Raw genomic sequence first — 144179 nt, 5'->3', positions numbered from 1 at the left:
ACAATTTGTCCTGAGTACCCTGATACCCCATATGTGGGGGTAAACCACTGTTTGGGCACATGGCAGAGCTCGGAAGGGAAGGAGCGCCATTTGACTTTTCAATGCAATATTGGCTGGAATTGAGATGGGACGCCATGTTGCTTTTGGAGAGCCACTAATGTGCCTAAACATTGAAACCCCCCACAGGTGACACCATTTTAGACCCCCTAAGGAACTTATCTAGATGTGTGCTGAGCACTTTGACCCAAAAAATGCTTCACAGAAGTTTATAATGAAAAGCCGTAGAAATAAAAAATAATATTTTTTCACAAAAATGCACTTTTCACCCCCAATTTTTTATTTTCCCAAGGGTACTAGAAGAAATTGTACCCCAATAGTTGTTGTGCAATTTGTCCTGAGTACGCTGATCACCCATATGTGGGGATAAACCACTGTTTGGGTGCATGGCAGAGCTCGGAAGGGAAGGAGCACCATTTGACTTTTCAATGCAAAATTGGCTTCAATTAAGATAGGACGCTGTTGTGAATTCTGCTCTTGGGCTCCCTCTGGTTGTTATCAGTGGTAGTGCTGCTGTCTTTGGATCGCAGCATTTATCAGGTGTGTCCACTTATTGCAATTTGGACTGGGCTATATAGTCTTGCTTGATCTTTTAGTCTGTGCCAGTTGTCCATTGTTTTTGGAGGATTCACATCCATACCTGGTCTCTCCTGTTTTGCTGTTATTTTCAACAAAGATAAGTTCTGGCTTTGTTTTTGCTGTCCACATGCTGTGGACCTTATAGTTCAGTGCATTTTCATGTTTTGTCTTGTCCAGCTTTGTCTGTGAAGGATTTTTTGCAGCCAAGCTTTGTCTCTGGAGATGCAGATATACCCTCCATGTCTTTAGTCAGATGTGGAGATTTGTATTTTCTGTGGTGGATATTTTCTAGTGTTTTAATACTGACCGCATAGTACTCTGTCCTATTCTTTCTTTTTAGCTAGAAAGGCCTCCTTTGCTAAATCCTGATTTCAGTCTGCGTATGTCATTTCCCTCTCCTCTCACAGTCAATATTTGTGCGGGGCTGTCTATCCTTTGGGGATTTTCTCTGAGGCAAGATAGTTTTCCAGTTTCTATCTTTAGGGGAAGTTAGTTCTTAGGCTGTGTCGAGGTGTCTAGGGAGCGTTAGGTACATCCCACGGCTACTTCTAGTTGCGGTGCTAAGTTCAGGTTTGCGGTCAGTACAGGTACCACCTTCTCCAGAGTACATCTCATGCTGCTCCTCGGCCACCAGATCATAACAGTACAACTGTCCAACAATGAGTTAAACGCATCTCAGAAGAAGGGAAGGAAAGTGCTGAGCCATTTTTTTTTTCTGTAGTCTGTTTTGTCTTTCCTTTCCTCTTTACCTCTGGGTGGCTCAGGAGTTGGGTGCTGGCATGGAGGTTCAGGAATTGGTTTCTCGTGTGGACCAACTTGCTGCTAGAGTACAGGGTATTTCCGATTATATCGTTCAGACTCCGGCTTTAGAGCCTAGAATTCCAACTCCTGATTTGTTTTTTGGGGACAGATCCAAATTTTTGAGCTTTAAAAATAACTGTAAACTGTTTTTTGCTCTGAAACCCCGTTCTTCTGGTGATCCCATTCAGCAGGTTAAAATTGTTATTTCCCTGTTGCGTGGTGATCCTCAGGATTGGGCATTTTCCCTGGAATCTGGGAATCCTGCTTTGCTTAATGTAGACACCTTTTTTGAGGCGCTAGGGTTATTGTATGATAAACCTAATTCTGTGGATCATGCAGAGAAGACCTTGTTGGCCCTGTATCAGGGTCAAGAAGCGGCAGAATCGTATTGCCAGAAATTTAGAAAATGGTCTGTGTTGACTAAATAGAATGAGGATGCCTTGGCGGCAATTTTCAGAAAGGGTCTTTCTGAATCCGTTAAAGATGTTATGGTGGGGTTCCCCACGCCTGCTGGTCTGAGTGATTCTATGTCTCTGGCCATTCAGATTGATCGGCGCTTGCGCGAGCGCAGAGTTGTGCACACTGTGGCGTTGTCCTCCGAGCGGAACCCTGAGCCTATGCAGTGTGATAGGATTTTGTCTAGAGCTGAACGACAAAGATTCAGGCATCAGAATAGGTTGTGTTTTTACTGCGGCGATTCTGCTCATGTTATTTCTGATTGCCCTAAGCGTACAAAGAAAATCGCTAGTTCTGTTACCATCAGTACTGTACAACCTAAATTTCTGTTATCTGTGACCTTGATCTGCTCATTATCGTCATTTTCTGTCATGGCATTTGTGGATTCAGGCGCCGCTCTGAACTTAATGGACTTGGAATTTGCCAGACTTTGTGGTTTCCCCTTGCAGCCTTTGCAGAACCCTATTCCTTTAAGGGGGATTGATGCTACACCGTTGGCTAAAAATAAACCTCAGTTTTGGACACAGCTGACCATGCGCATGGCGCCAGCCCATCAGGAAGATTGTCGTTTTCTGGTGTTGCATAATTTGCATGATGATATTGTGCTGGGTTTTCCATGGTTACAGCTACATAATCCGGTGTTAGATTGGAAATCCATGTCTGTGACTAGTTGGGGTTGTCAGGGAGTTCATGGTCACGTTCCTTTGATGTCAATCTCCTCTTCCCCCTCTTCTGAAATTCCTGAGTTTTTGTCAGATTTCCAGGATGTATTCGATGAGCCCAAATCCAGTTCCCTTCCACCGCATAGGGACTGTGATTGTGCTATTGACTTGATTCCAGGTTGTAAGTTCCCTAAGGGCCGACTTTTCCACCTGTCTGTGCCAGAACATGCCGCCATGCGGAGCTATATTAAGGAGTCTTTGGAGAAGGGGCATATTCGGCCATCTTCTTCACCATTGGGAGCAGGTTTTTTTTTTGTTGCCAAGAAGGATGGCTCCTTGAGACCCTGTATTGATTATCGCCTCTTGAATAAGATCACGGTCAAATTTCAATATCCTTTGCCTTTGCTTACTGATTTGTTTGCTAGGATTAAGGGGGCTAGTTGGTTTGCTAAGATTGACCTTCGAGGGGCATATAATCTTATTCGTATTAAGCAGGGTGACGAATGGAAAACTGCATTTAATACGCCCGAAGGCCATTTTGAATACCTTGTGATGCCATTCGGACTCTCTAATGCCCCATCTGTGTTTCAGTCTTTCATGCATGATATCTTTCGGAGTTATCTTGATAAATTCATGGTTGTATATTTGGATGATATTTTGATTTTTTCCGATGATTGGGAGTCTCATGTGAAACAGGTCAGGATGGTATTTCAGATCCTCCGTAATAATGCTTTATTTGTAAAGGAGTCGAAGTGCCTCTTTGGAGTGCAGAAGGTTTCTTTTTTGGGCTTCATTTTTTCTCCCTCATCTATAGAAATGGATCCGGTTAAGGTTCAGGCCATTGATGATTGGATTCAGCCCACATCTGTGAAGAGCCTTCAGAAATTCTTGGGCTTTGCTAATTTTTATCATCGTTTCATTGCCAACTTCTCCAGTGTGGTTAAACCTCTGACCGATTTGACGAAGAAAGGCGCTGATGTGACGAATTGGTCCTCCGCGGCTGTTTCTGCCTTTCAGGAGCTTAAACGCCGATTTACTTCGGCCCCTGTGTTGCGTCAGCCGAATGTTTCTCTTCCATTTCAGGTTGAGGTTGACGCGTCTGAGATTGGGGCAGGGGCCGTTTTGTCTCAGAGGAATTCTGATGGTTCCTTGATGAAACCGTGTGCCTTCTTTTCTCGGAAGTTTTCGCCTGCGGAACGCAATTATGATGTCGGCAATCGGGAGTTATTGGCTATGAAGTGGGCATTTGAGGAGTAGCGTCATTGGCTTGAGGGGGCCAAGCACCGTATTGTGGTCCTGACTGATTATAAGAATCTGATTTACCTCGAGTCTGCCAAACGACTGAATCCTAGACAGGCTCGATGGTCCCTGTTTTTCTCCCGTTTTGATTTTGTGGTCTCGTATCTTCCGGGTTCTAAGAATGTTAAGGCTGATGCCCTCTCTAGGAGTTTTTTTCCTGATTCCCCTGGGGTTCTTGAGGCGGTCGGCATTCTGAAGGAAGGGGTGATTCTTTCTGCCATCTCCCCTGATTTACGATGGGTTCTTCAGGAATTTCAGGCTAATAAACCTGACCGCTGTCCAGTGGGGAAACTGTTTGTTCCTGATAGATGGACTAGTAAAGTGATTTCTGAGGTTCATTGTTCTGTGTTGGCTGGCCATCCTGGGATTTTTGGTACCAGAGATTTGGTTGGTAGGTCCTTTTGGTGGCCTTCTTTGTCGCGGGATGTGCGTTCTTTTGTGCAGTCCTGTGGGATTTGTGCGCGGGCTAAGCCTTGCTGTTCCCGCGCTAGTGGGTTGCTTCTGCCTTTGCCGGTCCCTGAGAGACCTTGGACGCATATTTCTATGGATTTTATTTCAGATCTTCCGGTTTCCCAGAGGATGTCGGTTATCTGGGTGGTTTGTGACCGGTTTTCTAAGATGGTTCATTTAGTACCTTTGCCTAAATTGCCTTCCTCTTCTGATTTGGTTCCGTTTTTTCAGCATGTGGTTCGTTTGCATGGCATTCCGGAGAATATTGTGTCCGATAGAGGTTCCCAGTTTGTTTCTAGGTTTTGGTGGGCCTTTTGTGCTAGGCTGGGCATTGATTTATCTTTTTCTTCCGCATTTTATCCTCAGACAAATGGCCAAACCGAGCGAACTAATCAGACTTTGGAAACTTATTTGAGATACTTTGTGTCTGCTGATCAGGATGATTGGGTGGCTTTCTTGCCATTGGCCGAGTTTGCCCTTAATAATCGGGCTAGTTCTGCTACCTTGGTTTCGCCTTTTTTTTGTAATTTTGGTTTTCATCCTCGTTTTTCTTCAGGGCAGGTTGAGCCTTCTGATTGTCCTGGTGTGGATTCTGTGGTTGACAGGCTGCAGCAAATTTGGCTCATGTGGTGGACAATTAGGTTTTGTCTCAGGAGGAGGCTAGGCGTTTTGCTAACCGTCGTCGGTGTGTTGGTTCCCGGCATCGGGTTGGGGATTTGGTCTGGTTGTCTTCCCGTCATGTTCCTATGAGGGTTTCTTCCCCTAAGTTCAAGCCTCGGTTTATTGGCCCTTATAGGATTTCTGAGATTATCAATCCAGTGTCTTTTCGTTTGGCCCTTCCTGCCCCTTTTTCCATCCATAATGTTTTCCATAGATCTTTGTTGCGGAAGTATGTGGTGCCCGTTGTTCCCTCTGTTGATCCTCCGGCCCCGGTGATGATTGATGGAGAGTGGAGTATGTGGTTGAGAAGATTTTGGATTCCCATTTTTCGAGGCGGAAGCTTCAGTATCTGGTCAAATGGAAGGGTTATGGCCAGGAAGATAATTCTTGGGTTGTTGCCTCCGATGTTCATGCTGACGATTTGGTTCGTGCCTTTCATTTGGCTCGTCCTGATCGGCCTGGAGGCTCTGGTGAGGGTTCGGTGACCCCTCCTCAAGGGGGGGATACTGTTGTGAATTCTGCTCTTGGGCTCCCTCCGGTGGTTATGAGTGGTAGTGCTGCTGTCTTTGGATCGCAGCATTTATCAGGTGTGTCCACTTATTGCAATTTGGGCTGGGTTATATAGTCTTGCTTGATTCTTTAGTCTGTGCCAGTTGTCCATTGTTTTTGGAGGATTCACATCCATACCTGGTCTCTCCTGTTTTGCTGTTCTTTTCAACAAAGATAAGTTCTGGCTTTGTTTTTGCTGTCCACATGCTGTGGACCTTATAGTTCAGTGCATTTTCATGTTTTGTCTTGTCCAGCTTTGTCTGTGAAGGATTTTTTGCAGCCAAGCTTTGTCTCTGGAGATGCAGATATACCCTCCATGTCTTTAGTCAGATGTGGAGATTTGTATTTTCTGTGGTGGATATTTTCTACTGTTTTAATACTGACTGCATAGTACTCTGTCCTATTCTTTCTTTTTAGCTAGAAAGGCCTCCTTTGCTAAATCCTGATTTCAGTCTGCGTATGTCATTTCCCTCTCCTCTCACAGTCAATATTTGTGGGGGCTGTCTATCCTTTGGGGATTTTCTCTGAGGCAAGATAGTTTTCCCGTTTCTATCTTTAGGGGAAGTTAGTTCTTAGGCTGTGTCGAGGTGTCTAGGGAGCGTTAGGTACATCCCACGGCTACTTCTAGTTGCGGTGCTAAGTTCAGGTTTGCAGTCAGTACAGGTACCACCTTCCCCAGAGTATGTCTCATGCTGCTCCTCGGCCACCAGATCATAACAGGACACCATGTTGCATTTGGAGAGCCCCTGATGTGCCCAAACATTGAAACACCCCACAAGTGACACCATTTTGGAAAGTAGACCCCCTAAGGATCCTATCTAGATGTGTTGTGAGAGCTTTGAATGCCCAAGTGTTTCGCTACAGTTTAAGACGCAGAGCCGTGAAAATAAAAATTATTTTTTTTTTCACAAAAATTATTTTTTTAGCCCCCAGTTTTATATTTTCCCAAGGGCAAAAGGAGAAATTGGACCCCAAAAGTTGTTGTCCAATTTGTCCTGAGTACACTGATACCCCATAAGTGGGGAGAACCACCGTTTGGGCGCATGGCCGAGCTCAGAAGGGAAGGAGCGCCATTTGGAATGCAGACTTAGATGGATTGGTCTGCAGGCGTCACGTTGCATTTGCAGAGCCCCTAATGTACCTAAACAGTAGAAACCCCCCACAAGTGACCCCATATTGGAACCTAGACCCCAAGGAACTTATCTAGATGTGTTATGAGAACTTTGAACCCCCAAGTATTTCACTACAGTTTATAACTCAGAGCCGTGAAAATAAAAAATCATTTTTTCCTACAAAAATGGTTTTTAGCCCCCCAAATTTTTATTTTCTCAAGGATAACAAGAGAAATTGGACCCCAGAAGTTGTTGTCCAATTTGTCCTGAGTACGCTGATACCCCATATGTAGGGATAAACCCCTGTTTGGGCGCATGGGAGAGCTCGGAAGGGAAGGAGCACTGTTTTACTTTTTCAACGCAGAATTGGCTGGAATTGAGATCGGACGCCATGTCGTGTTTGGAGAGCCCTGATGTGCCTAAACAGTGGAAACCCCCAATTCTAACTGAAACCCTAACCCAAACACACCCCTAACTCTAATCCCAACCACACCCCTAACCCCAACTCCAACACACCCCTAACCCTAATCCCAACCATAACCCTAACCACACCCCTAACCCTGACACACCCCTAACCCTAATCCCAACCGTAAATGTAATCCAAACCCTAGCTTTAACTGTAACCCTAACCCTAGCTTTAACCCTAACCCTAGCCCTAACCCAGCCCTAACACTAACCCTAGCCCTAACTCTAACCCTAACCCTTGCCCTAGCCCTAACTCTAACACTAACTCTAACCCTAGCCCTAACCCTAACCCTAGCCCTAACAACACTAACCCTAGCCCTAACTCTAACCCTAACCCTAGCCCCAACCCTAACCCTAGCCCTAACCCTAATGGGAAAATGGAAATAAATATTTTTTTTATTTTTATTTTTTTCCCTAACTAAGGGGGTGGTAAAGGGGGGTTTGATTTACTATTTATAGTGGGTTTTTTATGGATTTTCATGATTGGCAGCCGTCACACACTAAAAGACGCTTTTTATTGCAAAAAATATTTTTTGCGTTACCACATTTTGAGAGCTATAATTTTTCCTTATTTTGGTCCACAGAGTCATGTGAGGTCTTCTTTTTTGCGGGACGAGTTGACGTTTTTATTGGTAACATTTTCGGGCACGTGACTTTTTTGATCGCTTTTTATTCCGCTTTTTGTGAGGCAGAATGACCAAAAACCAGCTATTCATGAATTTCTTTTGGGGGGGCGTTTATACCATTCTGCGTTTGGTAAAATGGATAAAGCAGTTTTATTCTTCGGGTCAGTATGATTACAGCGATACCTCATTTATATTTTTTTTATGTTTTGGCGCTTTTATACGATAAAAACTATTTTATAGAAAAAATAATTATTTTTGCATCGCTTCATTCTGAGGACTATAACTTTTTTATTTTTTCGCTGATGATGCTGTATGGTGGCTCGTTTTTTTGCGGGACAAGATGATGTTTTCAGCAGGTCCATGGTTATTTATATCCGTCTTTTTGATTGCGTGCTATTCCACTTTTTGTTCGGCGGTATAGTAATAAAGCGTTGTTTTTGCCTCGTTTTTTTTTTTACGGTGTTCACTGAAGGGGTTAACTAGTGGGACAGTTTTATAGGTCGGGTCGTTACGGACGCGGCAATACTAAATATGTGTACTTTTATTTTATTTTTTTTATTTAGATAAAGGAATGTATTTATTGGAGCAATTTTATTTTATTATAATTTTTTTAGGATTCTTTTTTTTTTTTTTACTTTGCCCCGGGGGCATTATAAAACCAGCAGATAAGGGCGGGGCCATTGTTATTATGGACAAATCAGAATATATGTCTGAAATACAGAGACAACTAAGCGACACTAAGGTTTATGAGGCTATCCCACATAACCCTACCAGCAGTATAGCTAGCAAAATTCTGCCAATTGTAGATCACCATTTCCAAGAAGGCACTATAGACAAGAAGCTGAGGAACTATCTTATCAAAACTGACTCAATAACACCGTTTTTTTATGTACTACCAAAAATACATAAGAGTTTGCACAAACCACCAGGTCGCCCTATAATATCATCTACCGACTCCATCCTTTCACCTCTAGCCATCACGTTGGAAAAAGTCTTGACACACTAACCAAAAATACTAAATCATTCTTGCTCGACACAAATGATTTTTTTAAATTGATTAAAGCCTTGGGTCCGCTACCCACATCTGCCATACTTGCTACTTGGGATGTGAGTAGCCTGTATACATCCATCACACACACCAAGGGGATGGAGGCCACTGACCGACTATTGGCAGAAGCAAATATTGATCCCAAGATCAGACGTTTTTTTTCCGATATATTGGGCCTTGTCCTCAGGGAGAACCATTTTATGTTCCAGGACACATTCTACGTCTGACGCCAGGGGACCGCGATGGGCTCCAACGTAGCGCCACCTTATGCAGTGGCCTACATGGTGGCTTCTGAGGAAGATTTTGTATTTAATCATTCGTTGTTCAAGCAGCATTCCAAAACATGGCGAAGATTCATAGATGATATCTTCTGTGTCTGGGACGGGCCAGTTGAAATGCTTCTTCTTTTTGATTCCCATATTAGCAACATTTGGCCTGAATTAAAATTCACTTTACAACATAGCATGGATAACATTAGCTTCCTGGACACGAGGGTACATTAAAATATTGATGGCACACTTTCCATTGATCTCCATACCAAGAACACTGACAGAAATAGTCTTTTACAATACACTAGTTTTCACCCTACGGCCATAAAGAAATCTATCCCAATATCACAATTTCAGAGGGTTAAAAGGATAGTAACTGATGATGACATGAAAAATCAGAGATTAAACCAGATGGAAGAAAAATTCTCCAACAGGGGTTACCCTAAAAAACTTTTAACCCAAGCCAGACAATCTATACCCAAGCCCAAAAATCCTGGGTCACGTATACCCTTTGTGAACACTTATCATCCCTATTCCAGGCGGGTTCAGGCCTCACTCCATAAACACTGGAGTATTTTGAGTAAAAGTTATACTAATGTTCCTGAATTTCAGCAGCCTTTCCTCTCCTGTTACCTTCGCCCCACCAAAATTAAGGATAGATTGGTAAGAGCGGACGTAGGATCAAGCACCAGGGTACCTAGGCAGGTATTTTTACGCATGCAAAAACAGGGAACCTTCCCGTGTCTCAATTGTCTTCAATGTAATACCATCCAAAAAGAAGACCATATTTTCCACCCTCACACTGGAAATGGTATCCCCATCAAAGGCTTCTTCACCTGCGAGTCCTCCTATGTGATCTATATGATCAAGTGTCCCTGCGGCTTGCCCTACATAGGGGAAACAACTCAGGTCATACGCGATAGGATATCGCAACATAAATCAAACATACGGTGTAACAAGGACCACCTTCCCCTCCCACATCACTTTTGGAATACGGGACACAGTATTTCCCAGCTGAGATTCCAGGTTTTGGAACATATTGATCAAGGTGGAAGGGGACAAAACAGGGTAAAACTACTGAAAAAGCGTGAAGCATACTGGATCTTCACTTTACAAACCTTGGAACCGAAAGGACTTAATAGGGACTATGATATATCTAGTTTCCTTTAAAATCGTTGTCTTGGACTATATATCGACATTCATTATTGAGCTGTTGATACTACCTATAAGTGGGCAGCACGGTGGCGCAGTGGTTAGCACAGCAGCCTTGCAGCGCTAGAGTCCTGGGTTCAATCCCCACCAAGGACAACATCTGCAAAGAGTTTGTATGTTCTCTCCGTGTTTGCATGGGTTTCCTCCGGGTACTCCGGTTTCCTCCCACATTCCAAAGACATACTGATAGGGAATTTAGATTGTGAGCCTCAACGGGGACAGCGATGATAATGTGTGCAACCTGTAAAGCGCTGCGGAATATGTTAGCACTATATAAAAATAAAAGATTATGTGACAGAGGGCCGTTTTTAATCCATGTTTCTTTTGTATTTCCCTATAGAATCGTTAATCCTCTTCTCTATCTCTCACTGGGCACCCCGTGCTATCCACGGTACAGTATATATGGTATTGCGTAGTCTGTAGTGCACTCTATGGCTCATAAGATTCATTGTCCCTGTTCTTATCACCAGCCGGTACCCCTGTTTTATAATCATGTCTATCTTTTCAAATACACCAGGGAGATTATATACATTCCACCACATATAGAGACTGAATGTAAAATACAGCTGAGAGAAACATTTACGTTGACATTTGCAACCCATATCCCCCATATATACTTTTCCTTAAGGGCAGGCTGCCACTACTTCCCATGTCCGCACATAGCGCCATCTCAGCAGCACACAATTCCTCATACACGTGACCGCTATGATGTGCGGTACCACGTGAAACACACTCCCAGATGCATAAACCCGGAAGTACACTCCGGGAACACAGCATGTCTTCACTAGCGACATAGAACGCCACCAGCGCTGGAGTTACCTGCACTGGTAAGTGGACCGCTTATGTCCATGTCTGCCCTCCCTGCTTGGGGACATTTCACTCATACATCGTCTGCTTTTTTTTACAATATACAGTGTGAGTTACCATTTTCCTAAGCGGCATAGTACACCACAGCCCCAAACCCGTGTATCGGTATCGGTAAGCGGAATAGATACATTCATGTGGTTGCTTCTCCACTATTTTGATTAAATCTCACTGTCATTCTGCATGTTTAAATATTTCAGCAATAGTTACTGTGATAACTCAAAATATCAGAGGGACCTCCGATCTGATTATACAGGCTAACCCAGCACTCCAGGTGAACATAATAATAGTACCCCAAATTAATTGTTTAGACTTAAAATGACATGGTAACATTCATTAGCCTGCACACATGGTCTCTTCACTATGTATGCTGTATCACCCTTTCCTTTACAGTCATCACTGCATTGTAGCCATACTTTCTCTCCCAACTGCAGGGACTTAATTTGGCACATTTATACACCATAATTGTATTTGTCTCCTTAGGCACGTTAAACTATGCACTACTATATCTAGATTACAAGGAAGAAATCGTCCACAACTTCGAATTTATGTCTACAAGGAAGCCTCACTACTTTCCTTAAGGAGCACGTATATCCTTTTTCTATTATGGCTTCCCTTTCATTATGTTCTGTTCATGGTGACTTCTTGAATCGTATTTTCAGGTTGTATAATGATCAAAGTATTGCTTGCACCTTGGTCATGTGTAGGGTTGAGCGAAATGGATCGGTCAATTTCATAAGTCGCCGACTTTCGGCAAAGTCGGGTTTCATGAAACCCGATCCCAGCGTGGGATCGGCCATGCGGTACGCGATCTTCGCGCCAAAGTCGCGTTTCATATGACGCGTTCAGCGCCATTTCTCAGCCAATGAAGGTGGACGCAGAGTGTGGGCAGCGTGATGACATAGGTCTCAGTCCCCACCATCTTAGAGAAGGGCATTACAGTTATTGGCTTGCTTTCTGCGGCGTCACAGGGGTTTTAAAGGGGCGTGCACGCCAACCGCCATCTTACTTCTGTCGATGTGAGCATAGGGAGAGGTTGCTGTAGCTTCGACAGGGATTTTGTTAGGGAGGAAAGCTTAACCCCCAAACCACTTGTGCTGTAGCGATTTCCACTGTCCAACACCACCTTTTCTTTGCAGGGACAGTGGAGGCTAGATTTCTGTGCATCAGCTCTGTAGCTTATAAGGCTCCCTGATAGCTGCATTGCTGTTTGTACGCCACTGTGCAAACCAACTGCTTTCCTATGGCAGTCCTTTTTATTGCTGCCATACTTGTCCTTTGATCAATGTAGGGAGATTGAAATTCTACTACAGCCCTTGTATTTTTTTATATATCTGCCAACCACTTTCTGCCACTCAAACTGTGTAGTGTAATACAGTGGGCCTGATTTTTTCCTGCATTCTCCCACACATAAAAAGGGAGATTTAAATTGCCACTGAGTGCATCTGCATCAGTCCTGATTGTGGCATATCTGTCATCCACTTTCTGCCACTCAAACTGTGTAGTGTAATACAGTGGGCCTGATTTTTTCCTGCATTCTCCCACACATAAAAAATGGAGATTTATATTGCCGCTGAGTGCATCGACTCATGGTGCGGAGGTGCCACTCTGCATCCCAGAGCTTCCAGCTAGCAAGACAAAATCATGATAACCAGCTGGACAAGGAAACAATTAACAAATAATAACTATCAGGAACTTAGCTTCTGCTGGAGAAGACAGGTCACCAGAAAGATCCAAGAGCGAACTGAACCAATGCAGGAACATTGACAGCTGGCATGGAGTAACGATCTGAGTGGAGTTAAATAGAGCAGCCAACCAAAGGATAAACCACGTCACCTGTGTAAGGAACCTCAGAAGCAGCAGCTTCACTCACAGCCACCAGAGGGAGCCCATAGACAGAACTCGCCGAAGTACCATTCACGACCACAGGAGGGAGTTCGACAACAGAATTCACAACAAGCGACCAAGGTTATTAGAGGACTAGGGGGTCTGCAATACCAAGATAGGTTATTACACTTGGGGCTATTTAGTTTGGAAAAACGAAGGCTAAGGGGTGATCTTATTTTAATGTATAAATATATGAGGGGATAGTACAAAGACCTTTCTGATGATCTTTTTAATCATAGACCTGAGACGGGACAAGGGGGCATCCTCTATGTCTGGAGGAAAGAAGGTTTAATGATAATAATAGATGCGGATTATTTACTGTAAGAGCAGTGAGACTATGGAACTCTCTGCCGTATGATGTTGTAATGAGTGATTCATTACTAAAATTTAAGAGGGGACTGGATGCCTTTCTTGAAAAGTATAATGTTACAGGATATATACACTAGATTCCTTGATAGGGCGTTGATCCAGGGAACTAGTCTGATTGCCGTATGTGGAGTCAGGAAGGAATTTTTTTCCCCAATGTGGAGCTTACTCTTTGCCACATGGGTTTTTTTTTGCCTTCCTCTGGATCAACATGTTAGGGCATGTTAGGTTAGGCTATGGGTTGAACTAGACTTAAAGTCTTCCTTCAACCTTAATAACTATGTTACTATAAAGCATCCTATAGCTGAAGTGCGTAGGATGGTTGCTCCTCTAGTTTAGTCCTGTGGCTGCAACATGCTGCATTGTATTTTAATATGTATAAAATAAGTTGAAAGTATTACTTATCTTCTGCTGCCCATAGTCGCTGGATTTATACCACTTTTTTTTCTGGATCGTATATGATGATAAGGCGCATAAACAATGATGGGGGACATATACAATGATGGGGGACATATACAATGATGGAGGACATATACCAGGATGGGGGGACATATACAATGATGGGGGACTTATACCCCCGCTCAATGTCGGTGTCCCTCTTCACCCACCTGCACTCTTGCCCAAAATGTAGACACCAATACAAAATATAAAGAAATGGGGAAAAATTACAGTCTATGTAGTTCAAAATCCTCAGTTAGTCTAATAGGCATACCTGGGTGTGCAGCCTGGTTTAAATTGGTATTTCCCGGATGTGAATGTTAGGTGTCGAGTTCCCGCCACTGCACAGGGGGAATCTTGAACCATGTCCACTGCGGTCTCCCATTCTCCTCCAGCCGCAGTGGAACCTACTCTGCAGAGACGTCGGTCCCAGCATCTGGCTCAAACTGATAATGTGCGCTTGGTTACTGCTGCCTTTCCAGACTCAGCCTTTGTACCCAGCACTGTTCAGCAGCGAACAGACGTTCCAGGGACTAAGTCCTGCTTTTTCTCCTACTGAGCAAGCCCACGGGTCGACCTCTCATTGAAGGTCGGGGGTCACATGCTCAGGTCCTGTAGCAGCTCCTATGGGACCACTAGGAAGGTCCTGGAGAGCTACAGCTATAAAATGTTCGCATGGCCGCTCAGCAGTGTGCTAGTATAAAACCTAAATTGTGTGTGTTTGCTTGTATGATTGTATTTGGTGAACGCTCCTTCATGATCCTCTTCCCTCCGGTTGTTGCTTGGGCATTAGGGTGAGTGGAGCTAAGATACAGCGCCAGTCAGTGGCTAAGCCTCCGCCACACACTAGGCCAGCGTCAGTAGCGGCGTATGCAAGCGTGACGCTGCACGCACTCCGTGCGCTATTGCTTTCCATTAGCGGTTCGCAGTCGCGTTCGCATTAATAATCTTAGCACAATACCTGTGTCAGAGTAGGGTGGGAATTCCTGCTTGAACCCAGCATCTGTCTCTGGGCGTCCTCAGGCGCGGGCTCAAAAGCCACTGAGTGACAGAGTGGGTTCAACCACCAGTGTAGTGGGGGTGAGCGCTAGGGATCCCACTACATCCTACTCTGCTGCACTCTGTGTCAGCTAACAGGGTACAGCATTCTATTGTGCTCTGCAGTTCTGTGAAGTAATTGAGCTTGCGTCTGTTCACACCGGGTGACGTTAACCCGTGTGTACTTTGGTGTAATACCACCATATAGTGCCGCCATTACCGAGCAGCAGGTGACATCTCTGCACAGTGGACCCCGGGCTGCGAACGCACCTTATTCCTTACTTATTATTATTTGGTGTGTTCCGCTAGCCCTAACAGTTAATGTGCGCCATATACAAAATGGAAATGGTCAAGGGCACAGAAATCTCACATGCAGGAATAGTCCCTACAAGCAGTGAGGGAAAGGAGCCCTGTTTCTGGAGAACCCACAGAGTATTCATGCTGGTTCTCATACTTCAAAACACCATTGAGTGTATTAGTATTAAACATGGGGACAAATTACACATATACAAGGATGGGGGCATATACACCAGGATGAAGTACATATACACCAAGGTGAAGGGCATATACAAGGATTGGGGGCATATACAAGGAAGGGGAATATACAAGGATGGGGGGGCATATACCAGGATGAAGAGCATATGCCAGGATGGGGGCATTACAAGGATGGAGCCATTACAAAGATGGGGGCACATACACCAGGATGAAGGGCATATACACCAGGATGAAGGTCGTATACACCAAGATGATGGGCATATACAAGGATGGAGGAGCATATATTAGGCTTGGGGGCATATACAAGGATGGGGGAACATATACTAGGATGAATGGCACATACCATGATAGGGGCATAAAGCAGGATGGGGGTAAATACAAGGATGGAAGCATATGCAAGGATGGGGACATATATACCAGGATGAAGGGCATATACAAGGATGGGGAGCATATATCAGGATTGGGGGTATATACAAGAATGTGGGGAGCAAATGGTAATCCAAATGGAGGTCCCACGATGATCCATATCTTCTTCATCCAGTGTATGGAACTCAGTTCAGAGAACGAAGCTCCATAGATTGGAGTAGCATCCACTGCTGTGTCTCATGCTGTATGCCTAGAGACCCGGCTGCTGTGAACTGAGATGATGTCAGTATGGTTACCTCAGTTCACAGGCACCGGTTCTCATGAGGGCAGTGTAAGAGCTTAAATGATAGATGCTTCTCTATTACTAACCCATGGGCTTGATGTCAGCGGAGATTACACAGCTAACATCAACCCCACAATCCCATTATCTCAATCACCGATGTACAGGGGGAAATCAGGAAGAGCTGAGGCTAAGTACCAGAATTGGTGCTTGTAATGGATGCGCCATTACTGGGACAGTTGAGGGCTGGTCATATTAGGCTGGGAAGGGCCAAACTCCATGGCCCTTCCCAGCCTATTAATATTAGCCCCCAACTGTCTGCTTTGTCTTAGATAGTTATTAAAAATGGGGACCCCACATCAATTATTTACGGTCTCCCCATTTTTAGTAACCAGCAAAGGCAAGGGAGACAGCTGTGGACTGATTTACAGCTCTGGCAAAAATTAAGAGACCACTGCAAAATTTTCAGTTTCTCTGATTTTTCTCTTTATAGGTATATTTTTGAGTAAAATGTAAATTGTTCTTTCAATCTATAAACTTCTGACAAGTCTCCAAATTTCCAAGCAATACATTTTTTTATTTTTTTTCTGAAAAGGAGAAATGGTCAAAATAAAAAAAACAGTGCTTTCAGACCTCAAATAGTGCAAAGAAAACAAGTTCATAATCATTTAGAAACAGCAATACTAATGTTTTATCTCAGGAATAGTTCAGAAATCAATATTTTGTGGAATAACCATGATTTTTAATCACAGCTTTCATGTGTCTTGGCATGCTTTCCACCAGTCTTTCACACTGCTCCTGGTGCAGTTCTTCTTTGTTTGATGGCTTGTGACTATCCATCTTCCTCTTGATTACATTCCAGAGGTTTTCAGTGGGGTTCAGGTCTGGAGATTGGGCTGCCCATGACAGGGTTTTGATGTGGTGGTCTATTAATTTTTGCCAGAGCTGTATATAGGCTCAAATGGTTCAGCATAATAAGACCAGCTCACAGCTGTTTGCAATCCCTCGGGTGGTAATACAAATAGGGGGGCCAGAAGTGCTCACAGCATTAAAGTTTGTTAATTGGCTGCGCTGCAGCCTTTCAACAAGCTTTATTAGACTGCTGAACCCGAAAAGTACTACAAATATACATTAAAAAATCAGTACAAACTCTGAACTTTACAGCTTGGGTTCACTCATCCCTAGATATCAACACTAGTAGAAAGCTGGTCAGAAGAATGTTGTGCAATCTGTGTTTAGATGCATTCATGCTGCTGTCTCCCTGTGGTATTGGACACTGCATTCAAAGTAATAGTGTATGATCTAAAACTGTCGTCAAGTGGAGCATCTGTGTGAGGACCTAGTAAGCCTGTGAAGATCTCAGGCAAGCATACATCAGTTGAGTTGGCTTGATCAAAATAAGTCAAGGCCTACTTTGAGCAGTAGATCCACTATTTTACTACAGATTTAGACAAAGTAAGATGAAGTCTTTGTCTTGAAGACACACATTTGAGAAGCTGAGACATCAGGCAGCATTCATAGTCATAGTAGTGGGTCAGGGCTGGTGGAGTTCTTGCAATACAGAAAACAGACATAAAGGTCAGGGCAGGTTGCAGAAAAGGAAATGCAGTCAAGAAATAACCATGTTGCAACCCATAGAAATAGTAACTAGGCAAACCTTTACACGTAAGAGGAAGTTTAATAACCTTATTGCTGAGATAATGAGTCTAGGGCAGTGTTTCCCAAACTCCAGTCCTCCCGGACCCCAACAGATCATGTTTCAGGATTTCCTTAGTATTGCACAAGTGATGGAAGTATCAGAAGTTCTCTCACTTGTGCAGCACTATGGAAATCCTGAAAACATGGGGTCCGTGAGGACAGAAGTTTTGGGAAATACTGGTCTAGGGGTTCAGCATGGAGGAGGCAACCACCAGCAGTCAGTAGTGATGGCTGCAGCAGCAAGTGGTTGTGACAATACTTTAGCCATTGACGTATGTTTGCACTTGTGTTTGACTCCCTTAGTCATACTGTAATTGCAAAAGGATCTTTAAATGGATATTCCTAAGTTGTCTCTTGAAAAGTTCAGAACAATGCATTCTCCATAGTTTCCATACTTCCTTGTTTCTAGCAGGGCGGACTCTCCTCTTTGAGAGACGGTTTTGGTGAATAGTTCAACTGTAGTATTAGTAGAACTGTACAACTTAGCACAAGTTCTACTGTAACCACTCAGCCATCAGTGGTTTGTTCTGAAATGTACACTTTTGTCACTACATTTACAGATAGAGATAACAGGGCATTTGGACAAGCAAAGGGCTCCGACAGACGGGAGCCATGATTAGCAGACTTGCTGTGAAAGTTGAAGGCTTGTGATTTATAACGGCATTTTTTCAAGAGAAGGAAGGGAGCAGGAAGAAGGTGAACAGAAACACCTATATAGAAATCAATGGACTTGAAAGAGTTGATGTTAAGCTTTAACTCGTCACCTCGAATGTAACTAGTGCACGCTCAACGCCAGAGCCTAGAGACCAAGCTCCATGGAAACGAGCTATACAGTATAAAAGATAAAAGCTGTCATTGCAGGAGAATGACAGCAGATAGGAAAAGCAAGTTAATGGCAAACTTACTTATTTTCATGCTGTTTAACTAATTAAAACAACATAAAAACTCAAGAATCCCACATTAAACTCTGCTTGAAGCCTGCTATAAAACAGGTTATGCAATATTCAGGCCTATAAAACACTGTATGAAGTGTGTGAATTCTTTTCTATAAAAATTACAGAAGTGCACTCAAATATCAACTTTTTATATTTAAAGGGTGTTCTTCAGTCTAAAACTACAAGGCTACACTCACTCTATGTACATACAGACTTGCAAATCCTCATATCACACGCACCTTGTGCTGTCAGGATTCTCTAGTGTTAGTTATGCATACTCCTGGCCACAATCCGACTAGACTGTTTCAGCCCTCGCTCAATAAACTTGCATTGTGGCCGGGAGCGTGCATATCGCATACTTGCGGTCACATGGCAGTCACTCCTCTCCGACGTAAGGATTCACAAGTTGGCAGTGACATAGAGTGAAAACCCCTTTAAAGTTTAATATTGGCTCATGTGGAACATATTTTCCTTCTAAGCACAAGTGAGTAAATGGATTCTCCCTGGTGAAATCCCACTGCCACAGTGATTTCAATCCTTGGACCATGGATCAAATTATCTGACTGAGTGTTCTATCACATTTAACATGATCAACTCCGGGAAAGGCTGTAAAAAAAATGGAAACATTTTCATTTTGAATTGGTCAAGATAGGAATTTGAAAAAGATCAAACAATTTCTGGTATTAGATAAACAAAAATGATCATTTTCCAATGCTCCTGACAAACATGAACATGAATATGAACTGGAAACATGATAGTGTGAACAAGTCCATTTTATTATGCTCATAGAAGGATTGTAATTAGGAAGACACAGTTAAAGCACCATTAGTATAATTACATTTTTCTGCTTCCCTCTACATTACCTTACTCAAGGGGCTTGTTTGCCTTTACTACATTGCGAAAAAAAATTAATTAGTGGCAGAAGTGACTTATCCAAAAAGTTAGATTTTGAGCAGAAATGTTACAATATTGGATTCTATTCAGATAGAATTAAGTTAGGGTATGATGTTATTGTTAGCAGCTTCAACATTAGTAGGTTGTACAGATTGACATGTCACTCTAGTTAGCGCACCGCCTGTCCTCTCTCACTCACTTTTGATACAGGACTTCTTTCTTTAGCTGTAACCCACTACATGACAACAAGAACAGGTGCACTGCTTAGGATGGTGCCGTTGCCCCAACCTCCATAACCGTCCACCAACCCCACCTTTCTTGCCTTTCGAAGCGACCACATGCTCAGTCTAAATGGAGCAACCATTCAAAAAATGACTTGCTGAGGTGTCAGTGGATCAAGTGGAGTTGCTCGCTACCAACAGGTGCTCCTTGCCTGCAGTGCATAAAAGTGATGGGAGCCCGGGGGATGGTGCTGCTGATGAGGACAGAGTCAAAGCCTAAAGGCGTATACTGCAGGACCATGAAGTGTGTGAGTGGTGGCATTGGGCAACCTGTGGACTGTAGCAGTGGGTTACTGTCTGATGCTGAAGATCTTGATAGTGTAAGCGACAGCTCAGAAAAGTCTCTTGGTGGAGGAGATGACGGCGGCTACAGTAGCCCATCCGGGGACAATAGGGGCAAAAGGAAAAGGAAGAGTAAATTGTCTGGAGTCAGCAAACAAAGACAAGCTGCCAATGCACGAGAAAGAGACAGAACACACAGTGTGAATACAGCCTTCACTGCTCTAAGGACTCTTATCCCCACAGAGCCTGCAGACCGCAAGCTGTCCAAAATAGAAACCCTGAGGCTGGCTTCTAGTTACATTTCTCATCTAGCCAACATCTTGCTACTGGGAGAGGACTGCATGGATGGACAGCCATGTCTTCAGTACAGGGCTTCAGTGACCACTACTGCCCCCAAACCCATCTGCACTTTTTGCCTTAGCAATCAGAGAAAAATAGTAAGTACCGTAATAGTCTGATAACCTTTACACATGAAGCATAGTCATAATCATTATAGTCAGTATATATCTTTAACTATATAATTTCCATGTACCTTATTAGACATAGATGTCCTGGGACATAGCCTTTTGCAATGAAACAACATTTTGTCAGGGGCCCTATTAATTTTGAAGTGTGTAAAGTGTCTAACTGTGCATGTCTACATGTGCTCTATAAATAGTCACTACAATCATTACAGCATAGTAATACACAAATGTATTTTGTATTACTGTTGGTAAAAAAAAATAGTTGGTTCAGAGAAAAATGATTTTCTAAAGCTGCCTTTATATTATAGGGCTCTCCCTTTTTTTTTTTTGTAAAAAAAATATACTGTTTGCCAATAATGTTGCCGTGGAATCCAATGGCGCTTTATAAAATGAGTAAAATAAATAAAAATAAATGAAATAAATATATGAAAATTAATTTTCATTTTATAAAGAAAAAAAATGAGTTGTTTTCTTTTCCCCTGCCAAATAAGCTAACTTAAGACATTAACATACCTAGAAATTATAACATTTCAGTCCAGTTTAACTATTAGGTCCCATTATTTATAGATCATTATCAGCAGCGTGTATTTGCGGTTATGTCCACAGTCTGCAAACTGTGACCTTATGAAACGTCTTCTAATCTAGTCTCTGTGTTTTCTTCACAGCACAGGGACGGGGAGAAGCACTTGTCTATTTAAGGTGTATGTGGACATTTACTCTGAGCAGCTTGCACAATACTTGCACTGAATATAGACCTGTTCTAAATATACCCACTTGATACTCTATGTTTACATGGAATTTTTGTAAAGCAGCTTACGTCATTTTTATGTGTAAACAAAAGGAGAAACCATCATGAAATGCACTTTATTTTACACCGAATCAACTTGATCTAAGACCATTTTCAGCGGAAATCTAACTCAGGATGGAAAGTTGCACCTGGTGTTGTTACTATTTTAGACCAAGAAATGTTAAACCTAAGTACGATACCGGTGGTGGTTAAACCAACGACACATGATGTAACATGATCCTGGACACGCAATGCTTTCATCAGAGTGTGTTGTCATAACACATCTTCACCTGTGCTTCTAATAATCAAGCCCCCTTAATAGGTGCAGCCCCTTTAAGAATACATTTGGAATTAAATAAAAACTGGGACATAAAGTACGTTATAAAATGTTCTTTAGGGGATAATATTATGAGTGTATGAAATGATATATTCCTGAAAAAAATGTAAAATATTTATCTGCATACAATTTGCACTAAATATGATTTAATATCATTACTTTTTACTTGGCACCCTATTTAAATAGAACAGGTAATAGAAATAAAATTATTAACATGATGTAATTATATATATATATATATATATAAAAAAAAAATCTTAATTATTCGAATCTTGAAAATAATTTAGAAATTGCTTCATTTCCTGTCACATAATGAAATCAACTCTAGTACCATGTAGTTGAGAGACTACTGTGGGCTGCAAATGACTAGAAATGTAATATATGTTAGCTCCAGTGACATTTAATGTACTGGAGGATGTGATATATCGGCCAAATGTATGCTTTAAGGGTATGCTCACACTGATTTACTTCATGCATATTTAAAGGGAATCCGTCAGCAGGTTTTGGATATATACTCTGAAGACAACATGAGGTAGGTAGTGATGAGCGAGTGTACTCGTTGCTCGGGTGACCTCCGAGTATTTGTTATTGTACGGAGATTTAGTTTTCATCACGGCAGCTGAATGATTTACAGCTACTAGCCAGGCTGAGTACATGTGGGGGTTGCCTGGTTGCTAGGTAATCCCCACATGTAATCAATCTGGCTAATAGCTGTAAATCATTCTGCTGAGGCGATGAAAACTTAATCTCCGAGCAGTCATAAATACTCGGAGACCACCCGAGCGTGCTCTGGAAAACCCGAGCAACGAGTACACTCGCTCATCACTAGAGGTAGGGGATAAAACACAGATTTCAGCAATGTCTTTCTTATCAAGTGCTATGGTTTTATTTGCTTGCGTTGATTGTTTTAGCACCAGGAGATTATCATTGCTGGATTAGGGCGTGGTGAGCATGCTAGTCCGACACACACTCTCCTGTGATAAGCAGCTCACTGTTTATGGACTTTGTACATACAGAGCCTGATGTGGATGAGGGCAGCTTTCTCAGATCTGCTTTATTCTAAATCTAAAAACTCTGTGTCAGAATGGATGCACCCAGTAAAGTAAGTGATACATCGTTAGATTCAGATTCTATTTGCCTATATCATCCTGCTCTCAGATGATGTAGCAAAAACATGCTGACAGATTCCCTTTAAGCTTTGCACCAAAAACTGGGTGAAACAAAAAAGGGAACATGACATGCAAGTCTCAATGCAAGGAGCTCAAGAAGCCTTTTTCAAATTGCAAAGTATTCAAAATCTGCCATTTTGGTCATATAAAATGACTCTTCGCAAACATTATATTGGCAATACAAAAAGTGCCATTTTGGTGAAATAACATGTCCTTTCTCAAACATCAGATTGCAGAAGCTAATTAGAATTGAAAACAATAGCACAGTGGGTGGCAGTATGACCGTTCTAGTAAAGGTATCATTACACTAAACGATTTACCAACGATCATGACCAGCGATATGACCTGGCCGTGATCGTTGGTAAGTCGGTGTGGTCGCTGGAGAGTTGTCACACAGACAGCTCTCCAGCGACCAACGATGCCGAAGTCCCCGGGTAACCAGGGTAAACATCGGGTTACTAAGCGCAGGGCCGCGCTTAGTAACCCTATGTTTACCCTGGTTACCATTGTAAATGTAAAAAAAAAAAACACTACATACTCACATTCACGTCCCCCGTCGTCAGCTTCCCTGCACTGTGTAAGCGCTGGCCGTAAAGCAGAGCGGTGACGTCACCGCTGTGCTTTGCTTTACGGCCGGCCGGCGCTGACACAGTGCACAGACACCGGAATGTAAGTATTTAGTGTTTTTTTTTTTTTACATTTACAATGGTAACCAGGGTAAACATTGGGTTACTAAGCGCGGCCCTGCGCTTAGTAACCCGATATTTACCCTGGTTACCAGTGAACACATCGCTGGATCGGCGTCACACACGCCGATCCAGCGATGACAGCGGGTGATCAGCGACCAAATAAAGGTCCTGATCATTCGCAGCAACCAACGATCACCCAGCAGGGGCCTGATCGTTGGTCGCTGTCACGCATAATGATTTCGTTAACGATATCGTTGCTACGTCACAAAAAGCAACGATATCGTTAACAAAATCGTTATGTGTGACGGTATCTTAAGAGCCACCTTTCAACAGAACAGTCACACCTCCACTCACTGCGCCGCTTATCTTTTACATTCTGATTAGCTCCTCCAAACCAATGTTTGAAAAAGGTCATGTTATATGTCCAAATTGGCACAATTGGATTGCCTAACAATAAACTGTATATCTACACTTTGCAGTTAAAAAAAAAAGATTACAAGGTGTCAGTAGTCAGCTCCCTGTAATCTTCTAAAAGGACAACCCCTTTAATAGAGGTAATAGAAAGTTTCTGATACTAAACATTCTAAAATCTACTTTATTCATACAAACATTGCAAACTATGTGCTCACAATGTATTATCAATCATTTGTTGTTAAATGTAAGGTAATAATTAGGCTTGTCAATTGCATTTCTAATAAGCAGAAGGTAATACAATGGACAGTCATATAGTTAGTCAGCACTTAGATTCAATTATTACATATTTGATAAATGGAATTGTGGGGCATATCATTGCAGTAATAAGAACATCACAGGTAGAGTTAATAATTATGACACTTTAAAGCGGAGCTGTCACTAAGAATTACTACAGAAGCGTTTCCCTTTTAGTTTTAGTTATATTTTTTCTTTTATTTTTTCTTTTCTGTCTAAATGTAGTACATTTACTTAAAATCTGTACCTATAATAGTTCACTTATATGAAAAAGTACAATTGTTTACTACATAGTGACAAAAGATATTAAGACAAGCCTTGATCAATCACTTTAGTGAAACATGTTGCATTACTGAAGACATAATGACAGGCCCACTTTAATGGACTTTACAAGAAATGTCTAAATACCTCAAAATGTGCATGATTGTATAAATTACTGAATGTACTGTATTTATGGAAATTTTGTATATTTGGTTGTTTATTAGCTGTACACAAGATGACACTGATCTATATCATGCATGAATACTATCTTCTGTACTGTAAATACTTGATGTGAAGAAGGTTCCGACAATTGCCTCATAAAGCTCCTCTGCTATTTCTGAGATTATGTTTAATGAATAGTGTGGCTATAATAGGTTATGTGTCACTTTAGTTTACATTCAGTCAGACAGATGAACACGGTGCCAGTACTCCTACTGTTTACATGCTAGATAGCTTCCATGGCTCATGAAAAACGACACTACTTAGAGGGCTTGTCCAATAACTATAATGCTCTTCATGAATATCTATCTAATTTGTTTTATTATAAAATTCCCTAAAATTCTCCCTATACAGATTTTCCCTATGTATGGTTTTTTTTTTTAATTCCTGCGACGCTTTAAGAGGAATCTCAAATAGGACATTGTAGAAGGATGCAGTCACTTCTCTGAAGGTTCTATCATCCTTTCTGACATAGGACATCATCAAAGGGCAGCACTGCGGTCAATTACCACCGCTTCTGTCACCGTTGCCCCTTCATAAGGTCCTGTTTCAGTAGCTGTGATAGAGAAGTGACTTCCGTGGCCTCTGTCACGCCTTTTCGGTCTCTGCTGATCACATCCTCAGTCGCCACCACAGTGCCTGCTTCTGACACTACCGCCTCCTTCCCTGAAATGAAACTTTCTCAAAGAGCGGTGATAGAAGCAGGGTGAATGATAGCCTCACCACAGCTGGCCCTGAAACAAATCATCATCAAGGGGCCGATTGGTGTCACTCACCCTTCATCGATCACTGCCCCCTGATAACAATTTGTTTGAAGGTGCTGATAGAAGCTGTGGAGTGGTGCTGCCGACACTCATCCTACTTCTATCTCTGCACCCTGATGATGCCTCGTTTCAGTGAAGGACATGGCGGTGTCAGAAGCAGAGACTGTGGTGGTGGCCACTGAAGAAGCGGGCATCGTGGACAGAAGTGCGGTCATTTCTTCATCACTGCTACCAGGATGTTATCAGAGGACAGTGATGAAAGAAGTGTCAAAAGCTGTTGTAAGTGACTACCGTGTGGCACTCTGATGACATTTTGTTCCAAAGGGGGATAGAAGTGACTGGAGAGCCACCCTCTTGTGGCATCCTGTTGGAGACTCACCTCAAACGAAAGGGAAAAAAAGCACATATAGGGATTAGCAAGATAGGAAGAACATTAATGCTAATTACAAAAATGGCTGGGGTTTAAAGATAGGTATTTATAAAATATCAGATACCCCATTAATGAAATGTAAAGGGGGTTGTCTAATCAGCATGTTGTCACTACAGTGATTAGGTGATAATTAAAGGTCCCACTGTTAGCACCCCAGGCAAATGGCTGACTTGCTGGGGGAAGCCACTGCCAGACAGGCAATTTTCCTATAAAGATTGCAGCACAAATGTAGTATTACATGGCCATCCATATAATACAAGGACAGCTCAGTGCAGAAACACCTTTCTGTTTTAGCTCCTCATAGAGAGGATTATTTAAAGGGCTAATTTCCAGTTGTCTCTTGAGCAACACACAGCTTTCCAGTCTCATTCACTTCCTGATTTCTAGCAGGGCAGGAACTTCTTCTTGTGTGACAGTTCTGGTGAGTAGCATATCTGTATTATTGGTACACATATAAAACTCATCAAACGTTCTGCTCTAACACATTCAGTTACCAGTGATATGTTCTAGTGTCTACATGGTTATCACTGTATTTGCATGTAAAGATAACTGTGACTTTGAACAAGCACACAGCTTTGGTCAGTGAGAGTTGTGAGGCTGGGTGACAGGGATTGTGATTCTACAGGGTTGATAAGAACAGCTCATATATAAATCAATGGGCTGGAATAGGATGGGATATTAGGAGTTAACTTCTATCCCAGAATGTAACAACAGAACACTCTTGGGCAGGGTCTCAGCAGGCACTAGTGGTCAAGCTACATGGAAACAAGCTGTACACTATGAAAGATAAAAGTTTCAATTGCAGGAGAATTACAGCTGAGAGAAAAAGCAAGTTAATTACAAAGTTGCAAATCAATTTATTACTTGAGAATACCCCTTTAAGCTTGGTCTCCCACCTCTATGATGTCAATATGCCTTAACGTTAAAGAAGATATATATATATATATATATGCCGTATATATATATATATATAGATAGATAGAAAGATAGATAGATAGATAAAATCTATACTGCAAGTACATATATGTATATAAACATATATACACATATTATACACATGTGCAGGCATGTCCGGATTGGCCATCTGGCAATTCTGGAAAATGCCAGTAGGGCCTGTCTGGTCGTGGGCAGAATCAGTGTTCTCAAGGCACCCATACTGTTAAGAATTGCGACAGAGCACAAAGTCACTGACTTGGTCACTTAGCCCAGCAGGCCACGGGTATCATTAGAAATTTTGGTCTTGTAGTAAATTTTCCTTTCCTCCATCCAGGGTAATATTAGTAATATATCCCATCTGGTACTTGGGGACGGGGACAGCATGGGCCTGTGTGATTTCAAATGCCACGGCTAAATTTCAGTTCCAGTCCGTACCTGCGTGCAGGTATGTATGGTGTGGTAACACAATTTCATGTCCAATTGATAAAGCCACTGAGCCTAATACTCTGCCTCACTTAGAAATTCCTAACAATCCTTGAAGGGAATCTGGCAGAAAGATTTTACCATGTAATCAGAGAGCAGCATGATGAAGGAGCTGAGACCCGGATTCCGTTGAAGTGTCACTTAATAGACTGTGTGCTCTAGTTTCAATAAAATCAGTGTTTTATCATCAGGGGATTATCAATACAGGACTTTTGTGCCTCCTAGTCCTCCTTCTGTGTGTAATCACACCCCCAACAGTGATTAAGAGTTCACTTTCTTTTCTGTCAATATACCGTGTACAGACAGCTGTCAATGGGCAGGGTTATACATGGCTCAGAATTCAGAGCACTGCTAGATCTGCAGCAGAGAAAGCTGTATTATCACAATTGCTGCACCCAGCAAACTAAGTGATACATAGCTGGAATCAGGGTCTCTGTGATTAGATCATGCTGTTTTCAGATGAGGAAGTAATAACCTGGTGACAAATACTCTTTAAGATATAGAATATTGTTTAAAAAAACTAACATCATTATAATGTAGAATAAAAGAACTGAGAGCCTCTTTAAAGGGACTCTGTCACCTGAATTTGAAGGGAACAATCTTCAGCCATGGAGGCGGGGTTTTGGGGTTTTTGATTCACCCTTTCCTTACCCGCTGGCTGCATGCTGGCTGCAATATTGGATTGAAGTTCATTCTCTGTCCTCCATAGTACACGCCTGCGCAAGGCAAGATTGTACTATGGAGGACAGAGAATGAACTTCAATCCAATATTGCAGCCAGCGGGTAAGGAAAGGGTGAATCAAAAATCCCAAAACCCCGCCTCCATGGCTGAAGATTGTTCCCTCCAAATTCAGGTGACAGTGTCCCTTTAACATAAAATACAAATGTCCTATTTACTATAAGGTGCTAGAGTGAATTAGGAACGTTTGTTACAGATCAATCCTTAATGGTACAATGCACATTAATCTTTATCACTCTGCATTCAGTGTATTTTATGTGTTACTTAACTGTAAATGAACGTTGCTGATATTTTTTAAAATAATGTTATACAAGTGTGGCTCACATAGAATTTATTTTGTGATATTTTAAATTTCTATGAGTATTTTAATAAATAAAGATTGAAGCAAGATATGCCTTTGTACACTTCATTTAGTCTTATTTTAACTGTACTAGGTTTTAACTACTTTGTTTTTCTCTAATATATGACACAGCGACAAGATTTCTAAAATGTTTCACACATATATACAGTATTTCGACACATATAAAACATTTATATACATTTTATAGGCACTTGTTCCACAGATGGCTAGATCTCCGACCCCAAGCACACTGAAGAAGTAGAGGCCATTACCTCCTGACACCCTCATAGGACATCCGTGGAGATAAGTATATCAGCAGATATTAAGTAGGGGGAGTGACCGCAGGGCAGCAAGCATATTTGGGGGACAAGGGGCAGGAAAGAGTAACTGTGTGTGTGGGGAGAGGGAAGGGTACTCCTGCTGCCATCTTATATGAGTGAAAGCCCTGGTATCACAGAAACCATAGGAGGGTGAAGATAGATTGAAAACAAGTGGGTGTAAGCTGCTCAACCTTGTCTAGTGTACATCAAGCAACTAATTAGCATTTTATAAAAAATTACTTCTTGCAAATGCAAAAACTGATTAGGTCATCTAAGATATTATTTTCATTAGAGCATTCATTTTATGCTGAAAGCCTTCCTTTAAGTTTGATCTGGATTTTCACTAATTTGTTATCTTTCAGCTGCCATGAACCAGAGTCAGAAATCTACTTCAGTCGTGAACTGAAGTACCGTATATACTCGAGTATAAGCCAACCCGAGTATAAGCCGAGACCCCTAATTTTCACACAATAAACTGGGAAAACTTAATGACCCGAGTATAGGCCCAGGGTGGAAAATGCAGCAGCTACCGGTAAATTTCAAAAATAAAAATAGATACCAATAAAAGTAAAATTAATTGAGACATCAGTAGGTTAAGTGTTTTTTAATATCCATATTGAATCAGGAGCCCCATATAATGCTCCATAAAGTTTACGATGGGCCCCATAAGATGCTCCATACAAAAATATGCCCCATATAATGCTGCAATAAAGATTGATTATGGCCCCATAAGATGCTCCATAGAAACATTTGCCCCATACAATGCTGCATAAAGGTTGATTATGGCCCCATAAGATGCTCCATAGAAACATTTGCCCCATATAATGCTGCACAAAGGTTGATTATGGCCCCATAAGATGCTCCATAAAAACATTTGCCCCATATGCTGCTGCGATTTAAAAAAAGTGACATACTCACCTCTTGTCCTGAGCAGGCGGGGACACCGACACTTGCGATATTCACCAGCTCTCTGCAGTGACTGTTCAGGCAGTGGGCGGCGCACACTAAACACGTCATCGCGCCCTCCGACCTGAACGTCACAGCCAGAGGACACAGAAGATAGAGTGGCGCGCAGCGGTGGAAAGGGGACAGGTGAATATCGCAATGCTCACCCTCCTCCGATATACTCACCCTCCTGGCGCGGTCTGCACGTCCCTGCTTCTCTGATGCGATGGTCTCTCCAGGGCTGGTAGCTTGTTCCTGTGTTCAGCGGTCACTGGTACCGCTCATTAAAGTAATGAATATGCGCTCCACCCCTAAGGGAGAGGAGTTGCGTCTATATTCATTACTTTAATGAGCGGTACCACGTGACCGCTGAATACAGGAAGAGCTGCCAGCGTCAGAGACAATCGGAGAAGCAGGGACCATGCCGGGAGCAGGTGAGTATGATGTGACAGAGAGACGGACCGGGGAGAGGGGAGACAGACCCGTGGGGGTGACTCAAGTATAAGCCGAGAGGGGCACTTTCAGCCTAAAAATATATACTCGAGTATATATGGTACATTCCTGCTTAATTTACACCACTTTTGGTTCCCCACCAATCGCCGAGCAGAAAATCTAAGCAGCCTTGTATTTCCCTAGAACTAGGCCTTGGATAGGGAAGGGGGGATGAGCACTGATCTGGGCACTGAAGGGAGACAAACAAGGGGAGAGAAACTTAACATGAGCAGACTCCAGAGAGGTAACACCAAATGTCCTCCAAGATCACTAGAAAGTAAGACGACTCCTATAGCTCCAAGCCTATAAACACCCAGGACCAGGTGGGTGTCCACCGGAGGGAGGTTGCCACTGGGTCCAAAAATCAGAAGGATTAAGGAGTCTGCAATGCCAAACGCAGAGACCTTCTGCAGCCAGATGCAGAGCGACTGTCTGTTGCATCTGACACAGCCGTAACAGTGAAATTCCAGCGAAGGATTTTTGGCTTTGCTGTTTATTTGCTATACTTTGTACCTACCTTCTGTTTATCATTAGAAAGTAGGCTGTATATTTGTACAGTATTTGCTTTATTCGTTATTTACTTTATTCTCTCTCTAGGTTCTTTCCTTTGTTCAGAACACTTCTCTTCTTGTAGGTAATTCACACTCTGCTCTGCCCTCTGGTTCTTTAGGAGAAATGTGAAGCAACTGGCTTTAGGCAGCTAAGGCCAGAGATGCCATCTCCTAGTCTGTGGCTAGGTCTATCTCTGCACCCGCAGGTACCACTTAGGGACTCCGGAGTCAGGCTATCTAGTCCATCTAGTACAGGAACGGGCAGGGTCAGTTGCAGTTTTTAGTGTATAACCTATTTTTCCGAGTAAATTGCTACACAGGCATAGCGATACAAGGAGCTGTTAGGAGTGAGTCACCGTTGAGTGGGGGTGCCATTGCGTTATTTTAGGATGCCAACCTCCACGTTCAGGTAAGGACAGAACAGGGTCAGAGAAGGGCTTATACCAGTCTGAACCGGGATCTGTCAGGTTAAGGTATTTGCCCCCTGGTTTGTATGCTATTCGTGTGCATGTGCTTGTGCAGTCATGACAGATGTCTATACCACAGCTCCATATTTCCTGTGATGTATATAACACAGTCACATGTCTCCTGTAATGTTTATACTGTAGCCCCACTGTCTCATGTGATGACTATACCATAGCCCCATATCACCTGTGATGTCTATACCGCAGCCCCATATCTTCTATGTGATGTATATACAGCAGTCTCAGAGTCTCATATGTGATGTATATAGCAGATCTTCCACAGCCTGAGTTCTATACTATTATATAGGTATGACAGGTTCTTCTGCTCGTTAGTGCACCTTTCCTCACACACTTACAGCTCTCCAGTTCATGTACATCAGTCTTGTCCAATTGAAAATATCACATGAGAAAACTGTGCTACATTCAATTACAAAAAATATTTTTAGCCCCAATTGCATTCATTTAGGTAAGAAAAAATGTTCTCAAATATGGACAACTCCTTTTAACTATGCATGTTAAAGACCTGTATTGTAATAGGTTATAGTTGTTTTGTCAGCTCGTCAACTGTATTCCATCCATCAGAAGTGCATGTAAAAATATCACACTCATTAGTAAAAATGGAACCGTATTTCATTAGCCTACAGTCGGTTTCAGTTTCACTTGATGCGAATGTGACATAGGTTGCTTTCCACGGGGGCCGGAAATGACATGGTTAAACTGGATGTGACGTGGGATGCTGACGTCCGCAACCGAAAGTATAGTGTGGCAGCGCAAGCACAGATTGAGATCGCAGGTATTGCGAGCTGCGCCTGGTTTCCTTTCTCTTCCCATTCAAATAACGCCTGGCTTGCCACATGGAGAGGTAGGACAGTAGTGTTTAGGGACCATCCATATTTACTTTAACACACCTTGACATGGTTAGATGAATTTTGCACTCTTTCATCAAAAAACATTGGTCACCTTACGTTTTTAACATTTACAGCAATACTGGAGTTCATGTGTTCATTAATCGCAGTGTGCTAACGCATCGTGTATTTATAGATTACTGTGGCGACGCATGCGCAGATTGCGATCACGGCTCAATTATGTCTTTTAGAGATTTAATTTAGCCGGGATGTAAACCTGCAGAGGCGCCCGGGCTTTATAAAAAAAAAAAACCTTGCTCAGGTGCCTCCCCCCACGCATTGTGCTGCCCTAGGCACCTGCCCTCAAGTGCCTAGTTGCAAATACGGCCCTGCCTGGACTGAGGACTACTACCATCAGTAAACCAGATAAAAGACTTTGCAAACTTGTGTCCTCGTTCTTTGTGCATTCATCGGCTTACACCATCTTGCCATACACTTGGGAAGCCCTGGGGACCCGGCTTCACCTGTGGGAAGCATCACCATCTGGCTGCACACCATCACCCTAGAGGACCCCTTTAAACAGCGTCGGTCCCAACTGACCGAACACCACAGGTGGCGTCACGAACATAGACATTACAAATCCCTTTAAAGACCTTTCCCTTTACTTGGATGCCCAGGGCCACGGACCGGGCCACAGCCACCGTGACATCCCCTTTAAGACTGGACCCGGTAACAAGTACCATGCTGCCCTGGTGTGGGCGCTCCAAAACCTGGCGTTACCAACAGGATGGACTGACCCATTGAAGTGGGTCATGTGTGCCTTAGAGACTGTGATTTGTTGTGTGACTATTGAACTGTAAATTGCGCCAAAACTGCCGCCATTATAGCACCATGTGGCGTGCAGGAGGAAATGGGTGCGTTGTCGTGAGCGGCACCTGGAGGAATGGCGCGAAAACCATGGCCGCCCCTCATCAGTATTACTATGTCCGACAAATATGCCCATCAACTGGAGAGGTCCGCCTCCTGATGTGGGATGGTGGAGAGAAGAAAAGGAACAGCCCATGAAGACGAGCGTGGTACTGTGAAACCGCGGGAAGCAACGCCGAGGAGGCAGAACCGGAAATCAATATGGCGGAGGGAGGGGAGCGGACCCTGGAGCATGGGATGGAGCAAGAGGACTCTCCCAGCCGGGACCTGCAAGAACTGCACCCGTCACCAACAATGAACCCAGACCTCCTGAGGAGAGAAGTGGAGGAACCAACCCGACAACTTACGCAGTTGCAGCAGGAAACCATGACCGGGTGGAGAGAGGCCTTGATCGAAAGTCTTGCCGGATGACCGCTGACTACCCTGACCGGTCCGGAGCCGAAGAGGAGTTCCGGTGCTCCGGAGGCAGAGGTAAGGGGCATGACCCTGACAACCCCGACGGCGAAAGGCCCCAGTGACTTTCCCAACTCACCTCCCCCGCTGTACACGCCCGACCAGGGTGATGAGGCCACATTAGGAGGGCTGATCCTAATGACAGAGTCCCTTTAAACAAATGTATCCATGTAGAGTTCCTGTTAAAATGTTCCTGCTCTATCTGATCATTATAAGTATAAAAAGAGAATAAAAATACAATGTAAGGCTGCCGTCACACTAGTAGTATTTGGTCAGTATTTTACATCAGTATTTCTCAGCCAAAACCAGGAGTGGGACAATTAGGCCGGCGTCACACTTGGCATAAGACAATACGGAACGTATTATACGTCCGTACTACGCGTGTAATACGCCAAAATGTCCCAGAAATCTACTTCCGTAGTTAATGCGTTGCTTAGGTGTGGTCGCGTATTTTGCGCATGTGCTTGTGCGTGTGTAATCCGTATGTGATCCGTATGGCGTATTTTGCACGCACCATCACAAAATGGACATTTAACGGTTTTCAGGCCTGCAAATCATTTAAACCATCATTAACAACACTATTTAAGCCCTCTACAACAGGTGGACCCCTCCCATCTGCCCTATATGTTCTCTAGCATTTTTTGGCTGTGTTGCTTTGACCTTACAAACATGTCTGACTGTGTATTTAAGCACAACTCAGCGGGTGTTGCTTCACTGGGTGTTGTCTCGTCGCTTTGGCCAGCCATATCCGGTCAATGTTGATCCGCGAAGGAGGAGACGAAGATTGTGGGTACATCCTCTATTGACCCAACGCCAGAGTAAAGGACATTTCCAGAGACTATATTCAGCTTTGAGGGCACATCCTGACAAGTTTTACCTGTATAGTCGCATGTTCATCAGGACTTTTGACATGTTGTTGGAGATCTTACGTCCTGGGATCACCTATCAGGACACCTGGATGAGAAAAGCCATCTCTGCTGAGGAGCGTCTGCTCCTAACCTTACGGTATGTATTCAACATTCGCACATACTGTATGTTGATGATCTTTTTTTTAAATGTGTTGTGTCCTACTATGTTTCAGTAACTTTACTTGGTCATGAAGGCACAAGCACATCAACAAAACTGGTGTTAATATTCTAGTATAGTAAGAATGTTAAATGAACATTTTTATATAGTAAATAATGTCATAGTAAATAAAATATATACTTGTGCTTATTCATGTTTTCTTAGTCCTCATGTTAATGTTTTATTTTTTTTTTCTTGTATTTCAGCTTCCTGTCCACAGGCTTGTCCTATGCGGGTCTACACCTGGAGTTTCTAATTGGGCATTCGACAATTTCACGCATTGTTCGGACAACCTGTTCCCAAATATGGCTGAAACTACAGGAAGTTGTGATGCCTGAGCCCAAACAGGAGGATTGGCTCAAAATCGCCACTGGTTTCAAAAACACTTGTGACTTCCCTAACTGCATTGGAGCTGTGGATGGGAAACATATCAGGGTGCATAAGCCGCCGAACTCTGGTTCCCAATTCTACAATTACAAACAGTTTTTCTCTGTAGTTCTGTTAGCAATTGCTGACAGTAACTACAGGTTTATAATTGTAGACATTGGGGCCTATGGGCGAACTGGAGACTCTAGGGTCTTCAATTCGTCCATAATGGGTCGGCGGCTATGTGACAACCAGTTGAACCTCCCACCACCACAACAACTCCCAGGCTCCAATGCGGAAGCAGTGCCTTTTGTTTTGGTTAGATATGAGGCATTCCAACTGACGAGGCACGTCATGAGTCCTTACCCCAGGCGCAACCTTGACCGCCGGCGGAGGGTGTTTAATTTGAGACTTTCCAGGGCACGGAGACTGGTTGAGTGCGCCTTTGGGATTCTTGTAGCCAAATGGCGGGTTCTTCAGTCTGCCATTCAGCTGAGTGAGGCTACAATCAATGAAGTGATCAAAGCCTGTGTTATTCTACATAATTTCACCAGAATACATGATTGTTCCTCACCAAATTTTGAAGATCACCTCATGAGCAATGTTAGTAGGCCTACCCCATATGTCCCTCCTCCACGTCGTCCACTTTCTGGCCTCAAAGTTCAGGATGTCTTGACAAATTATTTTTTGACTCCTCAAGGTGCTACTCCCTGGCAAGACTATGCAATTTTGCATGTGTAATTATTGAGATATATAAATATTTTTTGTCACAATTTTGAAACTAGGTCTGTTGTATTTAATTATTTCACATATGGTTATGAGCATATCATGTGTGTGTGATGTAAGAATGAATAGAGCGCATACAGAGTTTGATTGTTAGTAACGTAAATTTTACTTATCTAACTTTTTTTTTGTTGGTTATTGTTTTGTCATAACCTTTTTTTTTTTGTAAATTCCACAGTTTTTTGTGGCCATAAAAATTTGGATCAACATCCACATTACAAATTGCTATGTAAGCACAAACAAACACAATATTGTGTATACAAATCAAATATAAAAAATAAGCAAAATGGTTAAATTAAAAATAAAAACAAAAACAAAACAAAAAAAAATTCACAAGTCCTGGTAGGTAGGTGCTGAAGATGTTGATTGCTCAGGGTCAGCATCAGGTGGCCTTTATAGGCCCAATTGTCCAGCACCCTGTGCGGATGTGGTAGTGGCCTGAGGGACATTATGCCTGCTTTGATGCTGGGCACTTTGAATATTTGGGACAGGATTTTGGAGATACCCCTGATGTTGATAACCATATGGGCGGGAATCATACCCCAAACCAAAATGACCATATTGTCCAAACCCAGGTTGGGACCAGCCTCCAGCACTGGGTGTGGACAAGTGGCCATATTGGGATGGTTGCTGATATCCCGCCATATGGTACTGAGGTTGCCTTTGTGGGTTCGTTGTGGGTTGTGGTTGAGGTGTTGGCTGACGTGGAGGGGGTGCTTCAGATCCTTGTTGAGCATGCATGCCTTGTAATCTCTGAGGCCGCAAAATATTTTCTGGTGACATCTGCCACTGTTCAATCATCTGCAAAAGATTGTATGGGTTATTTGGGGGGGTGCATGCATCAATAAGGATCTGAAAACACCATCTCACACGAAGCCTCAACTCCCACTCTATGGACCTTAAGTACTTGGCAAGGCTCCTGGTAAAGCCCTCCTCCCCATCATCCTCTTGAACCCTTGACAAAGAGTTCATGACCCCAACATCCACGTTTCTCCTGCTTTGGAGAAGCTTTCTCCTGCGGCGTGAACGCTGTGGTCTGACTGCCGCCTGTGGTGATCGCTCCAGGGCAACAGTAGGGCTGCTGCTATTTCCAGGGTCATCTGATGATGCTGCAGATGAGAACTGTGGGGCCTCTTGATGTTCTGCTGCAGCTGGAGCTGGCTGGATCCTGGAGGGATGGAGCCTGAGGGAGCAGCAGATGGACCAGCCACCTCTTCACCTTCACCAACTGGGTCAATGACCAGTTCAGAGTCAGACCCTGTCTCCCTGTCAGTGAGGTTAGACTGTGTTCTGTAAATGAAAAATTTATTTAGTTGAATTTTTATTTCTAATCATTTCTCTAACTTAAAAAAAAAAAAAAAAAAGGTTGTGATGATTGTACTTACAGCCTGAGGTCCATGCTGGGGTTCAAAAAGGTTAGCCGGTCAAAATAAACATATTTCCTTTTTTTAGGAGGTGCCCCGGCTCCACTTCTCTCCCGCTGCTGCCTCTCCCTCCTGTATTGGTCACGGATACTCCGCCACCTTGTTGTAACATCACCCACTGAAACAACAAAAATTAAACACATTGATTAGCCCATTATGCAGAGTGCTCACACAAGGTGTAATTGACTACACAGATTTAAGTGTAGCATAGAAATAGGCAGTTGTGGATCACATTTATTATTAAATTTGAAAAACTCACACAATTATGAAGCAAGGCCACAAGGACAGAGTCCGCTACCCTCTATCCCAGAAAGCAAAATTACAGGAAAACACTGTTAGTAAGGGACACCTGTTCAAAACATTACTGAAATCTGTTTATCATGGCCAACACCATGTATCTACTGGTGTGCTTTCTATTACTTTCTGGATTAATTAATAAATTCATGTTTAGAAATTCAAAGTAGTAAGGGCCTGCTGTTTAACAAGAACATTACATTTCAAACATGGGTGTACTTACTTATTTGTCGCTGTGCCTCACGTGGCTGCTGGTCATAATGTGGGAAGAGGGACCCACACACGCTCCTCCATGCTGCCTCTTTTTGTGCCCTGTTGGCATAGTGTGGGTCTCTTTGGTCCCAGATCACAGGCCTCTCTTGGACCAAAATGATCAGCATGTCTACATTAATTATGCTGGCCATGCTGAATCTCACTCCGTGGAGGCGTGCAGCAGACTTCCGGGTTCACTGTCTGGCTTTTTCAGCTAATTAGCATGTCTCACCTGCCTGATTGAGGCCTTTGGACATTTCCGGACATCTGCCAGTGAGTTGCGTATTTCTCGCAAGTCACACGCATGGTCCGTATGCATTCCGTATTATACGCTCTCCCATAGACTTGCATTGGCGTATTTTTTGCGCAATACGCTGACAAACACAGCATGCTGCGATTTTGTGCGGCCGTAGAACGCTGATAGGACTAGACCCATTGAGAATCATTGTGCCGTATGTTATGCGAGTTTTACGGACGTAGTTTCTGCGCTCTTACGTCCGTAAAACTCGCAAGTGTGACGGCGGCCTTAGAGGAAAAGTATAATAGAAACATATGCACCACTTCTGCATTTATCACCCACTCCTGGTTTTTCCTGAGAAATACTGATGTAAAATACTGACCAAATACTGCTAGTGTGACGGCAGCCTAATAGTCCAAATTGAAGGAATTGAATTCCCGACTTTGTTAAATTATTTCTGGCTTCTAATAGATGGAGCTTGTGATCTGGAGTATTTTAAAACCTGTGATTGACAAGAGCAGGGGTGCAACTATTTTCTACCGCTTTCTAGGACCAAATGTTCTCACTTCATTGAACAGTATTCATCTGCAATGCTTTCATGAGAGCTGATCCCTGGCAATATATCTTTGCAATTACACACTTCTAATATATATATATATATATATATCTTGTAGATTGTGAGCCCTCGCGGGCAGGGTCCTCTCTCCTCCTGTACAAGTTGTGACTTGTATTGTTCAAGATTATTGTACCTGTTTTTATTATGTACACCCCTCCTCACATGTAAAGCACCATGGAATAAATGGCGCTATAATAATAAATAATAATAATATATATTATGGATGTGGTTATTTGCTGTAGTTTTATTATTTCCATTTGGTTAGAGGCAGAATGCTGGGCAATTAAACCACCTGGTCTGAGATTATTCTTTTATATTGTGTTAGAGTGTGTGAACAAGACATCTTTTTCAGGCTGGCATGCTCCATAACCTGCCTGAAAAAGCGCTCAATAAATGTAAAAAAGAATGAAGATATGCACTGCAAAGACAAAATGACTGGCTGTTCATTCATATGTTCAGTCTATTCAATTTCTTGTAACCACTTCAGGTTAGCAAAGATGTGAAGCACCTAAAAGAAATGACCGTTCTATTCTTCACGTGGCTTCCGCTTGGAATCCATTCACTAGTTTATAGTTTAGCAAAAAGACACTGGCATTAAAAAACTGTTGCAAAAATGACTGAAAGGACACCAAAGAAGATGTTTCAGGAAAAGCACCACTGACATTTTCCTGAAGCGCCTTCCATTAGGAAAAATCAATGGGTCAAAAAGAACGCTTGAGCACACACCTTAAGGTTATGTTCCTAGGATGAGTTTTTGGTGATGTTTTTAAGCTACGTATTTCCAAAAAAATGCAAGTAACCTATTTTACTTAATGGGTGAAAAAATGGTGCACAAAATCTGAAACATTAAAAACTCACCAAAAGCTCATCATGGGAACGTTGCCTTAGTTTTTTGACGTTGCAGAATTTCTGCACCTATTATTTTAATTTGGTTATTTGCATTTTTTCATTGCATTTTTAGTGCGTTTTTTAACACGCATTTTTATTGGATTTTGACGGTGCGCTTTCTGTCTCTTGTTGGTATGTCATGTTTTAAATGAAGCTGCTTTGTTTTTCAAACTTCCTGGTGTTTGGCTTTGACAAAACTTTATTCACATACTTAGGTGTGGAATACATGCATTTTTGATGCGTTTCCGCCACAATTTTGGTGCATTTCCACTAGGGTCAGGACGAGGGTTAGGAAGGGTAGGCCAGTTGCCTAGGGCGCTACCTCTTGCCTACCCAAGGGGGACACACTTTGCAAAAAACTTTGTTGAATGTCTGCGGTCACCCGACATCTTCTTGCAGCCGCAGACATTCAGCACAGTGATGGTCAGGGCACAGGCACAGAGGTGAGCAATGTCAGTCACTGACACCGCTTTTTTAAAATTGTTATATTACTGTGCAGGGGGGGAATAAAATGAGGGGATATGCAGATGGGGAAATAAACTGAGGGGCTGTGCTGATGGAGGAATAAAATAAGGTGAGGGACTGTGGTGATGGGGGAATAAAATGAGGGACTGTGCAGGTGGGAGGGAATAGTCTGAATAATTGTGCTGATGGGAGGGTAATAAACTGAGGGGCTGTGAAGATGAGGGAAATAAACTGAAGGGCTGTGCAGATGGGGGATATAAAATGAGGGGCTGTGCTGATGGGGATAAAATAAGGTGAGGGGCTGTTTTAATGGGGGGAATAAAATGAGGGACTGTGCAGATGGGACGAAATAGCCTGAAGAACTGTGCTGATGGGAGGGTAATAAACTGAGGGGCTGTGCAGATGAGGGCAATAAACTGAGGGGCTGTGCAGATGGGGAGATAAAATGAGGGGCTGTGCTGATGGGGGGATAAACTGAGGGGCGGGAATAAACTGAGGGGCTGAGCAAATAATGGGAATAATATGAGGGGTTGTGCGGAGAGGGGAGGATAAAATGAGGTGCTGCATAGATAGGGATGAATAAACATAGAGGCTGTGCAGATGGGGGAATAAACTCATGTCTTGTGCAGATGGGGGGAATAAGCTGATGGGCTGTGCAGAGGTGGTAAAATGAGGGGCTGTGTAAAAGGGAGGAATAAACCGAGAGGCTGTGCTGATGGGGTGAATAAACAGAAGGGCTGTGCAGATGATTCAGCAATTGTAAAACTTATGGTCCTTGGGATATGGTAAGAAAAACAATTAAAAAATTGAATTTATTGTACAAACGTAGCAAAACGTAACTAAAACTATTTAAATGTGTTCTTCAAGAACTCTGGTGTGACAGGGGAGAAAACTAGCCCTTCAGTTTGTGCAGTAAAGCGTCTTAAAACAATAGAATCAGTGTTATTTTTGTTTCTCCCCATAGAGTTAATAGAGTTATTTAGGAGACACAATCAGCTGTTGGATTGGGAAGATAAAGGTGGCTACACATACATCCTACTGTTACATAACCTACACATTATCCCATTACACTCATTCAAATAAATGGGCTTCTAAAATATAGCTGACCAAACCTACTTGTCATCTACTCTGCTTTGAAATATGTAACATTGTAAACCCCCTCCATGAGGTTCACATCCACATTTATGACATGCTGTCAAATCCGCAAACGTGTGCACATAGCCATAAATGAATTACTGAGACAAGAGCACAATATTTAGAGATGGTACAACTGGCCATTTGTGTATGGGGTGATAGGGTGATGCCTCCTAAAGACAAGACAGAATAATACACCTGATGTTTTTGAAGCAAAATGAGAGGAAGGAAGGATAAAGATTTGGGAATTTAGTGATCTGGGGTCAGTCTGTTGGAGGTATAAGGTGAGGTCTAATGAGTAATCCTGGTGTTAGATTGAGCCCTTATCGGCGTGAATTCCCTGATTTCTTCTTGATCAGAAAAGTACTTGGCAGGATAATCCCCTCTATGAGCTTCATGTCTCTGCCTAGGTCATGCAGTCACCAGCAGGTGTCGCTAGCTGCACAGATTTATGCAGCCACTACTGCTCTCACTGAGCACTACATAGATAGGTATGAGTTGGCTCCTCCTAGTGGCAGCAGTAGATTCTGCAAGGGTTTGTTTTCTTTCCGACCAGAAACAAAGAAGTGTAACGTAGCGCAGCCTGGGTCACAAACTTGATATTTCATTTTTCCTGGACAGCTTCTCAAAAAATCTCGGACAGCCATCTTTTTTTTTTTTACAGACTTTAGAGGACCATAATAAATCATTAAGACTGTACGTGATACATATCTACAGACTACAGACCATAAATCCTACATGAAGCCTCTCACTGTGGACTGTCAGGCTATGTGCACACGTTGCAGATTCTCTGTGGATCCGCAGCATTTTTTGCAGTGCAGAAACGCTGCAGTTCTGCAATTGATTTACAGTACAATGTAAATCAATGAGAAAAAAAATGCTGTGCACACTTTGCGGAAAATCCAGTGCGGAAACAATATTTTCTCTCTGAACCCTGCTTATACAGGTACTATACAGATGATCAGGTTTTTAAATACATCAGATAGGGATTATATACATTAGATAGGACTGCTCTATTATGGGTATACCTTGGCGATTGGTGGAGCAGCTTAATATACTTTTTTTGCAAAAAAAAAAAACCTATTAACTAAATACCCTGTATTTTTTTCATTTTTTGACTAGCACTTGCTCATTTACTGTGACTTCTTTACAAAAGAGTATTTTTGACCTCGCTGTGCTCTTTTTGTGTCTTCATGTTTCTTGGTGGTGTGAACAGGCTTCTACAGACTTGTTCACTGTGCAAGTAGCCCATGTGTTTTTGGTTTAAAAGAAGTATCATGTCACTTCTTTTTTGTGAATCTGCAGCGTTTTTGTACCCATTCCATTATAGAAAACCGCAGGGGTAAAAAACGCAGCAAATCCGCAAGAAAACCGCAGCAAAAACGCACAAAAAACGCTGCGGAACCGCACAAAAAAAGCGTCAAATCCGCAGGTGTGTTTTCTGCCAGGAGAGGCAGAATCCGCACCAGAAATTCCTAAGCCTAATCCGCAACGTGTGCACATAGCCTTAGTGGGTGATAAATACAAATCACAGACGCATCACTAGTGCTTCCGGACGGGGAAAAGGCGCCCTATTATTCCGCTGTGCTGGATGCTGTGGACAGTTGGCATCCCTGGGCGCAGCAACTATACTCGAGCACTATGTATGGTTGGGTTTTCTAGGACTTTGCCCCAAGTTCAGGTCACTCCCAGCTCGGGTACAATGGTGAAGCCCCGCACTACATGGCGTCACCAGTACGAGCGCTCTGCCATGGAGGGAGGGTCACCAGTACGAGCGCTCTGCCATGGAGGGAGAGTCACCAGTACGAGCGCTCTGCCATGGAGGGAGGGTCACCAGTACGAGCGCTCTGCCATGGAGGGAGGGTCACCAGTACGAGCGCTCTGCCATGGAGGGAGGGACACCAGTACGAGCGCTCTGCCATGGAGGGAGGGTCACCAGTACGAGCGCTCTGCCATGGAGGGAGGGTGACCAGTACGAGCGCTCTGCCATGGAGGGAGGGTGACCAGTACGAGCGCTCTGCCATGGAGGGAGGGTGACCAGTACGAGCGCTCTGCCATGGAGGGAGGGTCACCAGTACAAGCGCTCTGCCATGGAGGGAGGGTCACCAGTACGAGCGCTCTGCCATGGAGGGAGGGTTACCAGTACAAGCGCTCTGCCATGGAGGGAGGGTCACCAGTACAAGCGCTCTGCCATGGAGGGAGGGTCACCAGTACGAGCGCTCTGCCATGGAGGGAGGGTCACCAGTACAAGCGCTCTGCCATGGAGGGAGGGTCACCAGTACGAGCGCTCTGCCATGGAGGGAGGGACACCAGTACGAGCGCTCTGCCATGGAGGGAGGGTCACCAGTACGAGCGCTCTGCCATGGAGGGAGGGTCACAAGTACCAGCGCTCTGCCATGGAGGGAGGGTCACCAGTACGAGCGCTCTGCCATGGAGGGAGGGTCACCAGTACGAGCGCTCTGCCATGGAGGGAGGGTCACCAGTACGAGCGCTCTGCCATGGAGGGAGGGTCACCAGTACGAGCGCTCTGCCATGGAGGGAGGGACACCAGTACGAGCGCTCTGCCATGGAGGGAGGGTCACCAGTACAAGCGCTCTGCCATGGAGGGAGGGACACCAGTACGAGCGCTCTGCCATGGAGGGAGGGACACCAGTACGAGCGCTCTGCCATGGAGGGAGGGTCACCAGTACAAGCGCTCTGCCATGGAGGGAGGGTCACAAGTACCAGCGCTCTGCCATGGAGGTAGGGTCACCAGTACGAGCGCCTGCCATGGAGGGAGGGACACCAGTACGAGCGCTCTGCCATGGAGGGAGGGTCACCAGTACAAGCGCTCTGCCATGGAGGGAGGGACACCAGTACGAGCGCTCTGCCATGGAGGGAGGGTCACCAGTACAAGCGCTCTGCCATGGAGGGAGGGACACCAGTACGAGCGCCTGCCATGGAGGGAGGGTCACCAGTACGAGCGCCTGCCATGGAGGGAGGGACACCAGTACGAGCGCCTGCCATGGAGGGAGGGACACCAGTACGAGCGCCTGCCATGGAGGGAGGGACACCAGTACGAGCGCTCTGCCATGGAGGGAGGGACACCAGTACGAGCGCTCTGCCATGGAGGGAGGGTCACCAGTACAAGCGCTCTGCCATGGAGGGAGGGACACCAGTACGAGCGCCTGCCATGGAGGGAGGGTCACCAGTACGAGCGCCTGCCATGGAGGGAGGGACACCAGTACGAGCGCTCTGCCATGGAGGGAGGGTCACCAGTACAAGCGCTCTGCCATGGAGGGAGGGACACCAGTACGAGCGCTCTGCCATGGAGGGAGGGACACCAGTACGAGCGCTCTGCCATGGAGGGAGGGTCACCAGTACAAGCGCTCTGCCATGGAGGGAGGGTCACAAGTACCAGCGCTCTGCCATGGAGGTAGGGTCACCAGTACGAGCGCCTGCCATGGAGGGAGGGACACCAGTACGAGCGCTCTGCCATGGAGGGAGGGTCACCAGTACAAGCGCTCTGCCATGGAGGGAGGGACACCAGTACGAGCGCTCTGCCATGGAGGGAGGGTCACCAGTACAAGCGCTCTGCCATGGAGGGAGGGTCACCAGTACAAGCGCTCTGCCATGGAGGGAGGGACACCAGTACGAGCGCTCTGCCATGGAGGGAGGGTCACCAGTACAAGCGCTCTGCCATGGAGGGAGGGTCACCAGTACAAGCGCTCTGCCATGGAGGGAGGGACACCAGTACGAGCGCTCTGCCATGGAGGGAGGGTCACCAGTACAAGCGCTCTGCCATGGAGGGAGGGACACCAGTACGAGCGCCTGCCATGGAGGGAGGGTCACCAGTACGAGCGCCTGCCATGGAGGGAGGGACACCAGTACGAGCGCTCTGCCATGGAGGGAGGGTCACCAGTACAAGCGCTCTGCTATGGAGGGAGGGACACCAGTACGAGCGCTCTTCCATGGAGGGAGGGACACCAGTACGAGCGCTCTGCCATGGAGGGAGGGTCACCAGTACAAGCGCTCTGCCATGGAGGGAGGGTCACAAGTACCAGCGCTCTGCCATGGAGGTAGGGTCACCAGTACAAGCGCCTGCCATGGAGGGAGGGACACCAGTACGAGCGCTCTGCCATGGAGGGAGGGTCACCAGTACAAGCGCTCTGCCATGGAGGGAGGGACACCAGTACGAGCGCTCTGCCATGGAGGGAGGGTCACCAGTACAAGCGCTCTGCCATGGAGGGAGGGACACCAGTACGAGCGCTCTGCCATGGAGGGAGGGTCACCAGTACAAGCGCTCTGCCATGGAGGGAGGGTCACCAGTACAAGCGCTCTGCCATGGAGGGAGGGACACCAGTACGAGCGCTCTGCCATGGAGGGAGGGTCACCAGTACAAGCGCTCTGCCATGGAGGGAGGGACACCAGTACGAGCGCCTGCCATGGAGGGAGGGTCACCAGTACGAGCGCCTGCCATGGAGGGAGGGACACCAGTACGAGCGCTCTGCCATGGAGGGAGGGTCACCAGTACAAGCGCTCTGCCATGGAGGGAGGGACACCAGTACGAGCGCTCTGCCATGGAGGGAGGGACACCAGTACGAGCGCTCTGCCATGGAGGGAGGGTCACCAGTACAAGCGCTCTGCCATGGAGGGAGGGTCACAAGTACCAGCGCTCTGCCATGGAGGTAGGGTCACCAGTACGAGCGCCTGCCATGGAGGGAGGGACACCAGTACGAGCGCTCTGCCATGGAGGGAGGGTCACCAGTACAAGCGCTCTGCCATGGAGGGAGGGACACCAGTACGAGCGCTCTGCCATGGAGGGAGGGTCACCAGTACAAGCGCTCTGCCATGGAGGGAGGGTCACCAGTACGAGCGCTCTGCCATGGAGGGAGGGTCACCAGTACGAGCGCTCTGCCATGGAGGGAGGGACACCAGTACGAGCGCTCTGCCATGGAGGGAGGGTCACCAGTACGAGCGCCTGCCATGGAGGGAGGGTCACCAGTAGGAGCGCTCTGCCATGGAGGGAGGGACACCAGTACGAGCGCTCTGCCATGGAGGGAGGGTCACCAGTACGAGCGCTCTGCCATGGAGGGAGGGACACCAGTACGAGCGCTCTGCCATGGAGGGAGGGACACCAGTACGAGCGCTCTGCCATGGAGGGAGGGTCACCAGTACGAGCGCCTGCCATGGAGGGAGGGTCACCAGTACGAGCGCTCTGCCATGGAGGGAGGGTCACCAGTACAAGCGCTCTGCCATGGAGGGAGGGACACCAGTACGAGCGCTCTGCCATGGAGGGAGGGACACCAGTACGAGCGCTCTGCCATGGAGGGAGGGTCACCAGTACAAGCGCTCTGCCATGGAGGGAGGGTCACAAGTACCAGCGCTCTGCCATGGAGGTAGGGTCACCAGTACGAGCGCCTGCCATGGAGGGAGGGACACCAGTACGAGCGCTCTGCCATGGAGGGAGGGTCACCAGTACAAGCGCTCTGCCATGGAGGGAGGGACACCAGTACGAGCGCTCTGCCATGGAGGGAGGGTCACCAGTACAAGCGCTCTGCCATGGAGGGAGGGTCACCAGTACGAGCGCTCTGCCATGGAGGGAGGGTCACCAGTACGAGCGCTCTGCCATGGAGGGAGGGACACCAGTACGAGCGCTCTGCCATGGAGGGAGGGTCACCAGTACGAGCGCCTGCCATGGAGGGAGGGTCACCAGTAGGAGCGCTCTGCCATGGAGGGAGGGACACCAGTACGAGCGCTCTGCCATGGAGGGAGGGTCACCAGTACGAGCGCTCTGCCATGGAGGGAGGGTCACCAGTACGAGCGCTCTGCCATGGAGGGAGGGACACCAGTACGAGCGCCTGCCATGGAGGGAGGGACACCAGTACGAGCGCTCTGCCATGGAGGGAGGGTCACCAGTACGAGCGCCTGCCATGGAGGGAGGGTCACCAGTACGAGCGCCTGCCATGGAGGGAGGGACACCAGTACGAGCGCCTGCCATGGAGGGAGGGTCACCAGTACGAGCGCTCTGCCATGGAGGGAGGGTCACCAGTACGAGCGCTCTGCCATGGAGGGAGGGACACCAGTACGAGCGCCTGCCATGGAGGGAGGGACACCAGTACGAGCGCTCTGCCATGGAGGGAGGGTCACCAGTACGAGCGCCTGCCATGGAGGGAGGGTCACCAGTACGAGCGCCTGCCATGGAGGGAGGGACACCAGTACGAGCGCCTGCCATGGAGGGAGGGTCACCAGTACGAGCGCCTGCCATGGAGGGAGGGACACCAGTACGAGCGCCTGCCATGGAGGGAGCGGTGACCCGCCGGTGGCGAGCGGCCGGCATTGTGTAACACCCCACAGCTGCTTACATAAACTTCTCAGGGTGGGGGCGGGGAGCAGTCGCCTCACGTGTTCTCCTGAAGGTGACAATGCCGCTAGTGGCCACTAGGGGGCAGCACGTGTCTGCTTCCACTAGTCAGTAATTAGAGGAGCCCTGGCTGTAATCCGCGGTGTGGGCGCCTTAACCCGTCCACTGCTGGCTCATTCCTCAGACGGGCATTTAGTGCTATCCCATCCTGGAACCGCAGCACTGCTGCCAGTCTGTACGATGCAGTCGTGTCTTTCAGAGAGCAGGCGGTGACGTCACGGCGGCGGACTCCGCCTCCTCTGATGAGGTCACAGCTTTGGGGATAGACCCGGGAGGAGAACTTGCTGGCGGCTGGCACGGCAGACAGTGCGCTGCTGCACGGGGCACACACACGGCGGTGCCCACACACTGCCCGGCCGAGGCCTGCCTGTGGATTAGGGCACCGGGATATCTCCGTGCGCAGGGACAGAGGCGGCACCATTGGACGCAATGACAGAGCGGTGCCAACTTGGCTCCTGTGCTGGCAGCTGCGGTGGGCATGGCCCGTGTGCTGCAGTGGAAGCAGGGCACCCCACAAAGTCCTGTGCGCTATAATCCGATCTGCTGCACCCACAGGACACGGAGCATGACCCCAGAATGTGAGCCCCCTGCCCTGCTGATGGCTGGACCCTGCCCCTGCTGATCTCCAACCATGGAGGTAAGGTCTCTGCCCCTGTGTGACCCCCCTGGACTATGCTCTGAGATGCTGGGGGTGGCAGAGGAAGCCTTCAAGGCTGGCAACTTTGACCTGGCAGCAGAGATCTATGGCTCCCAGCTGGATGAGCTGCCCCAGCCTGACAGGTCTCTGTATCTGAAGAAAGGAGATGCTTTAGCCCTGGCTGGGCGAGTTGCCGATGCTTTGGCCTCGTACACGAGGGCAGCAATGCTGCGCCAGCTCTGTCCGGAGGAGCTTGGCATACTGGTGGAGAGTATAGCTCAGAACATCAGGGAGAAAGAGCTGAAATTACCTTGTGCCAAGCTGAAGAGTGATAGTCTACATCCTAATGAGGCGTACCGAGCCTCCAAAACCTGCACTAAAGCCCCCCCTGCGGGGCAGTCCCTGGTGGCAGACCTCTTCTCCTGTCCCCCCCCTGCGGGGCAATCCCTGGTGGCAGACCTCTTCTCCTGTCCCCCACCTGCGGGGCAATCCCTGGTGGCAGACCTCTTCTCCTGTCCCCCACCTGCGGGGCAATCCCTGGTGGCAGACCTCTTCTCCTGTCCCCCCCCTGCGGGGCAATCCCTGGTGGCGGACCTCTTCTCCTGTCCCCCCCCTGCGGGGCAATCCCTGGTGGCGGACCTCTTCTCCTGTCCCCTGTGCGGACTCCTGCTACTGGACCCCGTTACGCTGAATTGTGGACATTCTTTTTGTAAGAGATGCAGAAAATCAACTGAATGTAGTTGCTGCAACCATAGAATAAAAGGCAAAGCGGAGGGGTGTGAAGCACCTTGCCTGGACCTGAAGGTTAACGTGGTGCTTGGGAACCTGTTCGAGAAGTGGTTCTGTGTGGAGACGACGGTGCGGAGACTGTCTGTAGAAGGAGACACCCTATGGGAGAACAATGACTTAATAGGTGCACTAGAAAAAATCAACACGGCATTGGAGCTGGGTAAGTGGCATCTCTGCACCCTCAGGTCATTATTACAGCCGACTATTAGTATAAAGCGCTGTTCGGATCATACCGAGGTCAATAACGATGACCTTACCGTCCTATGTGACCGAGGAGGTGAGACGCATCTGCACACAAAGTTCTCCAGACAGCTGACTGACGCCGGTATTGTACACCGGTCCCATTTAGGCTACGTTCACATTTGCGTTGTTGGGCGCAACGTCGGCGACGCAACCAACAACGCATGTGCACAACACTGCGTTTTGCGATGCATGCGTTGTCATAAGAAAGCACAGAGCAGGAATTTCGGCGCAGGAAAAACGCTACAAGTAGCGTCCTCTGCGCCCTGTCTGTGCGTCTATATGACGCATGCGTCGTAAAACGCAGTACAACGCATACCGGCGCATGTCCATGCGCCCCCATGTTAAAGATAGGGGCGCATGATGCATGCGTCGGTATGCGTCAACAACGCTGCGCCCAAAGGCGCAAATGTGAACGTTGCCTAATAGGACTTGCATCCATCCCGCCTATCATGCCCTCCCCACTGACCTGACATTAATAATGGCTGCATGCACATTAGATGAGAATGGGCCTCCGATCGATCGTTCATTCTGCGCTGACCATAAACACACTACAGATTCCCCCCCCCCCCCCCCCCCCCCCGCCAGTTCAGATTAGTGGCCGAAAATATCCAACACACCCAACTGTTTTTTTAACTACATTCTTCATTAGGTTGAAATGAAGGATTATCCCTTTAACCAGACCAGCCGGCCAACGTTCGTTACTGTCGAAATCTTCAATTTCGGATAACTTTAAACTTAGTGCTTCGGCTACCTTAGGAGCGGTTCTTGCGTAGACATTTTTTTTTCCATAGACACAATACGTATCTGTACAGAAAATAGAAAATTAGTGGTAATTAAAGGGATAATCACCTTATTTTGTGTTGTGACATATTGCTAGGACATGCCATGCGGTTTATGATGGGGGACCAAGCTATGTAGCCTTCAGAGATGGAAAAGATGGAGGTTCCTTTGGCATTTCTTTTTCACAGGTGGCACCAGGAACTTCAGCATTGCTTTTTTTTCTAGGGCAAAGACAATGAATTCCAGGAGTGGTCACATCTTGGCTATCTATGGCAGATTGGTAGGATAGGGCATACGTGGCTGATAGATGCGGACCCCATGTATGAGTGCAAAGGAGGGCGCTGTACTGGAGATGAGCACAGGTTGGGGCTTTTATGACCGAGGGTGGTGTTACAAATTTGGAAGCAGAAACTAGAGAAGATCTGCTTTAACCGCGTTCCATGTGCGCACACCCTTCGGGCATATGCCTTTCCCAGTCCTGTATGCAGATGCTTAGGTAGTGTTAGGGCGGATGCTATGGGAAATGCCACACTGGTTTTCTCATGAAAATATAGAGAATATGTCAAAAGAGAAAAAATTTGTGCCACCGAGCATCCAAGGTGTGCTGCATTTAGGTTGTGTGCCTTGGTGAAAAAATATGCATAGAATTTTAATTTTACTGTTGTCAAAAGGGATTGAAATGGTGAACAAATCTCCGCTGTTATTAGCTCCGTTGACCTGTTTTTCGTTAATTGCATCTCAGACTTTAAGAACCTTTCTTGTGACTGAAGGACTGAATTGTCAGTTGATGAATTGTCAGGTCCTTATCTGCAGTGGGATCAGGGTGTCCTCCCAGACTGCACGTATACAGGAAGGGAAAGTTGTGTGCCGTACACTGGGGCATAGCAAACACTGCTGCCAACTTACATAATCCCACTGCCAGGTTTCCCATCACGTTGGCTCAGAGCGCTGCAATGTGACACAGGGAACATTTAAAGGGTTATTCCTAAAATATGAAATGTACAACCCAACTGATTGCGAGGGGTTCCTGAGAAAGGGGCTTTGGAACATGGTACTCGGGCTCTGCAAAGCCCCGTCTTCACATGTTCAACCTCTCCTCTACTCATTGCCTCATTTGGTCCATACAAGACAGTCTCTGCCGAGCCTTATTTCCAGGTTCCGAAGCCCGTATTCAGGATTGCTGGTATCCCAGCCATCAGTAAATTGCAGTGAGGCCGGGGTCACACTTGCGAGTTCAATGCAAGAAACTCGCGCATCAAGTCCTGTCACTGCCACCGGCACGCAGGAACGGAGCGTTCAGCTGCTACAGCCGCACACTTCGGTCCCGAGTGTCGGCGGCAGTGCCTGGACTTGATGCGCGAGTTTCTCGCATTGAACTCGCAAGTGTGACCCCGTCCTAAAGCTTAGGAAGCTACCCCACCCACACCAGGCTCTGTATGTACATTGTCTATTAACAGTGAGCTTCTTATCACAGGAGGAAGTGGAGTCGGGCTAGCACTCACATGGCCAGCAAATCGCGGCAATGATAATCTCCTAGTGATAAAACCTTCATTGTAAGTAAACAGCACATAGCCTGAAAAGTGACACATCATTGAATTCTGTGTTTTAACCGCTCCCTCCCATTGTTCTCAGATTATATAGCAAAATCCTGCTGACAGATTCCCTTTAATGAATGTTAACAAATAATGAACCTTTGTCAAGTATCATTCCTCACAAAGGCCCAATTTTGGAGATTAAACGTAGCATGTCATGCAAATGTAATAAATTGTATCCTGACGAGAAACCGATATAGCAGGCTTCTTTTCTTATACAAGTTCTAAGTATTGCCAATGGCCTCTGTCCACACCATCAAATTGCATTTTAGGCAAAAAATATGATTCATTTCCTGGGGAAAATAGTCCCTAAAACACACATTTGATATTGTGCTTAGCAATGTAGTGTCAAGCTCTTTTCCTTCATGCATCACTCACAGTGAATACTGAAGACAAATAGAAACAAAGTCACAGTTGCTTTTTTTTTTGTTCATTGCAACAACAGATAAAAAAGAAAAGTAGAAAGTCATGTACCCGCCCCTAAAAATACAAGCAAACAAAACTACAGCTGGTTCATTTAAACTATACCCTCTCACAGCTGTTTAGCCCCTTTCCGACATCGGGCGTAATATTACGCTGATGTCGGACTCCCCATGTTTAGTGTAGGCTCCGGTGCTGAGCCCACACGTTTCTGGGCACACATCAGCTGATCTATACAGCTGACCCGTGGAATCGCGATCCACCCGCGGCTGTTAACTGGTTACTAATCCCGCCCCACGATGATCCTGTCACATGATCGCGGGTCAACGATGGATCGGCATGACAACCAAAGGTCTCCAGCAGACCTCTATGGTTGTCATTGCCGCATTGCTATGAGCGCCGCCCAGTGGTAGTAAGTGTGCATTTCTGCTGCATACGGGTGATCTGATCATCGCCTGTATGTAGCAGAGCCGATCAGACAACTGCAGCTTCTAGTCTCCCATGGAGACTGTTGAAGCATACAAAGGTAAAAAAAAAAAAATGTTTTTTAAAAGTATTTAAAGAAAATATAAAAGTTCAAATCACCCCCTATTCAAAATAAAACAATAAAAAACAAACATACACATATATTTGGTATTGCCGCGTTCGGAATCACTCGATCTATCTATAAAAAAAAAAAAAGGATTAACCTGATCGCTAAATGGCATAGAGAGAAAAAAATCAAAACACCAGAGTTACGTTTTTTTTGGTCACCGCAACATTGCATTAAAATGCAATAATGGGCAATCAAAAGATTGAATCTGCACCAAAATGGTATCATTAATAACGTCAGCTTGGCACGCAAAAAATAGGCCCTTACCCAACCCCAGATCACGAAAAATGGAGATACTACGAGTATTGGAAAATGCAGAAATCCTTTACACACCCCATAGAGCAGACGGTGTGCTCCAAAGTATCTGGTGTAGATGAACGCCTCAGCAGCCCAAATCTCTTTCCTGTCCTAAGGGTTTGTTTTATTGTATCATCAGTCAAGGTTATGAAAGGATCGGGTGAATGGTAACTGAATGTTCCATAACACTTCATTATACAATGAGTCACCTACTTTATGTAAGACTTGACAACCCCTTTAATACAGTGCATACTGTTTCAGGACTCTGTTGGAACAGTTTATTGTTTCCAAACATGTCACACTTTATCCTTCAGGCATTGTCTAACTTTACCTTATAATTTCAGCAATACTCATTTCCGTCCTAGCATTTGTGCCTCGGGCAGGTAGAATATGTTTCTAATTTCTACAATGTCCTTACATAGTGACAAATGTATAATTGGTGGCGAAAGGTTGAACTTGATGGACCCGAGTCTTTATTTTCCAATCTATGCAACTATGTAGATGTATTTGTGTTTATCCCCTCCCCCCCCCCCCCATTCTTTTTAATGGGTGAAAAATACTGAAATAATTGACATGTTGCAGATTGGAAAATGATAATAAATAAAAAGCTGCATGGGCACGAGATGTCAGAAGTCTCATTCACTGTGCTGGTACTGTAAAGCGCTACGTTTTTTTCATGGCAAGAATGCAGCAAGTGAACAACCTTTAATTAAAGGGGTTGTTATCCTAGTACACCACTCATTGTCTCCTTCCTGTGTCCTCTGTAGATTTGTAAGCCCGCCCACACCACTGATTGGCACCTTCCTGTGTACACTGTAGATTTGTAAGCCCACCCACACCACTGATTGGCACCTTCCTGTGTACACTGTAGATTTGTAAGCCCACCCACACCACTGATTGGCACCTTCCCGTGTACACTGTAGATTTGTAAGCCCACCCACACCACTGATTGGCACCTTCCCGTGTACACTATAGATTTGTAAGCCCACCCACACCACTGATTGGCACCTTCCTGTGTACACTGTAGATTTGTAAGCCCGCCCACACCACTGATTGGCACCTTCCTGTGTACACTGTAGATTTGTAAGCCCGCCCACACCACTGATTGGCACCTTCCTGTGTACACTGTAGATTTGTAAGCCCACCCACACCACTGATTGGCACCTTCCTGTGTACACTGTAGATTTGTAAGCCCACCCACACCACTGATTGGCACCTTCCTGTGTACACTGTAGATTTGTAAGCCCACCCACACCACTGATTGGCACCTTCCCGTGTACACTGTAGATTTGTAAGCCCACCCACACCACTGATTGGCACCTTCCCGTGTACACTATAGATTTGTAAGCCCACCCACACCACTGATTGGCACCTTCCTGTGTACACTGTAGATTTGTAAGCCCGCCCACACCACTGATTGGCACCTTCCTGTGTACACTGTAGATTTGTAAGCCCACCCACACCACTGATTGGCACCTTCCCGTGTACACTATAGATTTGTAAGCCCACCCACACCACTGATTGGCACCTTCCTGTGTACACTGTAGATTTGTAAGCCCGCCCACACCACTGATTGGCACCTTCCTGTGTACACTATAGATTTTTAAGCCCGCCCACACCACTGATTGGCACCTTCCTGTGTACACTATAGATTTGTAAGCCCACCCACACCACTGATTGGCTCCTTCCTGTGTCCTCTGTAGATTTTTAAGCCCACCCACACCACTGATTGGCTCCTTCCTGTGTACACTATAGATTTGTAAGCCCACCCACACCACTGATTGGCACCTTCCTGTGTACACTATAGATTTGTAAGCCCGCCCACACCACTGATTGGCTCCTTCCTGTGTCCTCTGTAGATTTGTAAGCCCGCCCACACCACTGATTGGCTCCTTCCTGTGTACACTATAGATTTGTAAGCCCGCCCACACCACCGATTGGCTCCTTCCTGTGTCCTCTGTAGATTTGTAAGCCCACCCACACCACTGATTGGCTCCTTCCTGTGTACACTATAGATTTGTAAGCCCACCCACACCACTGATTGGCACCTTCCTGTGTACACTGTAGATTTGTAAGCCCACCCACACCACTGATTGGCACCTTCCTGTGTACACTATAGATTTGTAAGCCCACCCACACCACTGATTGGCACCTTCCTGTGTACACTGTAGATTTGTAAGCCCACCCACACCACTGATTGGCACCTTCCTGTGTCCTCTGTAGATTTGTAAGCCCACCCACACCACTGATTGGCTCCTTTCTGTGTACACTATAGATTTGTAAGCCCGCCCACACCACTGAATGTCTCCTTCCTGTGTCCTCTGTAGATGTGTAAGCCCACCCACACCACTGATTGGCACCTTCCTGTGTACACTGTAGATTTGTAAGCCTGCCCACACCACTGATTGGCTCCTTTCTGTGTACACTGTAGATTTGTAAAGCCCGCCCACACCACTGATTGGCTCCTTCCTGTGTACACTGTAGATTTGTAAGCCTGCCCACACCACTGATTGGCTCCTTTCTGTGTACACTGTAGATTTGTAAAGCCCGCCCACACCACTTATTGGCTCCTTTCTGTTTACACTGTAGATTTGTAAAGCCCGCCCACACCACTGAATGGCACCTTCCTGTGAACACTAGATTTGTAAGCCCACCCACACCACTGATTGGCTCCTTCCTGTGTACACTGTAGATTTGTAAGCCTGCCCACACCACTGATTGGCTCCTTTCTGTGTACACTGTAGATTTGTAAAGCCCGCCCACACCACTTATTGGCTCCTTTTTGTTTACACTGTAGATTTATAAAGCCCGCCCACACCACTGGCACCTTCCTGTGAACACTAGATTTGTAAGCCCACCCACACCACTGATTGGCTCCTTCCTGTGTACACTGTAGATTTGTAAGCCTGCCCACACCCCTGATTGGCTCCTTTTTGTGTACACTGTAGATTTGTAAGCCTGCCCACACCACTGATTGGCTCCTTTCTGTTTACACTGTAGATTTGTAAGCCCGCCCACACCACTGATTGGCTCCTTTCTGTGTACACTGTAGATTTGTAAAGCCCGCCCACACCACTGATTGGCTCCTTTCTGTGTACACTGTAGATTTGTAAAGCCCGCCCACACCACTGATTGGCACCTTCCTGTGTATACTATAGATTTGTAGGCCCGCCCACACCACTGATTGGCATCTTCCTGTGTACACTATAGATTTGTAAGCCCGCCTACACCACTGATTGGCTCCTTCCTGTGTACACTGTGCATTGTCTTCAAATTGCCAATGGTGGGGGTGGGATTACACAAACTAGCCTAACTGCTGTGCATATGAGACCTAGTCAAGCAGTTATAATCTCCTGCTGATAACACTGATTATATTTTACCTACGACACCCAGCCTAATAAGTGATACATCATTGGAATCAGGCTCACTTGCCCTGTATAATACTGCTCTTAGATTAAATGGCAAAAACCTGCTGACAAATTCCCTTTAAAGTGAGCATGGTACATTGAACAGTCAGTCAGGCAGCAGTATGTTATAGAGCAGGAATAGATGAACAGATTAATGTATAGGTTTGTGGAAAAAGATTCGGTATAACTTGTATTTTCTTCATTTAAGTATCCACACGTTCTGATCTTGTTAGTCAAGTGGGTGGTGCTAATTATAGATTGGAAATATCATTGCATACACTTGACTGCTTAGCTTAGAATGATCAGACATTTCAATGCATCAAATGCCATTTTTATCAAGTTTTTTCCCACAAACCTATATCTCGATGTGTTCTTCTTCTCTATAACATGCTACCCATATCTTAGATTCCTTTTAACACCATGCACACAGATTATGCATTTACACTGCGACTCTATGGTCTCGCCCTGGTTAGATGGCACTTAAGGTGCAGTCTTCCTTCCAGAAGCAGATGCCTTCAGCCTGTCTACAAGTGCACCACTGCCCAGGCTCATTAGAGCATCTCCGGCAGTGAGAACCGAGGAACGAGAGAATCCCGAAAATGCTCGTTCCTCAATTGACCCATCTAAATGGGCCCTAAATGAAGAGAAATCAGATTATGGTGCACTGACTCTACGTATTCTCGTTCTGTAGGGTAAATAATCTGGTGATTGTTTGTGGTCTGTGCATAGTTAGCTTGGAAAGTCTGTCAACAGCTGTGGTCAGTGTTAGATATATTACATAAGCAATACTGGGCTCTAGTCTAATCTCTAAAAACACATTACCAAATGCATGAGCACTTCGTGATGGAAAAACTCAGATAACCTTATTATTCTGAAAGATTACCGTAAATGCTAAAGCAAAAACACAGACGTGTTAAGGTTTATTTCAATGTTGGGTAGAAGAAACAGTCTAGACCTGAAGATCTACACACAGCCTCACCAAATGTCATATTTACTGAAGCCACCCCTAAGGGAATATACAATGATTAAATTACATTTTTTTTCCAAAAGGAGTTGGATGATGTCTGCTGTGACCATCACCTACAATGCTTGGTTCTGTTTCATTTACTGCAATACGTCTTACCCTCTTTCTCTGGGACCTCCCTAGAGAGACCATTATGATTCGCCTCACCATATATAGTGGTCCATGCACAAAAAAAATCTAAATTTGCGCTGCCCCCAGTTTGAAAAACCCTGATCTACAGTCATAGCTAAAAGTTTTTGAGACTGATAAATTTTGCCACTTTAGTTTTTATAGTGGCAATTTGCATTAACACTAACGTATGAAGAGTGATCAGATAAAGTGCACCGTCACTTCTTGCCATGAAAATTAAACCACATGACTACTGAATGTCAGCATTGACACAAAATTACCAGTTTGCATAATTTGTGATCTTCTCGTTAGCTCAATAGAAAGTGTTAACGAGCACGGTTGATATCATTCCATCATGCTGATTGAATTATAACAGCAGACTTGTTGCTTTAAAAGAGAGTGGCTGCTTGTTCACCATAACAGTAATTTTGACCAGGCGTGTCCAATCTTTTTATATGCCACTGTATATTAATTTACTTTACTTTATTGGCCTCAGTCTACTGGTCTTATGCATTAAGCCAATAGTAGTCTTCTTACTTTATCTACAACTTTGGCTAGTGAAATATTTAAATAATTATTAAAGAGTAAATGTAGTAAAGAGACGACACACTCCTATAGAGTGATTAAAGCAATCATGTTAATACCTCTGTAACCCAATTATAAACTATATGTGCATTAGTTCTTGTCATATGCTGGTGTCTCCTAAAAGAGTCTGTCATCTTTGGAGAAGTCTTTAGCACGTTGTATATAGACAATGGCTCAGCTTGGATGTAGAGCACCACGCCTCCCTGGGCCCTAGGGATAGGCTCCGAACCCTTTCAGGAACATGGGCAGTAATGCTCCTTGACAACATCCACATTGTAGAAACTACACACTGAAATATTTGTCATAATAACTTTGTAGAATGTATATCCAACTCTTGAGTCCAAATCAGATTTATGATATCAAAGCTTGACTGTGACTTCCTGGGTGGTTCTATTTAGTTCTTCTGAGCAGCTCTGCTTTCTGATTGGTGAAAAATATAAGTCAGCATTATCACATCATATTCATAAAGAATGTGCATACTGTCTTATGATTGCATAAAATCACTTGCATTTCAAGCAATCGCAATCAGCATAGATATTGCTCCTTACATTTTTTTTTCTCCTATACTGCTGACTACTTCTACTAACCATCATCAGAGATAGTAGAATTTTGAACATTAGTCTTTTCACTTAGAATTTCTGTGACGCCAGTGACTATGCATGGACTTACTTTGGAGCAGGATAGTTCAAAAGGTCCAGGTTCAATATCAAGAGGGCTCGTAATGGACAAAGGGGAAAAGACAAAAGCGTAGTCAGGTAACAGTCCAAGGTCAGAGTATCAGGAAGATAGTGGATCAAGACAAAGGAGTAAGTCAAATGGATTGTCAAAAGGAAATTCCAAGGTCGAAAATGGAGATCAGGTTATAACTCCAAGCACCGTGCAGATAAACACACCACTTGAACAAAGCTACATTTGGCAAAGGTCTGGCAGTTGTCAGAGTGCTAAATAGCCCTGTAATCACCGACAATTGATGACACCATGAGTGGTGGAATCGTGACAGTTTCTGCTTCAATGACAAATTATTTAGCGCCTTATATCAAGATCTCTAGAACGGATAAAGCAACCCTTGTTTAGGTTAGGTGGCTGAAAACCAGGACAGACCTTGTCATACTTGGGCTGTGTGCCCACGTTGCGTTTTTTATGTGTTTCTGATGCGTTTTTTGCCGCAGCGGAAATGCTTAAAAACCACATTCTCATGCAATCCTATGGGATTCCGCAGTTCCTGTGCCCATGCTGCGGATTTTCCCACTGCAGAATCGCATAGCAGAAAAATCTGCAATATGTTCATTATTTCTGCAGAATCGCGGTGATTCCGCTGCCATAGGATTGCATTCAAATGCTCACTTTACACATGTGGCTATGTGTTGTGAATTCTGCTCTTGGGCTCCCTCCGGTGGTTGAGTGGTAGTGCTGCGGTAGTTGGATCGCAGCATTTATCAGGTGTATCCATTTTTTGCAATTTGGGCTGGGCTATTTAAGTCCTGCTTTATCCTTTAGTCAGTGCCTGTTGACCATTGTTTTTGGAGGATTCACATCCAACCTGGTCTCTCCTGGTCTGCTGTTCTTTTCTTCAAAGATAAGTTCTGGCCTTGTTTTTGCTGTCCACCTGCTGTGGACCTTATAGTCTGTGCTTTTTCTTGTTTTTTTTTGTCCAGCTTTGTCTGTGAAGGATTTTTTGCAGCCTAGCTGTGTCTCTGGAGATGCAGATATACCCTCCATGTCTTTAGTCAGATGTGGTGTATTGTATTTTCTGTGGTGGATATTTTCTAGTGTTTTAATACTGACCGCATAGTACTCTGTCCTATTCTTCCTTTTTAGCTAGTATGGCCTCCTATGCTAAATCCTGATTTCATGTCTGCGTATGTTATTTCCCTCTCCTTTCACAGTCAATATTTGTGGGCGGCTGTCTATTCTTTGGGGTTTTCTCTGAGGCAAGATAGTTTTCCAGTTTCTGTCTTTAGGGGTAGTTAGTTCTTAGGCTGTGTCGATGGGTCTAGGGAGTGTTAGGTACCCCCCACGGCTACTTCTAGTTGCGCTGCTAGTTCAGGGTTTGCGGTCAGTAAAGGTACCACCTTCTCCAGAGTACGTCTCATGCTGCTCCTAGGCCACCAGATCATAATAGCTATGCCCACCATGCATAAAGTGAGCGCTTCATGTGCGGATGGTACCCGGGCCTGGAGGAGAGGAGACTCTCCTCCCGGCCCTGGGATCCATATTCATGTAAAAAAAAAGAATTTAAAATAAAAAATAGGGATATACTCACCTTCTGATGGCCCCCGGAGTCCTCCCGCCTCTCAGCGGTGCACGCGGCGGCTTCCATTCCAAGGGATGCATTGTGCCAATCACCTGAGATGACGTCGCGGTCATGCGGCCGTGACGTCACAAAGGTTCTTCGCGCAAAGCATCTCTGGGAACGGAACGTACCGGGAGAGCCGCTGAGGAGATCGGGGGCCGTTGGAAGGTGAGAATAACCTTTTTTAAAAAAATTTTTGATTATTTTTAACATTCTATCTTTTACTATTGATGCTGCATCGGCAGCATCAATAGTAAAAAGTTGGTCACACTTGTCAAGCACTATGCATGACAAGTGTGACCAACCTGTCAATCAATTTTTTCAAGCGATGCTTGTACAGCACAAGCATTCTGCAAGCTAAAAACGCTTGTGTTTTGCGGGAAAATGCATGCAAATTCCGCATGCGTTTTACCCGTGGCAGGGAGTTGCGGAAATGCTGCGGACATTTCTGCAGCATTTCTGCAACGTGGGCACATAGCCTTACAGCTAATGGGTGGATACAATTGTATCTCATCTAGATAATCCTCTGTGAGATAAACAGATCGTGAGCAGCAGTATGGATCTCTTCTGTTTTCATAGTTTGCTACAGTAAGGGTATGTTCACACGTTCCTGATTTCCATCCTTTTTTTCACGACTAAAAACCGCAGCTCTTTGCAGAAAACGCAGGTCCTTTTTTTGGTGCGTTTTTTTATGCATTTTTTGATGCAGTTTTCTATGCAGAGTCTGTGTGTTTTCTAGGAAGTTTTTTAGGGTTAAAATGGCTGAAAATACCCTAACCCTATCCCTAACCCTAACCCTACCCCTACCCCTATCCCTAACCCTATTCTAACCTTAGTGGAAAAAAAAAAAAATTCTTAATTTTTTTATTGTCCCTACCTATGGGGGTGACAAAGGCTGTCATTTACTATTTTTTTTATTTTGATCACTGAGATAGGTTATATATATATACATATATATATATATGTATATATACACCCACGAGTACTAAGAGAACTAAGTAATGTAATAGATAAACCATTATTTCTTATTTTTAGTGACTCTATAGCGACAGGGTCTGTTCCGCAGGACTGGCGCATAGCAAATGTGGTGCCAATATTCAAAAAGGGCTCTAAAAGTGAACCTGGAAATTATAGGCCAGTAAGTCTAACCTCTATTGTTGGTAAAATATTTGAAGGGTTTCTGAGGGATGTTATTCTGGATTATCTCAATGAGAATAACTGTTTAACTCCATATCAGCATGGGTTTATGAGAAATCGCTCCTGTCAAACCAATCTAATCAGTTTTTATGAAGAGGTAAGCTATAGACTGGACTACGGTGAGTCATTGGACGTGGTATATCTCGATTTTTCCAAAGCGTTTGATACCGTGCCGCACAAGAGGTTGGTACACAAAATGAGAATGCTTGGTCTGGGGGAAAATGTGTGTAAATGGGTTAGTAACTGGCTTAGTGATAGAAAGCAGAGGGTGGTTATAAATGGTATAGTCTCTAACTGGGTCGTTGTGACCAGTGGGGTACCGCAGGGGTCAGTATTGGGACCTGTTCTCTTCAACATATTCATTAATGATCTGGTAGAAGGTTTACACAGTAAAATATCGATATTTGCAGATGATACAAAACTATGTAAAGCAGTTAATACAAGAGAAGATAGTATTCTGCTACAGATGGATCTGGATAAGTTGGAAACTTGGGCTGAAAGGTGGCAGATGAGGTTTAACAATGATAAATGTAAGGTTATACACATGGGAAGAAGGAATCAATGTCACCATTACACACTGAACGGGAAACCACTGGGTAAATCTGACAGGGAGAAGGACTTGGGGATCCTAGTTAATGATAAACTTACCTGGAGCAGCCAGTGCCAGGCAGCAGCTGCCAAGGCAAACAGGATCATGGGGTGCATTAAAAGAGGTCTGGATACACATGATGAGAGCATTATACTGCCTCTGTACAAATCCCTAGTTAGACCGCACATGGAGTACTGTGTCCAGTTTTGGGCACCGGTGCTCAGGAAGGATATAATGGAACTAGAGAGAGTACAAAGGAGGGCAACAAAATTAATAAAGGGGATGGGAGAACTACAATACCCAGATAGATTAGCGAAATTAGGATTATTTAGTCTAGAAAAAAGACGACTGAGGGGCGATCTAATAACCATGTATAAGTATATAAGGGGACAATACAAATATCTCGCTGAGGATCTGTTTATACCAAGGAAGGTGACGGGCACAAGGGGGCATTCTTTGCGTCTGGAGGAGAGAAGGTTTTTCCACCAACATAGAAGAGGATTCTTTACTGTTAGGGCAGTGAGAATCTGGAATTGCTTGCCTGAGGAGGTGGTGATGGCGAACTCAGTCGAGGGGTTCAAGAGAGGCCTGGATGTCTTCCTGGAGCAGAACAATATTGTATCATACAATTATTAGGTTCTGTAGAAGGACGTAGATCTGGGTATTTATTATGATGGAATATAGGCTGAACTGGATGGACAAATGTCTTTTTTAGGCCTTACTAACTATGTTACTATGTTATGTTACTATGTAAAATGCACTTTGGAACGAATCTGCCGGCCGGCAGATTCGGCGGGCGCACTGCGCATGCGCCCGCCATTTTGCAAGATGGCGGCGCCCAGGGAGAAGACGGCCGGACGGACACCAGGAGGCCGGGCAAGTATAGGGGGGGAGATTAGGACACGGGGGGGGCATCGGAGCATGGGGGGGGCATCGGAGCACGGGGGGGGGGCATCGGAGCACGGGGTGGGGCATCGGAGCATGGGGGGTGTGGGATCGGGGCAGCCACACTCCGCCCACGCACTTCCGCCCGCTTCCCCGCACTTCCTGCTGCAGCGGTTCGGCACCACAAACCGCAATAAAACCCGCAGATATATTTTTGATCTGCGGGTTTTACTGCGGGTTTGACCTCACAATGGAGGTCTATGGGTGCAGAACCGCTGCGGCTCCGAAAAAAGAAGTGACATGGTACTTCTTTTTTCCCGCAGCTATTCAGCGCGGCTTTTTTTCTGAATTTCAGGATCGTGTGCACAGTGGTTCCTGTTTTCCATAGGGTACATTAATAATCTTTATAATCTTTATTTTTATATAGCGCTAACATATTCCGCAGCACTTTACAGTTTTTGCACACATTATCATCGCTGTCCCTGATAGGGCTCACAATCTAGAATCCCTATCAGTATGTCTTTGGAATGTGGGAGGAAACCGGAGTGCCCGGAGGAAACCCACGCAAACACGGAGAGAACATACAAACTCTTTGCAGATGTTGTCCTGGGTGGGATTAGAACCCAAGACCCCAGCGCTGCAAGGCTGCAGTGCTAACCACTGCGCCACCGTGCTGCCCATTTTCCGTGCTGGTACATTGTACTGTACCCTGCATGGAAAACAGCTGCGGAACCGCAGTGGCAAAAACGCTGCGGTTCCGCAGAAAAAAACGCACTGTGTGAACATGGCCTATATCAGAATATTCTAAATCTAGCAGTACAGGGCCTGTCCTATTCCATATAAACAGTTTATTCCCAATAGATAAGTAGTATGCACTGGATACCTGGAAGCACATATCACCCCTGGGCTTAGAACTCAGCCTGGCTAATAGCTGTAAATCATTCAGTTGAGGCAATGAAAACTAAATCTCCGAACACTAACGAATACTCGGAGGACACCCGAGCAACGAGTACACTCGCTCATCACTATTGTTAAAACTATCGTTCTGTGCAAGTAGCATATTATGTTATTGACAGCACATAGCCTGTTTATACAAAACTACCGACAATGTTTTTTTTAAAAATGTACGCACTTGACAAATGAGCATTTTGCTAGCTTGTCAGGTGATTGCCAGCCTGTTTAGATGTACAAACATTTGAGAATGAGTGTTCCTACCCATTGCCTGATCATTGACGCTTCGAAATGGGCCTTTACCCTACTTGGCTCTCCTCTGTCATGTGCGTAGTGTAAACAACGCATGTGCTCACAGCCTGAAAAATATGATAAGAGAGCAGGGAAAAGTCAAGATATGTAATGTAATCAGTGTACTTTTTGTTCAGTGCTGTTTGGGTTTTAACCACTTTGCTGCAAGGTGTTTCTGGTCAAGTTTTACATTTATTTTTTATTTATTTTACTCGCTTATATAGCGCCATTAATTCCACTGCTCGTTACAGACATTATCATCACTGTCCCCATTGGGGATCACGATCTAGATTCCCTATCAGTATGTCTTGGGAGTGTAGGAGGAAACCGGAGAACCCGGAGGAAACCCACGCAAACACGGGGAGAACATACAAACTCTTTGCAGATGTTGTCGTTGGTTGGATTTGAGCCCAGGATCTTGGCGCTACAAGACTGCAGTGCTAACCACTGAGCCACCATGCTGCCCTAGGTTTATGTGTATCAAATGTATACCCATAACTATATTATTTCTTTAATTTTTTTATAGCTAACTGGCACACAAATAATTGCCACCTGGTGTGTGTCTTTTGTGCAAATCTGCATCACACAGTAACAATTTGTAAAACACAAGTTTGATCAAATGGAAAGGAAACAATAACTGAATACCTGTGTACTTCACGCAGATTGTGAAATTGTATTGATTACCCCTTTGCTGGGATTATGTTAGCCGAATAAATAGAGATCTATGCGATTGGTGATGGTTACCACCTACTCTGGTATTCTGTGCGGAAAGCTACACTGCGAAAACAGTTTATATTGTTCTTGAAGTGTCCTTCACTTCTTTACGATTCTACTTCAAGGATTTTGCTGCAGCGCATGTCCGAACAAATGTTTTTTGTTTGTTTTTTCACTTTGTAAGTATGTCATTGGTACCATGCTGGGCAGGGATTTAGAATCAAAGTATTTAATATTCAAGTACGGTACATGTAAATTATGCATGAGCCATAAGCCAGCTTCAAAAGTCAGACTCTTGCTTACGAAATCGCCACTAGCGATCAGGAAAACCAATAGCATTTTCTTAGTGTCAAAAAATGGCTTTCTCTTAAAAGTCTGTGCAGCTGGTATTTACTAGCAATTCGGCTGCAAATAGCTCATGGCAACTATTTATAGTCAAGTCTTGTAAAGCGCTGTGTTAATGAACGATAGGTTAGCGCGTCATCGCCTTGATGAAAACAACAGTGAATCCCGGTGTTAATCATAGTGTTAGGCATTGTTGGTTTTATGGGTTTCCTGCATTCTCGCAGTTAAACTTTATGATTTATGTAAAAAGGCCTATCATTTATTTATTTTCCGAGAATAGGGCCGCTTTACATCAGCATGGTGCATCCAATTATCATCTATTTTTGTTTAGTTTGTCCATTTTTATCAAGGTGGCATCTGATGTTTTTTCTTTTGTATGTAGAAGAAAAGGTTTCCAAACTTCCTTTACCCTTTAGAAAGTGAAAAGCAGACAGCATGTCAATCGTCACGGTTTCTATTTAAGCACTGATGGTGAATCTGGCCATACGTGCTAATGGTTTTGTGTTTCATCATAAAAAAAAAGGTGTATGAATACAATAATTTGTGTGAATAAGGCCTTGCACGTATATAAAGTATCGGTGGGCGAAAGTCTCAAAATAAAATGGTTTATTTACTTGCACAATATGCTCTGAAGCATAAATAAAGATTATTATATATTACTAGATGGTAGCCCGATTCTAACGCATCGGGTATTCTAGAATATGTATGTATATAGCAGCCACATACTATATAGCACAGGCCACATAGTATATAGTAGCCATGTATTATATAGCATACAAATAGTACGTGGCCTGTGCTATATAGTATGTGGCTGCTATATATATACATACATATTGTAGAATACCCGATGCGTTGTATATAACGCAGCCCACGCAGTATCTAACACAGGCCACGTAGTATACAGCAGCCATGTACTATATAACTGCCCATGTAGTATATAACACTGCCCACGTAGTATATAGCAGCCATGTAGTATACAGTACTGCCCACGTAGTATGTAGCAGCCATGTAGTATATAGTACTGTCAACTTAGTATATAGCAGCCATGAAGTATATAGTACTGCCCACGTAGTATATAGCAGCCATGTAGTATACAGTACTGCCCACGTAGTATATAGCAGCCATGTAATATATAGTACTACCCACGTAGTATATAGCAACCATGTAGTATATAGTACTGCCCACGTAGTATATAGCAGCCATGTAGTATATAGTACTGCCCACGTAGTATATAGCAGCCATGTAGTATATAGTACTGCCCACGTAGTATGTAGCAGCCATGTAGTATATAGTACTGTCAACTTAGTATATAGCAGCCATGAAGTATATAGTACTGCCCACGTAGTATATAGCAGCCATGTAGTATACAGTACTGCCCACGTAGTATATAGCAGCCATGTAATATATAGTACTACCCACGTAGTATATAGCAACCATGTAGTATATAGTACTGCCCACGTAGTATATAGCAGCCATGTAGTATATAGTACTGCCCACGTAGTATATAGCAGCCATGTAGTATACAGTACTGCCCACGTAGTATGTAGCAGCCATGTAGTATATAGTACTGTCAACTTAGTATATAGCAGCCATGAAGTATATAGTACTGCCCACGTAGTATATAGCAGCCATGTAGTATACAGTACTGCCCACGTAGTATGTAGCAGCCATGCAGTATATAGTACTGTCAACTTAGTATATAGCAGCCATGAAGTATATAGTACTGCCCACGTAGTATGTAGCAGCCATGTAGTATATAGTACTGTCAACTTAGTATATAGCAGCCATGAAGTATATAGTACTGCCCACGTAGTATACAGCAGCCATGTAGTATATAGTACTGCCCACGTAGTATATAGCAGCCATGTAGTATACAGTACTGCCCACGTAGTATATAGCAGCCATGTAATATATAGTACTACCCACGTAGTATATAGCAACCATGTAGTATATAGTACTGTCCACGTAGTATATAGCAGCCATGTAGTATATAGTACTGCCCACGTAGTATATAGCAGCCATGTAGCCCACGCAGTATTTAGCAGTGAGGGCACATATCCCTGTTAAAAAAAAAAAAAAATTAAAATAAAAAATAGTTACATACTCACCCCCTGGGATCCAACGGCGCTGTGGCGATGGGCGCGCGGCTGCCGCCATCTTCCGTTCCCAGGATGCATTGCGAAATTACCCAGAAGACTTAGCGGTCTCGCGAGACCGCTAAGTCTTCTGGGTAATTTCGCAATGCATCGCTGGGAACGGAAGATGGCGGCAGGCACGAGCGGCTTGGCGGACTACGGAGGGTGAGTATAGTAGGTTTTTTGTTTTTTTATTATTTCTAACATTACATTTTTTTACTATTGATGCCGCATAGGCAGCATCAATAGTAAAAAGTTGGGGACACACAGGGTTAATAGCAGCGGTTACGGAGTGCGTTACCCGCGGCATAACGCGGTCCTTTACCGCTGGCATTAACCCTGTGTGAGCGGTGACCGGAGGGGAGTATGCGGGCGCCGGGCACTGACTTCGGGGAGTAAGGAGTGGCCATTTTCTTCCGGACTGTGCCCGTTGCTGATTGGTCGTGGCTGTTTTGCCGCGACCAATCAGGGACTTGGATTCCATGACAGACAGAGGCCGCGACCAATGAATATCCGTGACAGACAGAAAGACGGAAGTGACCCCTGGACAATTATATAGTAGATTAAGTAGTTACTAGCATTTCTTATGTTGTTCTATTACAGCCAACTAACACAAGTCATTTATTAATTAGGTGCCATGCATAAAATATTTTCCTGTATGTTAAAGTAAGTGATCTGAAGGAAAAAGGAAATAATGTTGTTTTAACCCCTTTGCGCCTTGCGCCGTACTAGTACTGCGCTGCCGGCACTGCATTTGTGCCAGCAGCAGTACTAGTATGGCGCACCGATCACCGCGGTCTCGCGCTGAGCGCCGCAGTGATCGAGTTCGGGTGTCAGCTGTACATGACAGCTGACACCCCGCAGCAATGCCCACGATCGGCGCTATCGCCGATCGCGGGCATTTAAGCCCTCTGATGCCGCTGTCAGTAGTGACAGCGGCATAGAGGGGGATCGCGCAGGGACGGGGGCTCCCTGCGCTCTCCCACCGGAGAAACGCGATGAGATCGCGTTGCTCCGGTGACCCGAAAGGAGTCCCCGGATCCAAGATGGCCGCCGGACTCCTTCCGGGTCATGAAATGACCTGGCTAGCCGGCGCTTGCTGAGAGCACAGTGTCAGATCAACGATCTGATCTAATACAGAGATGTCCCACCCTGGGACAATAGTAGAAAGTTAAAAAAAAAAAAAATAGAATGTATAAAAAAAAAAAAAAAATCCCCAAATAAAAAAAAAAACAACATTTCCCAGTAAATCCATTTATTTATGTAAATTAAAAAAAACAATAAAAGTACACATATTTGGTATCGCCGCGTCCGTAACAACCCGCTCTATAAAACTATCCCACTAGTTAACCCCTTCAGTGAACACCGCAAAAAAAATAAATAAAAAACAAGGCAAAAAAAATTGCTTTATTATCATACAGGCGAACAAAAAGTGGAATAACACGCGATCAAAACGACGGATATAAATAACCATGGTACCGCTGAAAACGTCATCTTGTCCCGCAAAAAAAAAGCCGCCATACAGCATCATCAGCAGAAAAATAAAAAAGTTATAGCTCTCAGAATAAAGCGATGCAAAAACAATTATTTTTTTATATAAAATAGTTTTTATTGTGTAAAAGCGCCAAAACATAAAAAAATTTACATAAATGAGGTATCACTGTAATCGTACTGACCTGAAGAATAAAACTGCTTTATCCATTTTACCACACGTGGAACGGTATAAACGCCCCCCCTAAAAGAAATTCAGGAATTGCTGGTTTTTGTTCATTCCGCCTCCCAAAAATCGGAATAAAAAGCGATCAAAAAATGTCATCTGCCCGAAAATGTTACCAATAAAAACGTCAACTCGTCCCGCAAAAAACAAGATCTCACATGACTCTGTGGGCCAAAATATGGATAAATTATAGCTCTCAAAATTTGGTGATGCAAAAACTATTTTTTGCAATAAAAAGCGTCTTTTAGTGTGTGACAGCTGCCAACCCTAAAAATCCGCCAAAAAAACACTATAAAAGTAAATCAAACCCCCCTTCATCACCCCCTTAGTTAGGGAAAAATAATAAAATGTAAAAAAATGTATTTATTTCCATTTTCCCATTAGGGTTAGGGCTAGGGTTAGGGCTAGGGTTGGGGTTGGGGCTAGGGTTAGGGTTGGGGTTAGGGTTTCAGTTAGAATTGGGGGTTTCCACTGTTTAGGCACATCAGGGCTCTCCAAACGCGACATGGCGTCCGATCTCAATTCCAGCCAATTCTGCTTTGAAAAAGTAAAACAGTGCTCCTTCCCTTCCGAGTTCTCCTGTGCGCCCAAACAGTGGTTCCCCCCAACATATGGGGTATCAGCGTTCTCAGGACAAGTTGGACAACAACTTTTGGGGTCCAATTTGTCCTGTTACCCTTGGGAAAAAAAAAAACATAGGGGATAAAATATCATTTTCGTGGAAAAAAAATATTTTTTATTTTCACGGCTCTGCGTTATAAACTGTAGTGAAACACTTGTTGGTTCAAAGTTCTCACAACACATCTAGATAAGTTCTTTGGGGGGTCTAGTTTCCAATATGGTGTCACTTGTGGGGGGTTTCTACTGTTTAGGTACATCAGGGGCTCTGCAAATGCAACATGACGCCTGCAGACCAATCCATCTAAGTCTGCATTTCAAATGGCGCTCCTTCCCTTCCGAGCTCTGCCGTGCACCCAAACAGTGGTTCCCCCCAACATATGGGGTATCAGCGTTCTCAGGACAAGTTGGACAACAACTTTTGGGGTTTAATTTGTCCTGTTACCCTTGGGAAAATAAAAACGTGGGGGCTAAAATATCATTTTCGTGGAAAGAAAAAATGATTTTTTAATTTTCACAATGCTACATTCTAAACTTTAGTGAAACAATTGGGGGTTAAAAGTGCTCACCACACATCTAGATAAGTTCCTTAGAGGGTCTTCTTTCCAAAATGGGGTCACTTGTGGGGGGTTTCCACTGTTAAGGCACGTCAGGGGCTCTCCAAATGCGACATGGCGTCCGATCTCAATTCCAGCCAATTTTGCATTGAAAAGTCAAATGGCACTCCTTCCCTTCCAAGCTCTGCCATGCGCTCAAACGGTGGTTTATCCCCATATATGAAGAATCAGCATACTCAGGACAAATTGCGCAACAACTTTTGGGGTCCAATTTATCCTGTTACCCTTGGGAAAATAAAAAATTTGGGGCAAAAAGATCATTTTTTGTGAAAATTAATATGAAATTTTTTTTACGGCTCTACATTATAAACTTCTGTGAAGCACTTGGAGGTTCAAAGTGCTCACCACACATCTAGATTAGTTCCTTAGGGGGTCTACTTTCCAAAATGGTGTCACTTGTGGGGGTTTCCACTGTTTAGGCATGCCAGGGGCTCTCCAATCGTGACTTGGGCTCCAATCTCAATTCCAGCAAATCTTGCATTGAAAAGTCAAATGGCACTCCTTCCCTTCCGAGCTCTGCCATGTGCCCAAACAGTGGTTTACCCCCACATATGGGGTATCGGCGTACTCAGGACAAATTGTACGACTTTTGTGGTTCAATTTCTCCTGTTACCCTTGGTAAAATGAAACAAATTGGACCTGAAGTAAAAATTTTGTGAAAAAAAAGTGAAATGTTCAATTTTTTTAAACATTCAAAAAATTCCTGTGAAGCACCTGAAGGGTTAATAAACTTTTTGAATGTGGTTTTGAGTACCTTGAGGGGTGCAGTTTTTAGAATGGTGTCACTTTTGGGCATTTTCTGTCATATTGACCCCTCAAAGTCACTTCAAGTGTGAGGTGGTCCGTAAAAAAAATGGTGTTGCAAAAATGAGAAATCGCTGGTCAACTTTTAATCCTTATAACTCCCTAACAAAAAAAAATTATGTTTCCAAAATTGTGCTGATGTAAAGCAGACATGTGGGAAATGTTGTTTATTAACTATATTATGTGATATAACTCTCTAATTTAAGGGCATAAAAACTAAGAGTTTGAAAATTGCTAAATTTTCATCATTTCCGACAAATTTTTGTTTTTTTCACAAATAAATGCAAGTCATATCGAAGAAGTTTTACCACTATCCTGAAGTACAATATGTCACAAGAAAACAGTGTCAGAATCACCAGGATCCGTTGAAGCGTTTCAGAGTTATGACCTCATAAAGTGACAGTGATCAGAATTGTAAAAATTGGCCCTGTCACTTAGGTGAAAACAGGCTTTGGGGTGAAGGGGTTAAATTCTATTCACTCTACAGAATACCAGATTATACCTATGTAAACAAACAGAACATGGCAATCCTTCCAGATTATGTGATCTAGGTCAACTCAGAGTGTTTTATTTGTAGCTTCTGCATACTGTATCCTGGGTGTTTACTAATCTGATGGAATCTATTTTGCCTGAAGCTGCCTGTTATATGTACAGTGGCATGTAAAAGTTTCTGCACCCCTGGTCAAAATTATTGTTATTGTGAACAGTTAAGCAAGTTGAAGATGAAACGACCTCTAAAAGGCCTAAACTTAAACATGACACATTTCCTTTGTATTTTAGGCACAAAAAAACTATATTGTAATTTTTTTCATTTAATGAAATTACAAAATGAAAAATGGGCCAATGCCAAAGTTTGGGAACCCTTAGAGATTTGTGTGCTCAGATAACTTAGTTCAAGGTTTCAGACCTTAATTAGCCTGTTAGGGTTATGGCTTGTTCGCTATCATTGTTAGGAAAGGCCAGGTGATGCAAATTTTACAGCTAACCGTTGTGCCAAAAACAGCAGCCATGGGTTCTTCTAAGCAGCTGCCTAGCACTCTGAAAATGGTGGAGGCCCACAAAGCAGGAGAAGGCTATAAGAAGATAGCAAAGTGTTTTCAAGTTGCCCTTTCCTCAGTACGAAATGTAGTTAAGAAATGTCAAATAACAGGAACAGTGGAGGTCAAAATAAAGTCTGGCAGACCAAGCAAAATTTTAGTGAGAGCTGCTTGTAGGTTTGCTATAGAGGCAAATCAGAACTCCCACTTGACTGCAAAACACCTTCATAAAGATTTAGCATACATTGAAGTTGTTGTACATTGTTCTACTGTTCAGACACATGCAACAAATATGGTTTTAATGGAAGATTTATCAGAAGAAAACCTCCATAATATTCAAGTTCAGAACTATGCAAAAGCATATCTAACAAAGCCTGATGCATTTTGGAAACCAAGTCCTGTGAGCCGATGAGGTTAGAATAGAACTCTCTTTCCACAATGATCGAAAGGTATATGTGGAGAAAAAAAGGGCACAGAATTTCAGGAAAAGAACATCTCACCGCAAACCGTTATGCATGGGGAGGATCAATAATTTTTTGGGTTGTGTTGCAGTCAACGGCATAGTGAACATTTCACGGGGAAGAATGTATTCAAAATTTTTTTTAAACAAATTATTGATGCAAACCTAACACCATCTCTAAAAAAGATGACGTTGAAAAGAGGATGGCATGTACAAATTTATAATGTTCTTAAACACAAGTCAAAATAAACAATAGACTACCTCAAAAAGCGCAAACTGAAGATTTTGCAATGGCCCCCACAGTCCCCTGATCTGAATATCATTGAAAATCTGTGCCTAGATCTCAAAATATCAGTGCATGCCAAACGACCCAGGAATCTCACAGAACTGGAAGAATTTTCCAAGGAAGAATGGCTGAAAATCCTGAAAGCAAGAATTGAAAGGCTCTTAGCTGGCTACAGAAAGCGTTTACAAGCTGTGATACTTTAAAAAGAGGATGCTACTAGGTACGACATATTGGGCTTCATGATAATGGTAAAATTTCTTTGATATTACCTGTGTTTTTGTGAAAAAAAAAAGAAATTTGGTGAAAATTTTGAAAATTTCTCAATTTTCCAACTTTGAATTTTTATGCTTTTAAATCACAGAGTTATGTCACACAAAATACTTAATAAGTAACATTTCCCACATGTCTACTTTACATCAGCACAATTTTGGAACCAAATTTTTTTTTGTTAGGGAGTTATAAGGGTTAAAAGCTGACCAGCAATTTCTCATTTTTACAACACCATTTTTTTTGTAGGGGCCACATCACATTTGAAGTCATTTTGAGGTGTCTATATGATAGAAAATAACCAAGTGTGACACCATTCTAAAAACTGCACCCCTCAAGGTGCTCAAAACCACATTCAAAAAGTTTATTAAGCTTTCAGGTGTTTCACAGGAATTTTTGGAATGTTTAAAAAAAAAAATTAACATTTAAATATTTTTCACCAAAAATGTACTTCAGCTCCAATTTGTTTTATTTTACCAAGGGTAACAGGAGAAAATTGACCCCAAACGTTGTTGTACAATTTGTCCTGAGTACGCCGATACCCCATATGTGGGAGTAAACCACTGTTTGGGCTCATGGCAGAGCTCGGAACCGAAGGAGCGCCATTTGACTTTTCAATGCAAAATTGACTGGAATTGAGATGTGACGCCATGTTGCGTTTGGAGAGCCAATGATGTGCCTAAACATTGAAACCCCCCCACAAGTGACACCGTTTTGGAAAGTAGACCCCCTAAGGAACTTATCTAGATGTGTGGTGAGCAGTTTGACCCACCAAGTGCTTCACAGAAGTTTATAATGTAGAGCCGTAAAACTAAAAAATTATATTTTTTCACAAAAATGATCTTTTCGCCCTCAATTTTTAATTTTCCCAAGGGTAAGAGAAGAAAGTGGACCCCATAAGTTGTTGTGCAATTTGTCCTGAGTACGCTGATACCCCATATGTGGGGGTAAACCACTGTTTGGGCGCATGGCAGAGCTCGGAAGGGAAGGAGCGCCGTTTGACTTTTCAATGCAAAATTGACAGGAATTGAGATGGGACACCATGTTGCGTTTGGAGAGCCCCTGATGTGCCTAAACATTGAAACCCTCCACAAGTGACACCATTTTGGAAAGTAGACCCCCTAAGGAACTTATCTAGATGTGTTGTGAGAGCTTTGAACCCCCAAATGTTTCACTACAGTTTATAATGCAGAGACATGAAAATAAAAATTCTTTTTTAGCCCCCAGTTTTGTATTTTCCCAAGGGTAACAGGAGAAATTGGACCCCTATATGTGGGGGGGAACCACCGTGTGGGCGCATGGCAGAGCTCGGAAGGGAAAGAGCGCCATTTGGAATGCAGACTTAGATGGATTGGTCTGCAGGCGTCACGTTGCATTTGCAGAGCCCCTGATGTACCTAAACAGTAGAAACCCCCCACAAGTGACACCATATTGGAAACTAGACCCCTCAAGGAACTAATCTAGATGTGTTGTGAGAACTTTGAACCCCAAGTGTTTGTTTGACTACAGTTTATAATGCAGAGCCGTGAAAATAGAAAATCATTTTTTCCCACAAAAATGTTTTTTGGCCCCATCCCAATTTTTTTTCCCCAAGGGTTACAGGAGAAATTGGACCCCAAAATTTGTTGTCCAATTTGTCCTGAGTACGCTGATACCCCATGTGTTGGGGTAAACCCCTGTTTGGGTGCACGGAAGACCTCAGAAGGGAAGGAGCACTGTTTTACTTTTTCAACACAGAATTGGCTGGAATTGAGATCGGACGCCATGTCGCGTTTGGAGAGCCCCGATGTGCCTAAACAGTGGAAACTCCCAATTGTAAATGAAACCCTAACCAAAACACACCCCTACTCCTAATCCCAACCACACCCCTAACCCCAACACACCCCTAACCCTAATCCCAAGCCTAACCACACCCCTAACCTTGACATACCCCTAACCCTAATCCCAACGGTAAATGTAATCCTAACCCTAACTTTAGCCCTAACCCTAACTTTAGCCCTAACCCTAACTTTAGCCCCAACCCTAACTTTAGCCCCAACCCTAACCCTAGCCCCAACACTAGCCCTAACCTTAGCCCTAATCCTAGCCCTATCCCTAATGGGAAAATGGAAATAAATTCATTTTTTAATTGTATTGTTTTTTCCCTAACCAAGGGGGTCATGATTTACTTTTATAGCGGGTTTTTTAGTGGATTTTTATGATTGGCAGCTGTCACACACTAAAAGATGCTTTTTATTGCAAAGATTAGTTTTTGTGTCTCCTCATTTTGAGAGCTATAATTTTTCCATATTTTGGTCCACAGAGTCATGATAGGTCTTGTTTTTTGCAGGACGAGTTGACGTTTTTATTGGCAACATTTTCAGGTATGTGACATTTTTTGATCGCTTTTTATTTGGATTTTTGTGAGGCAGAATGACCAAAAACCAGCTATTCATGAATTTCTTTTGTGGGGACGTTTATACCGTTCCATGTTTGGTAAAATTGATAACGCAGTTTTATTCTTCGGGTCAGTACGATTACAGCGATGCCTCATTTGTCATTTTTTATGTTTTGGCGCTTTTATATGATAAAAACTATTTTATAGAAAAAATAAATATTTTTGCATCGCTTTATTCTGAGGACTATAACTTTTTTTATTTGTTCGCTGATGATGCTGTATGGCAGCTCGTTTTTTGCGGGACAAGATGACGTTTTCAGCGGTACCATGGTTATTTATATCCGTCTTTTTTATTTCACTTTTTGTTCGGTGGTATGATAATAAAGCGTTGTTTTTTGCCTCTTTATTTTTTTGCGGTGTCCACTGAAGGGGTTAACTAGTGGGACAGTTTTATAGGTCAGGTCGTTAAGGACGTGGCGATACTAAATATGTACTTTTATTGTTTTTTTTATTTAGATAAAGAAAACTAAAGAGCTGTGGGATATGTTAGCGCTATATAAAAAAAAATAAAGATTATTAAATGTATTTATGGGAACAATATTTTTTTTTTCTTTATTTAGGAATTTTTTTTATTTATTTTTTTACACATCTAAATATATATATTTTTTACATTATCACAGTGTCCTGGGGGGGACATCACTATATTGTGACAGATCGCTGATCTGACACTTTGCAGAGCACTGTGTCAGATCAGCGATCTGACGTGCACTGCTCCAGGCTTACAGGCGCCTGCTCTGAGCAGGCGCTTGTAAGGCACCTCCCTGCAGGACCCGGAAGTAGCCCTGCAGCCATTTTGGATCTGGGGCCTGTAGGGAGGAGACGCTCGGTACAAGATGAGCACATTGCCTTGTACCGAGGGTCTCAGGGAAGGCCGCAGGGAGCCCCCCCACCCCTGCGTGATGCTTCCCTATGCCCCCGGAACGCTTCAATCATGTTTGATAGCAGTGTTCCGGGGGTTAATGTGCCAGGAGCAGTCCGTGACCGCTCCTGGCACATAGTGCCGGATATCAGATGCGATAGTCAGCTGTCACTCGGCCGCGTTCCCCCCCGTGAGCGCAGCTGATTGCATATGACGTACTTCTACCGTCACTGAGAATTAAGTCTCTGGTCACCTCGATGGGTACGTCATATGGGATTAAGGGGTTAACTTTAGGCCTGTTAGAGATAATTTTATCTTTAACTTGCTTAAAGGGAATGTCACCCCCCCCCAGGATGTATATGACCTAATAATATGGGCAAACAAGTATTACAAATGTTACACTAGTGTCACGGGGTCTACCAAGCTGGGGTACCTATTTCAGTACCACTTCGCGTTTCAGGAGGTCCACTCTGCTTTGGTTGGAGTCTGAATGAAGGGACGCTGGCTGGAATTGCTTGGTTACATGGGCGCATATAAAAGATCACTGCTTCTCCACGTATTTCCAGTCTGACAAAACTTTACTCACAGGACACAGAATATATCACCCAGATACAGAGGGCAGGCCAATAGAAAAGCGGCAGGCCAGACATACATTACAATAGCCGCAGGTGGCCGGAGCCTGCCGATATTTACTGTGGGAATTACAAAGGTGGGGGGAGGACAAAAGGGGAATATCGTGTCCCCTCTGCCCAGGGGCGCACTCTGTGGGCTGATGCATTAGGGAAATGCATCTCACATGGAACCTATTATACATACATATAACTGCACAACATATTCTGGGTGCTGAGTGGTTCCGTAACACGTAACAACTAGTCCTACCTGTATGCCTCATATTAATGGTCATCTTGTTGAGATACGTTATATACTTTCTGTATGCTAATGATTTCTTCCAGGCTGTACGGTATCTGGAAGAAGTCTCCTGCCTTCTGTCTTCCTGGAGGAAGTCCTTGCCTGGAAAAAGTCCCTATGTAATACTAAGCCCTTCACAAGCATGTCACTTGTGGCCCCTAAATCCCATGCCTGCACCCTGCACTTCCTCAAAAATCCATACCTCTTCCTCCCTTCTATTGCCACTGCATTGACTTCCACTCCGGTGACCTACAGTGTCCACGCCGATAAGTTGCTCTCCCACCTTCCTTCCTGCATAGTCATCGCCATGTGCACATGGTTCTTAACAATGACTATGCGGGAGGAAGTGGGGAGAGCACCTTATCAGCGCGCATGCCGGAGGTCAATGAAGACAGGCGGCAGAGATTTTTTTCTAGGCATCGTACGGCCCAGAGCCTTGAAGAAATCATTAGCTTACAGGAAGAATATAACCTTTCTCAATACCAATACTGTTAATATGAGGCATACAGGTAGGACTAGTGTAACATTTTTATGACCTATATGCCCATATTAAGAGGTGATATACGTCCTGTGGGTGACCGATTCCCTTTAAAGGGAACCTGTCACCCACAATATTGAATGTGAGCTAAGCCCCCGATGTATCCTAAAAGATGAGAAAAAGAGGTTAGATTATACTCACCCGGTTGCGGTCCGGTCCAGCGCCTCCTATCTTCATCAGATCAGATGACATCCTCTTCTTGTCTTCACGCTCCGGCGCAGGCGTACTTTGTCTGCCCTGTTGAGGGCAGAGCAAAGTACTGCAGTGCACAGGCGCCGGGCCTCTCTGACCTTTCCCGGCGCCTGCGCATTGCATTACTTTGCTCAGCCCTCAACAGGGCAGACAAAGTACGCTTGCGCCGGAGCCGCAGCGTGAAGACAAGAAGGGGACGTCATCGTAAGAAGATGGGAGGCCCCGGACCGCGATGCCTATCGGAATGGACCGCCCGCCCCCCCAGATGAGTATAATCTAACCTCTTTTTTTCTAATTTTTCAAGTTACATCAGGGGCTTATCTACAGCATTCCAGAATGTTGTAGATAAGCCCCTGATGGCGGTGGGCTTAGCTCAACTTCCATTTTGGGGGTGACAGGATCCCTTTAAGAGAGCAGCTGCCAAAATACCATTACAAAGCAGCAAACAGATATTTGAAGCTGCTGGTGCCTCTAGAGTCCCTCGAACCTCAAGGTGTGGAATCCTTCAAAGGCTTGCTGTGGTGCATAAACCTACTATTCGGCCACCCCTAAACAGTGTTTACAAGCAGAAACTGTTACAGTGGGCCCAGACATACATGAAGACTAATTTTCAAACAGTCTTGTTTACTGATGAGTGTCGAGCAACCCTGGATGGTCCAGATGGATGGAGTAGTGGATGGTTGGTGGATGGCCACCATGTCCCAACAAGGCTGTGACGTCAGCAGGGAGGTGGAGGAGTCATGTTTTGGGCCGGAATCATGGGGAACCAGCTGGTAGGGCCCTTTGAGGTTCCTGAAGGTGTGAAAATGACCTCTGCAAAGTATTTAGAGTTTCTGACTAACAACTTTCTTCCATGGTCTAAAATGCAGAAACGTGCCTTCAGAAGCAAAATCATCTTCATGCATGACAATGGACCATCTCATGCTGCAAAGAATCCCTCTGAGTCATGGGCTGCTATCGGAATAAAAGGAGATAAACTCACGGTGCGGCCACCATTTTCCCCTGACCTCAACCCTATAGAGAACCTTTGTGGTATCATCAAGCAATAGATCTATGAGGGTGGGAGGCAGTTCACATCAAAACAGCGGCTTTGGGAGGCGATTCTGACTTCATGCAGAGAGATACAAGCAGAAACTCTCCAAAAACTCACAAGTTCAATGGATGCAAGAATCGTGAAGGTGATATCAAAGAAGGGTTCCTATGTTAACATGTAACTTGGCCTGTTAGGAGGTTTTGGAGTTAAATAGCTTTTTTGTTCAGTGAATGTGACCTCCTAATGTTGCAAATTCCACAAATGAGCATTTTCAGTTCTTTAAAACATATCAAATGTTTAGAAATTCTACTTTGCCTAATAATTTGGAACAGTGCATTTTGAGTTTTTATTCATTTTGGAGATTATACTGTTATCATTGGGAGGTTTCTTCAATAAAATTCGATGTATACTCTAATGCAGTGTTCCCCAAGTCCGGTCCTCAAGAGCCACCAACAGGTCATGTTTTCAGTATTTCCTTAGTATTGCACAGGTGATAATTGCATCACCTGCACAGGCATTAATTCCATCATCCGTCGCTTCAAGCAACTGTTATACCTCAGTATGGAGCTGGAGTCACAGCTGCACAGCTGGTTTCACAGCGTGCACAGGCAAGAATCCATCTGTAGGATGTGTATGGGAGAGATCAAAGCAATTAGTCTCCACCACCCATCTCAGAGACAACCGAGAATAAGAAATACAGCCTGAAGAGGGCAAAACTGGTCAAAATGCAAGATTTGACACATAACAGCCAGAAATAATGTTATCCTTCATGTACAAACACGACTGTTTATTCTGAAATGACAGGTATGTGCTAAAAGGATGTGATACATGTAATTCAGAATGTATGACTCTCCCCATCATCACAGCACCTGTACACTTGACTATGAGCCGATCACCTGGATCATTGCATTCTGAAAGGGTGGCTGTGCAATCAGCTGTGAGGTACAGGAGAACTCAATAATATTATAATAATGGAAAGTTGTTTTTTCATATAGTATTAAAGAAAACAAATCGGAGTGAAACAGTTATAATGGAAAGCTGATGATTAAAAATGTATCATCCACTCCATTACGTAAGTAATCTGTTGCTCTGGCTGAAAAATTTCTGTTTTCATTTCATATGCAAATGAGGCTCAAGTGCTATGGGCGTGTCAAAGCACTTGCCAAGCCTCTGCCTCCCTTGTGACTGGACGGGGAATAAAACCATGAAGGTAGAGGCTTGGGAAGTGCTTTGACACTACCAGAGCTCCAGAGTCTCATTTGCATATGAATTAAAAGCATTTTTTCAGTCACAGAGCAATAGATTGCATAAGTAAGTGTGGATGCCATTATTCAAATCAATAGAGGGTGGATGTGTAGTACCTGGTCGTGGCCACTATACAGTCGATGGAGCTGTGCTGAGCAGCTCCATGATTGAGCAGTTCAGGCCTTCGCAGACATCGGGAACAGCTGATCGGCGGGAATGCCAGATGTTGCACCACCACCAATTAGACATTGATGACCCAATGTCATAGGTCATCAATGTTAAAGTCCCTGACAACCCCTTTAAACCAAACATTGAATCTGAAAACATCTCCATAGTTATCAATTAAGCCAATTACAGATTACAGCCTAGACGAGTGCTTCTAGAATTCTCAGATTGGCTTCACCTTTCTTTGTCTTCTATTTAATTGATTTTCTCCTCATTTGAATGCCATGCTGACTTCATGCAATGAAAAAGGAAAACGGAGAGATATTTAATTTGAGCATGATCCTCTATTACAGATGCAGATGTGGTCTTTCTAATGAGGACATAGTAGAAGAGGTTTGAGGATCTCTGGCCCAGACTGTTCTAGGTGTCAGTTATTTATTTGTACTGCACAAAGCGACAAGCGCACTAAATGATTGTTCATTTAATATAGATCAAGGTTAGTAGGTGAAGGGAATACTCATAAAGAATGACACAAATGAAAGTCTCACTTAAATGCAGGCTAGGCGTGGGAGAGTGATTACACAGAGATAATTACAGGCACTTATTTCAGTCTAAAATGAATGCTGAGGAGACATGTAAGCCACGCTCAGGGAGTTGTAGTCCTAATGCTTGTAATAAATGTGTCCTGTATGGGAGAATAAGACTTGTAAATAAAGCATAGATTCATGTGAACGGGTAAATGACGCTATTCTGTATTGTACACATATTATACAGCGCATCCTTGTACAAATACAATTCATTATACTTTTTGATTATTAATAAAACATAAAAGGATACAGATGGAGGCGGACGTGGGGTCGATACTGTGGTCGGATCATGCACCTATTTACTTATCTCTTTCACTTCATTCCGCCTTGGGATCGGGATTCTCCTGGCGTTTGAATGAAAATCTGCTCCTGGATCCATTATGTAAATCCGAGATTGAACAGACAATCGCGAATTTCGTGGCCGACCATGGTGGGGACACCACGTCTCCCACTATGAGATGGGAGGCTTTGAAATGTGTAGTGAGAGGCGTTCTCATTTCCCACGGCGCCCGGTTGAAAAAAGAGAGAGCGGCGGAAATAATTATCCTAACAGATCAAATCCACCAATTAGAAAATCAGCATAAACGAGATCTCGACGCCAGTACATTTGCTCGGCTTACTTCAGTTAGGCAGAAATTATTGACTATCATAGATCAAAAGTCCAAGTGTCTCAGGGAGAGACTCAGAAGCCGCTTTTACCAACTCGGCAATAAAAGTGGTAAACTTTTAGCCAGAGCCCTTAACAAACACAGCCCTAATACCTACATTCCCTTTATCAAAAACAAAGAAGGGAATAAAGTGTTCAACATTAAAGATATCCTTTCCAACTTTAGTAGATATTACGAATCTCTGTACAATATAGCAGGACATTATAAAGATGCACCTCCACAATTTCTTCATAATAAAATTAAATCATACTTGCAGGAACACAAATTGCCCATATTGCCTGAAGGCGACCTAGCCGACCTCGAAAAGGAATTCTCTACAGAAGAGGTATCCGAAACCATTAGCGCCCTAAAACAAGGGAAAAGCCCGGGCCCGGATGGGTTCTCAGCGGGCTTCTATAAATCATTTACTACATCACTGTGCCCACTGTTTCTGGAGGCCTGCAATTTTGTCTCTTCGGGAGGTTCTTTCCCTGCTCAATCACTCGCCGCCCACATTACAGTGCTTCCCAAACCTGGTAAAGACCTTTCTACATGTAATAATTATCGGCCGATTTCTTTGATAAACGTTGATATTAAAATATACGCTAAAATGTTAGCAAATAGATTATGCCCCCTCTTACCTAAACTAATAAACCAGGACCAGGTAGGCTTCGTTCCAGGGCGAGAGGCGAGAGACAACACAATCAGAACTATCTCTCTACTCGACAGAGCGAGCAGGGAGGGGGACCCCCTGTGTATCATGTCAATTGACGCTGAAAAAGCTTTTGACCGGGTTCACTGGGAATTTATCTTTCAAACCCTAGAAGAAATTGGCTTAAAAGAAAATATGATGCACAGAATTTCTGCTCTATATACCTCTCCTAGTGCCCAGGTCAAGGTCAACGGCAAACTTTCAGACGTGTTTCCGGTCAGGAATGGTACAAGGCAGGGGTGCCCGCTCTCTCCCCTCTTATATATACTAACAATGGAGCATTTGGCTGTGGCATTGAGAAATAACCCCTCAATCAAAGGGATAAAACTGCGTTCCGAAGAACATAAGATAGCACTTTTTGCAGACGATATTCTGCTATACATCACGTCCCCATCTACGAGCCTACCAAACATTATCTCGGAACTGCACAAATTCGGCCTCCTAAGTAATTTTAAAATGAACTCCCACAAATCCGAAATCTTAAACATCTCATTACAACTTCCCTTGGTCGAACAACTAAAGTCCACCTTTCCATTTAAATGGCGCTTTGACTCCATCACTTACTTAGGCGTTAAAATAACCAGCCAGATATCCAAATTGTTTGAGACCAATTTTACAACAGCCCTACAAAAGGTTAATCTAGATTTAGAAAAATGGCATAGGCTCCAGTTGTCTTGGCTAGGCAGGATCAACGCAGTAAAAATGGACCTCTTACCGCGCCTTTTATACCTTTTCCAAACAATACCTCTATACTTGCCAGCTTCCTTTTTTTCTCGCCTTAAACAAATAGTCACCAGGTTTATATGGTCTCATAATCGGGCACGCATTTCCTACACGTTATTAAGCAGATCAAAACTGACAGGCGGTCTAGGCCTCCCGGATCTTGCGACCTATAGTTACGCCTCATTAGGAACATGTATACTAGACCTCTATCACAACATAAATAGTAAAAAATGGGTAAAGCTAGAGAATGATCTGAATGGCTGTGACTCTCAGATTATTCTCTGGTCCGGGGGTGGATCGGGAGCGGGCGCCCACCTACCCTTCCTTACACGAAACATATCGCTTCTCATTAAAAATAGAAACTCAGACCTCAAGATCACAACTCTCCCAGGACCTTTGATCCCAATTTACGACAACCCTGCCTTCCCTGCGGGGCTAAAAAGAGAGATGTATTTAAACAAGAGAAAAGATTCCAAACCCATTCTCCATGACTATCTAAAAGAGAACAGGATGAAATCCCTCCAGGAACTATTTCCAGAGGAGGAAGCACCCTTTGCTGATTGTTTTTTTTATGAACAACTCAAAAGTTTCATTTACGCAATCTCTAAACAAACCAATATTGGCAGACCGCTAACTCCTTTTGAGACGCTTTGCACATCAACATGCCCTCCAGATCATACTGTCTCGCTGCTATATAAAATCTTCCAGGGGGGAAGGGCTCCACTGCAGGGATCACCAGCATTCTTCTCGAAATGGGAAGGTGATCTGGGAAAGCCTTTACTGCCTGAGGATAGAGAAAAAATTCTTCTCTTCACGTTTAGATCGTCATTATACGCGGTATCACAGGAGAGGAGCTACAAGATCTTGGCAAGATGGTATAGATGTCCCTCTATGGTACATGCCGTGTTCCCCACTACTCCTGACACTTGTTGGAGATGCTTAAAGGAGACTGGCTCTTATATGCACATTTGGTGGGATTGCCCCCCCATAAAAGCCTTATGGTTGGCTGTCTTTGAGCTTTATAACAAGATGTCTATCATTCAGATTCAACCTTCTCCATGCATAGCATTACTATCCCTATGTGATTTGTCGATTTCCCGATATAAAAAGAGCATCCTCAGACACTTCCTCACCGCGGTTAGGAACTTGATTCCACGCTTTTGGAAACAGGAAAAATTTCCCTCACGTGCGGAGTTTGTGGCGGAACTCAATGACATCTATAGGATGGAGCAGTTAATAAATCAATCTCTAGGCAATGTAAATAAAACCTATATCACATGGGCCCCCTGGATAGCTTTCAGGGAAACCCCTGACCTGGATCTCTGGATTTCTGAAGCCCGATGTAATACATGACTCGCTCTCGCTTATCATTAGATCATTCATCAGTTTACGTCCTGACAACTGGGACGGGATGATGGCAGCGCCTTTCCCCACCCTGCCCCATTACCCTACCCAATCCTCTCTTCTTCTTTCTACCCCTCTATCTCTTCTCTACTCTAATCTCTTTGTTTGTTTTCCACCCCTTCTTTAGTTTGAATATGCATTGTGATTACTGAATAGTCATAATGAGAATTAATATAGGTTATTATTCACTTCAATTGTTCTTTACTGTCAACATATTATAATATCAATCAGTAGTATTACTTTTTAGAATGTTAAGTGCAAGATACATGATGTTGCTGTAATGCATTTCTTGTCTAACGTGTAATTTTACCTGGTATTTTGCTGATATACTAGAGTGCATCGTTTACTTTTATTCTTCTTGCTTCACTCAATAAACATGATTTAAACAAAAACATAAAAGGATAATTTTATTATACTGGTTTATACATCTACTTTACCTATACTCTGAGAATGACTAGCATTACATGATACTGGAACGCCTGCCAAGGCTGTGGGGTACTCGGTACCGGGTCCAGTACTTAAGGGGACGTGTCACGGCGGCCACCCGATACGTGGCCCTGGGCGCTCATGTAAAAGGGATATTGATTAACTAGATGGTGGCCCGATCCTAACGCATCGGGTATTCTAGAATATGTATGTATATAGCAGCCACATAGTATATAGCTCAGGCCACGTAGTATATAGAAGTACTATGTGGCCTGTGGTATATACCATGTGGCTGCTGTATACATACATATTGTAGAATACCTGATGCGTTAATATAGGCCATAGGCCACGCAGTAAATAACACTGCCCACGTACTATATAACAGCCCACACAGTATATAGCAGCCACGCAGTATATAATACAGCCCACACAGTATATAGCAGCCACGCAGTATATAACACAGCCCACACAGTATATAGCAGCCACGCAGTATATAACACAGCCCACACAGTATATAGCAGCCACGCAGTATATAACACAGCCCACACAGTATATAGCAGCCACGCAGTATATAACACAGCCCACACAGTATATAGCAGCCACGCAGTATATAACAGCCCACGTAGTAACACAGCCCACGTAATATATAGCACAGCCCACATTGTATCTAACAGTGGCCACATAGTATATAGCACGCAGTATATAACACTGTCCACGTAGTATATAGAGTATATAGCAGCCATGTAGTATATAACACAGCCCACGCAGTATAGAACACAGTCCACGTAGTATCTAACACTGGCCAGGTAGTATATAGCAGCCACCGGGTATCTAACACAGCTCACGTGGTATTTAGCAGTGTGGGCACCATATCCCTGTTAAAAAAATAATTAAAATAAAAAATAGTTATATACTCACCAGCCGGGATCCACCGAAGCTCTGGTGATGCGTGCGCGGCTGCCGCCATCTTCCGTTCCCAGGATGCATTGCATAGGCAGCATCAATAGTAAAAACTTGGTCACACAGGGTTAGTAGCAGCGGTTACGTAGTGCGTTACCCGTGGCATAACGCGGTCCGTTACCGCTGGCATTAACCCTGTGTGAGCGGTGACTGGAGGGGAGTATGCGAGCGCCAGGCACTGACTGCAGGAGAGTAGGGGAGAGACTAATCGGACTATGCCCGTCGCTGATTGTTCGCGGCAGCCATGACAGGCAGCTGGCGAGAGCAATCAGCGACGCGGGATTTCCGTGACGGAAGTTGCCGACATAAAGACAGACAGACGGAAGTACCCCTTAGACAATTATATATATAGAAGTTTATGTTCGTCACGCCACCTGTGGTATTCGATCAGTAGAGTCCAACGCAGCTTAAAGGGGTCCTCTGGGGTGATGGTATGGCAGCTAGATGGTCCAACTTACCACAGGTGACGTATGTCCCCAGGGCCCCAGATGAGTAAGTGAAGATGGTGAGAAGTGCAGTGAAGAACGAGGACACAGGTTTGCAGTCTCTTTACCTGGTTTACTGAAGCTTCAGGCAACCGCAGTCCAGGGCACCAGATCACAGGACAGGCATGGTCCGGCCAGCTTGGAAGTGAATCCAGAGTCCCCTTCACCAGGTGGAGATGAAAGCCTTCCTTAAAGCGCAGTTGTGTTGTAGTCCCTTACTGCTTATGGCTTCTGATAAGGTCCTCACAGTTCCACTCTATCCCCCATAAAGGTTAGGACCAACCCGTATGACAGGTGGAGCAGGCCTTTTTATAGGGTCTCTATCATGACTCGGGCCCTATAAGTCTCACAGTGTCTCCTGGGTGTAAAGGCGGACAGGTAACTTGAAGTTCAGCTGTCCTGCCGATTTCAGCTATGCCATTTAGAGTTCAGCACAGCCACGGTCTTCCGGCTACACGGATCTGCCCCAGCCAGAGTGGTAGCTAATTCACGCTAGTATCACTCTCCTGTGCCTTTTCTCTCCTGCACACTTTCCACAAGTTGTTTGCTCTTTCTTAGTTCCCTTTTCTCCAGGAGCTGTAGTACCTCAGACTACACGGCTCCTTCAGACCTTCTGACACTCTGTCTGCCCTCTTCTCTGTCCTCTGACAGTCTGACTGAAATCTCTCACTAACTGACCCTTTCCCTCCAGACCAGAATGTATTTATAGGGGAGTTCACCCTAAACCAGGTTTAGAGCTCCCCCTTCTGGCCTGGAGTGTGAACGTGTTGTGTGTATGTGATTACCTGGTGAAAGATATCCTTCATCGCTTCCAAGCGTGACATCACTCTTCCCGTGAGGAAAGCAATGCCACTGCGACGACCAGGACCCTGGGGCGTCACACTACTTTACCAGAAAAATGTTTCTTTATTCTAGAATGGCCCTATTAGGGACTGCTAGGGACAGTCATCATTGAGCGGGAGCACCATTGCGTTTTTTAGGGTGCCAATTTCCGTGATTAGGTAGGGTGTGTAACAGGGACATAATTGAACCCTAGACTTTGTGAATTGATTTTGGTGTGTCAAGTGTTCAAATTGGGGCTTGTCCCTCAGCCTCTAGTCTATTTATATCTACTGTATGAATATGTTCGATTACTTGGTAAGGATTTAACAGGAATCGTTCTAGTATATACTTGCCGGTTGTTGGTGAGGCAGTTTTGTCAGATAGGATTGTATGCCATATAAACGTTTTTATGGTTGCCCCAATCTCTGTTTTCCCCAAATTACTGACTCCATGTGTGTTTACTTTTATTGTAATAGGTGTGGAATACTCATTTATTTTAACAAACCTTGACATGAACCAATCATTTTGTTCTGGCTGATGAGAGGCCCCAAGAGAAAAGATTAAGAACATGTGCTCTAGATATTCCCTTTTTTTGCTCACCACTTGTGATGCTGCCTTCCTTTTCCAGACCTTAGATCAGGAGTCACCAACCTTTAGCTCGAGAGCCACATGTGGCGCACAGGCGACAAATTAGTGGCTATGTGCCAGCCTGATGCATTAGCTCCAGGGTTAGAAACCAACTATGAAGAGCAGGTCTCCAGCTGGTGACTTTTAGGAGTAGGAGCATGAAGGGATGTGATAACATGGAAGCGGTGCTTGCTACGAGAATACCAAATGAGGCTAAAGTTGGAACCCTTGGATGTAATTATACTGCCTCAATGGGGAGAGGGGCACAATGTCTCCTTGTGTTTTCGGTGGGGAAGCTTTGGCTGTCATCATACTGGTAATGGGGGTCTCTGAGTGTCACTACTGTGATGCAGGAGGGCACTGGATGAGGCTTGCGACTATCTCAGAGTTGAATGTGGATCTCAAGGAAAGATGGGGACCACTGCCTTAGTATTTTTCTCACTAAATTCTCATCATATTTGTACCATTCCGCCTCCATAGTATATTTTCTCCTATCATTAAAGGGAACCTGTCACCAGATTTGGCCGATACGAGTTACAGCCATTACCTTTCAGGGCTTATCTAGAACATTCTATAATGCTGTAGATAAGCCCCCGATCCGACCTGCAAGAGAAGAAAAATAAGTTTTATTATACTCACCCCGGGGGGGCGGTCTGGTCCGATGGGTGTCGCAGGTCCTGGTCCGGTGCCTCCCATCTTCTTGCGATGTCGCCCTCCTGCTGGCTTCACAGACTCACCGGCATTGCGACCAGGACATGCAACACCCATCGGACCGGACTGCCCTCCCGGGTGAGTATAATAAAACGTATTTTTCTTCACTTGCAGGTCGGATCAGGGGCTTATCATTATAGAATGCTATAGATAAGCCCTGAAAGGTGATGGCTGTAACTCTTAACGGCCAAACCTGGTGACAGGTTCGCTTTAAGTTGTATTACACAAAGGCTGAGAGACTGCAATGATGCCCCATACAAGCTGTTGTAAAGACCTTGTATTCCAGATGTTCATTCCTCCGATACTTTGTGCAATAGCCATATTTGTTGGAGTACGGGGCATTGCAATTTGACCCTAACCCCAGCTGCCAAAGCAGTGCAAAAAACAACGCTAATGTATCCCTTGAGTCTCTCCTTTTAAGGCCGGCGTCACACACAGCGTAAAACAATACGGTCCGTATATTACGGCCGTAATACGCTGAAAAGTCCCGAAAAAAGTGGTCCGTAGCTCCTCCGTAGGCAGGGTGTGTCAGCGTTTTTTGCGCATGGCATCCTCCGTATGTAATCCGTATGGCATCCGTACTGCGTGGTTTTCTCGCAGGCTAGCAAAACCAACATACCGCTATAGAAGTGATCCATGTGTCCCAAAAAGAAAAGAAAATATATATATACTGTCTATATATATATATATATATATATATATATATATATATATATATATATATATATATATATATATATATATATATATATATATATGTGTGTCAGTAGACACATATATTAGAGAGAAAAGCCGGTAATTCAGTGCGGTGTACAGTAAAATCACACTGACAGCTTACAGTAGAATAGGTAGAATAAATGTGTACACATAGAATAGGTATATATATATATATATATGTCAGTGAGACACATATATGTATATATATTAATATTTATTCCAGCGCTAGACAGCTTGAAAGCCGGTAATTCAATTACCGGCTTTTTCCTTCTCCTTCCTAAAACCCAACATGATTTGAGACATGGTTTACATACAGTAAACCATGTCTTCTCTCCATTTTTTTTGCAGATTCCACACTACTAATGTCAGTAGTGTGTATCTGCAAAATTTGGCCGTTCTAGCTCTTAAAATAAAGGGTTAAATTGCGGAAAAAATTGGCGTGGGCTCCCGCGCAATTTTCTCCGCCAGAGTAGTAAAGCCAGTGACTGAGGGCAGATATTAATAGCCTGGAGAGGGTCCACGGTTATTGCCCCCCCCTGGCTAAAAATATCTGCCCCCAGCCACCCCAGAAAAGGCACATCTGGAAGATGCGCCTATTCTGGCACTTGGCCACTCTCTTCCCATTCCCGTGTAGCGGTGGGATATGGGGTAATGAAGGGTTAATGCCACCTTGCTATTGTAAGGTGACATTAAGCCTAATTAATAATGGAGAGGCGTCAATTATGACACCTATCCATTATTAATCCAATACTAGTAAAGGGTTAAATAAAACACAAACACATTTTTTAAAATTATTTTAATGAAATAAAAACAATGGTTGTTGCAGTATTTTATTCAACGCCCAATCCAGTCACTGAAGACCCTCGTTCTGTGAGTAAAAAAACATAATAAACCAACAATATACTTACCCTCCGCAGATCTGTAACGTCCAACGATGTAAATCCTTCTGAAGGGGTTAAAACATTTTGCAGCAAGGAGCTGTGCTAATGCAGGCTGCTCCTCGCTGCAAAACCCCAGGGAATGAGGCTAAAAATAGATCAATGATCTATATTTAGCTTCATTTGCGGTGAGGCGCCCTCTGCTGGCTGTTCATAGATCGTGGGAAATTACCTAGAAAGCCAGGGAGCTCTACACGGGAATGGGAAGAGAGTGGCCAAGTGCCAGAATAGGCGCATCTTCCAGATGTGCCTTTTCTGGGGTGGCTGGGGGCAGATATTTTTAGCCAGGGGGGGGCCAATAACCGTGGACCCTCTCCAGGCTATTAATATCTGCCCTCAGTCACTGGCTTTACTACTCTGGCGGAGAAAATTGCGCGGGAGCCCACGCCAATTTTTTCCGCCATTTAACCCTTTATTTTAAGAGCTAGAACGGCCAAATTTTGCAGATACACACTACTGACATTAGTAGTGTGGAATCTGCAAAAAAAATGGAGAGAAGACATGGTTTACTGTATGTAAACCATGTCTCAAATCATGTCGGGTTTTAGGAAGGAGAAGGAAAAAGCCGGTAATTGAATTACCGGCTTTCAAGCTGTATAGCGCTGGAATAAATATTAATATATATACATATATGTGTCTCACTGACATATATATATATATATATATACCTATTCTATGTGTACACATTTATTCTACCTATTCTACTGTAAGCTGTCAGTGTGATTTTACTGTACACCGCACTGAATTACCGGCTTTTCTCTCTAACAGCGCTGCGTATTTCTCGCAAGTCACACTGCTTGTCCGTGTGTAATCCGTATTTTTCACGCTTCCATAGACTTTCATTGGCGTATTTCTTGCGCAGTACGGTGACAAACGCAGCATGCTGCGATTTTGTACGGCCGTAGAAAGCCGTATAATACTGATCAGTAAAATACGGCAAATAGGAGCAGGGGCATAGAGAATAATTGTGCCGTATTTTTTGCGAGTTTTACGGACGTAGATTCTGCGCTCTTACGTCCGTAAAACTCGCATGTGTGACGGCGGCCTAATAGAGCATGTCTGGTTTTGCAGTTTTCTGCAGAATATTTCCAAAATAACCTGCTTCTCCATGTTTCAGTCTTTTGAATTATGGCGTGAGCAGTTTTATATTCTTGACACTTATAAGGTACTGTTTGTAGTCGTTTACAACTATTTTTGTTGTGCCAATACATTTAAAGTGAAAAATGAGGCATCTACGTCTTGACTACAAGATTCCTGTTAGGAGTATGCAACTCCCGAAGCAAATTTGTATTTCCATGTCCGCAATCCCAATATCCTGCAGTCATGCTTTCTTCCATCAATCCCCTGATTCTTGGTAACCTTCTGAACGTTACCATGGAAACGCATTTTTTCTACAAAGACCCTAATTTTTAATTAAAGTGAATCCATCACCAGGTTTTTGACACCTAATCTGAAAGCCGCATAACGTAGAGACGGAGACCCTGATTCCAGCGATGTATCATTTACTGGACAGCTTAGTGTAGTTGTGATAATTTCCTGCTGATAAAAGAATGATTTATTTTCACTAGAAGACTAGTAATCCTGCCAGGTAATCCTCTATATTCATATGTTTATACTATATAACCCCGCCCTCACCATTGATTGGCTGCTTGCTGTTTATGCTGTACATGTGCAGAAAGCTGTCAGTGATGTGGGCGGGGTTATACAGGCCTCCGCATTCAGGTAATTGGTAGATCTGCAGCAGTTAAAACAGTAATTGCATCAAAATGATATCAAGCAGCCCAGTAAGTGACACATCGCATGAATCAGGGTCTCTACCTCTACATTATTTTGCTCTCGGATGGGTTAGCAAAATCCTGATGACAAATTCCCTTTAAGACCCATTGTAAAGTTGCTTCGGTTTTCATGTATTGGGACAAAAAATGTTGACAGATTTCTATAATTTTCTGTAGATTTTCGCCAAGGATTAGTGCAGCCTTTTTACAGTACTAGAGACTTCTGAAATCACATACCCATGCTGCCTATTTTTTCCTTGCCGATTTGAACTTTCAAAGTGTTTTTTATTTTTTCATATGTGGAGTATGTCGATCCTTTCATCATTTTTCATCCATCTAAAACGCATCTGAAATGGCCACAAAAGTGTGTATTTCATGCAATGTTTTTCCTGCCAACGCACAGAAAAATCAGCTGCGAACACGAAGTATGTACAGATAGATGTGCTTCTACTACATTGCCGAGCAGTAAGGAAGGTCCTGCTTTCCTTATCTCTGAAGATTTGTCATTGAAGGCAGATCAGTGCCATGACCTAATTAGCTCTGGCGTTGTATTTAGATATCTTTACAGGTATAAGCTGCTTATGGCGACTATTAAATGTGAGTTCAGCTTCTTCGTTATAAAGCGTTATACAGTTATTAACTAGCTAATGACTGTGTGATTATAAAGGGTGGGTGGAGGGTAAAATATCTAACATGGCTAGCACATACTTTACCACGTTGTCTTATACACTAAGGTTTATGTCAAAGAATGAACTACGTTAAGGCTACTTTCACACTAGCGTCGTGCACTGCACGTCGCTATGCGTCGTTTTGTAGAAAAAACGCATCCTGCAAAAGTGCTTGCAGGATGCGTTTTTTTCTCCATTGACTTGCATTAGCGTAGCACTGCGACGCTTTGCCACACGTGCGACGGTTGCGCCGTGTTGTGGCGGTCCGTCGGCTGCAAAAAACATTACATATAACGTTTTTTGCTGCCGACGGTCTGCCATTTCCGACCTCGCATGCGCGGCCGGAACTCCGCCCCCACCTCCCCGCACCTCACAATGGGGCAGCGAATGCGCTGGAAAAATGCATCCGCGGCCCCGTTTTGCGGCGCATTCACTGCTAGCGTCGGTACGTCGGCCGGACGCACTGCGACGGGCCGAGTACGACGCTGGTGTGAAAGTAGCCTAACAGCAGCGCATCTCCTTACAGGCAGGGCAGTTCTGGCCTTCCAGTTTAGAAGAGTTTATTGTTTGTTTTCATTATGCTTCTCTGATGTGGTTACATAACATTGTGTCTTCCATTATGGCTGGAATATGTGGCCATAAATATATTTATCCTGAAGTGATGGATTATTTAGTAAGCCTTTACCACCGTTAGATGCCGTCATTTTTCATGTATTGGTACAGAAAAAAATAGGCTGGGAAGATTTGACCCAGGTTTCAATAACATTTGCACACAATGCACGTAAAATGAAGCACTTCACGTTAATGAATTTGGAAGAATATATTTATTGAACAATAATTGAGTATATATTTATTTTTTAATTTATATGAAATTGTTATATCACAAGGATGTTATTTAAATAATGTGACCCTGTAAAGTTGTCATTTTTATAATATGATTTACGAGCACATATTACGGTAGTTGTTTTATGGATTAACATATGCACTTTATTATAGAGCACATTCATGGTGGTTAATTTTAATTATTTAGTTATTTTAGTATAATAATTTTGTACATATTCTTGTAAATGAATTTGAAATGTAAATCGCTGTATCATGCTACTGTACAACGTAGTTATTTATATATGAATCTCATATGGAATTTTTTATATTTAGCACTTCATTAGAATTTAAATTATTATTGCTTATTGTTAGTCCATATCTATTTAAACAATAGTTTATTATTGCTTTTTGTGAGCACTAGTCACTTTAACTAAGACACATTAGCTTCACACTTTAGAACATTGCAAAGGCAGCGTACATGTGAGCTGTGGTGCCTTGCAGAGCGCGCTGATTCGGATCTTTCCGACCACAGACTCAGAATCCCTACAGAATCAGCTGACAGGTGCGCAAGCCGTTACCATGGCTCCAGGTCTGTCTGCTGCTCGCCGGCCGAGGTAGACGAGTCACTTCCTGGTGGCGGTGGAACGACTAGGTGCGCCAGAGATCCTTGGCAACCTCCACTCACATGACTGACAATACAGGCAGATTGTTGGCCACAGTGCTGGTTAAAAGAACGGATTTCCCTCTTCCCCGACACGCCCCCTGAAGAAGTGTGGACGAAATGCGCGTCGGGGTTGAGGGACTTGGCACTCAGCTCACATATAGTAAGTATGGCGTTTATTATTAATTTATTGATTTATGTACCCTGTTCATTCCATGGCAACATAGAGTTGTTGACCTCTTGGTAATTGGAGGTTAATTTGGAAGTCTATGAAATATATTGCTGTGGCATGAGAAATTTACATTAAGCTGACCCTGAGATCATGCATTCATTGTTGATCTATACATTGACGGTGGCTTGACATCATTATAATTTATGGGTCATGATATAACTTGGTACCAATAAGCAAATGTGCTGCTAATTTTGGATTAACTGTGTACGCACTTTGTGTTTAAAGAGTTCAGTAGCTGGATAGTCCCTCACATTTGAGGTATTTGGTTTATTGTTATTTATTGTAGTTTACATCTTAAAGATTATTTAATAAAAAAAGATTTTATAGATAATGGTGACTATTGTGCTTTTTCTGTTCACTTCCTTTGGGAGCTTAGGGTGACACAGACGGAATTTACTTTCAATAACATTTGTATCTTTTTTTTCTTGGTTTTTGAAACTTTAGGACTTATTCACACATTGCGTTTTTGTAGAGCCCTAGCATCAGAATAAAAACAAGATTAATCTCTTAGCGTATGTGCACAGTGAGGTTTTTATAGGAGTTCAGAGCTGAAACTCTCCAAATCCTCCTAAAAAAAACCTGGTCCCCCAATTCATCAAGGCCTATATGAACAACACTTTTTTTTTATAACGGAGCATGTTGGGAACAGGCTCCTGATTAAGGAGTGCATGCCTCTTATAAAGAACCTGTCGGCAGGATTTTGCTACGTGAAGTGCATACATGGCCATATTGGCGCTGTTATTCTGATTAAAATGATACCTGCTGTGAAGAAATCCGTTTAGTGGATTTTGTGTAATGAGTGTCTTGGAGTTTTCTTGTAATCATAGCTTAGTACATTGAGGTGGGGCTGGGGGTAGGGTCTTCAGCTCTACCACATCCCTTCAGTGCATCTGGTGTCTTTGTTCTTCATGTTTAAAATTTTGCGCTGGCGTCGTCCTAGCCGTGGGCAGCACTTGCACACATTGGTCTATTGGCAGTCTCCAGGAAAATGGTGTCTGAGGTGGCGCATGCGCAGGTTTGGGGCCGTGTCTACTGCCCTAATACTACTAACCTGTTTAGACATATTCTCTTGTTAATGCATATCTATGTATTTATGAATGTATGTATATGCAGGTTTTATCCATCCTGAATACTAAAACTACATGCAAGGTACGGGCATCAGACCCAACCCTCATATTCAAGATAAATGTCTAGATGAGTTTTCCCCAACTCCAGTCTTCAGAGCCACCAACAGGTCATGTTTTTCTGAATTTCCTTAGTATTACACAGGGGATAATTGCATCTCCTGGACAGGAAATAATTCTATCACCTGTGCAATACTTAGGAAATCCTGAAAACATGACCTGTTTTTGGCTCTTGAGGAATGGAGTTGGGGAACACTGGTCTAGATTAAATATTAGCTTTGGGTGTTATCAACCCTAAAACAAAAAAAATAATTTATTAAGAGACCATCCCATTTTCCCCAATTTTCTTGGATTACCCAAAACACAACACAAAGATGTTTCCCCCCTACTTCCCATTATTTCAGGTAAAGAAACGTTGAATGTGGAGTGTGTCAATGACTGCCTTCCGGACATCTGTCAAGTCAGCAGTCTTCCCCATGATTGTGCAGCCTACTGAAACAGACTAAGAGACCTTTTTAAATGCTTAAAAAACTTTTGCAGGTGTTTTTTGTTAATTATTCTAATTATTCATCAACATTAACAGTAATAAACACTTGAAATAGATAACTCTGTTTCTAATGACTCTATATCAGTTTCACTTTCTGTATTGAAGAACTGAAATAAATTAACTTTTTGATTATATTCTAATTTAGTGAGAAGCACTTGTAATATCACATGTATGATTCATTACATGATCAGCTTGTGTGTTTGATTAATTACTAATCTGTAAATGTGATTGGTTCCTACATGTTTAACCCCTTCGCGCCATGCACCGTACTAGTACTGCGCTGCCGGCACTGCATTTGTGCCAGCAGCAGTACTAGTACGGCGCACCGATCACCGCGGTCTCGCGCTGAGCGCCGCGGTGATCGGGTGCGGGTGTCAGCTGTATATGACAGCTGACACCCCGCAGCAATGCCCACGATCGGCGCTATCGCCGATCGCGGGCATTTAACCCCTCTGATGCCGCTGTCAGTAGTGACAGCGGCATAGAGGGGGATCGCGCAGGGACGGGGGCTCCCTGCGCTCTCCCACCGGAGCAACGCAATGAGATCGCGTTGCTCCGGTGACCCGGAAGGAGTCCCCGGATCCAAGATGCCCGCCGGACTCCTTCCGGGTCATGAAATGACCTGGCTAGCCGGCGCCTGCTGAGAGTTGCTGAGAGCAGGCGCCGGAAAGCCAGCTAAACTGCCTGTCAGATCGTTGATCTGACAGAGTGCTATACACAGTGTCAAATCAACGATCTGTTCTAATACAGAGATCTCCCACCCTGGGACAATGGTAGAAAGTAAAAAAAAAAAAAAAAAATAGAATGTATAAAAAAAAAAAAAAATCCCCAAATAAAAAAAAAAAAAAAAAAACATTTCCCAGTAAATCCATTTATTTATGTAAATTAAAAAAAACAATAAAAGTACACATATTTGGTATCGCCGCGTCCGTAATGACCCGCTCTATAAAACTATCCCACTAGTTAACCCCTTCAGTGAACACCGCAAAAAAAATAAATAAAAAACAAGGCAAAAAACATTGCTTTATTATCATACAGGTGAACAAAAAGTGGAATAACACGCGATCAAAACGACGGATATAAATAACCATGGTACCGCTGAAAACGTCATCTTGTCCCGCAAAAAAAAAGCCGCCATACAGCATCATCGGCAGAAAAATAAAAAAGTTATAGCTCTCAGAATAAAGCGATGCAAAAACAATTATTTTTTTATATAAAATAGTTTTTATTGTGCAAAAGCGCCAAAACATAAAAAAAATTACATAAATGAGGTATCGCTGTAATCGTACTGACCTGAAGAATAAAACTGCTTTATCCATTTTACCACACGTGGAACAGTATAAACGCCCCCCCTAAAAGAAATTCAGGAATTGCTGGTTTTTGTTCATTCCGCCTCCCAAAAATCGGAATAAAAAGCGATCAAAAAATGTCATCTGCCCGAAAATGTTACCAATAAAAACGTCAACTCGTCCCGCAAAAAACAAGATCTCACATGACTCTGTGGGCCAAAATATGGATAAATTATAGCTCTCAAAATGTGGTGATGCAAAAACTATTTTTTGCAATAAAAAGCGTCTTTTAGTGTGTGACAGCTGCCAACCCTAAAAATCCGCCAAAAAAACACTATAAAAGTAAATCAAACCCCCCTTCATCACCCCCTTAGTTAGGGAAAAATAATAAAATGTAAAAAAATGTATTTCCATTTTCCCATTAGGGTTAGGGCTAGGGTTAGGGCTAGGGTTGGGGTTGGGGCTAGGGTTAGGGTTGGGGTTAGGGTTTCAGTTAGAATTGGGGGTTTCCACTGTTTAGGCACATCAGGGCTCTCCAAACGCGACATGGCGTCCGATCTCAATTCCAGCCAATTCTGCTTTGAAAAAGTAAAACAGTGCTCCTTCCCTTCCGAGTTCTCCTGTGCGCCCAAACAGTGGTTCCCCCCAGCATATGGGGTATCCGCGTTCTCAGGACAAGTTGGACAACAACTTTTGGGGTCCAATTTGTCCTGTTACCCTTGGGAAAAAAAAAACATAGGGGATAAAATATCATTTTCGTGGAAAAAAAAATATTTTTTATTTTCACGGCTCTGCGTTATAAACTGTAGTGAAACACTTGTTGGTTCAAAGCTCTCACAACACATCTAGATAAGTTCCTTGGGGGGGTCTAGTTTCCAATATGGGGTCACTTGTGGTGGGTTTCTACTGTTTAGGTACATCAGGGGCTCTGCAAATGCAACATGACACCTGCAGTCCATTCCATCTAAGTCTGCATTTCAAACGGTGCTCCTTCCCTTCCGAGCTCTGCCATGCACTCAAACGGTGGTTCCCCCCCACATATGGGGTATCAGCGTACTCAGGACAAATTGGACAATAACATTTGTGGTCCAATTTCTCCTGTTACCCTTGGGGAAAAAAAAAATTGCGGGCTAAAACATCATTTTGTGGAATGAAAAAATGATTTTTTAATTTTCACAATACTACATTCTAAACTTTAGTGAAACAATTTGGGGTTAAAAGTGCTCACCACACATCTAGATAAGTTCCTTAGGGGGTCTTCTTTCCAAAATGGGGTCACTTGTGGGGGGTTTCCACTGTTAAGGCACGTCAGGGGCTCTTTAAATACAACATGGCGTCCGATCTCAATTCCAGCCAATTTTGCATTGAAAAGTCAAATGGCACTCCTTCCCTTCCGAGCTCTGCCATGCGCTCAGTGGTTTATCCCCATATATGAAGTATCAGCGTACTCAGGACAAATTGCACAACAACTTTTGGGGTCCAATTTATCCTGTTACCCTTGGGAAAATAAAAAATTTGGGGCAAAAAGATCATTTTTTGTGAAAATTAATATGAAATTTTTTTTTACGGCTCTACATTATAAACTTCTGTGAAGCACTTGGAGGTTCAAAGTGCTCACCACAAATCTAGATTAGTTCCTTAGGGGGTCTACTTTCCAAAATGGTGTCACTTGTGGGGGTTTCCACTGTTTAGGCACGTCAGGGGCTCTCCAATCGTGACATGGGCTCCGATCTCAATTCCAGCAAATCTTGCATTGAAAAGTCAAATGGCGCTCCTTCCCTTCCGAGCTCTGCCATGTGCCCAAACAGTGGTTTACCCCCACATATGGGGTATCGGCGTACTCAGGACAAATTGTACAACGACTTTTGTGGTCCAATTTCTCCTGTTACCCTTGGTAAAATGAAACAAATTGGACCTGAAGTAAAAAAATTTTGAAAAAAAAAGTTAAATGTTCAATTTTTTTAAACATTCAATAAACTCCTGTGAAGCACCTGAAGGGTTAATAAACTTTTTGAATGTGGTTTTGAGTACCTTGAGGGGTGCAGTTTTTAGAATGGTGTCACTTTTGGGCATTTTCTGTCACATAGACCCCTCAAAGTCACTTCAAGTGTGAGGTGGTCCGTAAAAAAAATGGTTTTGCAAATTTTGTTGCAAAAATGAGAAATCGCTGGTCAACTTTTAACCCTTATAACTCCCTAACAAAAAAAAATTATGTTTCCAAAATTGTGCTGATGTAAAGCAGACATGTGGGAAATGTTGTTTATTAACTATATTATGTGATATAACTCTAATTTAAGGGCATAAAAACTAAGAGTTTGAAAATTGCTAAATTTTCATAATTTCCGACAAATTTTTGTTTTTTTCACAAATAAATGCAAGTCATATCGAAGAAGTTTTACCACTATCATGAAGTACAATATGTCACGAGAAAACAGTGTCAGAATCACCAGGATCCGTTGAAGCGTTTCAGAGTTATGACCTCATAAAGTGACAGTGGTCAGAATTGTAAAAATTGGCCCTGTCACTTAGGTGAAAACAGGCTTTGGGGTGAAGGGGTTAAAATGAGGTTCCCATGATACATTGTTGTATACTATGATTAATGGCATTTGTTGTGTCAGAAACACGTCAGGTTTTATCATGTTCCTTGGATGGATCCACTTATTTTAAAGATTGACACACAAAATATTTTGCTTTTATTTTGCCCGATGGTTGCGCTGTATCGCTCTTTTCATCCTTGTACCGTATAATACTGCCATCTGCTTAGACACATTCTCTTGGTAATGCATGTGTACGTATGGCTGTTATCTGGGAATTACGTTTTACAGGAATCCAGGCCAAGTCAGATCCCAAATTTAAGATGTCATTAAATGTTAGCTTTGAAAGAAGACAGGAGCGTTGCCTGTTTTTAGTAAAGAAGCTGCATGAGCTCTTTTAAACCAGTATTTCTAGAATATCCAGCACCTGACAGACGTACAGTACATTGAGTACGGTAATTGCAGAATGAAAATAAAATGACATTTTATAGGCTTTTTTTTCACTTTTTTTTTTTTCATGAATATTAAATATTTTTCAAATTTTTGGGGGGGCTGGGAAGGGGGTTGGACCTGCATATTGTATCAGTTATGCCACTTTCCTTAATAACATTCTAGCTCGTACAAACAGTATTCTTTTACCTACGTTTGTAAATGTCCAATCTAGAAGGGCTACTTGACTTAAAGTATGTCTTCTTCCGTTCCAGATGATTGTTGCCTCTTCATGTTTTCCTTGGAAACGTGCTTATTATCCTGCTATTCCATCTGGCACGTGTCCTGAGAAAGGAGCACTGCCTCGGCCTGGTTACCTAGAGACAGCCACTTAAGAGTCTTAGTCATCGTCCAGGGCTTTGCATGAGCGGCGGGGATCGGAATATTATCGCCATCTATAGCGCTTGGCTGTGGAAGATTACAATGTCTTTTTTCATTGGGATGGAGGTTTGGTGTCATGTGCTTGCGAGTGCTCACTCCTGACTTTTTGCTCCATGTGACATTCTGTTGTGTAACATATTTTCACAGTCATAACAAGCGACTAGGTTTCTCCAGCATTTCTCTGCATGATATCGAATGCGAAATATTGTCGTACCTACATGTAACAAGGAATATTTTGTTCTAATAGTGAATAAATCTGGCAGATGCAGCGTCCTTGGGGAAACCCTTTCACACGCTCAGTATTTGGTGAGTTTTTTTACCTCAGTATATGTAAGCCAAACCAAGGAGTGGGCGATAAGTGGTGACTACTGCTGAGCGAGTATACTCGTTAATTGAGATTTCCGTGCATGCTCAGGTGGTCTCCGAGTATTTATGAGTGCTCGAAGATTTAGTTTGTGACATCGCAGCTGCATAATTTGCGGCTGCTAGACAGCCTGAATACATGTGGGGTTGTCTATTTGTTAAGGAATCCCCACATGTGTTCAGGCTGGTCCTAGTCCAGTATATGCACCCGAGTGCAGTGCGATATTTCACACATACCCATATATACTTATATGGGTAAGAGCGATTCGAAGTTGGCATGTATTCGCAGCATTCTGCTTTTTTTTTTTTTCCTGTCCGATCGGAGCAGGAAAAAAAATGACATTGAGAACAGAAGCATAGGATTAAATTGGTGCAAATTTGTCTGATTTAATCGCAAGTGGGAGCGAGCCCTAACTTGCAGCATGCTGTGACTGTACTCAACCGTGTTATACTCTAGTATGAGCATACGCTAAAACTACTAGTCTGCAGTCACTCTGTGACTGCAGACTAAAGGCCCCTTCACATTAAGCGACGCTGCAGCGATACCGACAACGATCCGGATCGCTGCAGCGTCGCTGTTTGGTCGCTGGAGAGCTGTCACACAGACCGCTCTCCAGCGACCAACGATGCCGGTAACCAGGGTAAACATCGGGTAACTAAGCGCAGGGCCGCGCTTAGTAACCCGATGTTTACCCTGGATACCATGCTAAAAGTAAAAAAAAACAAACACTAGATACTTACCTACCGCTGTCTGTCCTCCAGCGCTGCGCTCTGCTTCTCTGCTCTCCTTCTGTACTGTCTGTGAGCCGGAAAGCAGAGCGGTGACGTCACCGCTCTGCTTTCCGGCTCACAGACAGTACAGGAGGAGTGCAGAGCACAGCGCTGGAGGACAGACAGCGGTAGGTAAGTATCTAGTGTTTGTTTTTTTTTACTTTTAGCATGGTAACCAGGGTAAACATCGGGTTACTAAGCGCAGCCCTGCGCTTAGTTACCCGATGTTTACCCTGGTTACCAGTGAAGACATCGCTGGATCGGTGTCACACACGCCGATCCAGCGATGTCTCCAGGGAGTCCAGCGACGAAATAAAGTTCTGGACTTTGTTCAGCGACCAACGATCTCCCAGCAGGGGCCTGATCGTTGGTCGCTGTCACACAGAACGATTTCATTAACGATATCGTTGCTACGTCACAAATAGCAACGATATCGTTAACAATATCGTTATGTGTGAAGGTACCTTTAGGAATCCTCACATTGTTTGTACTGCACACTGCGCTGTGAAGATTCTCCGGTGACCGCGCCGGGAACAGCAGTTATGTGACCACAATTATGCTATATGGATACTCCTGGGCAAAATCCAACTAGATCACGGCCTCGCTTAATACAAGTGTATTGAGCGAGGCCGGAAACAGTCTAGTCGGATTGTGGCCCAGAGTGTGCATATAGAATACTTGCGGCCACTTGGCCGCCGTTCCTGCCGCTGACACAGGAGAAGCCTCACAACAGTGCGCATGATGTGTGAATTCACAAGTCTGTAGTCACAACCCCTCTAACTATTTCCAACTACCGTAGTTTTTAATTTTCGTGATTTTGTTTTTTTTCTTTCCCGCGTTTTTTACAAGCTAATATTGTTTTATTTTTCCATCGACCTAGCCATTTGAGAGCTTGTTTTTTTACGAGCCAAATTGGAGTTGTGAGTGAGCAAATTAATTTTACCATATAATGTTCTGAAAATTAGTAAAAAAAAAAAAATCCACAAGAGGCCATTCCACCATTGTTTTTTGGGTTTCATTTTTACAACGTCCTTTTTACTGTTAAAATGATCTTGCAACATAATTTTTCATATCAGTATGATTACAGTGATACTAAAATTATTTTTTTTTTCTTTTCACTGGCTAAAAAAAGCTTTTTGAAAAAAAAATTGGTTTGTGTCGCCATTTTCAGATATCTATAATTTTTTTCAGTTAATAGGCCTGTTTGAGGGCTAATTTTGTTTGTGTAGCAAGCTGTGGATTTTAGTAACACCATTTTCGGGAACCTATAATGTTTTGATCTCTTTTTATTCGTTTTTTTTTTTATAAAAAAAAGGTTTAATGACCTGTTCTGGCGTTCCAATTTTTTTTTCACATTACATCGTTATAGTATGAGCTAATTATTTTTGTGTTTCAGGCCAGTCTCACACGTCCAGATAATTCCAGTACTGGAGAAAACAGTACCAGAGTTATCCGTGTCCGTTTGCTCACTTAGGCCATCAGTGTGGCACACGTGCGGCAGCCGTGTGCCGACTGAGGACCACACGGACCCTGCAGGAGACAGTGCTACAGTTAAGCGCTGTCCCCTGCTTTTGGTGTTGAAGCCGGCATTCATTCCTTCTCCCCAGCAGCGTTCGCTGGAGAGAAGGAATAAAAAATCAAGGTGTTTTTTTCCTTAAAAATAAAGTCCTGACACTAGCCAGGGACTTACACAATACTAGGCGGGTGGTTTTAATGTTACTTCTGATGAATGTGTGTTTGTAGTTATCGCCACATTTTCCATGCAGTACAACATATCCTCTTGTCCTACTATTTTGTACTTTACAGAAATGCAACATAAAGTTAATAACCTAATGTACTAGCCATAAATCATATTCAATTTGCCCGCAGAGACTATTCAAGGTCTTACAAGTTCATTCCCAGAATCGGAGCTTGTTAGCTGTTTAGGTAATTGTAGCTGTGATAGGTGGGGACCTGGCACCTGTTTTTGCCTGCAGGTTGTGATTTGTTCTCCTTAAAAAAAAAATGAAATGAAATTTACTGTGCGTACGTGAGGAAAAAGACCTTAGAAATAAACCGAGAAATATGGTAATCAGAGTGAAACGCTATTTCGTTCCAATAGATGGTAAAATAAAGAATACGTATAACCCATGTAAGGGTGGGGAAGTACACTACATAGCATCACATAGGTAGTTCAGGCATCTATTTTCTTTTTTTTTTATAAACTGCAGATATTTCATTGAACTTACAGATACTGTCATATTACCATTGAAGTACTAACAAAAGAAAAAAATACCTTGATGACTGTGAGCTGTAGGTATAGTAAGACGTTAAAAAAAGATTAGATAGTGAACAATTTATCCAGGAAAAATACCAGGACTTGAATTCGAAACGCGTTGGTGTTCTATCTTGCCGTTCTGCACTTGCTGTGCTTTTTAGCAGGAATCCAATAAACTTTAAATATTTGTAGTCATTGGATGAAGCTGGACAACACTTTTTTTTTCTAATTCGTGGATCCTGGCAAAAACTACACTGCTTAGACTGGTTTCACACATCCGCCTGCGATGTCTGGACTGGCAATAGGTTCCCTGACTGCACATTGCAGTTCATTCTTGAACCGGGAATGCTTTACATGTGAAACTGACCTTCCGCCAAGCCTGAGGTTTTTTTCCATCTGCCAATGTATTGCGTTATAAGAAAAATGTACGGTACTTCATTGGGTGATTCTTAAAACATGACGACATGTATTCGCCAGAAGGGCACATTTCTGCACAGTAAAAGCCTAAGAGTGTCATATAGACCCCATTGCTGAATAAATTGAAATATTTCTAAAATTGATCAATCTCAGACATTGACCTATGTATTTTCAAGTAACATATTTCTGCTTATGTTGATGATATTTTGAATTTGAGTGGCCTAGCCAGTCTCCAGACCTTAATCCCATAGAAAACTTGTGGAGTGAGTTGAAGCTCCGAGTTGCCAAGCGACAGCCTCAAAAATCTTAATGATTTAAAGATGATCTCCAAAGAGGAGTGGACCAGAATTCCTCCTGACTAGTGATGAGTGAATATACTCGTTACTCGAGATTTCCCAAGCATGCTCGGGTGTCCTCCGAGTATTTTTTAGTGCTCAGAGTTTTTCTTGCCGCAGCTGAATGATTTACATATTTTAGCCAGCATAAGTACATGTGGGGGTTGCCTGGTTGCTAGGGAATCCCCACATGTAATCAAGCTGGCTAACAGATGTAAATCAGGCTGGTTTCACACTTGCGTTTCAAAACGCATGGTGAGAAAACGCATGTAAACGCGTGCAAACGCTGCGTTTTTTTTGGCGCATGCGTTTTTGCATGTGGTGAAAAAAACGCGGCGTTTTGACGCGTTTACATGCGTTTTTTCATGCGTTTGCGTTTTTTAAACGCATGCAGATAAATGTGTGACAGCTGCCAATCATCAAAATACAGTAAAAACCCCACTATAAACAGAAAGAGCTAGGGGTAGGGTTAGGGGTAGGGATCCTAACCCTAACCCTAAAGGGATCCTAACCCTACCCCTAACCCTACCACTAACCCTACCCCTAACCCTACCCTTAAAGGGATTAGGGGTAGGGGTAGGGTTAGGATCCCTTTATCAATTTTATGGTGTGGGGTGGTTTATCAGTGTGTTTTTATGTTTTTTTTTTTTTTTTTTTAAACGCATGCGTTTTTAACGCATGCAAACACATGCACAAAAAAACGCATGCGTTCCCATTGACTCCAATGTGTTTTTTTACCCCAAAAAAACGCATGAAAATGCATGCGTTTTTTTGTGTCCAAAAAACGCCTCTCAAAAATACTACAAGTTGCATTTTTGAAAATGAACGCATGCAGTAAAAAAACGCATGCTATTGAAAACGCGACCAAACGCGTACACAAAAAACGCATGCGTTTTCAATGTTAAATATAGGGGAAAAAACGCATGCGGTTTTTTTGTCCAAAAAACGCTGCAGACAAAAACGCAAGTGTGAAACCACCCTCATTCAGCTGCGGCGATAAAAACTAAAACTCCGAGCACTAAAAAATACTCGGAGGACACCCGAGCGTGCTCGGGAAATCTCGAGTAATGAGTATATTCGCTCATCACTACTCCTGACATGTGCACAAACCCCATCATCAACTACAAAAATGTCTGACTGCTGTGCTTGCCAACAAGGGTTTTGCCACCAAGTATTAAGTTTTGTTTGTCACTTCAAAATGCAAATACGTTTATATAGTTTATACAGTGTGATTTTCTGGATTTTATTTTTGATATTCTATCTTTTAGTGTTTAAAAATAACCTACCCTTAAAATTATAGGCTGTTCATGTCTTTGTCAGTGGGCAAACTTACAAAATCAGCAAAAGATCAAATACTTATTTCCTCCGCTGTACAGGTCCTTCTCAAAAAATTAGCATATAGTGTTAAATTTCATTATTTACCATAATGTAATGATTACAATTAAACTTTCATATATTATAGATTCATTATCCACCAACTGAAATTTGTCACGTCTTTTATTGTTTTAATACTGATGATTTTGGCATACAACTCCTGATAACCCAAAAAACCTGTCTCAATAAATTAGCATATCAAGAAAAGGTTCTCTAAACGACCTATTACCCTAATCTTCTGAATCAACTAATTAACTCTAAACACATGCAAAAGATACCTGAGGCTTTTATAAACTCCCTGCCTGGTTCATTACTCAAAACCCCCATCATGGGTAAGACTAGCGACCTGACAGATGTCAAGAAGGCCATCATTGACACCCTCAAGCAAGAGGGTAAGACCCAGAAAGAAATTTCTCAACAAATAGGCTGTGCTGTATCAAGGCACCTCAATGGTAAGTCTGTTGGAAGGAAACAATGTGGCAGAAAACGCTGTACAACGAGAAGAGGAGACCGGACCCTGAGGAAGATTGTGGAGAAGGACCGATTCCAGACCTTGGGGAACCTGAGGAAGCAGTGGACTGAGTCTGGTGTGGAAACATCCAGAGCCACCGTGCACAGGCGTGTGCAGGAAATGGGCTACAGGTGCCGAAATGGGCTACAGAGAAGCAGCACTGGACTGTTGCTAAGTGGTCCCAAGTACTTTTTTCTGATGAAAGCAAATTTTGCATGTCATTCGGAAATCAAGGTGCCAGAGTCTGGAGGAAGACTGGAGAGAAGGAAATGCCAAAATGCCTGAAGTCCAGTGTCAAGTACCCACAGTCAGTGATGGTGTGGGGTGCCATGTCAGCTGCTGGTGTTGGTCCACTGTGTTTCATCAAGGGCAGGGTCAATGCAGCTAGCTATCAGGAGATTTTGGAGCACTTCATGCTTCCATCGGCTGAAATGCTTTATGGAGATGAAGATTTCATTTTTCAGCACGACCTGGCACCTGCTCACAGTGCCAAAACTACTGGTAAATGGTTTACTGACCATGGTATTACTGTGCTCAATTGGCCTGCCAACTCTCCTGACCTGAACCCCATAGAGAATCTGTGGGATATTGTGAAGAGAAAGTTGAGAGACGCAAGACCCAACACTCTGGATGAGCTTAAGGCCGCTATTGAAGCATCCTGGGCCTCCATAACATCTCAGCAGTGTCACAGGCTGATTGCCTCCATGCCACGCCGCATTGAAGCAGTCATTTCTGCCAAAGGATTCCCGACCAAGTATTGAGTGCATAACTGAACATTATTATTTGATGTTTTTTTTGTTTGTTATTAAAAAACACTTTTATTTGATTGGATGGGTGAAATATGCTAATTTATTGAGACAGGTTTTTTGGGTTATCAGGAGTTGTATGCCAAAATCATCAGTATTAAAACAATAAAAGACCTGACAAATTTCAGTTGGTGGATAATGAATCTATAATATATGAAAGTTTAATTGTAATCATTACATTATGGTAAATAATGAAATTTAACACTATATGCTAATTTTTTGAGAAGGACCTGTATGTGCAAGTCCCAAGCAGCGATTGTTATGATCTGCCTAGAATGTTTACATAAGGGTGCATTCAGACCTTGTAGTCAGTGTAGGTATATTGTGTACAGCACGTGCCAAGCATATCCATAGACACATTGATATCAATTTGTTTTCGCTATCAGTCATGGCTGAAAGTATTGACTCCCTTGAAATTGTTCCAGAAAATTAAGTATTTCTCCCAGAAAATTATTGCAATTACAAATTATGTCCAATTTGCCTTTTTATCTTTTTTTTTTTTGCTCTGTTTAAATACATACAAAGGTAATAAACATGTGTATAATAAAAAGTGTAATTGCAATAATTTTCTGGAAGAAATACTTAATTTTCCGGAACAATTTCAAGGGTGCCAACACTCTTCGCCTGGACTGTATGTGTATGTAAAGCAAGTAAGGCTACGTTCACATTTGCGTTGTGCGGCGCTGCGTCGGTGACGCAATGCACAACGCAAATATGAACGCATGCACAAACGCTGCGTTTTGCGACGCATGCGTCGCTTTTTGCATGGTTTTGGGCGCAGGAAAAACTGCATCATGCAGCGTTCCCTGCGCCCTGACGCATGCGCTGCAGCGACGCATGCGTCGCAAAACGCAAATGCAACGCATGTCCATGCGCCCCCATGTTAAATATAGGGGCGCATGGCGCATGCGTCGCTGCGGCTGCGCCCGATGCAGCCGGGAGCGGCGCAAATGTGAACGTAGCCTAAGAGATGAATCCATATAGTATGTGGTTTATTGTTTACTGATAAAAATTGTAAGGTCTAATTGATCAAAAAGTCACCTTAAAGAGAATCTGTCACCCAGGTTTTTGCCATGTAATCTGAGAGCAAGATAATGTAGGAGCAGAGACCCTGACTACAGCGATGTGTCACTTGCTGATTCTGTGATTTGCTGTTTCAATTCAATCACTGTTTTACCAGCAGGAGATTATCACTAGATGACAACTGTCCTTGTGCATGATAGTCCAACTCTGCCACCTGCACAGATTGGCAGCTCTGTGTCAGTCACTATATAATGTACACAGAAAGCTGTGATGTGGCGGGGTTATACACAACTCAACAACTGAGCTCAGCTAGATCTACAGCAGCATATACTGTGATTCTATCATAACTGCTGCACCCGATAAACTAAGTGATGCATCGCTGGAATCGGGGTCTCTGTACCTCATGCTTCTGTCAGATTACATGACAAACCCCCTTCTGACAGATTCCCTTTCCTGGATGACATAGTATTTGCCCAATCACTATAAATAAGGTTTTACCAATTAGCAAATAGACTTTTTATTCTATCACATCTGAAAATTCTTCTCATTGCCAGGTAAACACTGAGCCACTATGTGTAGAAATGTTCGTGACCAATCTTGTTAAATATTTTGACCTCCTATAAAATGGAAGCACAAAGTAACGCTGCTGATGCAGTACCTAGTAAATATAGGGCGGCTTGCCCTGCGGAGAGCCTATTGATCGTGAAGAATGGCCCTGATTCTGCTGCCTGCTCCACATAATGGGAAAGCAGGCGTCTATTTTTAGCTAGAACAGAAGCGTGTGAACCGTGTCGCTATTATACATTGTTCCTTAATCATGTTTTGAAAGTAAAGTAACTGAGGAATAAAGGCTATTTAAAGATATAGATAATGCATGTTCCAGAATCTACACCGTATCAGACTACAGTATTATTATTATTTTTTATTATAGCGCCATTTATTCCATGGCGCTTTACATGTGAGGAGGGGTGTACATAATAAAACAAGTACAATAATCTTAAACAATACAAGTCACGACTGGTACAGGAGGAGAGAGGACCCTGCCCGCAAAGGCTCAATCTACAAGGGATGGGTGAATAAGACATGTAGCTGAAAGTATCTGTGCTGATATTGATCATCCTACAAACCTTCCAACTTGTAGCATGTCCATTCTGTTGCAGATTGCCCATGGATGACATTTGTGGCCAAACTACGGCACAAGCCTTGCTTTTTGTGACTCTGGCATAATTCTCCTCTTCTGATCCTATTTTATCTTATATTACAATTCAAATTGAAAAATGTAAAATAATAAATCTTCTTTATGTGCCATGCCCTTCTACCTACTCTTCACGGTCCTACCTGCTTCTGTAAGCCATCTGTCCGTAGCAGAAGCTTACCTGCTTCCGTAGAAGGAAAAAAAGTGTGCGAAGTCTGGACTCCTTGGCTGTGCCCTACTTCACAGTCCCGATCTAGCTGATCAATGGAGTATTATTTCTACAAACAGGATTGTTTTAGTAGCATCCTGCGAACTGACAAACAGTGGAGTTAACGTGAATTGCCTCACACTTGTGCTTCTTCAGGGGGATAAGCCTCCCCTGAGTAAGCAATGGGTGAAACTTGTGTTAAGTCTATCCTCTCTTTTCCCCCCACCATGTGATGCTCCTGTTCGCCGTGGTGGCAGTTTACTGCTACTGGATCTATGCTTTCCTATTGTTGGTTCACTGTTAAGAGATTTTGTGAAATCCTTTTTTCACTCGTCCATTGGTTATGATTGTGTTTTGATTATTTGGTTTTATTCTTCCATGAATTAGGATATTGGGGTGACAGCCGGATGCTTAATCCTGGGTCATATATGTCTCCTTTTAATTATACTTTTGTATAATCTGTAAAGATCTTGGCTGTTTATTTGCTATGTACTCCTAATCCTTGTAGTTTTCTTTAGACGTATAAGGAAATGCTGTGGTTACATTTGCCATCTAAATGAGTACATATTTAATAACTATGTATACATGCAAACAGACTTTGTAATTAATTATGTTAATAGGAGGATTACGCATTTTGCATAGAGTTTATTTGGATATACTGTTGTGACCCATTTATTTGCTTCTCAGTTTGCTACAATCATCTAGCATAGCGCCATTGTCTTTTGGAAATCAGAACAGGGTCAGAAATTGACCTCCTCTCCTATTGCGGCAATACACAGCTGCTTTTTTTCCCCATGCTTTAAACTTAAGCCCTGCATATTCATGGCAAAGATGCTTGGAATAAAAAAGTCCAGTTAAACCATCTTATTACCTATCCACTGGAAATGTAATGACTTACTGATTGGTGGGCATCCCACACTGACCAACAGATTGGGGAATTTTTATTTCTGATAGGGAACACAGTAAGTTGGACTCCTGAATGCCAGTCCATTTATTCTTTATGGGACTGCCAGAAAATGTTCGGTGATTAGGAGCCCATAGAGAATGAATGAAGCAGAGGTAGAGCATGTATACTACTGCTCCAGTGGGTCAGTTCATAAGTTTTCTTCACTGGACAGCCCCTTTAAGTGCCATCCTTCTCTGGATTGGCATGGGTCTCAGGTATTGTACGGCCACCAATCAGTATGTTATGTTATATCCGAGATGGGAATATCCCTTTAACACCAAATATCTGCATTGCTTTTGCCTAAAAACTAATACTAAATTTAATAAAACGGTTTAAGGTGATAAGACAATAATTAATAATCACATGTAAATTACACATTACCAGGAAAATTAAACAACATTGTTTTTCTTTTCTTCAGCTCCCCGTGACTCGCTATTAACAGTACAAAGAGCTCAGCTCTACTCAGCCATGAAGAACTTCAAGCAAGCCCTTAATGATGCTGATACCGTCTGCAGAAAACAGCCCCTCTGCTCTAAGGTAAATGGGTGGCATCACAAGAAAACTTCACTTCTAGACGAAATGCAGAAAAAAGCTCTAAAGTAACAAAAAATGTATGAACTTGAATGAAGTTCCTTTATATACTAAATGAGGCCAGAAACAGAAGTCTTAAGAATTAGGAAATGCCTCTGACCAGAAAGCTGTAAGTGTATTCCCACCTAAGACATGTATGGGATATCTACGGGATGTGTGTGGAGATATGTATGGGATATCCATGGGATGTGTGCCGAGACATGTATAGGATATCCATGGGATGTGTACGGAGACATGTATGGGACATCTACAAGATGTGTGCGGAGACCTGTATGGGATATCCATGGGATGTGTGCGGAGACATGTATGGGATATCCACAGGATGTATGCGGAGACATCTATGGGATATCCACGGGATGTGTGCGGAGACGTGTATGGGATATCCACGGGATGTGTGCGGAGACTTGTATGGGATATCCACAGGATTCTGTGCGGAGACATGTATGGGATATCCACGGGATGTGTGTGGAGACATGTATGAAATATCCACGGGATGTGTGTGGAGACATGTATGGGATATCCACGGGATGTGTGCGGAGACCTGTATGGGATATCCACGGGATGTGTGTGGAGACATGTATGGGATATCCAAGGGATGTGTGCGGAGACTTGTATGGGATATCCACGGGATGTGTACGGAGACATGTATGGGATATTCACGAGATGTGTGCAGAGACCTGTATGAAATATCCACGGGATGTGTGCAGAGACATTTATGGGATGTCCGCGGGATGTATGCGGAGACCTCTATGGGATATCCACGGGATGTATGCGGAGACATTTATGGGATGTCCATGGGATGTATGCGGAGGCCTCTATGGGATATCCACTGGATATATGCGGAGACATCTATGGGATATCCACTGGATGTGTGCGGAGACATGTATGGGATATCCACTTGATGTATGCGGAGACATGTATGGGATGTCCACGGGATGTATGCGAAGATATTTATGGGATATCCACTGGATGTATGCGGATCCCTCCATGACTCTGATAGAAAGGCTACTTATTTGTTCATTCGGCGGTCCCAGGCTGCCTCACCCGGCGTAATGGGTGTCTGAGAAACTCCAGTCCGGTGACCAATATGGGACGTGCCATGCCATGTGAACTGCTTTTTCATGTATGTAATGATTTGAGCCATTTTTTTTATTCTGTTATTGACATGCATCATACTTTTTGGATTGTAGGACATGCCATACTATAAGATACACTGCAGGTTTAGGTTTAGACAGAACATAGAAAAATCACAATTCTAGCTAATTTAAACTTCCCTAGTGGTATAAATATGTGGTGGGGGTCAATATTACTAATTTTAATGCACTAAGGTAGAAGAATACAGCAAAAAAGGGGCAGCAGTGCTTACCTGCTGAGGTCTCCGAACAAATGCACTCTCAGGATTCTGCAAACCCATGTAGTAAAGATGGCGGCAACACAGGTGCAATACTGGTGAGACAACAACTCGCAGCCTACCAAGTCATGGAGGGGGTCAATGCCGCTTTTGTGCAATGTAATATTAAGCAATCACCCCCACCTCATCATCACTGTCCCCACTGGTGCTCACTATCTAAATTGGAGTGCGGGATAAAACTGGAGAACCCAGAGAAAACCCCTGCAAACACGGGGAGAACATACAAACTCCTTGCAGATGTTGTAATTGGTGGGATTTGAACCCAGGACCCCAGTAGTGCAGGACTATAGTGCTAACCACTGAGCCACCATGCTGTGTGAATCTAATTTTTTGCAGTTTCCTAGCATGAGCATTATTGTTCCAAAAACCCACTGTTGTTTTTTTTGTTTTTCTTGTTGAAAATATGTGCCCTAGTTAACCCAGTGCTTTACTATACTATAATCATAATTAAAGAGACAGCGCAGGATGAAGAATACTACAACATACATTCCGCAGATTGTCTCACCAATGGTAACAGAGTCCCAGATCTCATGATGTGCAGCATCACCATCTTCTATGATACATTTTTATCCCTGTATTATTTTGGATAGCAGTGCATCATTAGTACAGTTTCTTGTCTCCGGAGAACATGATGTCCTTTGCTGTTAGTTTAATCCTGTGTGCCAGTTTAATAGAGAGGATTATTTTTAGAAAGCATGGTACAAGATGCTTGGTTAATCGCTGTTAAAGCATGTCACGTTGTGTATGCAGGGACGTTATGTGAAGGCACAAGCGCTGTCTGGACTGGGGAGAACGGAGGAGTCGTTGAAGGAGTTTCTGCATTGTGTTGCCTTAAACCCTGAATGGAGTTCAGTGAAGGCAGAAGCACAAAAGGTAGAATTTAGCGCGCCACGCTTTTTTCTGTGCATCTCCAATGATTTTGGTTATCCAGCTCATTCATTTTATTAGTTTGTGACTAGTACATACTTTGTAAAACCAGGGCTGTGGAGTCGGTAAGCTAAACCTCCTCAATTTCCATGACTCCGACTCCACCAAAATGGACTCCGACTCCACAGCCCTGTGTAAAATTTTATATGGACTGGTAATCAATAGTCCTGGGTTTCTAAAATATAACTATAGCTCATTGATGGTCCATGGATCTGATCAGACCCTCACCTTTAAAAGGTTTATCCAGTACTAAGTTTTTAGGCCCATAGTAAAAACAAACTAGGCAGTTAGTTGCTACCTACCCGGTGCCGATCTCTGCTGACATAGAGCAGTCACAGACCACTCCTGCCAGTGATTTTGCAGCTTCCGCCGATGTCATGTCGACAGAGCAGCATCTTTTCGTTTGGTGTGCTTTGCTGATGGGGCATGACTGTCGATGTCATGCTGATTGATAGCCAGATCCAGCGGGGAGCCAGCTGTTAATCATCATGTCTGTAATTATGCCCCATCAACAGAGCAGATTAGAAGAGAAAGAGCTGCTCTGTCTACATGTTGACAACGGAAGCCGAAAGAGCTGCTCTGTTGATGTTGAGCAGCTGTATCAGGTCAGAAGTGGACGGTGCCCCCTTTTTGCTTGCACCGAGTAGAACTGGCAGGTAGTGAACAACTGCCTGCTTGCTAGTTTTTAGGCCCATGTTAGAAAAAATAGTCCTTGATAAATCCTTTAATTGAACAATGCAATGAAGCAAACAAATGCAGAAGGTGTAGCTGTATATATATTTTTTTTTTTACATTTTTAATATACGGTATGTGCTTATTTTCCTTAAATGTAGAAGAGAAATGCACCTTGAACTAGGTACGATTTGTTCATGTGCCTTGTTAAGGTTTTATATACGTTGGGAAAATAGGTTTGGACATGACCTTTACCTTTGACATAAATTAATCCTATTGGTAACTGTAAAATTTTATCCACAAACTCATTTAATAAGATGCAACTTGAAAATATTTTTATTATTTTTACCCTCAGCTGATATGTGAAATGCTGTTTCCGGACTTTGAAAATGTCCAGGCCAGTTTTGCTGTCCGCGCACAAGCTCCATATACGAGATTAAAGCCGGTCTCCCTAAATGATCCAAGCAGTTCTCCTTCTGTGGATGATGTGTGTCTGCCAGGAGGCTCAAAGGTAAATGCATTGATTTCTATAGTAATTCACTATTTTTACTGCTGATTAACAACACCATGGCCGATTCATCAAGATCAGCGATGTTCACGGCGGTCTTGATGAGGGGCGTGTTACACTCAGACGCTCTTGATTCATTCATTAGGAGGTGCTCGCTTCTTAATAAATTAGGCGCATCTGAAAATTAGTGCCTTGCCATAAATCTTACTACAGTCAGTGACAGGAGTAAGATTTCTGGTATAAGGTACACCGCAGCTCGTCCCTCATCAGCTACGCCCATTTTAGCTCAAGAATGTTGCAGCTTTGCAAAGTATATTATGCCATAATCTTAGTGTAATCACTTTGATGAATTAGTGCCGATATCTATTTATTCTTTTCTGTCCACTTGCAGTGTAATTTCCCAAACCAACATTTTAGAATCAATTTCATTGCAAGGCAGGTAAAGCGTGTGCGTATAGTGTATACCAAGATCAGCCTCTAAGGCACCCCACAGTATCTGATTACAATACATCAATCATAATCATTGGAAATAGGGTTAATATTTTGTATAAATTTAGGCTACAGCCAGGACTGACATGAGGTATTACTAACATTTGCGGTTTTGTGTTCTTGACAGGACCCGGTGTTCAGACTAACCAAAGCCTCGTTTCAAATAAAAAATGTTCTAGACTGTCCTGATATTTGTGATCCGTCGGATGACAAAACAACAAAGTCCCTCGGAAGTGTTCTCTCTTGCCTTCCTGGAGTAGGTATTAAGAGAAAACGTGCCAGCATCTCTGAAGATGTTCACAGTATTGAGCTCCCTGCCAAAGCCATCAGGAATGGTAAATAAAAGAAACATCGTTCGATATCCTACAACAAAATGTTAACTTAACTTTCTAATAAAAAGGCTTGTCCAACTTAGAAAAAAAAAAGACAAAAGCCAGGTAATGTTATAAAACAACAAATTAACTTATACCTACCAATTTAGTTTTCAATGATCCAGAAGGAAATGTTCTCCAGAAACAAAGGGAAGTAGTTAAAACTTAGACGAGTTTTTATACCCGAAACGCGTCAGCTGTATGGTTTGTTGTTTTGTTTTGTTTTTTTATATGTGCGCATTCTCCCAATTTAATTATCGTATACTTAAAGGCTAAATTTTAACTACTTCCCTTTGGTGCTGGAGAACTTGCCTTTTTGGATAATTTGAGAGCGACCTGGAAGCCAGACCACAGACTGTCTACTGTGGAAGACTCCTGGGATACTGATTAGTGATGAACACAAGTGCTCGTTACTCGGGGTTGCCTAGGGTGCTTGGGTTTGCTCCGAGTATAGCGGGTGCTCGAGTAACATGTTCGATCCCCCGCAGCCACATGTTTCACAGCTGTTAGACCACCACAAAACACGCGGGGATTGCCCATGTTTGCCAGGCAATACCTGCTTGTTTTGTGGCTGTTCAACAGCGGGGACTCGAACATGTCACTCGAGCACCCACCATATTCAGTGCATACCCGAGCACCCTAGGCAACCCCGAGTAACGAGCGCTTGCCTTCATCACTAATACTTATCTCTAACACATACAGAGCTTAATTGACACTTTTCCTATTTTTTGTATATTACCAGCTCAGCCTGTCAGTCCGGCATCAGCGCTATATTGGTCTATGCTGGGACTGAAAATGATGATGTCCCGTGATGATCAAGTGAAAGCTTCGTTGGTCATCTGGCCATTTTTTTATTTTTTTTTAAAGCTTGACAACCTTTCCAACTACTATATAAGCCCAATCAAGAAGTGTAGTTTTGCCAATATAACTCGCAGTCTCTAGCAGTTAAATAAAAGTTAAAAAAAAAACTATATATAATGAATACAAATCTATTTTCACATACCGCTCTATTTGTTCCACAGATGCTGAGCCTACCTCACACTCAGCAGTTCGAGAGATCCCCAAAGAGTTGGTGGATTCTTCAGATTTTGAGTGTTCTCTCTGCATGAGGTATTGTTTCACAAGTTCTTGTAACGTAGCCTTTAGGCTGTGTGCACACGTTGCAGATTTTTTGCGTTTTTTTCACTATAAAAACCCTATAAGACCGCAAAAAAGCAGCATACATTATGCATTCCATCATTTAGAATGCATTCCGCAATTTTTGTGCACATGATGCGTTTTTTTCCGCAAAAAAAAACGCATCGCGGTTAAAAACACAGCATGTTTATTAATTTTTCGGATTTTTTATGGATTTCCCACTATATAATGCATTGGGAAATGTCTGGAAAAATCCGCAAAAAAAAAACGCACCAAAAACGCGCAAAAAAACCTGTTTTTCTCAGGAAATTTCTGCAAGAAATCCTGAACGTGTGCAGATAGCCTTAATGTAGACAACAATGTAACACAGGCGGTGATATATGTTGTAAATGTTCTGCTGGATTACTTGTATTATGAAACACAGTCCTGAGAAAATTATGCAGCAAAAAACGTCAAATACAATATTAAATACACACTACCACTTCAATAAAGTGTAGAAAAGACGAAGTAAGCAAATATTAAAACATAATGAATTTTATTAAATGTAATTTTTTAAAATAACGTGATAAAATACCAAAACAAGCTACTAGAGCCACACAGAAGAAGAACACACTGAAGAGGAGACCTATGGACAGTGCCAAAAAAAACATTTATATTACAGGCATGATTAAGGATTATGCCAAAAATTCATGAAACACCCATACGCACCTATGCATGCACCGTATGCACCTATGGTATTTTATCACATTATTTTAAAAAATTATCTTATATATAATTGCCTAGAATACTACTTCCTGCAATTTGTGCCAACTTCCGTCCGGAGCTAATGTCCGGAGCTAATGTCCGGAGCTAATGTCCGGAGATAAGTGACGTCAACAGTGTCCAGTGTCTGATTGGTTGCCGCCTGCTGCGAGCGACCAATCAGAAACGTGCCGTACTGTGACACACTCCGCCCGCCATTTTGGTGTGATTTTTGAATTTTTACCTCACAGCAAGTTTCTACTGCGTGGAGGCGGGCCCAGTGACGTTGCTCTTCAAGCTCCTGCCGAATTTCAAGTATATATGGATTCTAGACTCCCGATTCTTTAGAATCGGGCTGCCATCTAGTATTTAATAAAATTCATTATGTTTTAATATTTGCTTACTTTGTCTTTTCTACACTTTATTGAATTACTTGTATGTATTGGTTCCACAGATTATAGTTGTCAAATGTAACAGGTCTTAAGAAAAAAAAATTTGATTCTGGGAAAAATATCTACATATATCTACATGCTACTGAGAAGCAAATCTCCCGTAGCTGGAAAGGTTTCATTTAAAAGCTGGTTTGCCATTAGTCTCAGAGAGCTATATACAGTAATAGCTGTCAATATAGCTGTATTCTACATGTCAATTAGCTGGCTGTATTCTAGAGAGAATTCTGCTGTAGCTTGTGGAATATGTGTTAAGGTACCGTCACACTTAGCGACGCTGCAGCGATACCGACAACGATCCGGATCGCTGCAGGGTCGCTGTTTGGTCGCTGGAGAGCTGTCACACAGACCGCTCTCCAGCGACCAACGATGCCGGTAACCAGGGTAAACATCGGGTAACTAAGCGCAGGGCCGCGCTTAGTAACCCGATGTTTACCCTGGTTACCATCCTAGAAGTAAAAAAAAACAAACACTACATACTTACCTACAGCCGTCTGTCCTCCAGCGCTGTGCTCTGCACTCCTCCTGTACTGTCTGTGTGAGCACAGCGGCCGGAAAGCAGAGCGGTGACGTCACCGCTCTGCTTTCCGGCTGACCGACGCTCACAGCCAGTACAGGAGGAGTGCAGAGGACAGACGGCTGTAGGTAAGTATGTAGTGTTTGTTTTTTTTACTTTTAGGATGGTAACCAGGGTAAACATCGGGTTACTAAGCGCGGCCCTGCGCTTAGTTACCCGATGTTTACTCTGGTTACCAGTGAAGACATCGCTGAATCGGTGTCACACACGCCGATTCAGCGATGTCTACGGGGAGTCCAGCGACGAAATAAAGTTCTGGACTTTCTTCCCCGACCAGCGACAGCACAGCAGGGGCCTGATCGCTGCTGCCTGTCACACTGGACGATATCGCTAGCGAGGACGCTGCAACGTCACGGATCGCTAGCGATATCGTCTAGTGTGACGGTACCTTTACTGTACGGATATTTATGCCTGGTCTTTGTTATAGAGTGGGGGAAAAAAGTATTTAGTCAGCCACCAATTGTGCAAGTTCTCCCACTTAAAAATATGAGAGAAGCCTGTAATTGACATTATAGGAAGACCACAAATATGAGAGTCAAAATGAGAAAAGAAATCCAGAAAATCACCTTGTCTGATTTGGCAAGATTTATTTAGCAAATTATGGTGGAAAATAAGTATTTAGTCATTAACAAAAGTTCATCTCAATATTTTGTTATAAGCATGCCAAAACTTAAAGAAAAATAGTTTTAAAAATATAAAAAAAAATAAAAGTTTAAATCACTCCCCTTGCGCCCTATTCAAATTAAAAAATTTAAAAAAAAATCAAACCTACACATATTTGGTATCGCCGAGGTCACAATCCCCCGATCTGTCAATAAAAAAAAAAGGATTAGCCTGATCGCAAAACGGCGTAGCGAGAAAAAAATTGAAAACGCCAGAATTTTTTTGGTTGCCGCGACATTGCATTAAAATGCAATAATGGGCGATCAAAAGAACGTATCTGCACAAAAGTGGTATCTTTAAAAATGTCAGCTCGGCACACAAAAAATAAGCCCTCACCCAACCCGAGATCACGAAAAATGGAGACGCTACAGGTATCGGAAAATGGCGCCATTTTTTATTTTTTTTCCAAACTTTGGAATTTTTTTTCACCACTTAGATAAAAAAGGAACCTAGACATGTTTGGTGTCTATGAACTTGTTATAACCTGGAGAATCACATTGGCAGGTCAGTTTTAGCATTTAGTCAATCTAGCAAAAAAGCCAAACAAAAAGCAATTGTGGGATTGCACTTTTTTTGCAATTAGCAAAGCAAAAAATAAACTTTCTTACCCTGTGACCACACAGATGCATGATGTTACATCAATATGGACACTGCTTTATTAATGTCATGCTGAACATCAAACTAAGGAAGTAGGAAAGCCAGTAAGCATAAGAGTATGTGCACACATTAAGATTTGCTGCAGACATTACTACATCAAAAACGTGTCTCTGGCAGGAAAGAGGTTGCCTAGAAAATGCGTTGGGTTTTGTTTTTTTTTTTTCATTTTTTCACATTCAATAGAATGCAAATCTGCAAGGAAAGAATATACAACATATTCATGAGATTTCAGAAATCTTTCACTTTACTGGGATAGTAAAATAATGTCTGCAGCAAAACCGCGACTTGTGAACATACTCTTATAGGAGCTTTTTACTTTTCAGCAGGTTACTATAATATTTTGTTCTGATACCCCATAACCCCACACTAATGATATTAACAAAAATAAATGGAATCTGGGAGTTTGAATTCCTAAAAAAGAACCTTTAAAAGATTATAGAAAAAAAAAGATAAAGTAATATAACATCTTTGGATCACAAGTGCGGGTAAACTCTGGCCGCAATGTGCTGTGGACCTCCCAGACGCTAAAATGCCTATTATTGGACACATTTTGCAAAAGGAAGTATGTGTGTATATGTAATAATGAACTTGTACATAAAGCAGGCAGCACAAAATAAATCCTGTCCTATATAGATTCTCCATTGGTTCTGAAGCAACAGCGCCACCATCTGATAGAACATAGATCTCATTATATATACTATCAGGGTTAAATAACAGCAGGTTTTTCTGTGTCATGCTGATACTGGGGAGATTATCATCTATCATCATCCTCAGTCATGCTCGGTTACAGCTAGGGTTGCACATATATAATTAGCCTGCATTTACATTTTCTATCTGCTTTTATTTGTTCAGGTTATTTTATGAGCCTGTAGCCACCCCATGTGGGCACACATTCTGCCTCAAATGCCTTGAACGTTGTCTGGACCACAACCCTCACTGTCCCCTCTGCAAGGAAAATTTGTCACAGGTGAGTTCATCATTTTATACAGGTATTGGTGTGCCAGGGGAAATAAACAATTTATTATGGACACCCACAGGCATTGGTGCAGAGATTTTACGTCACTACAAGCTGTTACACCAGATTAGCCCTAAAGCATGTCGGTGCAGGAGGCTCCAGAAACTCGTGGGAATTTATGTCCTGAAGTTACAGACGGCTTCTCAAACAATTAAAGAAATGATAGTCCTGTAATGCATACACAGTCAGGCTTGGACTGGCCCACAGGAGAACCGGAGAATCCTCTGGTGGGCTCCTGTGCCCTCTTTTATGAACAGTGATTGGCACGACATACTTGAATAAGATTCTGCCATTGAATGTACATAGTGATTCATTTACCAATCTTCACAGTTAATTATTATATAAATTTGTGATTGAGGACAATGGCACATTTGCATGTAGCTGAAAAGTGGGGCCCTGAAGTTGGTTACTGTTGGGCCCTCAGCACCCCAGACCGACATTGTATGCTTGAAACCTAGTTAGTGGCCATTCCTACAGTCAAAATTAAAGGGAACATGTCACCCCCAAAATCGCGGGTGAGGTAAGCCCACCGGCATCAGGGGCTTATCTACAGCATTCTTTAATGCTGTAGATAAGCCCCCGATGTATCCTGAAAGATGAGAAAAAAAGGTTAGATTATACTCACCCAGGGGCGGTCCCGCTGTTGGTCCGGGTCCGGCGCCTCCCATCTTCATCAGATGACGTCCTCTTCTGGTCTTCACGCTGCGGCTCCGGCGCAGGCGTACTTTGTCTCCCCTGTTCAGGGCAGAGCAAAGTACTGCAGTGCGCAGGGGCTGGGCCTCTCTGACCTTTCCCGGCGCCTGCGCACTGCAGTACTTTGCTAAATTTGTTTCTAAAGTAACTTTATTATTTTACTAATTTAGCTTTTTTTTTTTTTTTTTTATAAAAATTGTATTAAGATTTTTGCAAATTGCCTATATACAAAAATATAATAAATCAGGCAAGAATTTTGCTCCCATCACTCCAACCTGTCCAGAGGATGTGAGAGGAGAGAAAAAAAGGGGGAGATAAAGACCCATGCCTGCAATGAGGGGCCTGAACCAAGATCACCTTAATAAAGGAATATTGTGCCTGAAGTCTGTGCTGTTATAAATTGAAGCTTTCTCTTATCTATAACTACTGCTAGTGAAGCTCAGCCACAGTTGAAAGGAAAACTCTGTCGAATAAGTGCTTGGATATAATGACTGATCTGAGCAGTAGCAACAACCACCTTGAGAGAGACAAATGGCGCTCAATAGCATCTCCACTTTTCAGGAAATGGGGCTGAGTCATTCTGGCTTATATATATATATATTTTTTTTTTTACCCCGTCTACTGATCAAATTCATTTTCTTTATATTTTGATAGATCAGACATTTCGGTATGCAGCGATACCAAATATGTGTAATTTTTGTTATTGCTTTATTTTGAATGGAGCAAAAGGGGGGTGATTTGAACTTTTATATTTTGAAAAAAATTTTTTTTTTCTACTGGTTTCAATAGTCCCTTTAGAAGACGTGAAGCTGCAATCATCCAATCGCCTGAGCTATGCTTAGCATTGCTCCAGCACTTCTGTGTGTATCATAAATCATGATCTATGAACACCGATCAGGTCAGCTGTCATGTGCAGGGAAAGATGCGAGCTCCGAGTCTGCATTACAGGCAGGGAAGACAACCTTAGACGTACCTATACATCCAATGTTGTGAAGTGGTTAGCCTGCAAATACAGGCTAACATTAGGAATGTACCCAACCATCGCATTGAAAGTGTGGGACCCAGGGGAAAATGCTTCAAAACACTTTTAAAGGGAACCTGTCACCCCCAAAATCGAATGTGAGCTAAGCCCACCAGCATCATGGGCTTATCTACAGCATTCTGTAATGCTGTAGATAAGCCCCGATGTATCCTGAAAGATGAGAAAAAGGTTATATTATACTCACCCAGGGTTCCGGTTCTGGTCTGATGGGTGTCACGGTCTGGTCCGGGGCCTCCCATCTTCTTATGATGACGTCCTCTTCTTGTCTTCACACTGCGGCTCCGGCGCAGGCGTACTTTGTCTGCCCTGTTGAGGGCAGAGCAAAGTAGTGCAGTGCGCAGGCACCGGGAAAGGTCAGAGAGGCCCAGCGCCTGCGCACTGTAGTACTTTACTCTGCCCTCAACAGGGCAGACAAAGTACGCCTGTGCCGGAGCTGCAGCGTGAAGACAAGAAGAGGACATCCTATGAAGATAGGAGGCCCCGGACCACGACGCCCATTGGATCGGACCGCCCCCCCAGGTGAGTATAATCTAACTTCTTTTTCTCATCTTTCAGGATACATCGGGGGCTTATCTACAGCATTACAGAATGCTGTAGATAAGCCCCTGATACCGGTGGGCTTAGCTCACCCTCGATTTTGGGGGTGACAGGTTCCCTTTAAAGTCTCTTCCTATTTTATAAATATTGTAAAACCGCTTTGCTGTTGATATGTTCAGTCATTTGAGCATTTTTTCCGCTTTTAAGTTTTGAATGACACCTAATGCGAATATGCGTGTCACTTCTATGAACCGACTTCAGATGAAATCCGCTTCAATCTAGGCGCTGTCCAGTCAAATTTTCAATGTTTTCTATCAGACCTGAGAGACTTTTGCTTGTGAATAGGTTGTGTAGTTGAGTTCCTACAGTCTGCCAATATGGATGTGATAGCATTAATAATGCTAATTCTATCATTTCTACTTGTGTTCATCTAGTTCCTCGCAAGTAGAACTTACAAGAAGACTCTTCTGACAGAAGAACTAATAATACGTTACCTACCAGAAGAGCTAAATGAGCGAAAGAAACTGCACGATGAGGAGATTAAGGAGTTATCAAAGTAAGTGTTGTGATTGAACAAAGCGTGTGCGTGACCCAGCCAAATGGCTTTTAGTCACAATGTAAGTCATATTGTAAGAAATCACATACCCCGTTAGCCTTATGATTTGTGTGCTGACATCGGTATATTTACCAAATTGGTAGAGACTGCCTATGCATGAGGGAAATTGATTCAGAATGGGACAGTTACCTACAGTAATATTTTTTTATAATATCAATGTACCAAAAATCTTAGAATATGAACTTCTGTTCTTTTTATTGAAGCAATCAAAAAGCTGTTTTTTTAGAGCTCTTATTGAAGTCAGTAGGTGGAGAATATGGAAAAGACTTCAAAAAGCAGTACATCATGATCCTTGGGCTCCCCCTGTCAGATCTTACTTCCCGCTGACAGCACAGTCACAGCCCTGGGGAATGCTCTGCAGTGACACCATTAGCTCCTTGCATGCTATGATCAATAACAATCACAGAAAGTAAAGAGCTTGACAGCAGGAGATTGCTGCCGCTGTTACTCCATTACCTCCCTGCAGTAGGATTGTGGGGAGCTGATTTTTGCCCTGGCATCCAAAGGCCTAACACTGGCCTACGTATCTGCCATAGACCAAATCCTAATAGATGTTGCTACAGGCATTATCTGTTAGACTGCTTGTCTGCATAACTTTGACAGGCTAGATAATGAAGAGCACAGGGATGCATATTCAATGTCCTATGTGGGTCTAATTAAAAAAAAAAATTAATCCTATTTTTCTGAAAAAAAAAAAATGTAATGACTAGTACAATTTTTAAAATTTAGAATCTTTTTATTCCACACTGTGAATGTCACACACAAAAAAAAGAATATGAAAAGCTACAAAAGATTTGCAATTTTGTTCACCTTTCCTCACATAAAATGTATAAAGTGATTAAAAAGTGTTCTGGACCCAAAAGTGATACCAGTGAATCCCAAGGTCTCATAGAGCTTAATAAAAATTAGGCAATATGCTGTATGTACCCCAAAATGGTACCACTGTCAAATACAACACATCCACCAAAAAAATTTGATGAACTTCAATTAATGATGAAATTAATGAACACAGGCAATATTTCATTTTACTTAAAGTATTTTTGTACACCATCCTCTATGCATTCATAGGCTTAATGAGTCTTTCAGCTCCATCAGTCCCATCTGCCATAGTTGGTTAGATGGGGAGGTGTTGTACTGTTCAGTAGGCTTACATCTGAAAATACTAATTGATTATTTCAATAGTGTACAGTAGATCAGAGGTCCCCAACTCCAGTCCTCAAGAGCCACCAACAGGTCGTGTTTTTAGGATTTCCTTAGTATGGCACAGGTGATGGAATTGATGCCTGTCTAGAGTATGGAGTTCTCACCTGGGCATTACTAAGGAAATCCTGAAAACATGACCCGTTGGTGGCTCTTGAGGACCGAACTTGGGGAACACTGGTGTAGATGAACTAACATAAATCCATCACACTGACATGTGTGTTTTTATCTCCAAACAGCTTGAGTAAAGATGTTCCGATATTTGTGTGCACTATGGCCTTCCCAACAATTCCTTGCCCGCTGCATGTGTTTGAGCCTCGGTATCGCCTAATGATCAGGAGAAGCATGGAGACAGGAACAAAGCAGTTTGGAATGTGCATTTCTGATGAACTGAAAGGGTGTGTAAGACGTATTTGGAAACATTACTTCTGTAAAGCATTATGGGAACAAATCAATGAAACCTACTAAGAAATAGAGAAAGTCACCTAGGCTTTCATACAGTTGGGTAGGCAACCTGAAAGTGGCCATGATAGCAAGTTTTCTTTTTTACGGTGAACAATTTTAGTGACTTAAAAGAAATGTTCATGTTGTTACTAGATTGTTTTCACTAGGTTTGAACTGTTGGACATGTAATGAGCTCACTTGGCTACCAAACTGGCAAGAAACTTTTTAAAGGTTGTAGGGTCTAGAACAAGTGTACCTGCAAGAGACAGGACCCCATAGGAAACTTTTGAATGCCACGTAGTGTAGGGAGCGGGTCCATGTCCACTAGACGGGCCCTGGTCGGGAATATGTACATACCATACCCTCCGGTCCTGGCTCAGAAAGCGACGAATCCTCACAGTGCACAGTGCGTGCTCTCACAGAGTGACTGCATACGTAATGATTTGGACCAGACAACACCTTAAAGAAAAGATCCTGAATTAGGAAAAGGAAAAAAAATCACCTCCATCTTGAAGTACTGTATTTATCTTGTATCTTTTAGCTACTATGAATTTCTCCTCATAGGCTGCTATAAATGGGTCAGACACTTCGCTGCAGCCTCTGAGCACATCTATGAAACTTTTTGCACAGAGGAATAAGGGTTACCAAATATGTAGAGTGGGTAAACTTTACAATGTTACATGCGGGTAATAATAGTAGCATGAATTTGCTAAGTTATTCACTACTGATTATTTTTGACTCCGATATGAGTGCGACATACAAAATGCTTTTGGAATGGGGGGAAAAGAGAAATCAACACAAATTGTAACTCGTGCTGTCATTTTAGATTTGCAGACTATGGTTGTATGTTAAAAGTGAGAGATGTCAAGTTTTTCCCAGATGGGCGTTCCGTAGTGGATACAATAGGCCTGAGCCGGTTTAAGGTCTTGAGCCATGGACAAAGAGATGGTTACAACACTGCAAATATTGAATATCTGGAAGATAAAAAGGTAATAGTAAATCTATAACTTCACTTCAGGAGGCATTTTATTATTGGTGAGAATGCATAAAGACGTATAGACCGCTAATGCTCTTTTACTGGTTTTTCAATGTCAAGTGTACATTGCAAATACAAAGATTTCATCATCCTTCAATCCATAAAATCTCATTCCATGAGTAGAAGATTTGGGATTGCAGGTTCTAAATGGTTGTTTTCTTTACATAACCAGGACAATATTAGAGTCTATATAAATAAAGACATTGATATAAATCAGTCCATTTCATGTACTGTGGTTCTTAGAAAATACAATATTGTAACCGTCATTTTCCCTTTTAGGTTGAAGGACAAGAATATGAAGAGCTTCTCCTATTACATAATTCTGTGTATGATCAAGCCTTGGCCTGGTTTTCCTCTCTTAAGGACAATCTGAGGGCACAAATTCTGAACCATTTTGGGTCGATGCCAAACAAAGATCCAGATCCACAGGTCAGAACATAATTCCTGGGCACTTTTATGAACAATAGTGAAAGACAACAGTAAGCCAACATTCCAGTCATGGTTTTTCTAATCTTTTCCTCCCTGCAGACAGCTATTTAAGGCTAAAAAAGAACCTGAAGAAAAACAAACCATGAACTCTAACTAATTTCAACGTCCATCTAAAATGGAGTGCATTTACCTACACATTTTCAGCACTTTTCTGTTCAAAACTGAATTATGTTCTATGTTTTAGATTGATCATAACTCAATTCATAACCCATTCATTTTGTACTTAGTTCACCTTTCGCCACATTTTTTTCTTAGCTTTTTTATATACTGTTTATCTTCCTTATTTACAGACCGCTCCTGCTGGCAATTCTGCTGCTTCCGATTGATGACACATTGGCAGAGCATCTGCTTCTCTTCCACTTGTTCTGTTGACAGGGCGTGACTGCCAGTGTCATGCTGATTGACAGCCAGCTCCCTTGTGTATACCTGTTCTGCCAACGGAGCAGCCCGGAAGACAAAAAGCTGCTTTGTTGACATTAAGCAGCAGAATTGCCAGCAGGAGTGGTCTGTGATCACGTTGAGCTGGCAGTCTGAAAAGTTACTTCTTAGCCCAATAGGTAAAAAATAAAATAGTCCCGGAAAAGCCCAAAGTGCCACACCCTTGGATGAAACCACGCTCTTGAATGAAAAGCAACCCCACTCGTGAATAATCTCAGAATGCTTAACTGTTGGCATGATACAGGACTCATGGTATTGCTCTCCTTTTCTTCTCCTAACAATCAGATTCCAGATGTCCCAAACAGTCTGACGTGCTACCATGGGTCCTGTGTCATGTCAATAGGAAAGCATCCTGAGAACATTCATGTGTGGGATTGTTTTTCATCCAGGGTAGTGGGCTTATTCACAATTTTGTCTGAGAATGTTAATAAAGAATAGTATCAAAACATCCACCAAGATCAACTTCTGACAATCCAGGCGAAGTGTTGTGATGACCAATGCCTTTTCTAGCATAATGTCACAAAGCTCATGTCATATCTGTTTCTGTGAACAAAAAATACGTTTTTGGATCCATGGCCAAGAAGCTGCCCAGATCTCAATCTCATTGAGAACCTGTGGTCAGTCCTCAAAGTTTTAGGACAAACAAAAACACATAAGTTGTGATAAACTCCAAGCACTGATTATACAAGACCGTGTTCCCATCAGTCAGGATTTGGCCAGATACTGATATCCGGTCTACCATTGTGAACTGCAGAAGTCTTGAAAAATAAGGGTCAGCACTGTAAATAGAGTCTTTGCATAAACTTGATGTATATGTAAAAACGTATGTAATGTCTACAAGGGTATGTTCACACGCGTCGTTTTACTACATATTTTATGCAATGTTTAACAGTACCAGCATAATTAATTCGATTTCTGAAATCTCATGCACACACTTTTTTTTTTTCAGCTCATATTTTGAGCCCTGCCAAGACACATGTTAATTCTTTTAGCATTTTAACAGCTGTTTTTCATGCATATACACAAGTAAAACCACTGTGAATATGACCATAAAAAACACACGTATTTAAAACACGCAGTTTTCCTTCCACCAATTTGGGTTTTGGGGCTTAAAAAAAAGCAACAAATACGCCACATGTAACATACTCTAATTGTTCTAAGTATAATATAGAAACATTTGACTAAAAGATCTAGAAACACTGAAGCACCATAACTTTCTGAAAACCCACATTTTTGTGCCATTCTCAAAAATTTTGGTCACAGCTGTACTAGTTACATATACAACGGTTCTGACTGTGACATTGCTTTATTGTAAGACATTTTTTAATGAAATTTACTTTTCTATTTCAGTTGAACTCAAGTGGCCCAGCCTGGTGTTGGTGGATGCTAGCAGTTCTGCCTCTAGAAAACAAGGCACAGCTTACAATCCTTGCCATGACATCCCTGAAAGACCGCCTTCAGGCCATCAGACGGGTCTTATTATTTGTTACTCGTAAAAGACCCAGATGACAGAGGTTTTCTGCTCATGCTGTGACTCCGTTAATATTATTACTATTATATTTTTATTTTATTTTAAGAAAACTTTTTTTTTCTCTGCACTGAGGAACACTTTTTTTGATATTCATTGTCTTGGAATTTATCTGAACTCTTTCTGTGAAAATACCATGCAGTGAATGAACAACATTGCTACCTGGTTTACCTTGCCTCCATGCACTCTGCTGGTGCTTGATTATCATCAGATGCTCGTTTGATGGCTACCAATCACCTAGAGTACCTTTATGTGGACACAAATGAAATCCTTCAATTATATGTTGTCTATGTATTTTCACATTCGGCTGCATTTGGGAGAGGAAAGACTAGACGTTGACCACTATGCAGGCTTGCACTTTTCTAGTGGCTTCCGTACACATTAATGTTGGACAAACAGATTAATGTTGGACAAACACTCCAACCTTGGTGGGAACTGCTATCAATCTAATGTGTATGGGACCTTCCTATTTTTTTCAAACCGATGTCAGAGTGAGAAAGAGCGGGCATGCCGATTCACCCAATTCTTTTGTTCCAACTGAAGAGAAGCTGCTGCCAGAGATATCTGGCAGCAACATATTCCTCTTCCACATTGAAAGCACATCCATGATTGGCCGAACCCAAGGGTCATGATTGAATATAACTGTTAGCAAAACGAGTGCTCAGTCAATTGCTATCTAAGGTGTATTGGCATGCTAGAGGGGTTGTCTCACAACAGTTATTTGTGGCATATGCCATACTTGTTCAATAGCTATAGATCCTAGAAGTGGAACTCTTATCTTTCTCAAGAAAGGGGGCTCCCACTTCCCGCTAAGTCACGACTGTCCTGTAGTAACAGGAAAGGTGACCTTGCATGCCAAGGTGGAACCCATATCTATTATACATTTATGGCATAAAACGTTTGTCGTGAGATAATCTCTTTCAGGCAAGTAACAGATTTTATTTGCGTTACTTGGAAAAATAATAGAATTCAATACATATAATATCTTAAAGGGATATTCCTAATTCATTTACAGGATATCCACAGGATATTCCATAAATGTTTACTAGATTCAGGTTCTTTGTTACCATCACCTATGTTAAGAATGAGGGGAGTTCCTTGACACCTGTCCTGTCTGCATCCCCATTTGCTGTCTCAATTTATTGTCCACCTTGAGGCCAATGGCCACCTCACCGGATAGTACAGTAATAGGGGGACTACCATTCTCAACATGGTCGAGGCTGCATAGGTCAGTCAATTATGGCATATTTATAGTATATGGCATAATGTGCAAGTTAAAAATACCATTTTAAATAATATGTGCATTTAAAAAGAAAGCAAGAAGTCTTAATTTAAAAAAAAATCCTAGTGTAGCATGTACGCATCTCTAATGCAGAGTTATATTTCCCAATAGGTACTGACTAAATAAAACTAATGTGCCTTGCCAGAAATGTTAGTCCAGGCAGAGTTGGTAAAAGACTGGACTAACATTTCTGGTACAATGTAAGCCGACATAAATTCATCAAAAGGTTTTTTTCGTCCTGAAGAAGAAGTAAGACACTTTGAAATGCGTTGACACTAATAAAAATCGCCTTTTACTGCACAACCTGTGTGCATTGGATTTGTCATCTTCAGCAGCAGCGCGGATCTTTCCACTACAGCCCCTTTCTATGTATAGGCCAGAATTCTGGCGTAAACACTTTGGACGAATCTGGGCCACAGTGCGGTCTGTGAGATTTTATAGAATTTCACATTCAGCACATATTGCTTCATTTTTAGCATATTGGGAAAAGTTTCGCCCAACAAATTTGTGCAATGTGGTCAGTCTGCCTCCCTTGAAACTAGCAGGTGATTCTATTAGCTAGAAACTTCTAGAATCCGGATATGACAACTACCGGAGATCCAGGAAGGACAGACGTCAGGTACTCCCAACCGTTCTCAATATGGAATTTGATTTCCTACATTAAAAAATTAAACAAATTTGAGGGATTTTTGCAGAAAATTTTACGATAGTAGCAACATTATTATGATCAACCTGCACCTATTACTTGCTTTTCAGACATATATTTGAGAGAACATGGAGATATGGCAACATAGGGAATCATTTTGAAAACTGGTGCATAAGATAAAGGTCATTAAATGCAGACCTCTTGCTATAAACTACTATTTAGATATCAACAGTCACGACATTTTTGCTGCATTTTCCAGTATATCCTATTGGTGAAAGAGCTCTTTTAGCTTTATGCAGAGCCGCAATGCCGGATTCTCCTTGGCATTTAATTCCTATGGAAGTCAGTAGGAGGCTTCTATACCGCACTGACTGATATCTGAAGACTATGTATGGCTCAAGAGTAGTTGATGGCTGACAAAATTTTGTAGTTTTTATTGTGAAGGGAATGGAGCACCAGTGTTTTGTGTAAGAATAATTGAGCTAATACCCTTCATAAGATACATTTATAAAAGGTAGTTTATAGCTGGAAATACACTGTAAGACCATACATCAGTAGTGTCACCAACCACCATTGCAAATTTTCCGCAAAGATAGTGATTTTCTTTCCTCAAGTATCTTCTATCATTCTCAACAGCTGTGATGAACAGACAACACGTACTAACTGCCTGCCCCGGTTTCCAACAGATTTGTGTCTTACTTCATGTTACCATTCAATATGTCGTGTCCTTTCCTCCTGTTTTACAGTATAAATAGCTTTTTCATTGAAGATGATGGTGTGTTATAGGACTGTAGAATCTTCAAGTACTTACTGAAAACCAGCATTTAACCACACTCTGTGCCTGCGCTGAAGCTGAATGAGCCTCCGTCCATGTCGTTATATGTCGGAATATGTAGTCACCTTTGTTTTGTACACCGCCATACCATACATGCAAAGAAGAGAGCAAAGTTAGAACTGTATGCATCGGCATTGATTTTAATTCTTTTAGTGTTAAAGGAAATTGTTACATTTGCTGCAAGACGATCACGAGGTAATCCACATCTACAAGGAGGTTTACCACCACCATGGTTCTGGTGCGGTCCTCCAATCTTATCTACTTGTCTTCCGTGCTGTGGATTTGGGATGAAACACAAATGTTTTTTATAAGTTTTAAATGTATCTTGTACTTGCATCCCAGTAGACTAGAAGGTTCTGTTTAGGTAAGAACTCTGCCTTGGTACAGTTTCTGTAGACTGGTTGACATCGGAACCCTTGCTAGGTAGTCTAACCAGTATACTGAAGCAGGAGGCACACATTGTAGACCAGCAGTAAGTGTGAATATTACTGTAATACTCAAGGTATGTTTCCTACATATAGGATAGACGTTTCAGATGTGATCATTATGAAACCTAACCCAAAGAAGAAATGGCCACCATGCTGCACATGAGCATTACTACATACTGATAACTAGATGAATTTGGAATGGTACTATATAAGCTTTTAAGTGAAGCTCCGGTAGAACCCATCTTTCTGGTCTTAGGATTGTGAGAACTAGGTAATCCTTGTTACTTTAACGAGTAGTGTCATGAAGATAACCCATGTCCATATGCTCGGTAAAAAAGGCTGGCTGTAGACATTAGATGAATAACTGCTAAATTGTCCATTCGAGGGCAGGGGAGATAAGGGTTAGGCTGTTAGATTTTAGCTGACTGATCCTATTATTTTCCAGGTATAAAACAGCTGCTGTTTCAATCTGGCAGCTTCTTACCTCCCTCCTGCTACTAAAATCACACGCATACTCATCCAATGCGAGCGTGCATGCCTATGTCGAGGTTGAGAGTGACGGCTGCTTTACCGAGTCAGAGCTATCTAATCTGTACGGCCAGCCTAAGGGAATGTGCACACAGGTAGTATTTGCAGCAGATTTTTTTGCTGCAGGAAAAAGGGTGCGTAAAATACTCATTTTTTTTTTTTTAATCTTCATTTGAATCGGTGAAAAACTCTGAAAGCCTTGACATGCTGCAGACGTGAAAAAATGCTTTAAAGGTTTAAATTTGCATTGGAAAAAAATAAGAAGCATAGGCATGAGACTTCAGAAAATCTCATTCACTTTGCTTGTACTGTAAAATGCTGCATTTTTTTTCCAAGGCAAGAAATGCGATGTGTGAACAAGCCCTTAGAATGTGACATCTGTTGCTGAAAACTTGATCTTTCCGTATACTCGTCTGAATGGCCCTTATACATTACTGCTTTTTATCTGCAGTTTGCTGGGGGTGTCAGAAGTTGGCATGGCAGCATAAATATGATCAATGTTTGAGCTCTGACAGCCGCTTTAATTAAGCCCGGCTTTGTGAGAAGATGGAGAAAACTCAAGTTTCAATTGAATTCATGCATGTAAAAAGGATTATATGAGATTAGAAAAGAAAATATGTCTTGTTCATAGATTGTGTCGCAGCTCAGTCCTATTCACAGCCAATGAACAAGTGAAGCTGCTGTTTGGTGTTTTTGGAAGAAAGCAGCAATATTATTTTAGCCTTGTACAAGCCCATTTTACGGTAATTCATTGACTATTAAATTAGCCATGACTGGTACGTGCGTGCCCTCCAAGTTGAAATGTTCACATGGAGACAATCAATTTGCTGGATTATGTACTGGGGAAAATCTGTATGATGAGTTCTCTCAGGTCTTAGGGATGTTCCTTTTAATTTCTTTGTAAATGCAGACTGTAGTGTACATCAGTAACTGTAAAGAGACCTAACCAGACCCTTCAGTGATGACCAGTGTAATGTAATGTTCAATTAGTGTGCGTCTGTCGGTAGACCTCATTAGTTTTCAGCGTTACATTTCATAAAGGGAATCTGTCAGTAGGATCAACCCTCCTAAGGCATCTACAGGGGCCTATAGGTCTAATGAAGCTGAAAAAAATGATCTGCGAGCCGATGTCCTTTTCCAGAGAAAGCCATGTTTTTATCATATACAAATGAGCTGTTAAGATCTATGGGCTAGACATAGATCTTCCGGAGAATCTGCCTACAAACTTACTGTAAATAAACGGAGGCGTTACCAGTGTCAACCAATTAACGACTGACAGTCCGATCTCATAATCACACACAGCTCTGCAGTGAAATCAGTACTAACACTACAGCAGAAGTGAAGTTTGTCTCCGTACAATCATTTACAGCAGCACTTGTTCTCGCAGTGCTTCAGCTTCCATCTCACAGGCAGCCAGTATGGGTGAAGGGCAGAACAGCATAGCTGAGAGCACTATTACAGGACAACTGCAAATGTGCTTGTTGTGTTTGTAATGAGACAAGGTTTATCTCTGCTGTACTGTGTTGGTTGTAATTAGGCACAGCTCTGCAGCAGAGCTGACAGCACTGTGAGAGGACGCGTGCTGCTGCAAGTGTGTGCAATGAGACAAACTTTTGTTGTTCTGTGTTAGCTCTGGTGTACTGTTAGTTGTGATCTCGCTGCTGTGTGTGACTGTGAGAGCAAAGTGTCAGCCATTACATATCACACTTGTAATGTCCTCATACATTTAAAATATGTTGTTGATGCAGATTTTCATGCAGATCTGTGTCCAACCCATATAGCTCATTTACAGATAAGAAAAACATGGATTTCTCTAGAATAAATCATTGGATCGCCGATATGGAGATATCATTTTATTTTGCTTCCTATAACCGGCATGCCCTTATAGATGGCTTAGGAGGGGTGATCCTTCTAACAGATTACCTTTTAAGTTCTTCTTTTTGTAATACAATATCAATAATTTCTTGGCGGACATAATGTCTTAGAAGAAAAATTTTGATTAATTTATGCAAATGAAATAAAGATGCAGGAACTATTTAAATAAATGTTAATTTGGGTCCCGTTTTATATCTAGAGCTCCTCATAACCAGGTTCTTGATTCTCAGTATTACGCATGTTGGATGATGCATCCATTACATTCTGTCTTTGAGGCATTTAGGACCTACAACATTTTGTATACAGTGTGATTTTCTCTAAAATATCAAAAAATATAGATTTACTTGCTAGTGAGGTCTTGTGCAAGTATTGACCGTTAAATGTTGTGGCATTATCAGAACTTGTGCGGCAACTTTTAAATGCTTCTCTATGAGAAAAAAATGGTGAGTATCCTTGAGAAGCTTTATAAGCTTGGTTAAACTTTCTGGAGGTACAAGATGAGTTTTTACCATTGGTCAAAACATGATACTGGAACATAGTTTATTTTCACTGCGCCATAAATTTTGGCATACCTAGCATTAGGAAACGTGGCTCTACCTTCCAATGTTGAAAGACCATTAGCTAAGCTTCTATTAACAGCATTCAGAGATATGCAGCAGCTACTAGGACTACTCTGTGTGCAGAATTATTAGGCAAGTTGTATTTTACAGGATTATTTTTATAGTTGATCAACAACTATGTTCTCAATCAACCCAAAAGACTCATAACTATCAAAGCTTAATATTTTTGGAAATTGGAGTAGGGTTTTTTTTTAGATTTGGCTATCTTAGGAGGATATCTGTTTGTGCAGGTAACTATTACTGTGCAGAATTATTAGGCAACTTAAAAACCACATATATTCCTATCTCACTTGTTTATTTTCACCAGGTAAACCAATATAACTGCACAACATTTAGAAATAAACATTTCTGAGATGCAAAACCCCAAAAAATGAGTGACCAATATAACCACCTTTCTGTATGATGACACTCAACAGCCTTCCATCCATAGATTCTGTCAGTTGCTTGATCTGTTTACGATCAACAATGCGTGCAGCAGCCACCACAGCCTCCCAGACACTGTTCCAAGAGGTGGACTGTTTTCCCTCCCTGTAGATCTCACATTTTATGAGGGACCACAGGTTCTCTATGGGGTTCAGATCAGATGAACAAGGGGGCCATGTCAATATTTTTTCTTCTTTGAGACCTTTACTGGCCAGCCACGCTGCAGAGTAGTTGGCGGCATGTGATGGAGCATTGTCCTGCATGAAAATCATGTTTTTCTTGAACTATACTGACTTCTTCCTGTACCACTGCTTGAAGAAGTTGTCTTCCAGAAACTGGCAGTAGGTCTGGGAGTTGAGCTTCACTCCATCCTCAACCCGAAAAGGTCCCACAAGTTCATCTTTGATGACACCAGCCCATACCAGTACCCCACCTCCACCTTGCTGGCATCTGAGTCGGAGTGGAGCTCTCTGCCCTTTACTCATCCAGCCTCTGGCCCATCCATCTGCCCCATCAAGAGTCACTCTCATTTCATCAGTCCATAAAACCTTTGAAAAGTCAGACATTTCTTGGCTCAGTCTTGACGTTTTATGATCTTGTTCAAAGGTGGTCGTTTTTCAGCCATACCTTGGCTATGTCCCTGAGTATCGCACACCTTCTGCTTTTTGTTACTCCAGTAACGTTGCAGCTCTGAAATATGGCATCTTGGCAGCTTCACGCTTGATTTTCCTCAATTCATGGGCAATTATTTTGCGCCTTTTTTGCCCAACACGCTTCTTGCGACCCTGTTGGCTATTTGCCATGAAACTCTTGATTGTTCGGTGATCACGTTTCAAAAGTTTGGCAATTTCAAGACTGCTGCATCCCTCTGCAAGACATCTCACAATTTTGGACTTTTTCAGAGCCCGTCAAATCTCTCTTCTGACCCATTTTGAAAGGAAATTGCATAATAATTAAGCACACCTTTTATATAGGGTATTGATGTCATTAGACAACACTCCTCCTCATTACAGAGATGCACATCACCTGATTAACGTAATTGGTAGTTGGCTCTCAAGCCTGAACAGCTTGGAGTAGGACAACATGTATAAATAGTATCATGTGAACAAAATACAACTCGCCTAATAATTCTGCACACAGTGCAAAAAAAGAAATGATGAGGGAGTTTACAAAGCATACAGAGGTCATGGTGCAGGGAGAGGGGGAGTAGGGTAGCTGTGACCATCACCTATTGTGAATGATGGATCCTGTGTTCTTTATAATAGGTGTTATTTTTCATTGCAACCTTGCCAGTCATAATATGATCACTGCCCAAATTGATCTCTACAGAACAGGTAGCATCAGCCAGTGGCTAGGCTCAGTGGCCAAATGATTTTTTTTATATTGTAATATGGAAAATTAAAAACTATGTATTTTTTTAATTTGGTTAACAATAGGTCATTTTCTGCTTATACATTCTTTTTCCATAAAAAAAGCATCTTGCCATACCTTCATCTGACAGTTTGGGTCTTGCTTAAGTAAAGTCTGCCATCTAACCAGGTTAATACGATAACACAAGAAATGTTAGCAACTAAGGTGGCAGTGTCCTTAAATTATTGCCTAGCATTGAATTTATTTTCCTTTTTTCCAGCAAAACAATAGGGTAATTGCATTCAAAATGTTCCTTGTAAAAGTCTCATATTGTATGTTTGTTAAAAATAATGTTCGGTATGTGGTCAGATAAATGTTACAACTGGTTATGATTATAAAACATGAAATTAAATCATCTTCATAACACAAAATTGTGTTTTTTCTTTTGAATCCTAATTATTAGACACAAAGTAAAACTATATATAAATGCTACTTTATGGTAGGTGTAGTGTGCGGTGTTCGGCCTTGTCCAGTAATTTTTAGTATAAGAAAAGCGAAAAGTGAACTTCCTTATTCAGCGCATATTTCTCGGCGCCGTAAACATAATTTTACAGATGGGTCTCTTTCCATAATGATATTTGCAATCTAACCTCCCTATATCAGACACTAGGACCAGTTTCATAAGAAAACAATTGACCTGTCACAATGCAGTGGCCTATGTTTTCACAGTGTATATACAGTATATACACTGCTCAAAAAAATAAAGGGAACATTTAAACAACAGAATATAACTCCAAGTAAATCAAACTTCTGTGAGATGAAATTTTCCACTTAGGAAGCAACAATGATTGACAATCAATTTCACATGCTGTTGTGCAAATGGAATAGACAACAGATGGAAATTATTGGCAATAATAATAATAATCTTTATTTTTATATAGCGCTAACATATTCCGCAGCGCTTTACAGTTTTGCACACATTATCATCACTGTCCCCATTGGGGCTCACAATCTAGAATCCCTATCAGTATGTCTTTGGAGTGTGGGAGGAAACCGGAGTACCCGGAGGAAACCCACGCAAACACGGAGAGAACATACAAACTCTTTGCAGATGTTGTCCTGGGTGGGATTAGAACCCAGGACTCCAGCGCTGCAAGGCTGCTGTGCTAAGCACTGCGCCACCGTGCTGCCCACGGCAATGATCAAGACACCCCCTATAAAGGAGTGGTTCTGCAGGTGGGGACCACAGACCACATCTCAGCACCAGTGCTTTCTGGCTGATGTTCTGGTCACTTTTGAATGTTGGTTGTGCTTTGACACTCGTGGTAGCATGAGACGGACTCTACAATCCACACAAGTGGCTCAGGTAGTGCAGCTCATCCTGGATGTCACTTGAATGCGAGCTGTGGCAAGAAGGTTTGCTGTGTCTGTCAGAGTAGTGTCCAGAGGCTGGAGACAGGCCAGTACACCAGGAGAGGTAGAGGGGACTGTAGGAGGGCAACAACCCAGCAGCAGGACCACTACCTCAGCCTTTGTGCAAGGAGGAACAGGAGGAGCATTGCCAGAGCCCTGCAAAATGACCTCCAGCAGGCCACAAATGTGCATGTGTCTGCACAAACGGTTAAAAACCGACTCCATGAGGATGGTCTGAGTGCCCGACGTCCACAGATGGGGGTTGTGCTCATAGCCCAACACCGTACATGACGCTTGGCACTTGCCACAGAACACCAGGATTGGCAAGTTCGCCACTGGCGCCCTGTGCTCTTCACAGATGAAAGTAGGTTCACACTGAGCACATGTGAGAGTCTGGAGACACCGTGGAGAGTGATCTGCTGCCTGCAACATCCTTCAGCATGACCGGTTTGGCAGTGGGTCAGTAATGGTGTGGGGTGGCATTTCTTTGGAGGGCCGCACAGCCCTCCATGTGCTCGCCAGAGGTAGCCTGACTGCCATTAGGTACCGAGATGAGATCCTCAGACCCCTTGTGAGACCATATGCTGGTGCAGTTAGCCTTGAGTTCCTCCTAATGCAGAACAATGCCAGACCTCATGCGGCTGGAGTCTGTCATCAGTTCCTGCAAGATGAAGGCATTGAAGCTATGGACTGGCCCGCCCGTTCCCCAGACCTGAATCCGATTAAACACATCTGGCACCATCCACCAACGTCATGTTGCACCACAGACTGTCCAGGAGTTGGCGGATGCTTTAGTCCAGTTCTGGGAATGAGATCCCTCAGGAGACCATCCGCTTCCTCATCAGGAGCATGCCGAGGCATTGTAGGGAGGTCGTACAGGCACATGGAGGCATTTTTATGTTTTATTGTTCTCAACACATTCCACTATGTAATGAATAAAGATTTGCAACTGAAATATTTCATTCAGTGGTATTTTTTTGGAGCAGTGTATTTCCTATTGGGCATTGCTCTAAGTACTCCCAACTAGCCAAATGTCAGCAAGGAGAACCAGTGCCTTCTAGTTAGTTGATGTGGAAAGGATGCAATTTTCAAACTTTGAATGATTATCCCTTTAATCCAGATAGTCATACCACAGAAAAACATTAATAAATAACATTTCCCTCATGTCTGTTTTACACCAGCACCATTTGTAAAATTTTATTTTATTTTGTTAGCATTTTAGGAGGTTTAAAAATGCAGCAGAAAGTTTTCATGTTTTCAAGGAAATTTACAATATTTATTTTGGAAGTGACTTTGGGTGTCCTATACATTGGAAACCCCAAAAAGTGATACCATTTTAAAAACAGCACCCCTCAACATATTGAAAACTGCTGTCAGGTAGTTTATTTACCCTTCAGGTGCTGTTCAGGAATTAATGTAGAGTACCATAACAGGAATAAAAATGTGTATTTTTCCCACTTAAATGTCACTAATTTCTGAACATGTTACTATAGCCGGCAGACTCTAAGGCTGTTATTTGGTCGTGAATTGCCATGACAAACATTAGGATCGCACAATCATGATCTCAGGGTGCTGATGGGGATAAAGAGGAAGCCCCCACACTCTGTTAACAATGTATATGTTTTAGTCATTATTGACAGCAGCATCTAAGGGGTTAAACAGATATGGACAGTGCCAACACTGATCGTGGCTGATACAGCAAGTTGTCAGCTATAGTGGATTGCCGCTGGATTGTCACCTGTATGGGGAGGCTATTCTCTTATATCTCAGGTCAGTAAAAAGACGTGTTAGCGGTCATTAACGGGTTAATGACAGGCCCAATTTTGACCAGTGTCCCTTTATGTTGTAATAATTCTAGAACTTTTCAACTTTCTGAGAATATTTTTTCATGACATATTGTACTTCATGATGGTTGTAAAATTTGTTCAATATGACTAGCCTTTATTTCTGAAAATATCGGAAATTTGGCAAAAATGTTGCCATTTTCAAACTTTTAATTTTTATGCCCTTAAACCAGAGAGTTATATCACACAAAATAGTTAATTAATAACATTTCCCATATGTCTACTTTACATTTGCATCGACTTTGAAACATTATGTTTTTGTTAGGACGTTAGAAGGGTTCTCATTTATCCAGCAAAATTTATAAAACCATTTTTTTGGGACCTCATCACATTTGCAATGACTAGGGGTTTTTTATGACAGAAAATACCCTAAAATGACATCATTCTAAAAACTGCAAACCCCTCAAAACCACATTCAAGACGTTTATTGACCCTACTGGCAGTGTCGGACTGGGGTGCCAAGGGCCCACCAGTAACATTGACTTTGGGACCCACTTTTCACCTGCATACAAATATTACACTACTCTCGTTCACAAATTTACCTATATCTCTATATAATAATATACTGGGTAGTTTGGTTAATGAATGACAAGATGCTGCTTTTTCTGAACAGAGTGAATCAAGTCTATTATGACAAGTACTGCCCATACAGTGGGGTTGGGGTCCCAAATCTGCACAGGGGCCCACCGGGGGATTCCCCTGTTCCCCTATGGGCCAGTCCGAGCCTGCCTACAGCTGCTTCACAGGAATTAATGCAATGTGCAAGAAAAAAATGAACATTTTACTTTTTTTTTTACAAAAAAATTACTTTAGCCCCACATTTTTTATTTTAACAAGGCTAACAAGAGATAGTGGACCCCAAAATTTGTTGTGCAATTTCTTCTGAGTATGTCGATGCCCATATGTGGTGGAAAATTACTGTTTGGGCACATGGCAAGGCTTGGAAGGGAAGGAGCACCGTTTGACTTCTTGAACTCAAAAATGGCTGAAATGCAGAGTGGACTCCATGTTGCATTTGGATGTACCCCTCACAAGTAACTCCATTTTGAAAACGACAACCCTCAAAGAATGTATCTAGATATGTGGTGAACACTTTGAACCCCAAGGTGCTTCACCAAATTTTATAACTTTGAGCTGTGAAAATAAACTAATTTTTCACACAAAAATATTTTTAGCCCCATTTTTTTTATTTTTACAAGGGTGACAGGAGAAATTGCACCATACAATTTAGGCTACGTTCACATTAGCGTTACGCTAATGTGCGTCGCTGTTGCGTCGGCGACGCAGCGGCGACGCAGCGGCGACGCGCCCCTATGTTTAACATAGGGGACGCGTGCGTTTTTTTGTTAGCGTTTTTCGACATGTGCGTCGTTTTCGGCGCTAGTGTCGGACGCACGAAAATGCAACAAGTTGCATTTTTCGTGCGTCCGATTTTCGTCAAAAAACGACGCACGCGTTGCAAAACGCAGCGTTTTTGCGCGCGTCTTTGGTGCGTCGCGCGTTGCGTCGCCGTTGCGTCGCCGACGCACCGGCGCGCAACGCTAATGTGAACATAGCCTTATTGTGCAATTTCTCCTGAATATGCTGATCCCCCACATGTGGAAGAAAACTACTGTTTGTTCACACAGCATGGCTCAGAAAGGTGGGAGCGCCATTTGAATTTTTGAATGCAAAACTGGCTGGAATTGTTAGCAGACACCATGTTGGGTTTGGAGAGCCCCTGACGTGCCAAAATAGTGGAACCCTCCACAAGTGATGCCATTTTGGAAACTAGACCCCATAAGGAATTTATCAAGATGTGTAGTGAGCACCTTGAAACACCAGGTGCTTCACAGAAGTTTATAATGTTGAACTGTAAAAATGAAAAAAAAAAATCCTGCAAAAATGTTGGTTTTGCTACAATTTTTTCATTTTCACAAAGGTAACAGGAGCAAAATGGACCATACAATATGATGTTCAATTTCTGCTGAGTAGACAAATCACCCCATATGTGGTCGAAAACTACTTTTGAGGCACAGTGACAGGCTCAAAAGGGAAGAAGCATCATACTGGAGTTCAGATTTTGCTGGAATTGTTTGAGGGTGACATGTCACATTGGAAGACCCCTGAGGTGTTAGAACAGCAGAAAATCCCCAAAAGTGATGTCATTTTACAAACTACACCTCTCAATGAATTCATCTACATGTCGACACCACATGTGCCTCAAAGAAATTTATACCATTGGGCCGAAAAGAAAGAATAATTACCGTATTTTCCGCTTTGTAAGACGCACTTTATTTCCTCCAAATTTGGGGGGGAAATGGGGGTGCATCTTACAAAGCGGATATACCACTTACTGTTACAGGCTGGGATGAGGGGGTGTCCGCTGCCGCCCACCACCGCTATCGCCCGCCACCGCTGCCACGGTTGTCCGCTGCTGCCCGCTGCTGTCCTGGGAGATCCTGGAAACTCCGGTGCTGCGGGGGGCTCTGGCGACATTTTGTGAAAGACCAGAGCCCCCAGGCAGTTCGTCCATGCGTTCCTGTATGACTGAATTTGGGAAAATGGCCGCCGGAATCTCGAGAGATGAGATCTCAGCGCTGAGATCTCATCTCTCGAGATTCCGGCGGCCATTTTTGCGGAGTTAGTTCCAGTATGACTGACCGGGAAAATGGCCGCCGGAATCTCGGGAGATGAGATTTCAGCGCTGAGATCTCACCTCTCGAGATTCCGGCGGCCATTTTCCCAGAGTCAGTCATACAGGAACGCATGGACGAACTGCCGGGGGGCTCTGGTCTTTCACAAAATGTCGCCAGAGCCCCCCGCAGCCCCGGAGACAGCCCTGCAGCCCCCGAGACAGCCCTGCAGCCCCCGAGACAGCCTTGCAGCCCTGGAGACAGCCCTGCAGCCCCGGAGACAGCCCTGCAGCACAGGAGCCCCCCTGCAGACCCCCTCATCCCAGCCTGCAGCACAGGAGCCCCCCTGCAGACCTCCTCATCCCAGCCTGCAGCAATGCTCCACTCCTGCCTCCAGCACCGACCCTGGGACCCTGATCTGCTGCAGCCACAACCCCTGGTGAGTAATAAGACGCATGGATTATAAGACGCCCCACCAATTTATTAAAAAAAGTTTTTTTCCTATTTTTCTCCTCAAAATTTGGGGTGCGTCTTATAATACGGTACATTCTTATGGTAAAAATGCAGTTTTAGTTCCAAATTTATAATTTTGCAATTTATCCTAAGTGCGCCAATACCCTACATGTAATCGGGAACTACTTTTGAGGCACAGTACAAAGCTCAGAAGGGAAGGAGTGCTATATTATAGTGCAGATTTTACTGTTCTGGTTTTCGGTAGCCATGACCCACTGGAACAACCCCTAAAGTGCCAGAACAGCAGAACCACTACATAAGTGACGTCATTTTACAAACTACACCTCTCAATGAATTCATCTATGATTTTACATTTTCACATTGAGAAATGGGTAAAAATGGCACACAATTTCTGCTGAACATGGAAATATCCCATACAGTGGCACATAAAAGTTTGGGCACCCCTGGTCAAAATTGCTTTTATTGTCCAGGGGTGCCCTTGTTAAAGATGACACAATTCCTTTGTACTTTTGCCAAAAAATATACATATTTTTATGTTTTACATTTTAAAAATTGCAAAAAGAAAAATTGGCCTATGCAAAAGTTTGGGCATCTTTTAAGATTTATGATAACTTTGACCAAGGTTTCAGACAAAGAAAATGTGTTAGCTTTAATTTTAGGCCTTTTAGAGATCATTTCATCTTCAGCATTGTCCTTCTTTTCAGAAGTGCACAAAACTGTGGCGGATGGCGCTTATAGGCATGCCTAAAA

At 43.1% G+C, this 144179-nt stretch overlaps 3 protein-coding genes across 3 annotated transcripts in view; all 3 read left to right on the top strand.

The window, feature by feature from the left end:
• The window catches only part of LOC138671666 (LON peptidase N-terminal domain and RING finger protein 2-like), a 96142-nt gene extending 84452 nt beyond the window's left edge, over positions 1 to 11690 (top strand). The window contains exon 7 of the mRNA XM_069759836.1: positions 11593 to 11690. Coding sequence (XP_069615937.1) covers positions 11593 to 11690 — 98 coding nt within the window. The remainder of the gene's footprint in view (positions 1 to 11592) is intronic.
• An 8295-nt stretch (positions 11691 to 19985) lies between these two features.
• LOC138672161 (transcription factor 15-like) lies at positions 19986 to 21811 on the top strand. Its single transcript, XM_069760179.1, has 2 exons — positions 19986 to 20506; positions 21199 to 21811. Exons 1-2 carry the CDS (start codon positions 20027 to 20029, stop codon positions 21229 to 21231), a joined length of 513 nt encoding a protein of 170 aa, XP_069616280.1. The 5' UTR covers positions 19986 to 20026; the 3' UTR covers positions 21232 to 21811.
• A 25750-nt stretch (positions 21812 to 47561) lies between these two features.
• On the top strand, positions 47562 to 130676 carry LOC138670310 (LON peptidase N-terminal domain and RING finger protein 2-like). Its single transcript, XM_069757528.1, has 12 exons — positions 47562 to 48906; positions 111284 to 111402; positions 113618 to 113740; positions 114822 to 114977; positions 115591 to 115798; positions 116857 to 116944; positions 120911 to 121025; positions 123780 to 123901; positions 125401 to 125559; positions 126432 to 126594; positions 126921 to 127070; positions 128919 to 130676. Exons 1-12 carry the CDS (start codon positions 47952 to 47954, stop codon positions 129075 to 129077), a joined length of 2517 nt encoding a protein of 838 aa, XP_069613629.1. The 5' UTR covers positions 47562 to 47951; the 3' UTR covers positions 129078 to 130676.
• Positions 130677 to 144179: the final 13503 nt, after the last annotated feature.

The sequence above is a fragment of the Ranitomeya imitator genome, chromosome 3, assembly GCF_032444005.1.
Source record: "Ranitomeya imitator isolate aRanImi1 chromosome 3, aRanImi1.pri, whole genome shotgun sequence".
Taxonomy (NCBI): Eukaryota; Metazoa; Chordata; class Amphibia; order Anura; family Dendrobatidae; genus Ranitomeya; species Ranitomeya imitator.
This window is presented reverse-complemented; position numbering and strand designations above follow the sequence as displayed.

Bases quoted from the DNA above. Each gene is read 5' to 3' on its own strand.
- LOC138672161 (XM_069760179.1), top strand. From the start codon at position 20,027: ATGAAGTGTGTGAGTGGTGGCATTGGGCAACCTGTGGACTGTAGCAGT. The intron at 20,507-21,198 runs GTAAGTACCGTA...TTTTCTTCACAG, and splicing joins TTAGCAATCAGAGAAAAATA to CACAGGGACGGGGAGAAGCA.
- LOC138670310 (XM_069757528.1), top strand. From the start codon at position 47,952: ATGGAGGTAAGGTCTCTGCCCCTGTGTGACCCCCCTGGACTATGCTCT. The intron at 114,978-115,590 runs GTAAATGCATTG...TGTTCTTGACAG, and splicing joins GTCTGCCAGGAGGCTCAAAG to GACCCGGTGTTCAGACTAAC. The intron at 121,026-123,779 runs GTGAGTTCATCA...GTGTTCATCTAG, and splicing joins GCAAGGAAAATTTGTCACAG to TTCCTCGCAAGTAGAACTTA.